This window comes from Oncorhynchus gorbuscha, linkage group LG15 (genome assembly GCF_021184085.1).
Source record: "Oncorhynchus gorbuscha isolate QuinsamMale2020 ecotype Even-year linkage group LG15, OgorEven_v1.0, whole genome shotgun sequence".
In the NCBI taxonomy this organism is placed as follows: domain Eukaryota; kingdom Metazoa; phylum Chordata; class Actinopteri; order Salmoniformes; family Salmonidae; genus Oncorhynchus; species Oncorhynchus gorbuscha.
This window is the reverse complement of record NC_060187.1, coordinates 52570790-52714968: the sequence shown is the minus strand read 5'-3', so window position 1 is coordinate 52714968 and position 144179 is coordinate 52570790. Positions and strand designations below refer to the sequence as shown.

The following is a 144179-nucleotide window of genomic DNA, read 5'->3' as shown; positions in this document are numbered from 1 at the left end:
TAATTTACTTCTCTCAGAACGCAATATCTTAGAATAGTCTTCAATCAATGCATTATCTCCTCTTGTCAGTTTAGGCTAACTGAACACAGGAAGGATGAAAGTGATGTGAGCGTCTGCAGTTTGAAGTCTGGCTTATACAGTAGGCCCTTTAGAGACTTACAGCACCATGGATAAAGTTTAGCCAGCCCAGTAGAGGCACAGACAGATGCAAGATTCTGCTGCCAGCTGATTTAAAATCCACGATGCAGGTTCTCATAGGAAATCACTTCACAAGGTCACAGTATAGCTGTTCATTGTTACTAATGAATAGAATGTAGAAGTGGGTTAACATAAACTATACCCATTGAGTGGCATGCTGTTTTCATATATAAATATTGTTGGATAATTTTGCTTACAGATCGTATTGGGGTATGACAAAAGTGCACCTTGGCAACAGCCAAATGGGGAGAAAACATTACTCACCTCATTATCAACCCTCCGCTACTTCATATCACTTCCTCTCATTGACCAATAACTAGCCTGCTACTTCCTGTAATTTCTCCCTCAACTTTGGATGAAAAGGAATGGGAGAAAGCATCCTGTTTTTCTGTGTAGAACCAATATGACCATTGTTAGGTTCTAATTAACCTATTAAAACTCACGGACGCTTAATAAAGCACAAACCAAGTTTATTCACCAATTGAATCGATACAGCTGCATAAGACAAAATACATATTCACACAAGCACTGATATTTAACCCTTCTCCTACTCTGAGTCTCCTCCTCCACATCTGAACAGCCAATGCATCTCTGTTGCTAGACAGAACCTTAGTGATACCTGTTCTTCATCTGACCTGACCTCTGCCCCAAAGTGTTCACACCTCCCCAACTCACGGCTGTCATGCTGACTCGTACCAGACTATGTCTTTTCTCCTTCCATAGGATCCCTGATGGCTAACAATAACATATCTGGACAGAAAGTAAATGTTATACAGTTCCCTCTCTCCCTCAGTGACATGAATAAGTATATTTCATAGTCTCATAATCCAACACCATTACATAGCAAACCGGAAGGTTTACCCAGCCGATGAGTAACACTGGTAATCAAATATCCAGGGTACATTTTAAACACTTCCTGCGTCACTTTCAGAATTACAGGAATTAAAATGATCTGAGTTTTGTGACCCTTGTTGCAGTAGAACAGGTTTGAGCATAGCAGGTTACTTTAAATTGAGCAGGGTTTTGGCAGAGGATAGATTTCAGTTGCAGAACTGTAGGTGGATCAACAATTCATAATGGAGAAATATACATGTTACATTCACACAAGTCATACAATGAATCCAGACTAATTGTAACATTGCTAAGAAATTGGCCATTTTACGACTTATTAGAATTCTCCCAATAGGGTGAAAAATATTTACAACAATGTACAGTATAAGAGTATATTATGGGACATGGTGTGATCTTGTTGCCCTCTGATCTATTGTCGTTGTGGTGACATGAGGAAATGGCACCCGGCCCTGCTCTTGATGGAAGGAAGACTATGTTGGGGCCTGTCTGGAGAGCCTGGCCGCAGGGGTACTCTGCAGTAGATGTATGACAACAAGTATGACAGGAATGGGGCTGATTGCATCACACTGCCAAAGGGGAGATAGATTACTTGAAAGTCATCTCATTAAAAACCCCAGTAAGACGATTCCCAGTGTTACTCATCGTCTCAGCAATAGGCCTATATCCTACAGGTCAGCGAGGGGTCATGGTAACTAAGAATGGGGGGTGCAGGACACTACCGCAATGACACATTTGGTCAAAGGAAATGTGCCATGAAATCCTTATGACAACAGAAACTGGCCTGCTTTTGAAGGGAAAATCTTTTTTATTTGTATTAATTGGAGGTTTTGAATTCCTTGGACATGTATCTACCTTGGGCCTCCGTTTGAACTAAGAGCAGTGTTTGCATTGGCTTGAGAGACTGGGAGAAGTTGAAAATACTATACACAAACAGAAAAATCATATTTCTCGATCATTTGCTCCATGTGGCATACATCAGCATGTGAGGGTTTGCTTCCTAGTAAAGTGAATAGAAAATCCTAATTGTATAGGTCTATTGGAGAGCTAAAATGTACCATATATTACAGCATTTTCTTCCTCACTACAGACGTGTTACATCATAAGCTAATTTCTACAGTATCCTTTCAACGTTTCACATTCTGGTGAGATTCAGTGGCTTGGTGTCAGTTCAAAATGTTGTTCTACACCCCTGCCAAATGAACAGTCACATACTGTACATTGAATAGGCCATTTCTAAACTATGTAATCTCACCTATTCCTGCATGCAGTGCAGGGAGTTCTCATAATAATGTTCACTCTTCACACAACTCTAAAGTTACTTTTTACATACAGTATGATGTGGAGTGATAATGATTTATATGATTCCGTAAATTCAAAGTGCTCAGTCATTGCTTATTAGGTTTTTCCCTTTCTGTCCCAGTTATTGATCTAAGTATACACCAGGGGGGAAAAAACAGGCAACTTGTTTGACTGAATATGCTTCCTGTCTCTTATCCCATGGGCTAGACGTGTTCTGTATCTGGGGCGGCAGGGTAGCCTAGTGGTTAGAGCGTTGGACTAGTAACCGCAAGGTTGCAAGTTCAAATCCTCGAGCTGACAAGTTACAAAATCTGCTGTTCTGCCCCTGAACAGGCAGTTAACCCACTGTTCCTAGGCTGTCATTGAAAATTAGAATTTTTTCTTAACTGACTTGCCTATAAAGGTAAAATTAAAGTTTAAAAAACACAATAACACAGGAGAATCGGCCACATGACTTGGGTGCAATGCAGGGTTATAAACCAAAGAAGACTGACAACTCCATTCCGCCTGCACTCCTTGACCCATCAGAATATTTATAATGGAACTATTACACTGTGTTGTAGGTAAACGTAGAGTTCATCATCTAGTCAACGCAGTCAAATAAGGAGAGTCTGGCAAATATTTTGTATAATTCAACTATTCATTTGTTTATTATTACACACTGCTTCACACAGTCACTGAATACAAAAGTGGTCGAAATCAATTTAATACAACAATGTACCGTATGTTTCAATGTTATGTATTTTTTACTCCCACCCACCCACCTGACCCACCCAACCATACACACATACACACTGAGTGTACAAAACATTAAGGACACCTGCTCTTTCCATTGCATAAACTGACCAGGTGAATCAAGGTGAAAGCTATGATCTCTTATTGATGTCACTTGTTAAATTCACTTCAATCAGTGCAGATGAAGGGGAGGAGACAGGTTAAATAAGGATTTTTAGGCCTTGACACATCTGAGACATGGATTGTGTATGTGTGCCAATCCGAGTGCCTTTGGACAGGGTATGGTAATAGGTGCTAGGCTCACCGGTTTGTGTCAAGAACTGTAACGCTGCTGGGATTTTCACACTCAACAGTTTCCTGTGTGTATCAAGAATGGTCCACCACCCAAAGGACATCCAATCAACTTTACAACTCAATATTAGGAAGGTATTCTTAATGTGTTGTACACTCAGTGTATAATCCTAAACATTGCACCTTTAAATGACCTCAGTCATTTTCCTTGATGAATAACCTGCATGGCAATCATAATATGTTGTTATTATACAAATCAAATAAAGGAGAGATTAAATATGTTTGGCAAAATAATGAGAAAAACACAGTGGCTATCTCGTACATAATTTTGATGATCGTATCAGTCATATTCTCCCTGTTACATTCTTTCCATCTTGACAGCAATGGTCTGCCACTGTTTTGAACACAGACAACCAGCATAAACACATCAAGTGTTCATTCCTCTACGGCTACCTGGCCAGAGTTTGCCAGTAGCATGGACCATCCTTGTCCCTCCTGGCCCTAACAAACATTTTGCTGCACAAATACCCTCTATGTATCATGCCTGATCCATCCCTCAAGGTTTGGAACTAGTGTCTATTCTCTGTCTTCAGGCCTCTGTCCCATTTTGCTTTCCAACCTCTCCTTATGGGTGCAAAACAACAAACAGACAGGCAGTCCCACCGGTCTGTGGCCTTCCTGCATGTGACACATCTCTCTATCAGCAGCCCTTTGTTCTGCTCCTCTCAATGTTAGAGTGTCATTTGTTCTGGTACTCGCTCTTCACTCCTCACTGTCTGCCACACAATGTCGTTTAGCGCTCATTAAGCCCAGGGGCCCTGGCTGCTTCCTTCCTGGGTGGAAAGGCCCATCCCCTGGCTCTCTCAGAGGCTCTGACCATAGATCTTTGGAGGAAAGAGACACTGGTCAGCAACATAATAACAACGGTCATCTTGTGGTATAATATGAAATAATTATGTGTACAGCTAATGCTTCATTTGAAAACCAGAATAGCAAACAGCTGTTTCAAGCTCATTAAGGAAAGTCAAAAGGTTGGGGAGCTCTTAATTGAGCTCTGGGTGAAGAGTTATCTGAGCTGCACACAAGATGAGAGAGAGATGTGGGCAGACTGGCCTACAGAGCTAAGCCCATGCAATATCTTAGAGGAAATCCTAGTTCAGTCTGCTTTCCACCAGACACAGGTAGATTAATTCACCTTTCAGCAGGAGAATAACCGAAAACACAAGGCCATTTCTACACTGGAGTTGGTTAATAAGAAGACAGGGAATGTGGCCAAGTTACCGTTTAGACTTAAATCTGCTTGAAAATCTATGGCAAGACCTGAAAATGCCAATTTGACAGAGTTTGAAGAATTTTGACAATAATACTGGACAAATGTTGCACAATCCAGGTGTGGAAAGCTCTTAGGGACTCAGAGGTGTAATCGCTGCCAAAGGTGCTTCTACAAAGTATTGACTCAGGGGTGTGAATACTTATGTAAATGATATATTTCTTTATTTCATTTTCAATAAATTTGCACAATTCTCTAAAAACATGTTTTTCCTTTGTCATTATGGGGTAATGTGTGTAGATGTGTGATTTTATTTATTTTGAATCCATTTTGAATTCAGGCTGTAACACAACAAAAAGTTGAAAAAGTCAAGGGGTATGAATGCTTTCTGAAGGCACTGCAGATACCCTTCAAACAAACTCAGATCAGTGAATTCTCACAATACCTTTGATCAAAGAATCAGGTGTGTAAAGAACTGTTGCCTCTTTTTTTTGCCAATTTGGCAATCTAAAGACAACTTTATTGTACACTAAAAGTTTTACTGACATCAAGGTCATAGACCAAACAATAATGTCTTTACAATATAATGTCTAACGGCTCTATCCAAGCGTGTAGCGTTACAGATTGCACGCTAGAATGAGGAACAATGAGTTGCATTGAGTCTCTGGGTGTCTCCAGGTGCCAGTATTTGTTTCTTTATCATCCTTAGGAACCATTAATCCCAAATTCAGCCTTCAATTCTTGAGACTCCTAGACACTTCACTCCCCTCTCCCTTTTGAGCCAATCAAAACATGCAGTGGGGATTACACAGCCTGGGATTACACTGCCCCTTCTGGCACTCCGTAACATTGTGGTGCAGATTCATTCCACCACGAGAGGGAACGCCTGTGTGACACACACAACAACACTCCCTCAAGCTAATAATAGAATCCCAGAGAAGTGAGCTATGCTCTCAGACCACACCTTGAAGAGCTTCAACAGAGAGTCCCTCTTGTTCTGTGTACTCAAATGGCTAACTAATACAACTAGAACATTCCACAGTCTCTGAGTATCTGTCTGTCCGCCTGTCTGTCTGTCTGCGGTGGTGGTGTATGTGATAGTGTCTTGGCCATTGTTTTGACCCCAACTCACCTGTCCTGACAGAAGCTGGTGCAGATGTGGTCGTCAGAGTCGGCACACACACAGCGACCGGCAGACCTACGGCGACGTGACAGAGCGCTGCCCAAGCCGTAAACAGTGGTCTTACTACAGAAAGGGAAAGAGAGAAAGGGAATATCAGTTTGCTCAGTCACTCTCAAGATATAACCACAAGGGGGCCTCCCGGGTGACGCAGTGGATAAGGGCGCTGTACTGCAGCGCCAGCTGTGCCATCAGTCCCTGGGCTCGCGCCCAGGCTCTGTTGCTCGGTGTTTCCTCCGACACATTGGTGCGGCTGGCTTCCGGGTTGGATGCGCGCTGTGTTAAGAAGCAGTGCGGCTTGGTTGGGTTGTGTATCGGAGGACGCATGACTTTCAACCTTCGTCTCTCCCGAGCCCGTACGGGAGTTGTAGCGATGAGACAAGATAGTAGCTACTACAACAATTGGATACCACGAAATTGGGGAGAAAAAGGGGTAAAATTTAAAAAATAATAATAATAATAATAAAATAAAAAAAAGATATAACCACAATGTTTATAGACTTTGTTCCTTGGCATTAATACAATGCAGTGTTGCAAGACAGGGATGATTGCCAGAATAATGTCATATTGATACCAATTGGGGTGTTGCAAGACAGGGATGATTGCCAGAATAATGTCATATTGATACCAATTGGGGAGTGTTGCACGTTGTGTTAAGAAGCAGTGCGGCTTGGTTGGGTTGTGTATCGGAGGATGCATGACTTTCAACCTTCGTTTAAAAAACGGTGCAAATATTAATGTTGATATCATCACACTGTGACGTAATTGACCCACATAAGTGAATTGCTCAAGTATATGTCTGCAAAGCTGAGTAGGTATTTGTTTTACGTCTTTAATGGTGTGTTAGTGTAAGTAAGTGTATGAGCATGTTGTTTCACTCTGTGAATGCATATATTTCTGTGAGGTGTGTTTGCCCACCTTGGTGTGTTGACCCAGATGATGTCGAGATGGCAAAAGTAGTGGCATTCAGAGTCCAGCTGGTTGTTGCAGGCACAGCGTTTGGTCCGCACTCTGTGAGGTGGAGCCAGATCACTGGACTTAGGCCTCTCTGACAGTGGAAGTCCAAATCCTACATGACAGACAGAAGGATATAGCTGAGAAAGCAATCCAAGACCGTACAATCCACCAGCCAGGGTTGGGTAGGTTACATTCTAAACATAATCCTTTACAGTTACTAGTTACCTGCCCAAAATTGTTAACAGTAACATAACTTTTGGATTACCCAAACTCAGTAACTCATTCTGATTACATTCCATTACTTTTAGATTACTTTCCCCTTAAGAGGCATTAGAAGAAGACAAAAATGTATGTTACCAATTGAACGACATCTATTGCAGGATAAATCAATGTTAAAGTTTACATAGCTGGCCATATATGGATGTAACATTTTACTTTATGGGTTCGTTATGTAGGCTTCTGCTTTCAGCTACAAATAATAATATGATTCAATTATGTCTTTACATTAAAAACCAAAGTCATTCAGAATTCCAGTTATTCCAATAAATGTTATACCCCTTGATCTTCAAGAATAGGACTTGGAAACATGGTAAGTATTGATTAGCCAAATTGTTTTACCTGAGCATAACCCCAAAGCTAAGGATGTATTAGCCAGGCCTACTCTGTTGTTTATGATTTTGTTGTCATGGAGTACTGATTGGGCTCATTGATTCGAGTTGAAAAGTAAATGCTGCCCTCATTACATGGCATGTTTTGAGCGCTACTGAAAAGTGCTATTTACATGTGAAAAATTCATGCAATATGCTGCATTTTCTATTTTCTATTGTTGACCTTTTTGTTGGTGACACTTCGATGGTGACACTTGATAATATGCAGCTGTTTAAAGGGCAAATCCACAGATGAAACAATATCAAAACGGTCACGTTCTATTTTGGTAAAAAGCTGAGGGATGGGCCTGGAGAAATGTAATCACTCTCAGATTAACAGACAGAGCTGTGGATGCAAGGACTGACCATCCATGATATCAAGAGTATTGTTTTAACCATGTTATGAGGCTATACAGTGTTTGATTACATTTACAATGTTTACAAGCATTGGAGAAAAACAAGCTTATATTTTGGTTTCTCATTGGAGTGTGACATTTGAACTAAGCTCATGGGGCATTTATAAGTTATATTCCTCAATAATAGATGGATAGATATATATCATTTATCTGTCCAAAAATGGATGGAGCAACTACAGATTGCCCCTTTAAGTCTATCAAAAGTGTGCGAGTTTGAGCATGTGTCCCTTAGGCCTATGGATTTGATTTATCTTTTAATCAGCGCCTGAATTAGATTGAGCAATAAAAGCCCCACTTTTATTCCATAGGCTGGGGTCCGCGCTATGCAGCTGTTGCAAGAGCGCATTTTTCACTGGCAGCTTAAACTTCTTGAATTCAACCATTATTGGGTTCAAATACACATTTTAGATTTGTGAACAGCCATCCACAACAATCACAATCCATAACACGCAAAAAACTAAATGAGAGAGCAGAACTGTGAGTCACAATTACATCAATGCAGATATCAATAATACGTGATACCTGTATCACTGTAGACTAACCCACTGCTGTCATCCTTACCTCCAAGCGTACAAGTTGGATAATCTTTGGATGCCGACAGCAGTCGCACCATTGGAAAGCATAGCTTAGATTGTAGCCTACAAAAGCCTGATCCTGCTCTTTTCCCGCGATCCATCAAACACATTCGGCGTGTCATCATAGTGGTCTTTGACTTGTGTTCACACTCGCTCAGATGGAACAAATTTAAACGTGTGCCGTTTTTCAATTTGAATGTCATTGAGAAAACTGTCATGTTTTGTCATTGGTTATCATGTCTTGTCTCTGTGCTTCCCTTCTATTCATTTCCCTCTGCTGGTCTTATTAGGTTCTTTCCCTCTTTCTCTCCCTCTCTCGCTCTCTCTCTCTATCGTTCCGTTCCTGCTCCCAGCTGTTCCTCATTCTCCTAACTACCTCATTTACTCTTTTCACACCTGTCCCCTATTTTTGCCCTCTGATTAGAGCCCCTATTTCTCCCTCTGTTTTCCGCTTCTGTCCTTGTCGGATCCTTGTATGATGTTCGCTGTTCTGTGTCCTTGTCTCGCCCTGTCGTGTTTTACCTTCTTCAGATGCTGCGTGTGAGCAGGTGTCTAGGTCTGTTACGGCCGGTGCCTTCCCGAAGCAACCTGCAGTCTGTGGTCGAGTCTCCAGTCAGTCCTCTCTACTGACGAGTGGATTTCAGTTTTCCTGTTTTGTTTTCACCTTGATATTTCCAGGATTATCACTTTTGTCTAGAACTGGAATAAAGACTCTGTTTTCGTTAAGTCGCTTTTGGGTCCTCATTCACCAGCATAACAAAAACAGAGAAGTGTCAAAGATTTTTTTTCCGCAAACATCCATTCTGAATTTAAAAGTAGTTCTCAAAGTAATCATCTAGTTTTTCAAAAGTATCTGTAATCTGATTACAATATTTTTGCTGGTAATGTAACGGATTACAGTTTTTTGTAATCCCTTACTCCCCAACCCTGTCACCAGCATAAATGGACACTAGACAAATGTATTATTATCGGTACTCCGCTATTTGCCATGATCGATCACACCAGTCTAATCAATCCTTTCTGTGGAAAGCTAGTAATCATCTGTAATCTCTGTTATCTGTCTGTTCAAACATTCTGAAGGGAGTGCCAATGCCAATAGTGAAGGGCAAACAGACATCTGGAGGAGATTTCACCTCTTTATTGACCATTATAAGTAAGTAAGTGGGTCCCTCGATAGGAAGGGAATGTGTACTAGTGTTTCAGTGGAGTCAGTACATCTCATTTGTCCCGATACAGAGATGACCAGAATATGGAGAAACACAGCCTCTGGTATTTTCTGACTGTACAATGATAAGTCTACAACCAGCAAACAAACATTGTAATGCTCTCACAAGTTCAAGTTTAAGGTGCTTTTCACAACCAAGATCACTCAAACACAAGATAATCCATTTGCTGTGTGAGATGAAGAGGTTCTCCAAAGAATCAACATTTGAGAATGTGTACCCCTGAGCTAGTCAGCGAGGTTGAAGTGAGATGTAACACTGGTCCTAATGTGTTTAACGATAAATCTTCATTGATGATGGAACAGTTGGAACGGGGCTTGGTGAAACGTGTCTCTTTGTTGCTTTGTATATCTTGTCACTGAATATAATGAGTGTGCTAATGAGTAAGTCTTTACATTGCTCTGGACAATAAAAACATGTAGTCAATGCTGCACCATGTCATCATTGTATAGGGATATTAATTAGTTTAAATAGAAAGTCAGCCAGTGTTTTTTTGATGCAGAACCTCAATACAATTACATAATTTTTTATATAGTGTGTCATTCCAAAGTAATATTTTTATGATATTTTTATATTTAGTTATGCATTCAAAAAATTATCAGTGGAAGACACTTGACCATTATTTTTCAATACTTCAATGACATAAGTAAGTCTATTTTTGCTTGTGGAAGACATAACAATTCCTAAGATAATTTATTATAGTAATAGCGCTGTAGTACTCACCTTCCTGCATGGACACACACACAGTGATGAGAAGGAGCAGGCTGGTGTGTGCTGACATGGTTGCTGTTGGTCTGTTTCTAGAGCTCACGGTGAAGTAGAATATCCTTAAATGCACTTTGCCAAATTATCCCAGCCGTCTTCTGCTTTGCTGCTTGCTTGTTTGTTTGCAGGTGCCTGAGAGGTGGCCCTCAATTTATAGTCCTCTTTCCCCATAATGTCACACTGGAAGTCCTGCCCCTTGCTGCTACAATGTTACACAACTCCTTCAGAGGGTTTGAGATTCCTATTATCATAGGAATCTATATTCACTCCACCCCACCACAACTCACCAACCCTCCAGCCTGCAGGTCAATGGGCAGACAACATCTGTACTTATCACCTGTAGCATGTTGCATTCACTTTCCACATGCAATTTGGTTGTGTGACATGTACTTTTGCTGTCATATTTTGAGTGATGTTTGACATATGGCGAGAGCCTGAGGGGGGAGGGTAGGAGGGAAGGAGAGGGAAGGGAGTGGAAGACCATGTGGAAAAGGAGAGAGATGGCTCCTGATTGCCTGCTTTGCATGGAGTCTGCAAGGGAAGGCCAGGGTGCTGTGGAAACAATGATCAGGGGGAACATTATCCAATACAGGGGGGTTTGCAGATTGTGGTGGTGGAGCAGATGTGCATTGGGTGACAATTGACTAAATTCAGGATTGATTGACAAAACAAATGAATTCCCCATGGTGTGTTGACCGAACAATATTATTTCATTTGTTTTCTCTTTTAAAGACGAATGGAATTCCACCAACCTTACGATACTTATTTTCTCAAGCTCTATTTATAGTATAGACAGTGCCGAACATTGGAGTTGTAACATGTACTGTTTGAATACTGCTGGGAGTGTTACCATTAGGCCATACGGGCGCCACAGAGTATGTCATTCATACACAGTTGTGGGTCTACAGTGCCTTCAATCTACTGCCTACTTTTTCCACATTTTGTTACATTATAGTCTTATTCTAAAATTATTAAATTGTTTTTTTCCCCCTCATCAAGCTTTCACACAATACCCATAATGACAAAGCAAAAACAGTTAAGAAATGTTTGCTAATTTATATATAGAAAAAAAAGATTGCATTTACATAAGTATTCAGAGCCTTTACTCAGTACTTTGTTGAAGCACATTTGGCAGTGATTACAGCATTGAGTCTTTTTGGGTATGATGCTACAAGCTTGGCACACCTGTATTTGGGGAGTTTCTCCCATTCTTCTCTGCAGATCCTCTTAAACTCTGTCAGGTTGAATGGGGAGTGTTGCTGCACAGCAATTTATGTCTCTCCAGAGATGTTCGATTTGGTTCAAGTCCTGTCTCTGGCTGGGCCACTCAAGGACATTCAGAGACTTGTCCCGAAGCCACTCCTGCGTTGTTTTGGCTGTGTGCTTAGGTTCATTGTCCTGTTGGAAGGTAAACCTTTCCTGAGCACTCTGGTGCAGGTTTTCATCAAGGATCTCTCTGTACTTTGCTCCATTCAATTTCCTTGAACCTGACTATTCTACTAGTTCCTGCCGCTGAAAAACATCCCCACAGCATGATGCTGCCACCACCATGCTTCACCGTAGGGATGGTGCCAGGTTTACTCCAGACGTGACGCTTGGCATTCAGGCAAAGGCATTCAATCTTGGTTTCATCAGACCAGAGAATCTTGTTTATCATGGTCTGAGAGTATTTAGGTGCCTCCAAGCAGGCTGCCATGTGCCTTTTACTGAGGAGTGGCTTCCATCTGGCCACTCTACCATAAATGCCTGATTGGTGGAGTGCTGCAGAGATGGTTGTCCTTCTGGAAGGTTCTCCGATCTCAACAGAGGAACTCTAGAGCTCTGTCAAAGTGACCATCGGGTTCTTGGTCACCTCCCTGACCAAGGCCCTTCTCTCCCGATTGCTCAGTTTGGCTGGGGGGCCAGCTCTAGAAAGAGTTGTTGTTCCAAACTTCTTCCATTTAAGAATGGAGGCCACTGTGTTCTTGAGGATCTTCAATGCTGAAGAAATGTTTTGGTTCCCTTCCACAGATATGGCCTCTACACAGTCCTGTCTCGGAGCTCTGCGAACAATTCCTTCAACCTCATGGCATGGTTTTTGCTCTGACATGCACTTTCAACTGTGGGACCTTATATAGGCAGGTATGTACCTTTCCAAATCATGTCCAATCAATTTAATTTACCACAGGTGGAGTCGATTAAAGTTGTAGAAACATCAAGTATAATCAATGGAAACAGGATGCACCTGCGCTCAATTTAGAGTCTCACAGCAAAGGGTCTGAATACTTATGTAAATAAGGTATTCGTTTTTTAATTGCTAAAAACTTGTTTTCACTTTGTCATTATGGGGTATTGTGTGTAGATTGCTGAGGAAAATGTTGTATTTAATCCACTGTAGAATAATGCTGTAACATAACAAAATATGGAATAAGTCAAGGGGTCTGAATACTTTCCAAAGGCACTGTACAATAAATGAGTCAGGCAATATGTGTTTTGAGAACATGATGTGTTATTGAAGTCTGAGAGTATTACGTTCATCTGATTAGTCATTGAACAAGATAAATGGGGTACAATGGAAATTGAAGAACAGAATGGAAATAAGGCCCTGGGCTTTGTGGTTTTTTGATGTATTGAATTTTGTCTCCAGCTAGAGCAGCCTACTACTTTTAATTATCCAATCAATTATATCAATTAATCTAAAGGATGTGGTAGTGATGAACACTTCATCTAAAAATGGTTATTGGGTTGAAGAGAGTCAGACAATAGATGTGAGGCTAAGGCCAAGGTACAATACTCACAGTAAATCACGAGCCAGCCCTTATGACACACTACCTCAAAGTCAGCAATGTACAATACAAAACATCTTATGCAATACAGAAGCAGTATTTTGAAAATGAAGGCTACAGACCAACAGCAATATCTCTACTACCATTGCCAGCTATTACGTTATGATTGTTTGGACAACTCCACTGTCAAAGAAGTTGCTAAACTGTTTCTGGAATTACATTTGACCAAATACTCTTGTTCCGTGATGGGTGGCACAATGCACTGGGAGCACCAGTACCCTCAGGCAAGGAAGAGAGCTGTTGGTTTATCTGTGCATGGGCTAGTGCCAGCCACACAGTGCCCAGTGAGTGACTGGCCCAGGAGCCAAGGGGGGAACCTTACCACTGCTATGCAGATAGCCAAATGGGAGCACTCACTTATGCAAATGAACTGCGGCATTAATCTCCCCACACACTCAGATTAGTCAGGTTAATCAAGAGGGATTTTATCACAAATGCCACAAAGTGGCTTAGGTGTTGGTTAAAGCCACCGGGGCATGGCCGATGAGTGGATGGTCAATTATCTGATAGGGAAATATGGCAAATGTGTATGGAAATGCTGCGTGGATACAGCTGTCAGTCATCAACATCAGCGTGGGCTGTGATGAGCTCTGTCAGACTTAGATACTGGGGTCCACGTGTCTCGACAACACACACACACACAAACACATCTAGAGTATGATGAAAGTGAAAAAGAGTTGAGTGTGTAAATCTGAATCAGTTTTACATGTGCATTTTATGACCATAGGAGTCTCGGCGCCCTTCTGAACATTTCTGATTATATAGGATTATAATATACTTATAGTATGGTTCTTGTGGATGTGAAAAAATGTATTATCTTTTTCAAATAGTCAAATCAAATCAAATTTTATTTGTCACATACACATGGTTAGCAGATGTTAATGCGAGTGTAGCGAAATGCTTGTGCTTCTAGTTCCGACAATACAGTAATAACCAACAAGTAATCTATCTAACAATTCCAAAACTACTACCTTATAGACACAAGTGTAAGGGGACAAAGAATATGTACATAAAGATATATGAATGAGTGATGGTACAGAGAGGCATAGGCAAGATACAGTAGATGGTATTGAGTACAGTATATACATATGAAATGAGTATGTAAACAAAGTGGCATAGTTAAAGTGGCTAGTGATACATGTATTACATAAAGATGCAGTAGATGATATAGAGTACAGTATATACGTATACATATGAGATGAATAATGTAGGGGATGTAAACATTATATTAGGTAGCATTGTTTAAAGTGGCTAGTGATATATTTTACATAATTTCCCATCAATTCCCATTATTAAAGTGGCTGGAGTTGAGTCAGTGTGTTGGCAGCAGCCACTCAATGTTAGTGGTGGCTGTTTAACAGTCTGATGGCCTTGAGACAGAAGCTGTTTTTCAGTCTCTCGGTCCCAGCTTTGATGCACCTGTACTGACCTCGCCTTCTGGATGATAGCGGGGTGAACAGGCAGTGGCTTGGGTGGTTGTTGTCCTTGATGATCTTTATGGCCTTCCTGTAACATCGGGTGGTGTAGGTGTCCTGGAGGGCAGGTAGTTTGCCCCCAGTGATGCGTTGTGCAGACCTCACTACCCTCTGGAGAGCCTTACGGTTGTGGGCGGAGCAGTTGCCGTACCAGGCGGTGATACAGCCCGCCAGGATGCTCTCGATTGTGCATCTGTAGAAGTTTGAGTGCTTTTGGTGACAAGCCAAATTTCTTCAGCCTCCTGAGGTTGAAGAGGCGTTGCTGCGCCTTCTTCACAATGTTGTCTGTGTGGGTGGACCAATTCAGTTTGTCTGTGATGTGTACGCCGAGGAACTTAAAACTTACTACCCTCTCCACTACTGTTCCATCGATGTGGATAGGGGGGTGTTCCCTCTGCTGTTTCCTGAAGTCCACAATCATCTCCTTAGTTTTGTTGACGTTGAGTGTGAGGTTATTTTCCTGACACCACACTCCGAGGGCCCTCACCTCCTCCCTGTCGGCCGTCTCGTCGTTGTTGGTAATCAAGCCTACCACTGTTGTGTCGTCCGCAAACTTGATGATTGAGTTGGAGGCGTGCGTGGCTACGCAGTCGTGGGTGAACAGGGAGTACAGGAGAGGGCTCAGAACGCACCCTTGTGGGGCCCCAGTGTTGAGGATCAGTGGGGTGGAGATGTTGTTGCCTAGCCTCACCACCTGGGGGTGGCCCGTCAGGAAGTCCAGTACCCAGTTGCACAGGGCGGGGTTGAGATCCAGGGTATGACGAGCTTGGGGGGCACTATGGTGTTAAATGCCGGGCTGTAGTCGATGAACAGCATTCTCACATAGGTATTCCTCTTGTCCAGATGGGTTAGGGCAGTATGCAGTGTGGTTGAGATTGCATCGTCTGTGGACCTATTTGGCCGGTAAGCAAATTGGAGTGGGTCTAGGGTGTCAGGTAGGGTGGAGGTGATATGTTCCTTGACTAGTCTCTCAAAGCACTTCATGATGACGGAAGTGAGTGCTACGGGGCGGTAGTCGTTTAGCTCAGTTACCTTAGCTTTCTTGGGAACAGGAACAATGGTGGCCCTCTTGAAGCATGTGGGAACAACAGACTGGGATAGGGATTGATTCAATATATCCGTAAACACACCAGCCAGCTGGTCTACGCATGCTCTGAGGGCGCGGCTGGGGATGCCGTCTGTGTCTGCAGCCTTGCGAGGGTTAACACGTTTAAATGTTTTCCTCACGTCAGCTGCAGTGAAGGAGAGTCCGCATGTTTTGGTTGTGGGCCTGTCAGTGGCACTGTATTGTCCTCAAAGCGGGCAAAAAAGTTATTTAGTCTGCCTGGGAGCAAGACATCCTGGTCCGTGACGGGGCTGGTTTTCTTTTTGTAATCCGTGATTGACTGTAGACCCTGCCACATACCTCTTGTGTCTGAGCCGTTGAATTGAGATTCTACTTCGTCTCTATACTGACGCTAAGCTTGTTTGATTGCCTTGGAGGGAATATCTACACTGTTTGTATTCGGTCATGTTTCCGGTCACCTTGCCCTGATTAAAAGCAGTGGTTCGCGCTTTCAGTTTCACGCAAATGCTGCCATCAATCCACGGTTTCTGGTTTGGGAATGTTTTAATCGTTGCTATGGGAACGGCATCTTCAGCGCACGTTTAATGAACTCGTTCTAGTTCTAATGAACTAGTCTATTCTTTACCAGTACTGCATCTAGTATGCAGTCTGTTGACAAATATAACACACACAAACACACAGACACACACACAGACACACATGAGCACATGGTCAGCCCCAGTATACCACAGAGATTTGAACCCACAACCCTCTGCCTCTATTAATATTTGTGCAAATATTCCTTGATTTGTTCCCTGAGTCAAATGGATTGCAACTCTGTGAGTACTACATGTACTATGTTTTGGATAAATTGGTGTGTGCCTGCTGGGAAATTACTTCTGTGAGACTTTACACCTTAAAATGGAATCTAACAGAGTACAAGTTCTTTAAACTGGTACTTTTCCTACACAAATATTTTGTATTAGACAAATTGTCCATGACGACATTGTAGACCAACATGGTGACCTGCAGTAGACCCACCCACCCCCCCCACTCCTCCCCTCCCCTCCAGAGCTCTGTCGGGGAGGGTACAGTCGTCAGTGCGACGTACGTCTCCCTTCTCGATAGGGCATCCGCGTTTCCATGCTTCACCCCTGGGAGCACAGCGCTTCCTTCAGACGGCTGAATGCCGCTTCTGTCTCGTTTGTCCATTTCACAGTTTTTGGGAGGCGGGCCCTGGTTAGATCGGTGAGGGGGGGAAGCTATAGCCGCAAAGTTGGGGATAAATCGGCTACAGTATACTCCCAGTCCCAGGAAGGACTTGACCTGTGTCTTGGTGGGTGGAACGGGTCAGTCACGAACCGCATGAACCTTCCTCTCCTGGGGCTTGACGTTCCCCCGTCAGATCAAATACCTCAGGTACTCCACCTCGTCGAAACCTAGTTTGCACTTCTTGGGGTTCGCGTTCAACCCGGCTTGTCTGAGCGATTCCAGCCCTACCTGGATGCACTTCAAGTGCTCTTCCCAACCTTGGCTGTGGATGATGATGTCATCCAAATAGGCCGCTGCGTACTGCTGGTGGGGTCGAAGTACTTCGTTCATCAGCCGTTGGAATGTGGGCGAAGCTCCGTGGATACCGAACGGGAGCACCCGGTACTGATACAACCAGTCTGGTGTCGAAAACGCTGTCTTCTCCCGGGAGGAGGCTGCCAACGGTACCTGCCAATATCCTTTGGTCAGGTCAAGGGTGCTGATGTACTGGGCCTTTCCTCGGTCGATGAGCTCGTCCACCCTCGGCATGGGATATGCGTCGAACAAGCTGATACCGTTCACCCTCCGGAAATCATTACAGAAGCGGAGGCTACTGTCCAGTTTGGGCACCAATATGATGGGGCTGCACCATGCACTGTGGGATTCCTCAACAACCCCCATCCTCAGCATAGCCTCCACTTCCTGCTTCACGGCCTTCCTTCGGGCCTCCGGAATCCGATATGGCCTCTTTCTTACTGTTCAATGAAGGTCGCGCAGCCCAGCTTCTCGGAGAACATCGCCGTGTTCCGATCGACAAGCTCCCTGAGCTCTTGCTTCTGGGCCGGGTCGAGGTCCTCATTGCTCGGGACCACCATTGGTCCCGTTGGCGTCCTGGATCCCGACCATAACACAGCCAAGGCTGTCCTCTCGTGCCACTTCTTCAACAGGTTCACGTGTTAAATCTGTTGAGGTTTCCATCTTCCTGGTTGGCGTACGCGATAATTGACAGGCCCCATCTTCTCGACGACCTCGTATGGTCCATGCCATGTTGCCAGGAACTTACTTTCGGCCGTGGGGATTAAGACCAGCACCCTGTCTCGCATCTGGAATTCTCGGGGCTGGGCTTCCCGATTGTAGACCTGGGCTAGGGCGCCTTGGGCCTTCTCCATATGTTCCCTCATGAAGGCCTATATGGCTGTCATCCGCTCCCTTATCGTCTCCACGTGCTCTACCACGCTGCGTAAAGGGGTCGGTTGGGCTTACCACACCTCCTTTGCGAGGTCCAGTAGGCCGCTTTACCTCCTCCCATAGAGGAGTTCGAACGGGGAAAACCCAGTGGAGGAATGGGTTACTTCTCAGATTGAGAACATTAGGTGGGGTAGTAGCTGGTCCCAGTTCTTCCTGTCCTGCTTGATGACCTTCCGCAGCATCTGTTTGAGCGTTTTATTAAAGCACTCGATGAGCCCATCCGTCTGCGGGTGAAAAAACGGAGGTACGGATCTGCTTGATCTGCAGGAGGGCACACAACTCTTTCATGAGGCGGGACATAAACTCCGTACCTTGGTCTGTCAAGATCTCGTTCGGGATGCCCACCAAGCTAAATAGGTGGAACAGCTCCCGGGCGATACCCTTGGATACCGCGTAAGTAGTGGATTGGCCTCGGGATACCGGGTTGCATAATCTACTATCACCAGGATGTACAGGTGTCCTCATGCTGTTTTTACCAAGGGTCCCACTACCAGGGGTCCATGGCGATGCATTCAAAGGGCACCCTGATGATTGGTAGGGGGACCAACGGGTTTCGGAAGTGGGCTTTCGGGGCCGTGATTTGACACTCCCAGCAGCTGCGACAGTAGTCTTCCACAGCCATTCTCATCCCGGGCCAGTGGAACCGGGCGGTGATCCGTTCCTGGGTCTTCTCCATTCCCAGGTGCTCCCCCAACAGGTGGGTGTGGGCCAGCTGAAGAACGGTTCCCACGTACCGTCGAGGCAGCAACAATTACCTCTCGAAGTTCCCCCTGTTGGCATGACACCTGACACAAAAGGTTATTCTTGATTTGGAAATGGGGGTATCGCCAGTCACTCACCCCAGGAAGTAGCTGTCCAGCCAACACTGTCACTTGGGCTGTGGCGGCTTTCAAGTTCGGAACCACCCACTGGGCCGTCCCGAATTGTCCCCTCAGTTGGCCCTCAGCGGGGGTCTTGACTGGCTCCTCAAAATCGAGGAGGGGGAGGATGGGCTCCTCCTTCAGGGGTTCCCCAGGGGGTGCGGGTTCCGGCGCTCCCTCCGACTCTAGAGCCATAGACCCATGCTGGTTAACCTGTTAATCCTACCCCCTACTTTTTCGAACGTTCTGTTAAAAATCACGCAACATTTCAGCGCCCTGCTACTCATGCCAGGAATATAGTATATGCATATGATTAGTATGTGTGGATAGAAAACACTCAGACTTTTCTAAAACTGGTTAAATCACGGCTGTGACTATAACAGAACGTGTGTTTCATCGAAAAACGCAGGAAAATCTGATCACTGAAAATGTGAAAATATATCCATGCGCGACTTGAACCCATTGATAAAGGTGAACCACATTTAATGGGGCTGAGGTTGCAATACCTACAGCTTCCACACGTTGTCTAGAGTCTTGTCATTTGCCTAGGCTTTGTTTCTTGGTCAAACATTTCTTCCGGTCTCCGACCGGATATTTTGGTTGAGAATTACCCGGACATTATTTCCAGACGGACAGCTAAAGAATATACTTCGCCTCGTGATCAATTTGATCGCTTATTAACGTTTAATAATACCTAAAGTTGTATTACAAAAGTATTTCGAAGTGTTTTGTGAAAGTTTATCATCTATTTTTTTAATTTAAAAAGCGACGACTATGCAAATTATTTTGTTTACATCCCCTGCGGGTCTTTTGGGGTGTTACATGCTATCAGATAATAGCTTCTCATGCTTTCACCGAAAAGCATTTTAAAAGTCGGACTTGTTGCCTGGATTCACAACGAGTGTAGCTTTAATTCAATACCCTGCATGTGTATTTTAATGAACGTTTGAGTTTTAACCAGTACTATTAGCATTTAGCGTAGCGCATTTGCATTTCCAGATGTCTAGATGGGACGCCTGCGTGTCAGGTAGGAGCAAGAGGTTAAACAGCTTGGAAAATTCCAGAAAATGATTTTATGGCTTTAGAAGCTTCTGATAGGCTATTTGACATCATTTAAGTCAATTGGAGGTGTACCTGTGGATGTATTTCAAGGCCTACCTTCAAACACTTTGCCTCTTTGCTTGACATCATGGGAATATCAAAATAAATCAGCCAAGACCTCAAAAAGAAAATTGTAGACCTCCACAAGTCTGGTTCATCCTTGGGAGCAATTTTCAAACGCCTGAAGGTACCAAACAATAGTACGTAAGTATAAACTACTCCAAAACCGCCACAAAAAAGCCAGACTACAGTTTGCAACTGCACATGGGGACAAAGATCATACTTTTTGGGGAAATGTCCTCTGGTCTGACGAAACAAAAATAGAACTGTTTGGCCGGGGATGCTTGCAAGTCAAAGAACACCATCTCAACCATGAAGCACGGGGGCGGCAGCATCATGTTGTGGGGGTGCTTTGCTGCAGGAGGGACTGGTGCACTTCACAAATTAGATGGCTTCATGAGGAACAAAAATTATGTGGATATCTTGAAGCAACATCTCAAGACATCAGTCGGGAAGTTAAAGCTTGGTCACAAATTGGTCTTCCAATGGACAATGACCCCAGGCATACTTCCAGAGTTGTAAAAAAATGGCTTAAGGACACACTAGGAGAGGTACCGGCAACTCTGGCACGGCACCCACCACCATCTGGCAGCTCCCTTGTGGCGCTGGTGGTCCATACTGTTGGATACCATACTTTGGATACCGCTTTATGTCACCGTGAAGCCAGGAAATGGACATCTCCCTACCCCTTTGTTGTCCTGGTTCAGCAGGCTCGTGGTTACGAGCATAACCATACTTCCGGAGTCCAATAGCGCTTCCGTGTTGTGTCCCGTCAACCTTCACCAGGACCATGGGTGCAGTTGATTCGGAGTGCGTCCAACAGGAGGTGACATAGCGTGACCCACCTTGCTGCCAGGGCTAGCTGATGGCATCGACTCCTCCCGAGCCTGGCAATGTGCCCCCGGGCGCCACACTCAAAACACCTCCTTTGGTCTCCATCTACCTGGGGTCGTAGGGATGGGTCGGCCCTACCCCAGACGGGGTACACCGTGGTGGGGCTGTCCTTCCGTCCCCTCGGACGGGTCGCCGACTCATCCCGGCTCCCACTCAGCAGGGTCTGCGTGTTATGATGCGTCTCCACTGCTTCCAGGAGGCCCTCCAAGGTCCGGGGTGCGCATAGACTCACTGCTCTCTTCATGTCGTAGGGTAGCGCCTGTAAGAAGCGATCCAGGACCACTTTGTTGAGGATGAATACGTCGGTTAGGAGCCATGCCCTGGTGACGCACAGTAGGTCGCTCATCTGTGCTCGGGGTTATGTGTCGGCTACGAACCTCCAGTCATGGAACCGTTGAGACTGGTCAGAGTATGATTAGCTCAGTTTCAAGGGTGTTTATTAAATAATAAAATCAAAAGAAAAGGATATGTCTCCCCCATGAGACCCTTTCCGGGATACCGTCTTCTGGGCTCCAGGTCTTGCTGTATCCTGTCGGGCACACAAACGTCTTAGCTCGGGCACCGTCTTCAACTACACAGAAGTAACCTTTCTTCCCCCAGTCCTCTCCTGTGTGCTGCCCTTCTGGCAGTTTTATGGGGCTTGTACAGCTGGTGAGCAATCAGCCCTTGATTGCTCACCAACTCCCCAATCAGCCCCAATTAGTCCTGGGCGGAGAGCCGGTCTAGACCTGGCACGTCCAGCAGATGGAGCCATCGCCTCGTGATATATACTCCGTCTGTCAACAGACCTTGACGAGTCCCCCCCTGGTGGCTCACCTGCTATACGCCACAACATGGATTACACCACAACAGACAACATTTCCTGGGTAAACTAAACACACATAAATCAATTATGACAATAACATTAATGAGACAAACAATATTTGGTACTATTCAAAATGTAGAGTTTACAATCATGAGAGAATCATGGGGTGAATCATGGGATCGAAATGCTAGACTGTTGGGAATGAGAGATTAACAGATTTATCTATCAGGATCTCATAGTATCAACTGTCAGAGCTAATCTGCCATATCTACCAGAGGAAAGAAGTTAAAAAAACACTTCCTCCTCCATTTCCCCCACCAACAGATAAGTGGAATGTTTGACACGGTGATGAAATTCCCATACTGCTGCACTATAGCCCAGATTCTTACACACATTCCTGGATCAGACAGACAGTGGTGTCATGCCCATAGGGGGCACCAAGTCACACGCCCCCTCAGAATTGTAAAAAAAAAAACAATTCAACTTAAAGTTTTATTAAGTTTTCTTGTTTTTCAATCAACCAACAAAACACCTTCCACATTCACAGATGTGACAGACTTTTAAAAAAATTAACAATAATTAAAAAAAGATATATTTTATTTTTAAATATACTGTATATATATTACATAAAATCAATAGCCCAGCCTACACATACCTCCCCCAAAGGACGTAGGGCTAATCGATTGGCTATAACGACATTTAGCGGGGCGGGTGTGTCTTTTGATGGCGGCTATATGTTGTTTTACTCCATTAGTAATTAGTAACAGTAACCGCTTTTAGTAATTGGTCCATTTCTCAGTGACCAGGATTTTGTCTCAGTGTTCAGTTTAAATAAATTATCATGAACACGTACCACGCTGCGCTTTGGTCCACTCCTTCTTCATGCAACGACGAGCGTTACAGGTGGAGCCACTCGGGAAGTTTGTCTTGCAGGTAGCGGAACAATGGCATGTTCCCCTCTTATTTTTCACCCAGATTTAATAGAACACAATTATTCCTTCGCCCCCTGTTTTCCAGGTCCTCTCTTTTCTCTTCAAGATGCTCTATTTCTTTTTAGCATAGCTATTGTTTCCATGGCGTCTGTCAGTGAGTTTTCCATGGATAGAATTCCAGGTTTGTCACCTTGCCCCCTATTGCACTGAGCAGAGAGTTAATGTCATCTAATTTGATGTGAGTTCTGTACGTTGGGATCTCAGCTCAGAAAGGATGTCTTCAACAGAGTTAGAGGTTGACATTTTTTTGGGGACAGGTCCTCTTGCTCCTGGCACTAGCTTTTTCTGAAGCTAGCTATTTCTTAGAGGCTTTTTCCGCGGCTAATGCTTCAGTCCGGGTAAAAATGTCACCTGTAATGGTCGCCTTTTGTAGCCGCCATGACTTTTTGACTAAAGCTAAATGAGTTGAACTTGAATTGGAGGTAAGATTAAGAATTGGAAACTACTTGTGCGAAGCTCTTAGTTCATGCGGCCATCTCGTTCAAGGGTCACATGATCCTAGATTTGTCCAGTTTTAAACATTTTCAAATGTTACATCTTTTACTAAACTTGTATTTTCTTAGTCAAAGTAAAGTGAAACAGGATGGTCATAATGCTTCTTGACTGTGTCATGAAGTGTATTTTCTAAAAGGTATTTAAAATATGATGAAAAAAAACAAGACAGTGACGAATTCATTACAACAACAAATGATTTAAGAAACACACTTTCAAACAAAAGTAAACTTCTTGGCAGGGAAAAAAATAATATAAATAAATGTGGGGTTTGACACTCTTATGTGGGCCTCATAACCAGCCATAAAATAGCACGTGTCACAACAGGAGTAAATATATGGACCATGACAGTTTTATGACAAGTTATGTCAGCTGTTATTACATATTATGACATGGATATGCAGTGTTAACGTGTTATGACACTGGGTGTCAAGTAAAGTGTTACCAGAGATGACTAGACAGGACATGAGATACTCTAGTGCAGGGTTTTTCAAACCTGGTCCTAGGGCCACGCCTCTGTTAAATTCTTTATGTTTTATTTATTTCACCTTTATTTAACCAGGTAGGCCAGTTGAGAACAAGTTCTCATTTGCAACTGCGACCTGGCCAAGATAAAGCAAAGCAGTTCGACACAACAACACAGAGTTACACATAGAATACACAAACATACAATCAATAATACAGTAGAAAAATCTATATACAGCATGTGCAAATGAGGTAGGATAAGAGAGGTAAGGCAATAAATAGGCCATGGTGGCGAAATAATCACAATATAGCAATTAAACACTAGAATGGTAAAATGTGCAGTAGATTAATGTGCAAGTAGAGATACAGGGGTGCAAAGGAGCAAGATAAATAAATACAGTATGGGGATGTGGTAGATTGGATGGGCTATTTACAGATGAGCTATGTACAGGTGCAGTGATCTGTGAGCTGCTCCGACAGCTGGTGCTTAAAGCTAGTGAAGGAGGTAAGAGTCTCCAACTTTAGTGATTTTTGCAGTTCGTTCCAGTCATTGGCAGCAGAGAACTGGAAGGAGAGGCGGCCAAAGGAAGAATTGTCTTTGGGGGTGACCAGTGAGATATACCTGCTGGAGCACGTGCTACGGGTGGGTGCTGCTATGGTAACCAGTGAGCTGGGATAAGGCGGGGCTTTACCTAGCAGAGACTTGTAGATGACCTGGAGCCAGTGGGTTTGGCGACGAGTATGAAGTGAGGGCCAGCCAACGAGAGCATACAGGTCGCAGTGGTGGGTAGTATATGGGGCTTTGGTGACAAAATGGATGGCATTGTGATAGACTGTATCATATTTGTTGAGTAGAGTGTTGGAGGCTATTTTATGACATCGCCGAAGTCGAGGATCGGTAGGATGGTCAGTTTTACGAGGGTATGTTTGGCAGCATGAGTGAAGGATGCTTTGTTGCGAAATAGGAAGCCGATTCTAGATTTCATTTTGGATTGGAGATGTTTAATGTGATTCTGGAAGGAGAGTTTACAGTCTAACCAGACACCTAGGTATTTGTAGTTGTCCACATATTCTAAGTTCGAACCGTCCAGAGTAGTGATGCTGCTGGACGGGCGGGCAAGTGTGAGCAGTGATCGGTTAATGAGCATGCGTTTAGTTTTACTTGCATTTAAGAGCAGTTGGAGGCCACGGAAGGAGAGTTGTATGGCATTGAAGCTCATCTGGAGGTTCATTAAGTTGTGCATGAAGAGGATGTGGTATTGGTCCTATAAGCACTGATAGGCTTACCATGTGATTTGAACCAATAACACAGTCTCAATATCAGTACTGCCATACAAGCTCACTAAACAGAAGCATTGTCGGTGGTAAAGGGATTACATAACTTCACCAGTCCGTGGTGTCTCGTTTGGCTCTGGTTAGAGACACAGTCACGCTCCCAATAAACCCTGCTCCTATTTTCTAACCATCATCTGTGCATGCGGCCAGTTTATGTTTAGAGGTAGGGCATGTTAATATTTTATCTGAATTATTATTATTCGGCTCCCCTACTTCTTAATACATTTGAACACTTCATTTACCTACAACCTCTGGGTGACTGCTTGTTCTCGGATAGAGCAGTACCACAAGTTGTCCCTGCTGATTCACACAGAGATACAGTATGTGTGCACTTCACATTCCTAGCTGCCTTGTTTGCAATTTGTACAGCGGCAAGTGTCTGTCTGAGCTTGGCTGTTTGACTTCGAGAAGAGAAACCTCATGGCTTGTCTTCTAAGTGCAGAGGCACAGTAGAGCAGAGGTGTCATGTATTGTCATATATTGTCATGTCTTGTCCCTGTGCTTTCTCTTCTATTCGTTTCCCCCTGCTGGTCTTATTAGGTTTCTTTCCCTCTCTCTCTCTATCGTTCCATTCCTGCTCCCAGCTGTTCCTCATTCTCCTAACGACCTCGTTTACTCTCTCACACCTGTCCCCTATTTTGCCCTCTGATTAGGTCTCTATTTCTCTCTCGGTTTCTGCCTCTGTCCTTGTCGGATTCTTGTTTGCTGTTTGCTGTGTTCTTGTTCCGTCCTGTCGTGTTTTGCATTATCATCAGATGCTGCGTGTGAGCAGGTGTCTCTGTCCGCTACGGCCCGCGCCTACCCGAAGGGACCTGCAGTCTGTTGCCGCTTATCCTGCAATTCCCCTCAACAACTAGAGGATTTCTGTTTTCCCCGTTTGGACATTTCCTGTAAGGATTGAGGATTATGTTATCTCTGTTTGGACTTTAATAAACTCAGTTTCTGTTAAGTCGCTTTTGGGTCCTCACTCACCTGCATAACAAGAGGTCACTTGTGCTCCTCATCTGCCTTGTCAGAAGGAGATTATGCTTGTCATCCCAGAGCCATAAAGAGCCTTCAAGATTTTAAGGAACAGAATAATACATCTCAGTATCTCTATTAGTTTATGGGTAAAGAGCTGGGTGCCATCTCCAGTTATGTTTTTATTATGTCAACACATTCATACTGCATCATACTTTATCACTCTGTCTAAAAATTAACACATCCATCACTGTAGCAATTATCTGATATGACAATCATTTATAAATACATTTCTAAATGCAGTGACTGGACTGATTTGCCAACAGTGGTGGAAAAAGTACCCAATAGTCCTACTTGAGTAAAGATACTTCATAGAAATTGACTCAAGTAAAATTAAGTCACCCAGTAAAATACTACTTGAGTAAAAGTCTAAAAGTATTTGGTTTTAAATATTCTTAAGTATCAAAAGTAAAAGTACAAGTAAACAATAATTTTTCTTTCCTTATATTAAGCAAAGCAGATGGCCACATTCTCTAGTTTTTATTTATTTACATACAGCCAGAGGCTCAAGCCAATACTCAGACATAATTTACAAACAAAGCATGTGTTTTGTGATTCTACCAGAACAGAGGCAGTAGGGATGACTAGAGATAAGTGTGTGAATTAGACAATTTTCCTGTTCTGCTAAGTATTCAAAATGTAACGAGTACAAGGCAAAATATATGGAGTAAAAAAGTACATACATTTTCTTTAGGAATGTAGTAGTGAAGTAAAAGATGTAAAAAATATAAAATAGCAAAGTAAAGTACAGATACCCCAAAAAACTTCTTAAGTAGTACTTGAAAGTGTTTTTACTTAAGTACTTTACACCACTGCTTGCCCACCCAACCCCTGTTATCCCCAACTGTATCCATCAACTCTTGGTCGTTCACAAATCTACATAGAGACTTCAGTAGGATTATCTACACTTCAAACAGACTGCGGACAGACAGAGCACATCAAAGGGGAAAAAAGGGAATACTTTAGTGACTTGCACACAAAACATCTGGAGACACCCTATTTTGTAGGTTTCATGTCCCAAATATAATTTTTTTTTTTTTTTTTCACCTTTATTTAACCAGGTAGGCTAGTTGAGAACAGGTTCTCATTTGCAACTGCGACCTGGCCAAGATAAAGCATAGCAGTGTGAACAGACAACACAGAGTTACACATGGAGTAAACAATTAACAAGTCAATAACACAGAGAAAAAAAGGGGAGTATGTATAAAATGTGTGCAAAAGGCATGAGGAGGTAGGCGAATAATTACAATATTGCAGATTAACACTGGAGTGATAAATGATCATGTACAGGTAGAGATATTGGTGTGCAAAAGAGCAGAAAAGTAAATAAATAAAAACTGTGGGGATGAGGTAGGTGAAAATGGGTGTGCTATTTACCAATAGATTATGTACAGCTGCAGCGATCGGTTAGCTGCTCAGCTAGCTGATGTTTGAAGTTGGTGAGGGAGATAAAAGTCTCCAACTTCAGCGATTTTTGCAATTCGTTCCAGTCACAGTCAGCAGAGTACTGGAACGAAAGGCGGCCGAATGAGGTGTTGGCTTTAGGGATGATCAATGAGATACACCTGCTGGAGCGCGTGCTACGGATGGGTGTTGCCATCGTGACCAGTGAGCTGAGAGTAAGGCGGAGCTTTGCCTAGCATGGCCTTGTAGATGACCTGAAGCCAGTGGGTCTGGCGATGAATATGTAGCGAGGGCCAGCTGACTAGAGCATACAAGTCGCAGTGGTGGGTAGTATAAGGTGCTTTAGTGACAAAACGGATGGCACTGTGATAAACTGCATCCAGTTTGCTGAGTAGAGTGCTGGAGGCAATTTTGTAGATGACGTCGCCAAAGTCGAGGATCGGTAGGATAGTCAGTTTTACTAGGGTAAGCTTGGCAGCGTGAGTGAAGGAGGCTTTGTTGCGGAATAGAAAGCCGATTCTTGATTTGATTTTCGATTGGAGATGTTTGATATGGGTCTGGAAGGAGAGTTTGCAGTCTAGCCAGACACCTAGGTACTTATAGGTGTCCACATATTCAAGGTCGGAGCCATCCAGTGTGGTGATGCTAGTCGGGCATGCGGGTGCAGGCAGCGATTGGTTGAAAAGCATGCATTTGGTTTTACTAGCGTTTAAGAGCAGTTGGAGGCCACGGAAGGAGTGTTGTATGGCATCGAAGCTCGTTTGGAGGTTAGATAGCACAGTGTCCAATGACGGACCGGAAGTGTATACAATGGTGTCGTCTGCGTAGAGGTGGATCAGGGAATCGCCCGCAGCAAGAGCAACATCATTGATATATACAGAGAAAAGAGTCGGCCCGAGAATTGAACCCTGTGGCACCCCCATAGAGACTGCCAGAGGACCGGACAACATGCCCTCCGATTTGACACACTGAACTCTGTCTGCAAAGTAATTGGTGAACCAGGCAAGGCAGTCATCCGAAAAACCGAGGCTACTGAGTCTGCCGATAAGAATATGGTGATTGACAGAGTCGAAAGCCTTGGCAAGGTCGATGAAGACGGCTGCACAGTACTGTCTTTTATCGATGGCGGTTATGATGTCGTTTAGTACCTTGAGTGTGGCTGAGGTGCACCCGTGACCGGCCCGGAAACTGGATTGCATAGCGGAGAAGGTACGGTGGGATTCGAGATGGTCAGTCACCTGTTTGTTGACTTGGCTTTCGAAGACCTTAGGCAGGGCAGGATGGATATAGGTCTGTAACAGTTTGGGTCCAGGGTGTCACCCCCTTTGAAGAGGGGGATGACTGCGGCAGCTTTCCAGTCCTTGGGGATCTCAGACGATATGAAAGAGAGGTTGAACAGGCTGGTAATAGGGGTTGCGACAATGGCGGCGGATAGTTTCAGAAATAGAGGGTCCAGATTGTTAAGTCCAGCTGATTTATACGGGTCCAGGTTTTGCAGCTCTTTCAGAACATCTGCTATCTGGATTTGGGTAAAGGAGAACCTGGAGAGGCTTGGGCGAGGAGCTGCGGGGGGGCCCGGGGCTGTTGGCCGAGGTAGGAGTAGCCAGGCGGAAGGCATGGCCAGCCGTTGAGAAATGCTTGTTGAAGTTTTCGATAATCATGGATTTGTCGGTGGTGACCGTGTTCCCTAGCCTCAGTGCAGTGGGCAGCTGGGAGGAGGTGCTCTTGTTCTCCATGGACTTCACAGTGTCCCAGAACTTTTTGGAGTTGGAGCTACAGAATGCAAACTTCTGCCTGAAGAAGCTGGCCTTAGCTTTCCTGACTGACTGCGTGTATTGGTTCCTGACTTCCCTGAACAGTTGCATATCGCAGGGACTGTTCGATGCTATTGCAGTCCGCCACAGGATGTTTTTGTGCTGGTCGAGGGCAGTCAGGTCTGGAGTGAACCAAGGGCTGTATCTGTTCTTAGTTCTGCATTTTTTGAACGGAGCATGCTTATCTAAAATGGTGAGGAAGTTACTCTTAAAGAATGACCAGGCATCCTCAACTGATGGGATGAGGTCAATGTCCTTCCAGGATACCCGGGCCAGGTCGATTAGAAAGGCCTGCTCACAGAAGTGTTTTAGGGAGCGTTTGACATTGATGAGGGGTGGTCGTTTGACTGCGGCACCGTAGCGGATACAAGCAATGAGGCAGTGGTCGCTGAGATCCTGGTTGAAGACAGCGGAGGTGTATTTGGAGGGCCAGTTGGTCAGGATGACGTCTATGAGGGTGCCCTTGCTTACAGAGTTAGGGTTGTACCTGGTGGGTTCTTTGATGATTTGTCTGAGATTGAGGGCATCTAGCTTAGATTGTAGGATTGCCGGGGTGTTAAGCATATCCCAGTTTAGGTCACCTAGCAGAACAAACTCTGAAGCTAGATGGGGGGGCAATCAATTCACAAATGGTGTCCAGGGCACAGCTGGGAGCTGAGGGGGGTCGGTAGCAGGCGGCAACAGTGAGAGACTTATTTCTGGAGAGAGTGATTTTCAGAATTAGTAGTTCGAACTGTTTGGGTATGGACCTGGAAAGTATGACATTACTTTGCAGGCTATCTCTGCAGTAGACTGCAACTCCTCCCCCTTTAGCAGTTCTATCTTGACGGAAGATGTTATAGTTGGGTATGGAAATCTCTGAATTTTTGGTGGCCTTCCTGAGCCAGGATTCAGACACGGCAAGGACATCAGGGTTAGCAGAGTGTGCTAAAGCAGTGAGTAAAACAAACTTAGGGAGGAGGCTTCTGATGTTAACATGCATGAAACCAAGGCTTTTTCGATCACAGAAGTCAACAAATGAGGGTGCCTGGGGACATGCAGGGCCAGGGTTTACCTCCACATCACCCGCGGAACAGAGAAGGAGTAGTATGAGGGTGCGGCTAAGGGCTATCAAAACTGGTCGCCTAGAGCGTTGGGGACAGAGAATTAGAGGAGCAGGTTTCTGGGCATGGTAGAATATATTCAGGGCATAATGCGCAGACAGGGGTATGGTGGGGTGCGGGTATGGCGGAGGTAAGCCCAGGCACTGGGTGATGATGAGAGAGGTTTTATCTCTGGACATGCTGGTTGTAATGGGTGAGGTCACCGCATATGTTGGAGGAGGGACAAAAGAGGTATCAGGGGTATGAGGAGTGGGGCTAGGGGCTCCATAGTGAACTAAAACAATGATAACTAACCTGAGCAACAGTATACAAGGCATATTGACATTTGAGAGAGACATACAGCGAGGCATACAGTAATCACAGGTGTTGAATTGGGAAAGCTAGCTAAAACAGTGGGTGAGACAACAGCTAATCGGCTAGCATAACAACAGCAGGTAAAATGGCATTGACTAGGCAACGGGGCCGACAGATAAAACAAACAAGCAGAATGGAGTACCGTGATTAATGGACAGTCCAGCGTGCATCAGCTATGTAGCCAAGTGATCAGAGTCCAGGGGCAGCGGTGGATGGGGCAGGGGGGCTGGGCTGGCGAGTGTTATCCAGGTTAAGAAAACTAACAATGACTAAGTAGCTTGTAGCTAGCTAGCTGGTAGCTAAATAGCTTGTAGCTAGCTAGCTGGTAGCTAAATAGCTTGTAGCTAGCTGGTTAGCTTCTGGAGGTTCTTGGGTGTGTTCTGGGCTAAACAAGCTAAACAAGCTAGCAGTTAGCATGCCGAGTTAGCAAGCAAAGAGATAGCGAGGGCTAGTGAGTTAGCCTTTGGAGGACGTTGTGATGGGGTCTGTTTATTCTTCTTCATGCGGTGACATTGATAGACCGGTCGTAGTCAAGGTATTGTAGCCCAGGAGTATGCTAGGAGCTCTGGCCGGGCTAGCTTCAAGCTACGTGGGTGGAAACGCTAGCCAGGAGTAATCAACCAGGGTTGCTGTTTAGCTCGATAGCTAGTTGTGAAGATCCAGCTGAAGAATGTTCCGTTTGTGGTGGGAATCCGAGGGCAAAAAATAAATAGGTCCGTTATGCTCTGGTTAGCGTCGCGTTGTTCGAACTGACGAGAGCTTTCCGAGCTAAAGGTTAACTGAAGACCGCTAGCATAGCTGGCTAGCTTCAGTTGAAGGGTTCCGGTTTCGGTTTCGAAGTAAATATAACTACTTTAGGAAAAGTAGCTACATTGGCGGGTTGCAGAAGAGTATTTGGAAGCTTAGGTTTAGCAAAATGTTTTTAAAGTTATGCGAAGAAAAAATATCTAAAATATCTAAAAGGAAAAATAGACGATATTTACAGAGAGACGATATGACAGGACGAGTTACTGCTACGCCATTTTGGACGGATTGGCGGGAAGAAGTGATTATGAATTACTCACTACCTCCTCCACGGCAGTGTGCAGAGGAGGTCAAAGTTTAGAGACCGATAGGGAAGCAGGGGATGTTGGGCTGGGGAGGTTATTAAAGATGAGTAATTGTGCATGGGGGTGTGGTAGCTAATTAAAGACAAAATACCAACAGCAAGGACTGAAGACTATTCAGACTCACCCCCTTCTGTCCAGAAGGTAGAGCAGAGGGCTAAGTGTATAAACCGCTTATCTTGCTTTTCCCTGACTTGCAGACACTCCATTGTTATTGATTTGCAGTCGGCAGCTGCCGGCTTTTTTTGATGTGTTGTGGTGTGTTGCTGCTGAAGAGACTGAGAATGGTTGTGCGCCTTATGGGATGAACTCATAACCTCTGTCTGCAGAGGCATCATGCCCCCTCAGATTTTTCATTTTTAACTCATTACTTCAATTACTCAACTTAAGGCCACGCTTTATCATAATTATTTGTATAAAATATCTGTCAGCTGTATTTTGCGGAGGGGGCACACTGACTGGACCAGGCAGCGGACCCATCCTGTCATGTTTTGTCATTAATTATCATGTCTTGTCCCTGTGCTTCCCCTTCTATTCGTTTCCCTCTGCTGGTCTTATTAGGTTCTTTCCCTCTTTCTATCCCTCTCTCTCCCCCTCCCTCTCTCACTCTCTCGCTCTCTCTTCTCTCTATCGTTCCGTTCCTGCTCCCAGCTGTTCCTATTCCCCTAATCAATCATTTAGTCTTCCCACACCTGTTCCCGATCCTTTTCCCTGATTAGAGTCCCTATTTCTCTCCTTGTTTTCCGTTCCTGCCCTGTCGGATCCTTGTCTATATTCACCGTGCTGTGTCTATGTTTTGCCCTGTCGTGTCGTGTTTCCCTCAGATGCTGCGTGGTGAGCAGGTGTCTGAGTCTGCTAGGTTCAAGTGCCTTCCCGAGGCAACCTGCAGTTCTTGATCAAGTCTCCAGTCTGTTCTCGTCTTTACGAGTAGTATTATGCCTTTTGTTTTGTTAAGTATCTTACTGGATTAAAAACTCTGTTTTCGCCAAGTCGCTTTTGGGTCCTCATTCACCTGCATAACACATCCCCTCTTCTCCATAGTAAGTGGTTCCTTCCAAGGTGCACAAAGGAACAAACACACATCGTTTGATTTGATTTTAGCTGCCGGTGATGGGCTGGACGAAAATGTTCTGTTGTTTCTCTGTCATACTGGCCACCTAGCCATTTTATGAAGTTGACTTTAGGTTCCCTATTTCCCAACCTTATCACCAGCTACAACCTCTGCCGCAACGTGATCAAGACAAAGGAGATGATTGTGGACAAAGGAAAGGGATGACCGAGCACACCCCCATTCTCATAGACGGGGCAGTAGTGTAGCAGGGTGAGAGCTTCAAGTTCCTTTGTGTCCACATCACCAACAAACTATCATGGTCCAAACACACCAAGATAGTCGTGAAGAGGGCACGACGATGCCTATCCCCCCTCAGGAGACTGAAAAGATTTGGCATGGGTCCTCAGATCCTCTAAAAGTTCTAGAGCTGAACTATCTAGAGCATCCTGACAGGTTGCATCACCGCCTGGTATGGCATCTGCTCGGCCTCCGACCGCAAGGTACTACAGAGGGTAGTGCGTAAGGCCCAGTACATCACTGGGGCCAAGCTTCCTGCGATCCAGGACCGCTATACCAGGCAAAATCAGATGAAGGCCCCAAAAAGTTGCGAAAGACTCCAGCCACACTAGTTGTTGTTCTCTCTGCCACCGCATGGCAAGTGGTACCTGAGGGCCAAGTCTGGGTCCAAAATGCTTCTGAACAGCTTCTACCCTCAAGCCATAAGACTCTTGAACAGTTAATCAAATGGCTACCCTGACTATTTGTATTGTCCCCACCCCCCATTTTTACACTGCTGCTACTCTCTGTTTATTATCCAGGCATAGTCACTTTCCCTCTACCTACATGTACAGTACATATTACCTCGACTAACCGGTGCTCCTGCACATTGACTCTGTACCGGAACCCCCTGTATATGGCCACACTACTGTTATTTTACTGTAGCTCAGTTGGTAGAGCATGGCGCTTGTAACGCCAGGGTAGTGGGTTCGATCCCCGGGACCACCCATACGTAGAATGTATGCACACATGACTGTAAGTCGCTTTGAATAAAAGCGTCTGCTAAATGGCATATATTATTATTATATTATAATTCTGTGTTATATTTCTATTTCTTTTTTTCTTAAAACTGCATTGTAGGTTAATGGCTTGTAAGTAAGCATTTCACTATAAGGTCTATCTATACCTGTTGTATTCGGCGCATGTGACATATACAATTGGATCTGATTAGACTTCATGCCATTTCAGGCTATTTGAGTTTTTATTGAACCTTTAACTAGACAAGTCAGTTAAGAACAAATTCTTATTTACAATGATGGCATACCAAAAGGCCTCCTGGGGGGACGGGGGCTGGGATTAAAAATCAAATAAAAATACAGGACAAAACACATCACGACAAGAGAGACACTACATAAAGAGAGGCCTAAGACAACATAGCATGGCAGGAACACATGAATACACAGCATAGTAGCAACACAATATGGCAGCAGCACAAAACATGGTACAAACATTACTGGCCACAGACAACAGCACAATCAATTAAGTTAAAGTAGATTGGCTTATGATCTTAGCTAGCATGCCTACTGGTAAGGTTGCTAGAAAACCAAACAATTACAAAATGTACTGAATAAGATTAAAATTCGTTTCAATCTTTTACCCAGATTTTAGCAGAGCTGCTAAAAAGAACCACCAGTCAGGAGGATACAGACAGCTCAAGAGGTATGTTTGGATATGCCCAAAATTACTTTATGATATAATATCATGAGATTTTGTATTAATTCGGATGTATTTTTTAGTTAACTCTTATTTAGTCAGGGAAAACCCATTTTCAAATGTGCCCTGAGCACAACACAGCTGTACAATACACCAGTACTAAATTATCTCTAACAAAGATACGGTCACGTTTCAGGTATGACCCAGGTGCAGACAGTGTCAAGGAAACAAACGTTTATTTCTAATACAGGGGCAGGCAAACGACAGGTCAAAGGCAGGAAGGGGTCAATAATCCAGAGAGGGTGCAAAGGGTCCAGAACGGTAGGCAGTCTCAGGGTCAGGGCAGGCAGGGGTCAATAATCCAGTGAGGGTGCAAAGGGTCCAGAACGGTAGGCAGTCTCAGGGTCAGGGCAGGCAGGGGTCAATAATCCAGTGAGGGTGCAAAGGGTTCAGAACGGTAGGCAGTCTCAGGGTCAGGGCAGGCAGGGGTCAATAATCCAGAGAGGGTGCAAAGGGTCCAGAACGGTAGGCAGTCTCAGGGCAGGCAGGGGTCAATAATCCAGAGAGGATGTAAAAGGTCCAGAATGGTAGGCAGTCTCAGGGTCAGGGCAGGCAGGGGTCAATAATCCAGAGAGGGTGCAAAGGGTCCAGAACGGTAGGCAGTCTCAGGGTCAGGGCAGGCAGGGGTCAATAATCCAGAGAGGGTGCAAAGGGTCCAGAACGGTAGGCAGTCTCAGGGTCAGGGCAGGCAGGGGTCAATAATCCAGTGAGGGTGCAAAGGGTCCAGAACGGTAGGCAGTCTCAGGGTCACGGCAGGCAGGGGTCAATAATCCAGTGAGGGTGCAAAGGGTCCAGAACGGTAGGCAGTCTCAGGGTCAGGGCAGGCAGGGGTCAATAATCCAGTGAGGGTGCAAAGGGTCCAGAACGGCAGGCAGTCTCAGGGTCAGGGCAAGCAGGGGTCAATAATCCAGAGAGGGTGCAAAGGGTCCAGAACGGCAGGCAGTCTCAGGGTCAGGGCAGGCAGGGGCCAATAATCCAGTGAGGGTGCAAAAGGTCCAGAACGGTAGGCAGTCTCAGGGTCAGGGCAGGCAGGGGTCAATAATCCAGTGAGGGTGCAAAGGGTCCAGAACGGCAGGCAGTCTCAGGGTCAGGGCAGGCAGTGGTCAATAATCCAGAGAGGGTGCAAAGGGTCCAGAACGGCAGGCAGTCTCAGGGCAGGCAGAACGGTCAAAACCGAGAAGGACTAGAAAAACAGGAGCAAGAAACAGGCAGGAGCAGGGGAACAGACCCATGCTGAAGTACAAACTGCAAGCAAGGCAGCTAGAAATGAGAAGTGCAAACATCCCTTATCTCTATGTGAATCAGTAGTGACATCTAGTGGTACTGCTCTATCAAAGAACAAGCAGTCACTCCAGACGTAAGAAAATAATGTGGTGTTAAAATGTAGTAAGAAGTAGGGGAGTATAATATTAATATTGAAGGTGCTATATGAAGAAATCGCGTCACCATTTCCTGGTTGCTAAAATTCGAATAGTTCTAATTTCAGTGTGTGACAAAACAAGCAACAAGTGTAGATAATCATTGTACTATCTAAACCACTGTGAAATACACTGCTCAAAAAAATAAAGGGAACACTTAAACAACACAATGTATCCCCAAGTCAATCACACTTCTGTGAAATCAAACTGTCCACTTAGGAAGCAACACTGATTCACAATACATTTCACATGCTATTGTGCAAATGGAATAGACAACAGGTGGAAATTATAGGCATTTAGCAAAACACCCCCAATAAAGGAGTGGTTCTACAGGTGGTGACCACAGACCACTTCTCAGTTCCTATGCTTCCTGGCTGATGTTTTGGTCACTTTTGAATGCTGGCTGTGCTTTCACTCTAGTGGTAGCATGAGACGGAGTCTACAACCCACACAACTGGCTCAGGTAGTGCAGCTCATCCAGGATGGCACATCAATGCGAGATGTGGCAAGAAGGTTTGCTGTGTCTGTCAGCGTAGTGTCCAGAGCATGGAGGCGCTACCAGGAGACAGGCCAGTACATCAGGAGACGTGGAGGAGGCCGTATGAGGGCAACAACCCAGCAGCAGGACCGCTACCTCCGCCTTTGTGCATGGAGGAGCACTACAAAATAACCTCCAGCAGGCCACAAATGTGCATGTGTCTGCTCAAACGGTCAGAAACAAACTCCATGAGGGTGGTATGAGGGCCCGATGTCCACAGTTGGGGGTTGTGCTTACAGTCCAACACCGTACAGGACGTTTGGCATTTGCCAGAGAACACCAAAATTGGCAAATTCGCCACTGGCTCCTGTGCTCTTCACAGATGAAAGCAGGTTCACACTGAGCACGTGACAGACGTGACAGTCTGGAGACGCTGTGGAGAACATTCTGCTGCCTGCAACATCCTCCAGCATGACCGGTTTGGCGATTGGTCAGTCATGGTGTGGGGTGGCATTTCTTTGGGGGGGCCGCACAGCCCTCCATGTGCTCGCCAGAACCCTTGTGAGACCATATGCTGGTGCGGTTGGCCCTGGGTTCCTGCTAATGCAAGACAATGCTAGAACTCATGTGGCTGGAGTGTGTCAGCAGTTCCTGCAAGAGGAAGGCATTGATGCTATGGACTGGCCCGCCAGTTCCCCAGACCTGAATCCAATTGAGCACATCTGGGACATCATGTCTCGCTCCATCCACCAATTTGCAACACAGACTGTCCAGGAGTTGGCGGATGCTTTAGTCCACCTCATCAGGAGCATGCCCAGGCATTGTAGGGAGGTCATACAGGCACGTGGAGGCCACACACACTACTGAGCCTCATTTGGACTTTTAAAACCTGTTGGTACTAGGGGGCAGTATTTTCATTTTTGGAAAAATAACGTTCCCAAATTAAACGGGATATTGTGTCAGGACAAGATGCTAGAATATGCATATAATTGACAGCTTAGGATAGAAAACAATCTAAAGTTTCCAAAAATGTAAAAATATTGTCTGTGAGTATAACACAACTGATGTTACAGGCGAAAGCCTGAGAAAACTCCAATCCGGAAGTGACTCATCTTTTGAAAGCCTTGCGTTCCGATGCGTCCCTATTGAGCTGTGAATGCCCTATCAACCAGATTACGCTTTCTACGTATTCCCCAAGGTGTCTACAGCATTGTGACGTAGTTTTAAGCATTTATGTTGAAGAATACCCATAGGCGGCTTCATTGTGCAAGTTGTCACCTGATGCTCCCAGAGAAATTCTCGGGTAAAATACAGGGGTAGCCATTATTCCAATCGCTTCTACTGAGAAACCAATTGTCCTGGTTGATATATTATCGAATAGATATTTGAAAAACACATTGAGGATTGATTATAAACAACGTTTGCCATGTTTATGTCAATATTATAGAGCTAATTTTGAATATTTTTTGGCGTTGTCGTGACCGCAATTTCCGGTTGATTTCTCAGCCAAATGTGAAGTGTCACGTTCTGACCTTTATTTCCTGTGTTTTGTATTTAGTTAGTATGGTCAGGGCGTGATTTGGGTGGGCAGTCTATGTTTGTTTTTCTATGATTTGGGTATTTCTATGTTTCGGCCTAGTATGGTTCTCAATCAGAGGCAGGTGTCATTGGTTGTCTCTGATTGAGAATCATACTTAGGTAGCCTGGGTTTCACTGTGTGTTTGTGGGTGATTGTTCCTGTCTCTGTCTTTGTACCAGATAGGACTGTTTTGAGTTATCACATTTCTTGTTTTTTGTAATGAGTTGTTCATGTGTACCTTAACGTATTAAAAAGAACCATGGACACTTACCACGCCGCGTATTGGTCCGCCTCTCCTCTTCGGAAGAAGAGGAGGAAATTCATTACAGAATCACCCACCCAACTCGGACCAAGCGGCGTGGTAAACAGCAGCGACGACAGCAGCAGCAGCAGCAACAACAGCGGCCAGCATCAGAGCAGAATCTGGACTACACAACTTGGGAGGAGATAGACAGGTGGGCGGTCGACCCAGGGAGAGTGCCGGAGCCCGCCTGGGATTCGATGGAGCAATGCAAGGAAGGTTACAGGAGAATGAGGTTGGCGAAGCCAGCACGGCAGTGCGACAGGTACGAGAGGCAGCCCCAAACATTTTTTTTTGGTGGGGGGGGGACACGAGGTGTGGTACTGAGCCAGGTAGCAGACCTGAGCTCACTCCTCGTGCTTATGATAAGCAGCGCATTACTGGTCAGGCACCGTGTTATGCGGTTAAGCGCACGGTGTCGCCAGTGCGTGCCCATAGCCCGGTGCGCTATAGGGCAGCCCCCCGAAAGTGCCATGCGAGTGTGGGCATTGAGCCAGGGCGTATGGTGCCTGCTCAGCGGGTCTGGTCGCCGGTACGCAGTCTTGGTCCAGGTTATCCTGCGCCGGCTCTGCGTGCTGTGTCTCCGGGGCGCTGGGAGGGTGCAGTGCGTCCTCTGCCTGCGCTCCGCTCGTGCCGGGCAAATGTGGGAGTGGAGCCTAAGGGAGAGGTGCGTGTAGTAAGCACTAGATCTCCCATGCTTACCCACAGCCCGGTTCAACCTGTGCCTGCACTCTGGAGGGTCCGGGCTAGAGTAGTTGTCCAGCCTGGGGAAGTGGTGCCAAGGTTGCGCACCAGATCTCCAGTGCTCCCCCACAGCCCGGTCTTTCAGGCTCCTCCTAACACCAAGCCTCCTGAAGGTCTCCCCAGCCTGGTGTTTCCTGTGGCAGCCCCACGCACCAGGCTGTCTCTCTGTCTCCTCCCTGCAGGTGGTCCCACCTGTCCGGCGCCGCTGCCGGAGTGTCCCGCCTGTCCGGCGCCACTGCCGGAGTGTCCCGCCTGTCCGGCGCCGCTGCCGGAGTGTCCCGCCTGTCCGGCGCCGCTGCCGGAGTGTCCCGCCTGTCCGGCGCCGCTGCCGGAGTGTCCCGCCTGTCCGGCGCCGCTGCCGGAGTGTCCCGCCTGTCCGGCGCCGCTGCCGGAGTGTCCCGCCTGTCTGGCGCCGCTGCCGGAGTCTGAGGCGCCAGTCCCCCTCTGCCCAGAGGCGCCAGTCCCCCTCTGCCCAGAGGCGCCAGTCCCCCTCTGCCCAGAGGCGCCAGTCCCCCTCTGCCCAGAGGCGCCAGTCCCCCTCTGCCCAGAGGCGCCAGTCCCCCTCTGCCCAGAGCTGCCCCTCTGTCCAGTGGGGTCATTGATAAGGGTGGCCATGGTGAGAAAGCCACGGAGGCTGTTTTGAGTTTTCACATTTCTTGTTTTTTTGTAGTCAGTTGTTCATGTGTACCTTAACCTATTAAAAAGAACCATGGGCACTTACCACGCCGCGTATTGGTCCTCTGATCCGTTTCGCCTCTCCTCTTCGGAAGAAGAGGAGGAAATTCATTACATGAAGAACAAACGGAGCTATTTCGCCTACAAAAATAACATTTTGGGAAAAAAGGAACTTTGGCTATCTACCTGGGAGTTTCGTGAGTGAAAACATCCGAAGTTCATCAAAGGTAAACAATCTAATTGGATTGCTTTTCTGATTTGTGACAAGGTTGCCTGCTGCTAGCAAGGCATAATGCTATGCTAGGCTATCGACTTGTCTAGCTTAAAGCATATTATGAGAATCTGAGATGACAAGCTGTGTTCCAATATATTTCACTTGTGATTTTCTAGAATAGGAATATTTTCTAGGAAGATTTATGTCCGTTGTGTTATGCTAATTAGTGTCAGATGATGATAACGGTCCCGTTCACGGGATGGGGTGTCACTAGAGGTTAAGGACATTACATCAAAGTTGGATCAGCCTGTAGTGTAGTTTTCCACTTATTTTGAGTGTGACTCCAAATCCAGACCTCCATGGGTTGATAAATTTGATTTCCATTGATAATTTTGTGTGATTTTGTTGTCAGCACATTCAACTATGTAAAGAAAAAAGTATTTAATAAGAATATTTAATTCATTCAGATCTAGGATGTGTTATTTTAGTGTTCCCTTTATTTTTTTGAGCAGTGTATATTTTTAATATGCAAAAATATTGTATTTTTCAGCTGTTGTAAACTAGTGCACAAAACCGAAAATAAAAACAAAACTTAAGAATGGGAAGCACCTGAAACAGCTTTTCTGCATATCGATCATACCGCTTGAGATGTCTGTACCCTCCTGACCAGTGTTTTTTTTATAAAGTAAATGGTGTTTCTCTGCTAAAATCTGGGTAAAAGATTTAAAGGAATGCAAGTCTTATTCAAAACATGTAGTTATTGCCTGCTTTTCTAAAGTCTAGCAACCTTGCCAGCAGGCTTGGCAGCTATGATAGTTAGACAAGCTACTCTAACTTGATTGATAACCTGAAATTACTTGCTAGTCATGAGGTTGATTGATTGGGAATTTATCTAGCTGGATACCTAAAAGCCAACTTTATAAAATTGCTAGGTGACTCGTTTTATAGAGAAACAGAACATTGTTCACATTTCTTCATCAAGAAGGAATGAATAGGCTTAATAGCTTAATCAAATTAATTTGCAAACATACCTCCTGCCCATCACCAGGAGCTAAAATCAAATTAGACACCGAGTGTCACGCCCTGACCTTAGAGAGCCATTTTATTTCTCTATTTGGTTAGGTCAGGTTGTGATGTGGGGTGGGCATTCTATGTTTTGTTTTTCTATGATTTTGTATTTCTATGTTTTGGCCAGGTATGGTTCTCAATCTGGGACAGCTGCCTATTGATGTCTCTGATTGGGAACCATACTTTGCAGCCCTTTTTCCCCATCTGTGATTGTGGGTAGTTAACTTTGTTTGTTGGCACTATAGCCTTTAGCTTGTTTTGGATTGTTTATTGTTTTTGTCGGCATCATATAAATAAAGGAATATGTACACTCACCACGCTGAACCTTGGTCCTCTTCATTCGACGGCCGTGACAGAACTACCCACCACCAAAGGACCAAGCAGCGTGGTAAGGGGTCTCATGGACTGGGGAGGAAATCCTGGATGGTAAAGGACCCTGGAGGCAGGCTGGGGAACATCACCATCCCAAGGAGGAGTATGAGACAACCTGGGAGGAGGTAGAGAGGTGGTCGGTCGACCCAGGGAGAGTGCCAGAGCCTGTCTGGGATTCAATTGAGCAGTGCGAAGAGGGATACTGGAGAATGGAGCCGGCGTAATCGCGCAACCTACTGGAGAATATTCTTCTTGTTTTTAGCTGATAGGAGTGGAACCCGGTGTGGTCATCTGCTGCAATAGCCCATACATACGTGACAAGGGCCGACGAGTTGCGCATTCCAAAATGGCGTTCTGCACACTGCAGTTGGACTGCGCCGTTAATTCCTTATTTGTTTCCATCTGTTAGCTTGCAAGATTCTTGCCATTCTCCTCTGACCTCTCATCAACGAGCTGTTAGCGCCCACAGACTATTGTTTGTCGCGCCATTCTTGATGAACCCTAGACACTGTCGTGCGTGAAAAGCTAATTTTGCCCATTCTAATGTTCAACCGAACAGTAACTGAATACCTCAATGCCTGTCAGCCTGCTTTATATAGCAAGCCACAGTCACGTGACTCACCATTTGTGAACAGGGTGGTGTACCTAATAAACTGGCCTCTGTTTATTAGGTACATTGACTCAGTATTGGTACCCCGTGTATATACAGTGGCTTGCGAAAGTATTCACACTCCTTTGCATTTTTTCCAATTTTGTTGCATTGCAACCTGAAATATTTTTTTGGGGGGGTTAAGTATCATTTGATTTACACAACATACCTACCACTTTGAATAAATATTTTCTCTTGTGTAACAAGAAATAAGACCCCCCCAAAAATTGAGGGTGCATAACTATTCACCGCCCCAAAGTCAATACTTTGTAGAGCCACCTTTTGCAGCAATTATAGCTGCAAGTCTCTTTGGGTATGTCTCTATACACTTTGCACAGGTAGCCACTGGGATTTTTGCCTATTCTTCAAGGCAAAACTGCTCCAGCTCCTTCAAGTTGGATGGGTTCCGCTGCTGTACAGCAATCTATGTCATACCACAGATTCTCAATTGAATTGAGGTCTGGGCTTTGATTATGCCATTCCAATACATTTTTTCCCCTCTTTAAACCACTCGAGTGTTTCTTTAGCAGTATGCTTAGAGTCATTGTCCTGCTGGAAGGTGAACCTACATCCCAGCCTCAAATCTCTGGAAGACAAACAGGTTTCCCTCAAGAATATCCTTGTATTTAGCACCATCCAACATTCCTTCAATTCTGACCAGTATCTCAGTCCCTGCCGATGAAAAACATCCCCACAGAAAAACATCCCCATGGTAATTCTCGAGGTGATGTGAGGTGTTAAAAGATTTAGATGCACTATTGTAAAGTGGCTGTTCCACTGGATGTCATAAGGTGAATGCACCAATTTGTAAGTCGCTCTGGATAAGAGCGTATGCTAAATGACTTAAATGTAATGTAATGTAAATGTGTTGGGTTTGCGACAGACAGTGTTTTCCTTGATGGCCAAAACACTATATTTTAGTCTCATCTGACCAGAGTACCTTCTACCATATGTTTGGGGGAGTCTCCCACATGCTTTAATGCCCTCCTTGCCTGGTCCCTGAGATTTGGTGGACGGCCCTCTCTTGACAGGTTTGTTGTGGTGCCATATTCTTTCCATTTTTAAACCATGGATTTAGTGGCACTCTGTGGGATGTTTAAAGTTTCTGATATTTTTTTATAACCCAATCCTCACCTTTTTGGAGAGCTCCTTGATCTTCGTGGTGCCACTTGCTTAGTGGTGTTGCAGACTCTGGGGCCTTATACCACCCACCACTGCAACCTGTATGCCCTCGCTACATATTCGTCGCCAGACCCACTGGCTCCAGGTCATCTACAAGTCCATGCTAAGTAAAGCTCTGCCTTATCTCAGTTCACTGGTCACGATGGCAACACCCATCCGTAGCACGCACTCCAGCAGGTGTATCTCACTGATCATCCCTAAAGCAAACACCTCATTTGGCTGCCTTTCGTTCCAGTTCTCTGCTGCCTGTGACTGGAACGAATTGCAAAAATCACTGAAGTTGGAGACTTTTATCTCCCTCACCAACTTCAAACATCTGCTATCTGAGCAGCTAACCGATCGCTGCAGCTGTACATAGTCTATCGGTAAATAGCCCACCCATTTTTACCTACCTCATCCCCATACTGTTTTTATTGATTTACTTTTCTGCTCTTTTGCACACCAATATCTCTACCTGTACATGACCATCTGATCATTTCTCACTCTAGTGTTAATCTGCAAAATTGTAATTATTCGCCTACCTCCTCATGCCTTTTGCACACAATGTATATAGACTCCCCTTTTTTCTAATGTGTTATTGACTTGTTAATTGTTTACTCCATGTGTAACTCTGTGTTCACACTGCTATGCTTTATCTTGGCCAGGTCGCAGTTGCAAATGAGAACTTGTTCTCAACCAGCCTACCTGGTTAAATAAAGGTGACAAAAACAACAACAAAAAAACTAATTCAGAACAGGTGTATATATACTGAGGTCATGTTCATGTGACACTTGCACACAGATGGACTTTATTTAACTAATTGTGTGACTTCTGAAGGTAATTGTTTGCACCAGATCTGATTTAGGGGCTTCCTAGCAAAGGGGGTGAATACATATGCATGCACCACTTTTCAATTTTGTATTTATTTTTTGAAACAAGTCATTTTTTTTCAATTCACTTCACCAATTGACTATTTTGTGTATGTCCATTACATGAAACCCAAATAAAAATCTATTTATATTACAGGTTGTAACGCAACAAAATAGGAAAAACGGCAAGGGTGAATGAATACTTCTGCAAGGCACTGTAACCAAGTAATCGTTACTCATTGTGTATTTATTCCTCGTGTTAGAATTTTATTATATTATTTTAAAAATTTTCTCTGCATTGTTGGGATTGTTGTTCTCTGCATTGTTAACGACGCATTTCACTGTTAGTTTACAAAGCAAGTAACAAATGTATTTGTTTTTGTTGATTTGAACTCCAATTGTGTTACGCCTTGGTCATTGTATTTTGTTTTCGTTATATATTTGGTCAGGCCAGGGTGTGACATGGGTTTATGTTATGGTATTTTCGTATTGGGGTTTGTAGTATTTGGGATCGCGGCTGATTAGGGGTGTTGTATAGGTTTGGCTGCCTGAGGCGGTTCTCAATCAGAGTCAGGTGATTCTCGTTGTCTCTGATTGGGAACCGTATTTAGGTAGCCTGGTTTCGCTTTGTATTTCGTGGGTGATTGTTCCTGTCTCTGTGCAGTTTCACCAGATAGGCTGTAATTAGGTTTCACGTTTTGTATTTTGTATAGTTATTTCATGTGTTACTTTTTCTATTAAAGTCATGAGTAACCACTACGCTGCATTTCGGTCCGACTCTCATTCTACAAACGAAGAACGACGTTACAAATTGTTATTTTGTGGAATTCAAACAGAAGCATTCTATATGTATTAATCAATTGTTATTTTAGTTTATCTATTAATGTTTTTTTTTTTTTCAAAAACAAGAACCAGTAAAACAGCCTCAAAGAAGTATGGTGCAATTTTTATTGGTTCAGAGACAAAACATTTGCTGTGTGAAATCTTTAGGGCACTTGTTCCTCCTTGTACCATATCCAATCTTAAAGAGACCTTCCTGTCTATCTCCATTTCAAGTTGTGAGAACATTATGAAAAAGACAGACGTGTTTTTTTCCCTCCAAAATTAAAGTAAAAGAACTTAAACAAGGATCACTTTAGTTAAACAAAATAATAAATATGGAGCACTTCTCTGTTCATAGGCATTACATTGACAAATCTTGTTTTATAAAAAAAATATGACTTCAGTGCATTTTCTTTGCAAAGCGCTCACTGTTCCTTCTATATACCACCTCATATACCATATTTTAAAATACCCTGACATCAATGCAATGGCCTTAAAGGGATAGTTTGGGGTTTTGGCAATTCATTTTCATGTCTCTGCATCCAGTATGAATGAAGGTAGAGGTGCTGTAGTTTCGCAAGCCAATGCTAACTAGCTTAGTGCAAAGACTGGAAGTCTTCAGGTACAGCTGGTTAGCATTGGCTCGCGAAACTACCTCTAATCCTTAACTATCCCTTTAATAAGGATACAAACAGTCATCACGCCACACAGGAACACCCTTCCTGGAAACACAGAGTGCATATCACAGCCTTTTATCTTTGTTTTCATCTCAAGACACAAACCCAGACAGAAAAGGCACAAGTAACTACAGTTTGAGTATTACTGGACAAAGAGACAAAACAACATGTGCATTTATTGTTGATTAAAGATTTTGGTCATTTACAAATGTATTCATATTTATTTTACATATATTCAAATATATATTAAGATAGCAGTATCAATAGAGATACAGAAGGTAAGATCGAGAGATTTAAAGAAATCGTCAAAAAGTAAAAAGTGCATTTTATACCAAACCTGAATATTGCAGAACTAACATTTAAGTTAACAATTGTATTGAAAACTGTATAAAAACAAAGCAATACAAAACCCAAAAACAAGAGTAGCAACAAAAAGCGTAAAGGACACATGACGTATCAAAGGGTGGAGACTAAGTGCTCTGGCCTTGATTGGTTGAGTCTCCGCCTTTAGCTCCTCCCTCTATCAATTCTGAACCAGCCGCTCTGGACCCCAACCCTGGTGGCCCCTGCCTCTCAAACAGCTGTCCAATCCTGTGTGTGGGGGGGGGGGGGGACTGGCTGACTAGGGGGATGGTCCTGCCTGGCCATGTGAGGGCCATCGTTCTCTGGTCTCTGCCTCAGACCTGTGTGAGTGGGAGGAGCTGTGTGAGCTGTCGTATTGCTTTGTGTTTATCATCCTTGGGTCCATCCTACCTTGCTGCGAGGTGGAGGGTTTGGAACGTATGGGTGGGGTTAAACTGGGAATGCACAGCCCTGATTGGCTGGCTCCTACTACTTCCTGGCTGTCTGACCAGTGGTCCTCAGGAGTTCTGAGCCCTTGAGTACTGGGGGTCCTGCACCAGGGGGCTTCCCTCCTGGTCTGGCCCAGTAGAAGCCCTTCCACCGGGGGAGAGGAGGCCGAGGTGGGAGTAGTGGGGTGGGAGCGGGGACGAGCCTGCACCATCTGAATGCCCCCAATGGGGATCATCAGGTAGGGCACCCTGGCCTGCTGTGAGTGCAGTGGCAGGTGGCTGAAGATGCGGTCCATGGACTGGGCTTTAGGGCTGTCACTGGGGGACAGACGGAAAGCTGGGGGGAATGACAGGCAGGGCTCTGGACCAATCTGCCCTTCACTTGGTGTTCCTATCCTCTCCTGTTGGGGGAGCAAGGACCACATCATTACTTCACACAGTAGAACAAAACACTGAACTTGTTTTCACATTGCCTTTGGCTAAACTGGGCTTCCAATGCAGGTTTTAAAATGCAGGGGAGGGAAGCAACAAGACGCAACCACAGGCATTAAACACCATCAGCCATCAAAAGTACAAAGTATAGCATAGTTATGTATTTAGGCCTCTGCTATTTTCATATAGTGAGTGTTAGCTTAGTACCAAAAGGGAAATTAGTCTGCAATAAGAATTACGTTTACTACTGACCATTACTGACAATGTAGTTATGTGGAGGGATGGCTAATTACATCTCATTTTGTAACTGACAAGAATAACTGTGGATTAAAATAACATGAAAAACTACAGGATCAGAAAGTGAATTAAATACATAACTTACCATTGAACCCACCTGTCTGCGATCGCTGGCCATCATACTGGGGATGTCCCATGGCAAACGACTGGGTGAGCATCGAGGTCTATGCTGAAGCCCCAGGGGCGAGGGAGAGGCCCGGGCCCACAACACCCGATACTGGCTAGGGGACATTGGCCGGAGAGGGGAGAGAGGCCGCATAGGGTTCAGGGGGGATAGAGCTCTGATGGGGGATGGTCCTCTCTTGGAGGAAGGCGAGAGGTGTCGGTTGTGGGAGGCCAGCTCCCGTCTGGGGGAAAGGCTTCGGATGGGAGAGCAGCTTTCACTGCTAGGGGAGAATGCCCTGGGGGAGGTGTCCCAGCCCCGGCGGGAGAACAGTGCTCTCCGGCTTTTTGGAGAGGAAGCATGCCCGCTGGGCCACAGTCTGCGGGTGGGAGAGAGCTCCTGGCTGGGACAGGGGCTGGGATCTGGCTGGGGTTCTGGGGCTGAGGGGTCAGGCGTGCCCTGCTGGGACTGTCTTCCGCTGCTGGAGTGCCCCCTTGCAGACAGACTGCAGTTGGAGGAGCAGGATGAGGGCGGCTCATCATGAGATGAGGACTCTTCTTCTTCCTCATCATCGTCCTCCTCTGAATCATCCACGTCAGAGAACTGGTGCTCATCCTGGTCCTCGGAGCCAGACAAATGCTCTTCAATACCTCCTGATGAGAAGAGGGGGAAACTTACACAAAGCCCAATTCTCCAAACTTCAGTCCTCCAGGCTACACCTAAATTAACACAGTTGTGTTCAGTAGTCACAAAATGGAAGAAAGCAGTCAGAAACAGAGTGAAACGGGAGGGTACTATCAGAACTTGTCCAATACGAAACACTTGGTCTAAACTAGTTCCAGATTGAATGGCAAGACTGAAAACCAGCAGACAATTCAGCTCTCCAGATGCGGAATTCATCTAAGTCACTCTGGACTTACAGTGAGCTCCAAAAGTATTTGGATACTGACATTTGTTGTTGTTTTGGCTCTGTACTCCAGCACTTTGGATTTGACTATGAGCTTCAATAAAAATAGAATATGTTTCTAAACTCTTCTACATTAATGTGGACGCTACCATGATTACAGATAGTACTGAATGAATCGTGAAAAATTATAAGTGAGAAAGTTAGACGCACAAATACGCTAACCTCCCCTTCTATTGTAATGGTGAGAGGTTAGCATGTCTTGGGGGCATAATTCTTGTGTCTAACTTTCGCACTCATCATTATTCACGATTCATTCAGGAATATCCATAATCATGGTAGAATCCACATTTACGTAGAAGTGTTTAGAAAATTATATTCTTATTTACAATAAAAGTGACTCCAAAATGACAATACATTATTTACCATTCATTACTATTGTGCAAAAACATTTCTTAACACAATCAAAAACTTAAAATGCATTCAACAAGTTTGTAGAGTGATGTAATCATTGCATGCTAGGAATATGGGACCAAATTCTAAAACTTGGACTACTTTAAAACACATAACTAAATGTGTCCCAATACTTTTGGTCCCTGAAAATGAGGGGACTACGTACAAAATGTGCTGTAAATTTCTAAACGGTTCCCCAGATTTGGATGAAATTACCCTCAAATTAAAGCTGACAGTCTGCACTTTAACCTCCTAGTCATTATATCATTTCAAACCCAAATTGGTGGAGTGCAGAACCAAAACATAAAAACAATTGGGCACTACCCACAATACTTGGAGCTCACTGTATATAAACACACATTCATACACACAAACACATGAAATGGGCACAAGGACCAGGACAGGCTGGCTTCCTATCCAACATAACATTCTATCAAACTGATGTTATAAATAGCAAGCAGACGGACAAGGTTTGATTTAATGGAATCGTGCTGCTGTTTCCATTCATGAAGTCTAACAGCTGGCTTTTGAATGGAAGGGTTATTTGAATGGGCTGTCCTCGGCTCAGTGTTGACTGCAGTCTGCTACCGGGAGGGATTGAGAGAGGGATGGGTGGCATTGAGCCTGCACAGAGAGGGGGTGGATGTGAATGTCTGGAATGCTGTTCTTTAAAGGCCAGGACTGCAGCCTTGAAAACAACACTGTACATCTCTCCCATCCTGCACCAGAAACAGACTCTATGGAATGTATTTGGCCATGTATTTTTTATGTATTAATTTAATATTTTTCATTTCTCTTTAGCACGACAGAGGAACGAGAATAGCAACATATTGCCTTACATATCCAACATACATGTCATGCCCAGTTCCAGGAAAGATGTTTGATGGGTGAAGTTTCCTCCCTATGTTATTGTACCTGCTTCCTCGGTCTCTGGCTCGTCCAATGAAGACCCAGATGTTTCCATTGACTGGCACTTCTTCCCATGAGCCTTGGACTTCATGTGCTTGGTAAGGTTCCCTATGAAGACAAGGAAAACAAGAACAGAAAGCCACATTTGACTGAACCCGGAGCAGGGTAGATGAGGAATAATTGATGGTGCGGGGAGAGACCAGAGTACAACCAAATAGTCGAACATAGCTAGGTTTGCAAAATTCTGGGAACTTTTGGAATATTCCTGGAATCAGGAGAGAATCCAGAAACCTCCAACCAAAATTTCTGTAATACCAGGGAATTCATTGAAAGTTCCCTGAATTTTGCAACCCTAAGCCATTTCCCAGTCATTTTTAGATGGAATGTCACAGCCCGCCCGTGAGGAAAACCACCTCTTGTTATCTAGGTTACCCCCATTGGCTCACAGCAAAAACGTGACCTTTTTAAAACTGAATTTTCTTGTCTGCTTGTTTTAGTCAACTACAAAATTACACTTAAGTACAACATGTCTAAAGATTACTTTTCAACATTCTCATTACTAAAAGTAATATTGTAGGGCTTCCCTCATGCCCCTTTTCATGACGCATGAGGCCTTCTGTCTTCTGGTAGGCCATCATTGTAAATAATAATTTGTTCTTCAATAAGGTTCATATGTTTTTATACATTTGCAAAAAAAAACAACTATTAACTAAATTATTGGGTATTGTGTGTAGATTGATGAGGGATTAAAAAAACAATTTTAGAATATGGCTGTAATGTAATAAAATGTGGAAAAAGGCAAAAGGGTCTGAATACTTTATTTCCATTTAAGTCATTTAGCAGACGCTCTTATCCAGAGCGACTTACAAATTGGTGCGTTCACCTTATGACATCCAGTGGAGCAGCCACTTTACAATAGTGCATCTAAATCTTTTAAGGGGGGGTGAGAAGGATTACTTTATCCTATCCTAGGTATTCCTTAAAGAGGTGGGGTTTCAGATGTGTCTCCGGAAGGTGGTGATTGACTCCGCTGTCCTGGCGTCGTGAAGGAGTTTGTTCCACCATTGGGGGGCCAGAGCAGCGAACAGTTTTGACTGGGCTGAGCGGGAACTGTACTTCCTCAGTGGTTTGGGAGGCGAGCAGGCCAGAGGTGGATGAACGCAGTGCCCTTGTTTGGGTGTAGGGCCTGATCAGAGCCTGGAGGTACTGAGGTGCCGTTCCCCTCACAGCTCCGTAGGCAAGCACCATGGTCTTGTAGCGGATGCGAGCTTCAACTGGAAGCCAGTGGAGAGAACGGAGGAGCGGGGTGACGTGAGAGAACTTGGGAAGGTTGAACACCAGACGGGCTGCGGCGTTCTGGATGAGTTGTAGGGGTTTAATGGCACAGGCAGGGAGCCCAGCCAACAGCGAGTTGCAGTAATCCAGACGGGAGATGACAAGTGCCTGGATTAGGACCTGCGCCGCTTCCTGTGTGAGGCAGGGTCGTACTCTGCGGATGTTGTAGAGCATGAACCTACAGGAACGGGCCACCGCCTTGATGTTAGTTGAGAACTACAGGGTGTTGTCCAGGATCACGCCAAGGTTCTTAGCGCTCTGGGAGGAGGACACAATGGAGTTGTCAACCGTGATGGCGAGATCATGGAACGGGCAGTCCTTCCCCGGGAGGAAGAGCAGCTCCGTCTTGCCGAGGTTCAGCTTGAGGAGGTGATCCGTCATCCACACTGATATGTCTGCCAGACATGCAGAGATGCGATTCGCCACCTGGTCATCAGAAGGGGGAAAGGAGAAGATTAATTGTGTGTCGTCTGCATAGCAATGATAGGAGAGACCATGTGAGGTTATGACAGAGCCAAGTGACTTGGTGTATAGCGAGAATAGGAGAGGGCCTAGAACAGAGCCCTGGGGGACACCAGTGGTAAGAGCGCGTGGTGAGGAGACAGATTCTCGCCACGCCACCTGGTAGGAGCGACCTGTCAGGTAGGATGCAATCCAAGCGTGGGCCGCGCCGGAGATGCCCAACTCGGGGAGAGGAGGATGGAGAGGAGGATCTGATGGTTCACAGTATCGAAGGCAGCCGTCTAGAAGGATGAGAGCAGAGGAGAGAGAGTTAGCTTTAGCAGTGCGGAGCGCCTCCGTGATACAGAGAAGAGCAGTCTCAGTTGAATGACTAGTCTTGAAACCTGACTGATTTGGATCAAGAAGGTCATTCAGAGAGAGATAGCGGGAGAGCTGGCCAAGGACGGCACGTTCAAGAGTTTGAGAGAAAAGAAAGAAGGGATACTGGTCTGTAGTTGTTGACATCGGAGGGATCGAGTGTAGGTTTTTTCAGAAGGGGCGCAACTCTCGCTCTCTTGAAGACGGAAGGGACGTAGCCAGCAGTCAGGGATGAGTTGATGAGCGAGGTGAGGTAAGGGAGAAGGTCTCCGGAAATGGTCTGGAGAAGAGAGGGGATAGGGTCAAGCGGGCAGGTTGTTGGGCGGCCGGCCGTCACAAGACGCGAGATTTCATCTGGAGAGAGAGGGGGAGAAAGAGGTCAGAGCACAGGGTAGGGCAGTGTGAGCAGAACCAGCGGTGTCGTTTGACTTAGCAAACGAGGATCGGATGTCGTCGACCCTCTTTTCAAAATGGTTGACGAAGTCATCTGCAGAGAGGGAGGAGGGGGGGGGGGGGGAGGATTCAGGAGGGAGGAGAAGGTGGCAAAGAGCTTCCTAGGGTTAGAGGCAGATGCTTGGAATTTAGAGTGGTAGAAAGTGGCTTCAGCAGCAGAGACAGAGGAGGAAAATGTAGAGAGGAGGGAGTGAAAGGATGCCAGGTCCGCAGGGAGGCGAGTTTTCCTCCATTTCCGCTCGGCTGCCCGGAGCCCTGTTCTGTGAGCTCGCAATGAGTCGTCGAGCCACGGAGTGGGAGGGGAGTACCGAGCCGGCCTGGAGGATAGGGGACATAGAGAGTCAAAGGATGCAGAAAGGGAGGAGAGGAGGGTTGAGGAGGCAGAATCAGGAGATAGGTTGGAGAAGGTTTGAGCAGAGGGAAGAGATGATAGGATGGAAGAGGAGAGAGTAGCGGGGGAGAGAGAGCGAAGGTTGGGACGGCGCGATACCATCCGAGTAGGGGCAGTGTGGGAAGTGTTGGATGAGAGCGAGAGGGAAAAGGATACAAGGTCCAATCAATTCCGAATGCACTGTAGCTATGCGTGTGAAACTTTTCATCACAGGTAAGACATTTAACATGTTTAGTGTAGACCGTTTATAACTCCACTCACTACTGGTATAGTCTGTTTGTTTATGTTGTTGGTTTTGGCTAATGTTCCAGTCGGTAGGTAGCTAGCACTCACGTGGCTGCTAGCACTGTCATTTTTTTTTTAACTAGGCAAGTCAGTTAAAGACCATTAGCTATGCGACTTGAAACTGAGCTCAGGTGCATTCTGTTTACGTTCATCATCCTTGAGATGTTTCTACAACTTGAACTAATTAAATTGATTGGACATGGTTTTGAAAGGCACACAACTGTCTGTATAAGGTCCTACAGTTGACAGTGAATGTCAGAGAAAAACCAAGCCATGAAGGTCGAACGAATTGTCCGTAGAGCTCCGAGACAGGATTGTTTCGAGGCACAGATCTGGGGAAGGGTACAAAAACATTTATGCAGCATTGAAGATCTCCAAGAACACAGTGGCCTTCATTCTTAAATGGAAGAAGTTTGGAACCACCAAGACTCTTTCTAGAGCTGGACACCCAGCCAAACTGAGCAATCGGGAGAGAAGGGCTTTGGTCAGGAAGGTGACCAAAAACCCGATGGTCACTGACAGAGCTCCTGAGTTCCTCTGTTGAGATGGGAGAATCTTCCAGAAGGACAAGCATGCAGCACTCCACCAATCAGACCTTAATGATAGAGTGGCCAGACAGAAGCCACTCCTCAGTAAAAGGCACATTACAGCCCGCTTGGAGTTAGTCAAAAGGCACCTAAAGACTCTCAGACCATGAGAAACAAGATTCTCTGGGCTGATGAAACCAATAATGAACTATTTAGCCTGAATGCCAAGTGTCACATCTGGAGGAAACCGGACACCATCCCTACAGTAAAGTATATGGTGGTGGCAGCATCATGCTGTGGGGATGTTGTTCAGCAGACAACGCAGGAGCCCGGACTTTCAACCCAATCGAACATCTCTGGAGAGACCTGAAAATTGCTGACAGAGCTTGAGAGGATCTGCAGAGAAGAATGGGAGAAACTCCCCAAATACAAGTGTGCCAAGTTTGTAGTGTCATACCAAAGAAGACTTAAGGTTATTATCGCTGCCAAAGGTGCGAGTACCAAGTACTGAGTAAAGGGTCTGAAAACTTATGTAAATGTGATGTCAGTTTTTATTTTTATTTTATTAATTCGCAACAATTTCTAAAAACCTGTTTTTGCTTTGTCATAATGGGGTATTGTGTGTAGATTGAGGGGATTTTTTTTTTGGTTGATCCATTTTAGAAATAAATTTTAGGATAAGACTAATGTAACAAAATGTGTAAAAAGTCAAATGGTTTGAATACTTTCTGAATGCACTTTACGTGTAGCCTACTTGGGAACCGGATCCCATATTTTCCATGTCGAATAGCCTGAAGCCACATGGCTCTTCTCGCAGGCTCTATTTCCTTATGTTGTTTTTACCTGGTTATTTGTTCATTGAACAAGACAGCAGTTTTTTACATTTATTTTTTATTTCAGCTTTATTTAACCAGGAAGGCAAGTTGAGAACAAGTTCTCATTTACAATTGCGACCTGGCCAAGATAAAGAAAAATAAGTCTATATACAATGTGAGCAAATGAGGTGAGATAAGGGAGGTAAAGGCAAAAAAGGCCATAATATAATATAATAATAATAATATAATAATAATATATAATATAATAATAATAAATGCCATTTAGCAGACGCTTTTATCCAAAGCGACTTACAGTCATGTGTGCATACATTCTACGTATGGGTGGTCCCGGGAATCGAACCCACTACCCTGGCGTTACAAGCGCCATGCTCTACCAACTGAGCTACAGAAGGACCATGGTGGCAAAGTAAATACAATATAGCAAGTAAAACACTGGAATGGTAGATTTGCAGTGGAAGAATGTGCAAAGTAGAAATAGAAATAATGGGGGGTGCAAAGGAACTAAATAAATAAATAAATACAGTAGGGGAAGAGGTAGTTGCTTGGGCTAAATTATAGATGGGCTATGTACAGGTGCAGTAATCTGTGAGCTGCTCTGACAGCTGGTGCTTTAAGCTAGTGAGGGAGATAAGTGTTTCCAATTTCAGAGATTTTTGTAGTTTGTTCGTGGTGGGTAGTATATGGGGCTTTGGTGACAAAACGGATGGCACTGTGATAGACTGCATCCAATTTATTGAGTAGGGTATTGGAGGCTATTTTGTAAATGACATCGCCGAACTCGAGGATCGGTAGGATGGTCAGTTTTACGAGGGTATGTGGCAGCATGAGTGAAGGATGCTTTGTTGCGAAATAGGAAGCCAATTCTAGATTTAACTTTGGATTGGAGATGTTTGATGTGAGTCTGGAAGGAGAGTTTACAGTCTAACCAGACACCTAGGTATTTGTAGTCGTCCACATATTCTAAGTCAGAACCGTCCAGAGTAGTGATGCTGGACAGGCGGGCAGGTGCAGGCAGCGATCTTTTGAAAAGCATGCATTTAGTTTTACTTGTATTTAAGAGCAGTTGGAGGCCACGGAAGGAGAGTTGTATGGCATTGAAGCTCGTCTGGAGGGTTGTTAACACAGTGTCCAACGAAGGGCCAGAAGTATACAGAATGGTGTCGTCTGCATAGAGGTGGAACAGAGACTCACCAGCAGCAAGAGCGACATCATTGATGTATACAGAGAAGAGAGTCAGCCCAAGAATTGAACCCTGTGGCACCCCCATAGAGACTGCCAGAGGCCCGGACAACAGGCCCTCCGATTTGACACACTGAACTCTATCAGAGAAGTAGTTGGTGAACCAGGCGAGGCAATCATTTGAGAAACCAAGGCTATCGAGTCTGCTGATGAGGTTGTGGTGATTGACAGAGTCGAAAGCCTTGGCCAGGTCAATGAATACGGCTGCACAGTATTGTTTCTTATCGATGGCGGTTAAGATATCGTTATGGACCTCGAGCGTGGCTGAGGTGCACCCATGACCAGCTCTGAAACCAGATTGCATAGCGGAGAAGGTGCGGTGGGATTCGAAATGGTCGGTAATTTGTTTGTAGAAAGGTCACACCTTCTCTTTCTCACCTTTGGTTTTGAAGGCGAAGTTGCAGTGTTTGCAGATGTAGGGCCGGAGATCCGTGTGTGTCCGAATGTGCTTCCTTAGCATGCTGGGCTTCTTACTGCGGATCCCGCACTCTCCGCACACATACTTTCCTCTTCCGCGACCCCGCACATACACATACTCCTCATTAGACCTGTACCTGACGGGAAAGAGGGGGAGAGGAAGTGGGGGGAGAGAGATTGAGAAATTAAAACAAAATACATAGTAAGTTAAAAGTAGGTAAAGATAGCTCCCTGGGCCTAGTCTACACAAGGCACTCTTCACATCAGAACGGGTTAGCCCCACTAAGTCCCCCTGTAGTTTGCTCTCTCCAGCCTGTCTACGCCCATAGCAGGCAGGCAGGTAGACAGAGAACCCAACCTTTATCCTCAGTTTTGTTGGCTCGGCCAACAACAACAGCAGCAGCTATACAGAGGGAAGCCTGGCTTTAGCCAACTGCCCCAAAACTACAATACTTAAAAAATCCAACTCTACATTTAGCCCTACTCTATAAAAGACTAGTTTATATGTTGTTTTTAATGCTTACGGAAATACTATGCACTACCCAACTCGATGTACACATCTTTAAATAGAGAATTTGTCATACAGTATACTAGATCAACATGAATAAAGATCAGTATTCACATTGAGCTTTCCAATGAGGCAACAACAGTACTTTGAACACATTATTACTCAACTGAGAAACAGTCTCCAGAGTGCCATTCTATTGCATTCACTCAGTACAGCCTGTGTCTGCACACTGACACATTTCGTGGCATGGCTAAAAATATTGCCTCACATTTCCAGCAGAGTGAGACTCAAGCTGCACACATCTGCCTTTCAATCGGGGGCACTCACGGTGTTCCTGCAAGGAAGCTGACAAAACATTCCCAGTTGTACAATGGCATAACTGATAGAGTAAACAGATGTGACGAAGCACAACTCTTCCTATAGCTTTAGATGTTGCTGCTTTGAAATTCACAGTCCCCAACGGATGGTGATAATGCCATGGATGGAATGCAACAGTGTTTTCAGTCACTGCTGTGAGTGCAGGCACACGGCATACACCCAGCAGGAGAAACAGGACAAAATAAGTGAAACATTACCTTAACGGACAATTTCAATCAGTTTCTGGTTGTCATGAATGTGACTGTGAATTATGGTAAAGCCTGCATCCTGTTGAACTTCATACAATACAATATGATAAACACACTGATCATGACCTCATAGGATAACAGTGGAATGAGCCAAAGCTGACTAGGTCACCAAGCCAATGAGAAAATGTGACAATGTATTTACTCCATAAAAATGTATGTGTGGCTATGAGCAACTAGACAGTTGCAGCTGCACTAAATGCAGATTAAGGAGATTAAATCCAATATTCCGCTGTCACAGAGGACGCCCACGGCTCCTTTAGTTTATGAGAAAAGCGACAGCGAGGGAAAAGCCTGTCATGTTACAGCATCTGTTTCTCCAACTGAATAATGTTAATGTGCTCCAGAGAGCCAGTTTTCATGCTAAAATCACCTTTTAAATTGATAGCGTTACTCAATTTTTTTTGTTGAGATTTGGGCATGGAAAAAAAGGTCTCCCAAAAAGCTAATGTTGCCAAATCTTTGCAATGGCTAGTTTCAGAAAGCCAAAGTGTGGATTGCAGTTACTCCTTTTCCATAGACTACTTTCAATTTAAACAAATATTTACATATGTAAAATCACTAAACTATCCATTTAAGGTCAAAGCTTTATGGCTTGTAAATTGTAAACCCCTGTTAGCAACCACTGATGATAGTTATAGATGTGGGGGGGACATAACCTGTCGGTGGTCCATCTATAGCTAATTTCCTGCATTTCTACACAATCCAATATGCCATCTCTATTTAGAACAACAAAAAGTAAACAAAAATGCCCCCAGTCTTCAAGCTTGGTAAGAGATCATTATTAAATATGTTTAAGTCATTGATAAGACTGAACTAGATCAAAGGAAATGCAATAATCAATGTTGCACCTTTAAACAATAACATAACAAATTAACAAAAAGACAAAGACTTGATTGTCTTTATTAAGACATCATCTATATAACATTTCTGCCAGACTGCCCAGCCAGCCCGAGCCGCCTGCAACCCCGAACCACCACCAGTCTAGTACATAACGCAACTTTTTCTCAACACAATATACATTAACACATAGAAACAGCAAATCCTCCATATAATTAATCTCATAGGCCTAATAGTACTGTAGAGCTCCTTTTACATGCACACAAAATAGCTGGGTCACCCCATCTTGTTCCTAGGGGTCCAACACCCTGCAGCGCCCCAACCCAACACACCCCACTCAGCTTTAGGATCGTAGAGAAACATAAATGATCGGTTTTGGGTGTGTTAGGCCAAGGCCAGAGTGACAACCCACAAGATGGAAGACCCCTAGGGCCAGGTTTGAGCAGTCCAGCAGCTAGGGATTGACAAAAAAAGGCATCTCCCCTGACTTGGGCATGTTTTCAATAGACTCCTTTTGTACTACTACATTACATATAAGGCATCCAGACCTTATGAAAGTGCCCAGTATACCCTTAATAAATAAATTCTGGTGATACATAACTTGATATTTCTACCATCCATTATGACATTGAGGGAGGATAACCAACCTTCCAATTAATGGCAATGCCTATAAATACTTGGTTAAACAGTTTCTTCGGATAAGTCTCCAGTATCAACATTTCCAAGCAATCAAAAACAGGGAGAAGGGAATCTGTAGACATGCTGAGGTAAAATAACATACTATTTGCCAGAATTCAGCCAGCCCTCACAAGACCATAACTTGTGCATATATGTCCCCTTTTGAGTTTTACACCTCCAGCAGAGGAATTACACTTCTGAGGGCATGTAATTAAGTTTCACTGTCTTAAAACTGCAGTAATTTATGTCTGAGATTATATGAACATGACTGGGCATTCAAACATATCTGAATCCATGAATCATCATCAATAGCTTCCACTAGGTCTTCCTAATACTTTTGTTTTACATGTTTTGTGTCATTGGGAAAGCCTCTATCAACCCTTGGTATAGTTTGGAAATAAACTTGGTTTTTCAGACTGCCTTCAAGATTGAAACTATTTTAAATATCTGGTTTGTCCAGTGGTTGCTGCACAGAGAGAATAAAGTATTGCATCTCCAAAAATGTATCTCAGCTCTGTCACAGACTGGATCTTCCCTGGCTGCCTGACCCTGCTGAGACCCCTGTCACAATCTGATTCCCGTAAGATGAGGCATGACAAAGAAATACCTTCTTGGTGTACGTTTATAAATTATATTATCCAAGAATAGAATCATGGTTTCATCGTTGGATCCAGGTCTGGCGTGATTGAGGCAAAAAATAATAGCTAACATTAACCAACTTTTGACCAGCTCTCTCTCGAATGGTACACCAACTTGCGAAAGCTAGCCCTGTTCACGTACTTCTGTTGAAACGAGACAAAACAAAGACTACAAAACATTTCCACACAAACCACAACAGCTGTTAGAAATATAGTAATAATAGCCACCTCATATTGCTATCTGATAGATGGCTAGGCACTAGGGCTGAACTGGCTGTGGTAGCTAGCTACTAGAGATTTAATTAATTCACCTCAGTTGATGGGTGATGAAACATTAGCTAACGTTATATATCAGTTACACTAGCGCTACTAGCTTAGCACTGGGAATATTCACAAATGTAGTATTTTTTCGTGTTAAATTGAACAAAAGTTACCTGCCAGCTACATTAATCAACAAAATATTAGCCTGTTTCAGCTCTGCTTGCTTTTACAATCCGGAAGAAACGAGAACACCACATACAGTGCCTTCGGAAAGTATTGAGATCCCTTGACCTTTTCCACATTTTGCTACATTACAACATTATTCTAAAATTGATTAAATTACCAAAACTCCTCCGCAATCTACACACAATACCCCATAATGACAAAGCAAAACATGTTGATTTTTTTGGTGCAAACTTATAAGATATAAAAAAGAGAAATACCTTAGAAGTATTCAGACCCTTTGCTTTGAGACTCAAAATTGAGCTCAGGAGCATCCTGTTTCCATTGATCATCCTTGAGAAGTTTCTACAACTTGATTGGAGTCTACCTGTGGTAAATTCAATCGATTGGACATGATTTGGAAAGGCACACACCTGTCTATATAAAGGTCCCAGAGTTGACAGTGCATGTCAGAACAAAAACCATGCCATGAGGTCGAAGGAATTGTCCGTAGACCTCTGAGACAGGATTGCGTCGAGGCACAGATCTTGGGAAGGGTACCAAAAATTGTCTGCAGCATTGAAGGTACAAGAACACAGTGGCCTCTATCTTTCTTAAATAGAAAAAGTTTAGAACCAAAAATAATCTTCCTAGAGCCGACTGCCCGGCTAAACTGAGCAATCAGGGGAGAAGGACCTTGGTCAGGGGGGTGACCAAGAACCCAATGGTCAGTCTGACATAGGTCTAGAGTTCCTCTGTGGAGATGGGAGAACCTTCCAGAAGGCCAACCATCTCTGCAGCACCCCACCAAATCAGGCCTTCATGGTAGAGTGGCCAGACAGAAGCTACTCCTCAGTAAAAGGAACACGACAGCCTGCTTGGAGTTTGCCAAAAGGCACCTAAAACTCTCAGATAATGAGAAACAAGATTCTCTGGTCTGATGAAACCAATATTGAACATTTTGGCCTGAATACCAAGCGAAACCTGGCACATCTCTATGGTGAAGATTGGTAGTGACAGCATCATGCTGTGGGGGTGTTTTCAGAGGCAGGGACTGGGAGACTAGTCACGATTGAACAAAGATGAATGGAGCAAAGTACAGATATATCCTTGATGAAAACCTGCTCCAGAGCGCTCAGGACCTCAGACTGGGTTGAAAGTTCACCTTCCAACAGAAAAACAACCCTAAGCACACAGCCAAGCCAATGCAGGAGTGGCTTTGGGACAAGTCTCAATGTCCCTGCATGGCCCAGCTAGAGCCCGAACTTGAACCCGATCTAACATCTCTGGATAGACCTGAAAATATCTGTGAAGCAGTGCTCCCCATCCAACCAGAGAGCTTGAGAGGATCTGCAGAGAAGAATGGGAGAAACTCCCCAAATACAGGTGTGCCAATCTTTTAGCGTCATACCCAAGAAGACGCCTTGGCTGTAATTGCTGCCAAAGGTGCTTCAACAAAGTACTGAGTAAAGGGTCTGAATACTTATGGAAATGTGATATTTAGTTTTTGAATTTTTTTATAAATTAGCTAACATTTATAAAAACCTGTTTTGGCTTAGTCATTATGGGGTATTGTCTGTAGATTGAGGGGCAATTTCTTTAAGAATAAGGATGTAACCTAATAAAAATGTGGAAAAAGTGTCTGAATACTTTCCGAAGGCACTGTACACACCGACAGCAGCTGCCAATGTTCAGCTAGTGGTGGGGAGACGACTCCTTGTCCATCGACTCCCATTTCTGGGTTTCAAGCTTGGGTTTCAAGCTTAGATTCTGCTAGGAAGAGACTCCGAAGATTCAGTATTTCTGCAAGGAAGGACACCATTTTTTGTAGTCTACTTCGAGAACAAACTCTTGCATCTTTCACAGAAGAAAAAGAGAGCAAGAGCGAGAAGTGGCACAGTCAGGCATAGTTAGGCATGTCGGCCACCAGGCAGACAGTCAGAAGCGTGCAGGTAATCAAAATATGTAGGCTATAGGAATGAAACCCTGGCTGGCTGTTGATGTCACGAACAGGGTTTGGAGAGCCCTGTCCTAGGAAATAGATCACAAAGCAGGATCCCCGCTAAACCTTTTGGAAATAGCAAGTTCACTTTCTCATCCATAAACACGATCAAGTGCAAATATGGTTCAGCAGCTGAAATCAGCAGGATGGGGGGATTGCTATTAGGAAGGACGTCTACCATGGATGGATTGCTAAAATAATGATTATGATCACAATTCATTCATTTAAATATTATGGGGAGACCTATACATTTGGAAGCCAAGCACGAGGTATCAGTGTAGCCTATTATCGTCTGGACATGACGTTGAAATATCTGCAGGCTTCAGCCATAAGAGTCGATTCAATTCGAAAAATTAAGAATTACATGGGGCAGTTTTGAAAAACGAATCCTGTGTGAATTCCTCTGGAATAAGGCACATGCTAGGACAATAATTACAAAACCAACATATCTAGTAATAGCTGTCCGAAATAGGGCTAGAACATGGCAAAGAATAGCCTTATCAGCATAGAGTGCACCGCATCATCCCATGGGATCGGTCAAGGCGGCACACAGCAGAAATATCACTGAAATATTAGAGTTCCTACACATCACCTTTTATATTCAAACAGAATAACCTTTTCATTGGCAAATGGGCAGCAACATGCTCATGTCAGTCCTCTAGAATGCAAATGTAGTCTTCTTAGTAGGACTCAAACAATGAGGTGTATGTGTGTGCGCATCCGTTTCAGCGTGTTTTGGGAGTTGAGCAAGAGTCGACTCCTACGACTCCAATCACAGGAGTCGAAGTCGACTCCAAAAAACCTGGAGTCATGCACCACTATGTTAAACTCTCCTGTGCTGGTCCAGCCAGCCTTCCAGAAGCCGCTTTGTGGTGTCCACACGGTCCTAAATCCAACCAAACAGCCTACCCGTCCATTATGCGTGGGAATACTAGGGAACAGATGACCAAAATTAAAATCACCTGGAGCAGACATCCTTGTGATTTACATTCTTTCACCCCCCCCCCCAAATTAAAAAAGGTTTCATTGGGGAGCCAAGTAAAACAACTGCCAGTTGGGGAACCCTGATTTATAATATCCGCATGTATTAAAGACAATAACTTATTTTCATTATATTTAACAGATTCCTTCCCTTTATATTCCATTAGTGGAAAACTGTGATCATGCCCCCCAAAAAACATGCTAGCCTCTCACCATTACCAATAACAAGGGAGGTTAGTATTCTTTTTGGGGGGGGGCATGATATTTACTGTATGCCTCTAACTTTATCACTCGTCATTATTCATGATTATCCATAATCATGGTAGCATCCACATTAATGTAGATGTGCTCATAGCCAACTATATAGAATTATAATTTTTCAGATTTGATAATTATGACAAAGCAAGCTCTCTAAATTAGAAAATGATATATGGTGATTTATGGAAAGCTCTACTCCTGTATATTATTTTAGCTGGAATTATCATTCTTCACAAATGTTATAATAAATCAATGTATAAGTAACAATTTTACAAGAAATCATTATTAACATCCTAAAATACTGTCAATAATTAGACCACAGACAGCATTGTGTAAGCTTAATCACCCCCCCCCCCCCACATGCACTTCTTATGTTGTCCATCTGTCATTCGTTGTAAAAACCTCTCTATCACACATCTTTGTATCAACACCTATCCATTTGCATTTCTGTCTCCTCTTTCGCACACGTCCTTGTCTGTCATAAGGAAACAAAAAATGTCCAAGGCTTCCTTCTATTTTTCCCTCTCTCCACCATTTCCCCTCTGTCTTTCCCTTTCAATTCCATCTCTGTCACACTCTGTCTTTTACTGTGCTCTTGGCAGATCACTATCTGTTGGCTAGACTGTAGCAGCTGCCACAGGAAAGACAGCTTTGTGAGCTGCGCTCAGAGGCAACAGTGAGAGCAGATACTGCAGTGGGAAGACTGACACCCACAACTCGCAGCAATTAGCCTTGTTCAATGCCCACACCCAAATATTGCCTTTACTCAAGATACTTACAGTGACTTCTTTCCTACACATGTATGTACAGTACAGCAGCTAAACTTCAGTTGCTCTCGTGTCATTGAGAGGAAGGTATACAGATGCAAATGAGAATCTCAAAACAAAATCTGGAGGGATGCCTTCTGCTTGTCTGCTGCACTGCACAAATACCAACCCCATTCAACACATTCAGATCTACATTTTCTACCAGCTGTGAATGGGAAAGGCTCTGCTGTCGGTATAAATTAAGTCCCTGGGGGCTAGCTCACCTGTTTCTCTGTTGTTCTGGGAGACTGAAGTGTAAAACATTCTCCACTGTCACTGCCTTTTTTCCCTTCATAATGTGGCATTTATATTTTGAGACTCCGCATTTGGTGGCAGCTCTGTGCTGCCTGGTAAGGCTACCGTATCTGAATACAGTGACTCACATCTACTGTTTTGTTACATCTCTACTGACTTTGCCTTTGTCGGTCAGTAAAGTTGAATATCTGCATGATGATTTTTGCAGAAAAATCTATCTGCTCATAGAACAAATCCACTAGTATTAGCTGATCAGAAAAGTATGCAGTACTCCTGTGGCCTCTTTCTCTTACCCGCCCTCGAAGATTTGGACGCGGAGTGGTTCGCTCTGTTTGGAGGTGGAGGGCCCTTGCTCTTCCCTCTTCCCCTTCTTCTCAGGCTGCTGTGGTGGCTCCTTCACTTCGACGGGGGTGCTGGGTGGGATAGCATGTACCTACACTCAAAGACAGACACAGGCAAATTCACCAACGCACCCTGACATCGTGGTTGGCAATGATGATATACAGTACATTGGGACAACAATTAATGGGGGTGCTGGGTGGGATAGCATGTACCTACACTCAAAGACAGACAGGCAAATTCACCAACGCACCCTGACATCGTGGTTGGCAATGATGATATACAGTACATTGGAACAACAATTAATGTTTTGGTTGTAGTATGTAATCTAACAGCATAGTGTCTGGTAATTTCCAGCTGTGGAATTGTGGGGTATGCATTATACTATATAATTCATAACTAAAACTAAATCAGTGGTTTTGGTAGTTTTGGTCTAATTGTGTTTTCCAAGATATTGAATATTGCTGTTATATTTACCTCTGAAATGTAGGTCTTTCTGCTGCTGGAAGAGACCACCTTGCCTGTAGCAGGGGTTAGAGCTGTGGCCATGGTGTATGTCTCGGAGCTGTGCTTCTGCTTGGAGCTCAGCAGGGACAGGGCCAGCTTGGTGGACAGGCCTGGCAGGTTGGGGTTGTGCATGCTGACGCTCCAGGAGGTGTAAACGGAGGTTTGTGACTCCCTTTGAGCAGACGGGTTGGGCTTCACATAGTTCAAGTAGCACCAGCTGACTGAGGTGGTTGTGTGAAGGCTGGTATACGAGGGGGCTTTGGCTCGCTCTGGAGTCTGGGGTACAAAGGAAGCACTCACTCCCTGGCTCGCATTCTCCTCCCTCACCTTTTCTTTCTTAGGTTCACCCTTCCCTTGCATCTCCCTCTCTTCCCTGTGCCCCTCTGGGTCTCGTACCTTCTCTTCCTCCTCGACTTTCACAGTAACTACTCCTATCTGTGCCCTCTCCGGCTCTTTCTCTTCATCCTCACCTGCTTCAGGTTCTCCCCCAGTACCCCTATTTTCCTCTTCCTCTCGCACCTTCTCTTCCTCCTCTTCCTCCTTCACTCGTTTCTGCTGGCGCTGGGCCTCTGTGCTAAGCTCCAGACTGGCTGCAGGGGAGAGCATGCGTTTGCTCCCTCCAGCCCCCAGTGGCCCGTAGCCCTCCCTGGACACAGAGCCCAGCTCCAGGGGCAGAGACAGGGGCAGGTAGCTCTTGAAGTCCGGGGTGGGGATCTTCAGATAGGACCTCTGCAGCTTGTCCTGCTCCAGCTGGCCCATGATAACCATGGCCATGCAGCAGATTGGCTCCTGGGAGCGGGCTGATGCCAAGATCTGGGATAGGGTGGTGTACAGGGCACTGGCATAGGTGGTCATGTGGGTCTGGAGGCGCACTGGAACCACCAGTGACACGACTGGCGTCAGCTGCGCCAGGCACGTTGCGATGACAGGTGGGGGATAGAGGCAGGGTAGGGGGACTAAGGACTGAAGAGATGGGGAAGGGAGAACCACAGTGGAGGGTATGGGGGGCTGTGTGGGGAATTGGATGGTGAGCCCAGGGGAAACAGGGAGGTACACAGTCTCGCCAGCCCCGGTGGGGTTCTGCAGGGAGAGCAGAGCTGAGAAAGGATGGAGGGGCAGGCCTAAGCATTCTGCCACATGAAGCTGCCCTGGGTGGACTTGTATGGTTGGAGGAGAAGGGTGTTTGTGTAAGAAGGTTCTGTGAATGATGTGGGTGGAGAGGACATCTGAGATGGCAGTGGTGACAGGGTGGAGCTGGGCTATCTGGCCAATAGGGAACCGATCATGCCCAGTTGGTTGCATGGGGAATGGGGGTATCCGGGGCTGGTGGAACAGCTGCACAGTCTTCCCTATGGCCTCCGGGCTGAGCCTCGAGGTGCTGGCTTCAGCTGGGTGGAGGGCAAGGTGGCTGGTGTAGGACGGGCTCGGCTTGGGGCTCCCTGGTCTGCCCGAGTGGCTGGCCACGGCCCCTTCCTCGTGGTCTGACTCGCCCAGGGTGGCATGCTTCACCAGTAGGCACTTCCTCCTCTCCCTCCAGTCTGATGCAGACTGCTGCGGCGATAGGGACCCATAGTCAAAGGATTTGCTCCTCGTCTCCACAACCTTGTCCGTATGCTGTGGGCTGGCAGGGGCCTGCTCTGAGGCTGAGCGCCGCATCTCTCTTTGGGGTTGATATTGTTGGTGGGGGCCCGAGGGCACTGCTAGCATGTGGGAGCCCTGGGTGCAGCTGGAGCCCCAGGGGAAAGGCTCAGCAGGTTTTCCCCCCTTGCCTTCAAAGGAGGCAGATCGGCTGGGTGAGTGGGAAATGTTGCTCTCCTGGCTGGGGCTCCGGGGCCCCAGCGATACCGACTCAAAGCTGGACTCCCCGGAAGACTGTTCAACAGCCTCGGCTAGACGGAGACGCTTCTTCTTTGGTGGCAGCTTCTCGGCGGGGAGCTGAGCCATACTCTGGCTACGCTGAGGCCACTGGAACTCCTCCACCACTCTCTCTGGCTCCTTGGACGAGGATGCCGTCACCGTGGGTGACACCGACACCATATCAGCGTCAGGCTCCACCGTCACTAGGATCTCTGGCACTTGGATGTTGTGCTGACGGACCAGGCGGGACATGGAGGGTGATGATTTTGGCTGTGGCTGTTTTTGCAGTGTTGACTGGCTCTCCCTGATCCCCATAGACTCCTGGCTCTCCATGGACATACTTTCCTGCTTCTCGAAGGAGCTGGTGTGCTGGATGACAGAGATGCCCTTCCTGTCTTGCTGCTGCTGCTCAGCCTGTGAGAGAGCACCTGAAAAGGCTTCACTCTGCTCCACCAGGCTTGGCACTGCAGTGGTGAATGCGTGGCTGCAGGTCACAACAGCTGTAGGCCCGGGGCTAGGAGGATCCTCCTCCAGACTCTCCTCTTTCCTCCTCTTCCTCACTGCCATGGCCAGTGCCCGGAATTTATAGTGCGTCATCTGGGGACGGTCATCCCGGCATGCCCCATCCATCTCTCCTCTCTCCAGCTCCTTTATTGGCTGGCCTGTGCAAAGACCCCTGTGGGCCTCGTAACTCTCCCTTTGTTTACAGCGGACTCCGCAGGCCTTGCACTCATAGAGCCTTGGACATTTGCGTTGCTGCTGTTGCTGCTTCCTGGTTAGGCCACTTTCTGTTACTGTGTAGGAGGGGCCAGCCTCCTCCAGGCTGAGTTCAGCCCCGACGGGCATCTCGATGGCGGGCTGGCGCCTCAGCAAACGGTGCTGCCTGCCCACCCTCATCTCAGCCACCACGGCCTGCTGCTCATCAACGGAGTGGCTCAGACGACAGAAGCCCCAGGGAGAGGTGGTGGAGTGGTTTCCCTGGCCTGCTGAGGTGGGCATTGAGTGGCTTCTCAGCAGAGGCACTGAGGAGGAAGAGTTCTGGACCCCAGATGGGTCCACGTCTTGGACATGGGGAAAGAATGATTGGCCTGCCATACTGGGGCCTGGGCTTTCTCCCTTAGGCTCAAACATATAGGGGTCTTTGGGGCAGGAGAACTTGGGTAACTCCAGACTACTCTTCCTGGAGAGTGAGGAGCGCCTGGGCTTGACACTGTCGATCTCGCTGGTGTCCACTACCGTCTCGTTAATGGTGATGAGTTTGGTGATGTGCTCAATGACCTGCGTCTTGGGCACGCTAAAGGGCATGCTGCTCTTCTCCTCCATCCCTGGTGAAGAAGAGTGGGCGTGCTGCTGATGGGGACCGCGCTGCCCTCCAAGCCGTCCATACTTGCCCAAGATGATCTCGGCATACGTTTTGGCGGTGGGAGGGCTCACCTGGGAGTCAGCTCGGCTCATCTCAGTGCTCCTCGAAAGGGAGAAGTAGCCTGACTCTTGGCTGCCTTTACTGCTGGGGCCCAGTGAGGAGGAGGTGGAGGGAGGGTCTTCTGGGGAGGCCATGGGGCCACGCTTCCTCTCACTCAGCCTCATGGCCAGTCTCTGCTTCACAGCCTGGGAGTTGTCAGACCTCTGGCCCTCCTCTTGCTCTAACAGTGCCAAACTGCTGCTACTCTTCTGCTTGCTCAACCTCTCCTTCCTGTACTGACCCGACTCCTCCTCAGAGTCTGTGCTCTCCCCCTCTGTAGGCTCCTCGGGAACCTCTCCCGGGGCGCTCATCACAGGTCCGCTCAGGCTCAGCTCGTCCTGGCTGGACGCCAGGCCTGCCTTGATTCGGTGGGCGTGGGACTTGCGGTGCTTGTACAGGTTACTCTTGGTCTTGAAGGAGAAGCCACAGGGGACGCAGGGGTAAGGCCTCTCCCCTGTGTGAGAGCGGATGTGTTTCTGGAGAACGCTGGGTTTGGCACATGGACGGCCGCAGTAAGTGCACACATACTTCCCCGGTTTCTGGGGCTTCCTCTCACCTCTTTTAGACGGGCTGTCCTCTGGGGCTTCCTGACTGGGCTGGGACTGGACCCCCTGAGTTTTGTGGCCTTGGGTAGAGGAGGATTGTAGGGATGAGGTGGAGGGGGAGGAGATGCTGCCTCCTGAAGGACCTGGGGTGTCTGTTGAGAGCTGCCATGCTGCTGCTTGGGTCTTGTGCTGATGCTGAAGCCTGAGAAGCAGGTCGCTACGCTTGGGCTTGCAGTGGTGGAGGCGTCCCTGGCCAACGTGGACAGGGTAGGGGTTGGATGGCGGCTGCTGTGGCTGAGGTGGACGGGACCCTGTGGGGGACTCAGCGGCCTCAGCAGACAGAGGCTGCTGTTTCCTTCCGGATCGCTCACCATCAGCAGGATGGCTGTGCTCCGCTTCCATAGAGTGGGGAGGAGGCCTTACAGACACACAGGGAATGCCTCTGGGAGCAGTGTGCCACACAGCCTCATGAGGCTAGCCACAGTGCCGCAGAGATGCCTGGGACAAGGGAACATCTAATGGAGTACCTTTTTTATGAGCAGGCCAAAAGTCATTCAAGAGGATCAAATAAGACATAATTAAAAGGTGCCCCAGAGCAGCATAGAGGATGTAGGTAAACATAGATCCTCTCTCATCACGGAGTAAGCCTGTTCCCATCCGGCCTGAGCCATTGTGACAGGTCTTCACCGTGTACTGCGAGCTAGATGAGGGTTTGGCGTGGCATACTGGACCGTTCTGACACTGTGGTTCTGCTGAGTAGAAACCTCTGGGTCTTCTCTTGTTCGTCTTAGGCCATCACCGGTCAATCTAAGCAACTCACTGGATCTGCAGAAACAGAAATAAGCAGAAGTGAGTCACAGAGCTTAGGCAGACCTGACAAAATACACCTAGGCATTTGTTTCATCATTATTGGTTATGACTCGTGACACTATCAATGGCTAGGTGGCCAGTCCCTACAGACACCAAAAACAGACTGTTTGTCATGGGGTTAAGACCTAGTCAAAGCCCTGTGACCAAACACTGACTCTCACATTGATATTACTGCCACATATCATACCCTGACAAATAAGGCCACATTTCCTTGGCCTGATGAGTGGGGGAAGCGTTCTGGTGAATGCACCAATTTGTAAGTCGCTCTGGATAAGAGCGTCTGCTAAATGACTTAAATGTAATGTAAATGTTCTAATGATCACATTAGCGATGTAATTGCGGTAATACTGTTTTTGCTCTGATCTGTTCGTGCCCTACCTGTATGCTGAAGGGTCTCTGCCACATACAGAACATGTCTATTTCAGTGTACCTCTACCCTGTAATATTGGTTCGGTATGCAGAAATGTGCTCGAATGGTCTCAATGCACTAATGTGCAATATCCAACATAAAACCTCCTAGTTCCAAAAAGAGATCAGACACAGTGAGAGAGAAAAGTCTACCACACCACTGTGTATCTACCTCTGACTCCAAACCATCTGGCTAGAGCACAGTCTGCATGAGACACCACTGCTCTGAGATGGCCAAGCAAGGTCAACATCCAGGGCAGCAGCGCCAACAGAGGGGGTAAAAGTGTGACAATGTCATGGCACCAAGTCTAAACAAACGTTTGAAATTCAGCCCTATCTTCTTGTAATGAGTAAAAATGAGTTGACAGCAATGGGTGAAGTAGCTGAAGAGAGAAAAAAAAGACTGCAGGAAGATGAGGAAGTGCTCCCTTCTTTTATCAAGACATATCTGCTGTTATATTTCCCACATTAGGAGAAACCCAAGTCTCAACTCCACACACAGAAATCTTGTACCGCAGCCAATCAAAACACATTCTGGGAGCAAATGTCACTGAGCTGCCGTAGCCAACTGCTGACAGTCCGAGCTGAGGCCCATCCACTGACATCCATCATCATCATCAGAGCAGAGCCATCAACACACACTTCTCAGGATAGCTTACGCTCTTACTCTCGCTGCTCATGTGCATAGTGATCTTTGCATTTTAAACTGTGTTCTCCTCCCTACTGCAACAGGATATAAAGATATCCCTCCATAATCTCTGGTGTTCATAATAGGCCACACTATTAGGTAATCAGGTGCATAAGTATAACAATCGGTAAAAGTATGATAACATCTTAATATATAATACTTCAACAAGTTTTATTTTAAATCAATCGGGAGTAAATCATAATTTAGTCTGAATAGTATTTCAGAAGACAGCAAGACAGTGTCTCCTCCCACCTTCCCTGGGTAAGGCAAAAGCAGTGGAAGAGGCTGACAAGTTGACAGGGTGAGTGAGTGTGCGAGAGAGAGAGAGATAACTCTGAGAGGCTGTGTGGAGTCATTCAGTGTTCCAGCGGCTGGCTAAACAGGCCTAGCAGAAGACTAGTCTGACAGACTCCAGCTTGGGCAGCGGTGACAGGTTTTTTTAATGAGCCCGGGTTTCTCTCTTTCTCAATATGTTCCTGAAAAACACAGCACAGTCTGGGTTCATTACAATGTAAAATAAAACAGAAACACTCTTTCCTTTTTGGAAGTGAATTGACAGATTATCAGCTCCATTTCCACGTTCCCCCACATATGATGATCATCCATTTAGTCTGTTTCGCCAAACAGAAGTTAACTTTGTTTACAGCAGAGTACCATCAACAGTAGTGTGACGGCATTAAAATGAACTCAAATGCCTCACAGTAAGAGAGGTAGACAAGAAAATGTTCTGAGCTGTCCAGCTACATTGTGGTGTTAAGCCTTGGGAATTAGCTAGAATAGTTAGAAAGGGGATTGTTTTATACTGTAGCTAGGTCATGTACCAATGTGGTCTCTTCACACACAATTCCCAAGAAAGAAAAGTGAGTGTGAGAATACTACAGGAGTGTGAGACTGAGAAATAAAAAAGGCATGAGTGGGAGAGACAGGAAAAGACAGGTAAAGAGTGGGAAGATGAATGGGGAGAAAAAAGACCCCACTATGAAGGCAGAGTGCGTAGGAGGGCGATACATATTGTATTTTGAAATATCGAGAGAGAGAAAGAAAAAAGAAGAAAGGAAAGTGTCTTCCCCCTTCCTACTTGTGTTGTTTGAACTGAGCACACATTGGCCATCACAGTGTAAGGCTTAATAATCTCTGGCATAGTATTGATGCAACCTTTAAACAGAATGATTAGACGGTTTTAGGGTGGGGGAGAGCACCGTCTGAATTATGCATGGCAGTGTAGTCTAGACTCCAGCTCAGAGCAGGGAAACACACATTAGGGCTTTGCCAAGACGACAAGGGGAAAGCCTGCTAGAGTGAGCAAGCACATCATCATCTCTCATGCAAGCACACACATTTAAACAAGTATGCATACAGTACGTACGTGCACACACACATACATATACACACACATACATATACACACTCAAGCATGTGTACACACTCAAGCATGTGTACACACTCAAGCATGTGTACACACTCAAGCATGTGTACACACACACTAATGAATAGTAGTGGAGTCAACTCCTTGACCACAAGAGTCAGAGTTGACTCCAAAAATCCTGGAGTTATACAACAACAAAAAATTGCCTAGGCAGCTAGCTGACGTAGGCTACTGATTAGCTTTGAAAATTTGTCAGTAGATTGTCAGACAGCTCCATATGCATTGCTAATCAATCACCTAGTTCAATAGTGTGCGAGGACGCACACAGATGGTGCAGCTGTAGAACCTTTTGAGGATCTGGGGCTCCATGCCAAATCTTTTCAGTTTCCTGAGGGGGAAAAGGTGTTGAGGTGCCCTCTTCACAACTGTCTTGTTACGTTTGGACGCCAAGGAACTTGAAACTCTCCACCCGCTCCACTACAGCCCAGTTGATTTTAATGGGGGCCTGTTCGGCCCGCCTTTTCCTGTGGTCCACGATCAGCTCCTTTGGCTTGCTCACATTGAGGGAGAGGTTGTTGTCCTGGCACCACACTGCCAGTTCTCTGACCTCTTCCTTATAGGTCGTCTCATTGTTGTCGATGATCAGGCCTACCACTGTTGTGTCTTCAGCAAACTTAATAATGGTGTTGGAGTCGTGTTTGGCCACGCAGTCGTGGGTGAACAGGGAATACAGGAAGAAACAAGGTACAAACCGGTGCTACACGCGCAGCACACCGAGCGGCTCCGCTTGTGTCTACCCTTCACGGAGAGGGTGGGTAACCCGCTGAACCCCACTCATGATAGGGATTGGGGAATACAATTATTTCCCATGAACAAGGAATTCCCAGTAAGAGCGGATCATAAGCTCGTGTTGATTAAGTCCCTGGCCTTTGTACACACACCGCCCGTCGCTACTACTGATTGGATGTTTTAATGAGGTCCTCTGATCGGCCCTGAGGAGGTCGGTCACGGCCCTGATGGAGCGCCGAGAAGACGCTCAAACTTGACTATCTAGAGGAAGTAAAAGTCGTAACAAGGTTTTCGTTGGTGAACCTGCAGAAGGATCATTAACGGGTTGCCAGCCGTGGGCAGGTGCGTCAGCCGCATCCGAAGGCGATTGCCGTTGAAGCGGGTCTTTTCGCCTTGGTCTCCAACATTAAGCTGCTTGGGTTTCACCCAGGACCCTCGAACGGTTCAGGGAACCTAGCCAACCACTCTGCACCCCGGTGCAGGCGAGGGTTTAATGTCTCCCAGTCCATCGCGGTGGCGGCGCACCCGGATGCTTTTCATTCAACCTCAAACCTTTTTGCTCCGTGAACTGTGGCCTCTCACTCTGGTGAAGGACGGGCGGGGGAAAGGAGGGCAAACTCCCCAATCCCGCCTAGCCACTAGTCTCTGCGCAAAACAAAAAAACTAACGAGTACGACTTGTGGATCACTCGGCTCGTGGATGGATCACGGTGGATCCCTCGGCTTGTGTGTTGATGAAGTACGCAGCTAGCTGCCAGAAATAAAGTGAATTGCAGGACACATTGATCATCAACATTGAACGCACCTTGCGGCCCAAGGTTCCTCCTGGGGCTACGCCTGTCTGAGGGTTGCTTTGCCATCCCCAGAACCCCCCGTGTTTCCGCGGCTGGGGCAGTCGCAGGCCGCCACCGGTTCTCAGGGTAGCGCTCGGGGTTAGGTTTGGGCCGCTGAGCTCTGACCGCCGACCTGAACCGGATTGAAAAGGTGAGCCCGGGCGCCCAGCCACATTCCATTCACTTTGACTACGACCTCAGATCAGACGAGACAACCCCCTGAATTTAAACATACTACTAACTGGAGGAAAAGGGCTGGGGGCAAATGTGTCTACCGGTTTCGTCCATGCTCTTTACAGTGCCCCTTCTCCGTACTCGCCGCTTACCAGGCCGCATCATATCCCCCTGCGGGGGGGGGGGGGGGGCACAGGGTCCCCTGGCCCCGGCTGTCAACTGGGTCGGACTGTCCTCAGTGTGCACCCAACCGCATTGAGTCACCAGGACGGGGATCGGCTCCCGTAAACTGGCGCCAGGGGTCAGTGGCGATATCGGCAACCCACCGACCAATCTTGAAAAATGGACCAAGGAGTCTAACCCGCAAGTCAGAGCGCCTTCTCTGAACACACCCCGTGGCGCAATGAAAGTGAGGGTCGGTGCGCGCCGGCTGATGTGGGATCCCGGCCCTGTGGGGAACCAGTCTCACCCGCTACGTCAGGGAGGTGGAGCGTGAGCGTGTGCGATAGGACCTGAAAGATAGTGAACTATGCCTGGGCAGGGCAAAGCCAGAGGAAACTCTGGTGGAGGTCCATAGCAGTCCTGACGTGCAAATCGGTCGTCCGACCTGGGTATAGGGGCGAAAGACTAATCAATCCATGTAGTAGCTGGTTCCCTCCGAAGTTTCCCTCAGGATAGCTGACACTCGAAGTCTCACAGTTTTATCTGATTAGATGTCGTTTTGATGTCTTGGGGCCGAAAGCGATTGATTAGATGTCTTGGGAACGAAACGATCTCAACCTATTCTCAAACTTTAAATGGGTAAGAAGCCCGGCTCGCTGGCTTGGAGCCGACCGTGGAAGGTGAGCCGCTTAGTGGGCCACTTTTGTAAGCAGAACTGGCGCTGCGGGATGTACCTAATGCCGGGTTAAGGCGCCAGATGCCGATGATCATCAGACCCCAGAAAAGGTGTTGGTCGATATAGACAGCAGGACTGTGACCATGGAAGTCGGAATCCGCTAAGGACTGTGTAACAGCTCACCTGCCAAAACAACTAGCCCTGAAAATTGATGGCGCTGGAGCGTCGGACCCATACCCGGCCGTCACCGGCCACGGGAGCCGGGTTACACCGCGACAAATAGGAGGCCTGCCGCTGTGAGCACGGAATCCTAGGGCACGGGCCCGGGTGAAGCATCCGCCGGTGCAGATCTTGGTGGTAGTAGCAAATATTCAAATGAGAACTTTGAAGGCCGAAGTGGAGAAGGGTTTCATGTGAACAGCAGTTGAACATGGATCAGTTGGTCCTAAGAGATGGGCGACCCCCCCCCCCCGGGTCTCCAAGGTGAACAGCCTCTGGCATGTTAGAACAATGTAGGTAGGGGAAGTCAGCAAGTCAGATCTCGAGCCGCAGCTGGGGGAGCAGTTGCTCAGTCACCCTCGCCAACGTTGGAAGTTTGACCCATCTCGGGGGCTCTCTTGCATGGTCTCGCAAGGGGCTGCGTGCGGGGGTTCATCGGGGTGGTGTCTGCCAGTGGGCCAAAGGCAGACCGGTGAAGGATTGGGTCCGGTGGTTGGCGGCAGCGACTCTGGATGCGCGCCAGGCTCTTCTCGCTGATCTCCCCAGCTACGACGCTCGCCGGCCTCATTTGCGCGGGGTCTTTGGCAGGTCACCTCGGCCGGCACCTAGCAGCTGACTTAGAACTGGTTCGGACCAGGGGAATCCGACTGTGGAATTAAAACAAAGCATCGAGAATGCCCGAAGTGGGCAGAAGGGCAAAAGCTCGCTTGATCTCGATTTTCAGTATGAATACAAACCCGGAAAGCGGGGCCTGACCATCCTTCTGATTTTTGGGGTTTTAAGCAGGAGGTGTCAGTAAAGTTACCACAGGCTTGTGGCAGCCAAGCGTTCATTGCGACGTCGCTTTTTGATCCTTAGATGTCGGCTCTTCCTATCATTGTGAAGCAAAATTCACCAAGCCTTGGATTGTTAGTTAGTTTAGTTTTACCCTACTGATGATTTGTTGTTGCAATAGTAATCCTGCTCAGTACAAGAGGAACCGCAGGTTCAGACATTTGGTGTATGTGCTTGGCTGAGGAGCCAATGGTGTGAAGCTACCATCTGTGGTAGTAATGATACCGTAGCGCTGTTGATCTTCAGTTGGCCCGGGATAGCCTGCTTCTTTTGGCAGGTGAGTAGAGCCATTTGTGACGGGGTTGGGGTGTGGCCAGATGAGTTGCTGCTCCTCTCCTGATGCGCACCACATGTTTGTGGGGAACATGGTTCAAAATCACTGGTAGATTACCTGATTCTGGGTCAGGGTTTCGTATGTTGCAGAGCAGCTCACTCGCTGTGATCTATTGAAAGTCAGCCCTCGATCCAAGCTTTTGTTGGGGACGGAAAGAGAGAGAGAGGACAAGCAGACGAGCGAAGGAGGAGACCTGGGTTGAATGTTCCACCAGCACCTGGTAACCCATATGTGTGGACTTTGTCGCTGAGCAGAAAGCGGGTGGGTCACCAGGTGCACAGATGCTGTTTCAGGTTACCAGGTGCACGTGGTTCGTGACAGTGGTGCTATATACTTTAGTGTCTGAGGAGGGGTGCTTAAGTGTGGGTACCCCGGTTCGCCTGTTGGGCGAGGTTACGGAGGGGGGGTGAGAGAGAGAGAGAGGTGTTGACCCGGGTAGGGAGTGCAGGCCTAGTGGTCTGGAGGTCAGTAGTTCCATGGAGTAAGCTATACTCTCAGGCCCAGAGAGAGGGCTGAGGGCTTGTTGACCCGGGCAGGGAGTGTAGGCCCAGAGGCCGGTAGTTCCACTGTCCTTCAGGGGGGCAGAGCAGCCAGCCTCTGTGGAGGTTGGCTGCTCTGTCCCCCTTTTTGGGGGGGCCTACTGGACAAGGGCTGGCCCATTTCCCCCCATCAACACCTGGTAACCTGTTCAATCACCAGGTCCACAGCTGAATATAATAATTTTTCAGCAGCAGCTGAATATAATAATTTTTCAGCAGCGCTCTGTCATTGACTTACGCTGGGTTCCCAGGTGCTGGTAGTTAAAAACAGCTTAAAATACTCAGTGACGCCCCCTTGTGGACAATCCCAGGTTGGGGGTACTCCCATGGACCTCCAGCACCCCCCTGAAGCCATTAAGAGCAATCACAAAATTTTCACCTTGTAAGCCGCTCAAGCACCAGTTGCACGGCTGGACAAAAAAAGTGGACAAATTTTTCAAATAAAATATCAAATAAATTATATTTAAAAAATACTTTGAGGGGCTAGAGGTCCCACATTTTGACTGGTACCGTCTTTGGTGATGGGCTACAGTTCCGTGGTCAAACCGGAACTGGACCCACAGGAAGGCTCTCTCCCCGGCCCCTATACATTTTTTTCACCAACTTCAAACGCGATTTTCTATTATAAAATGTTATTGAAAAACGGTTTGGTTGGACTTGAACCTTGAGTTATTAACGGTTAAAGATGAAAACAGGGGTTGGGGGATTTGACCCCTAACGGTGGAGAAACACTGAAGCCCTGTGGGTGGCAGGGCTTATGTCGATAATGCGGCCTGTCCGGTAGTAGCCTCACTCAGCTCCAGGTTGACTAGACAGGAACCAGCGCGATTTCAGAAACCTGGGAACCATGTCCTAGAGATCCGGGGTCGGTGGCAAACTTCAAGACCCATGCGATTATGTAGAAATGGGCCATTTCAAGGGTTCTGGACCACGGTTTTAACGCTCCGAAAGTGATCCCCCCTTCGGCGACCGTTTGGTTGTCGTTTGCTCTTGAGCCCAGTTCCCAGCTTGGTTGCGGGAGGATATTGCGCTCTGTCCTTGGCAGCTGCTCCATCCCAATGTTCACCTTGCATGCATGGTTCATGCATGGGTCCGCTCTGTTGTCCAGCCAGTTTCATTCCTTCTGAACAATTGGCATCCGTTATCCAGGTCCCCCGTCGGCAGGATGGTTCCTCCCGCCCCACGTGGATTTGCCTCTATTGGTGGAGCCCCTTTCGGAGATGGTTTACTCTGTTTCTCCGATACGCTCCAGCCAGAGCCCCATCCAAGCGAGACCCAGCCGACCTGTCTGACCCAGTGGCCCTACATTGGTCAAACTGTGTTGTTGGCTCGGTTGTGCGGTTCCTACTAAAATCTCCAGCTTGACAAAGACCTCTCGAGCGGCGCCCCGGCTCCTGTGGAGTCGGCCACGGGCAGTGCAGGGCACCCTGCTGGGCACGCGGTTGATTGCACCAGGACCTTCTCACCTCACAGGGTAGACACGTGCCCCGGCCATTCTCCAGGGAAAGCCGGAGGTTGCGCAAATTACCCGTTCCCGACTCGGGGAGGTAGTGACTAAAAACAACAATACAGGACTCTTTCGAGGCCCTGTAATTGGAATGAGTACACTAAATCCTTTAACAAGGATCCATTGAAGGGCAACTCTGGTGCCATCAGCCATGGTAATTTCCCTTGGGCATTTCACAAGAATATTTTAATTAATCAATAACAAGTCTGAGGTTTTTTGTCCAGGTGAGAAAGGGCAGTGGAGTGCAATTGAGATGGCATCTTCTGTGGATCTGCTGGGGCGGTCAAAGCACTTCATGGCTACTGACATGAGTGCCACGGGGCGGTAATAATTGAGGCAGTTTACCTTCGCTTCCTTGAGTACATGTTTCTAGCAGAAACTGATTTAGGTTTCCCTGTATTAAAGTCCCGTACCACTAGGAGCGCCGCTTCAGGATGAGCATTTTCTTCCTTGCTTATGGCCTTATAGAGTTGGTTGAGAGCGGTCTTAGTGCCAGCTTCATTTTGTGGTGGTTAATAGCCGGCTATGAATAATACAGATGAGAACTCTCTTGGTAGAGAGAGGCGAGCAATACCTCGAGACTTCTTTAATATTAGACATTGCGCACCAGCTGTTATTGACAAAGACACACACCCCCACCCCTCGTCTTACCAAAGGTAGAGTCTCCTTTCTGCCGGTGCATGGAAAATTCCGCAAGCTCTATATTGTCTGTATCTTTGTTCAGCCACATCTTGGTGAAACATAAGATGTTACAGTTTTTAACCTCTAGCGTCGAGCAATCCCGTATCCGGGGGCGTAATCATAGCCTCAAGCTCATTACCATAACGCAACGTTAACTATTCATGAAAATCGCAAATGAAATTAAATAAATATATTGGCTCACAAGCTTAGCCTTTTGTTAACCTCTTAAGTCGACCCGACACGCATGTGTCCCATCTAGCCATCTGGAAATGCAAATGCGTTACGCTAAATGCTAATAGCACTCGTTAAAACTCAAACGTTCATTAAAACACACTTGCAGGGTACTGAATTAAAGCTACACTCGTTGTGAATCCAGCCAACAAGTCATATTTTTAAAATGCTTTTCGGCGAAAGCATGAGAAGCTATTATCTGATAGCATGCAACACCCCGAAATACCTGAAGGGGACGTAAACAAAATAATTAGCATAGCCGGCGCTACACAAAACGCAGAAATAAAATATAAAACATTCATTACCTTTGACGATCTTCTTTGTTGGCACTCCTAGATGTCCCATAAACATCACTATTGGGTCTTTTCTTCGATTAAATTGGTCCATATATACCCTAAATATCGATCTATGAAGAGTGTGTGATCCAGGAAAAAACCGTTTTAAAACGCAACGTAATTTTTTTAATTAATAAAGTTGACGATAAACTTTCACAAAACACTTCGAAATACTTTTGTCATCCAACTTTAGGTATTAGTAAACGTTAATAATCTATCAAATTGATCACGGGGCGATGTGTATTCAATAGCCCCACGTCTTGAAATCATGTAGGGAAATTTCTCATCCAAAACATCCTGTCGGAGACCGGAAGGAATGGGCTCTCTCTCACTCGTTTGACCAAGAAACAAAGCTCTGGCAATTGACAAGACTGGCGACATCGTGTGGAAGCTGTAGGACTTGCAATCTCAGCACCATGTAATTTGCGTTCCAATAGACAATACATGCAAGTGGCGCATTGATATATTTTCCAGATTTTGGTGATCAGTTTCTCTTGCGCTTTTCGATGAAACAAACGTTATGGTATAGTCGTAGCCGTGATTTAACCAGTTTTAGAAACGTCAGTGTTTTCTATCCACACATACTAATCATATGCATATACTATATTCCTGGCATGAGTAGCAGGACGCTGAAATGTTGCACGATTTTTAACAATGTTCTCAGATTTTCAAAATATGCTTTTCAACCATAGCTACACAAGCATTTGTGTAAGAGTATTGATAGCTAGCATAGCATTAAGCCAAGCATTCAGCAGGCAACATTTTCACAAAAACAAGAAAAGCATTCAAATAAAATCATTTACCTTTGAAGAACTTCGGATGTTTTCAATGAGGAGACTCAGATAGCAAATGTTCAGTTTTTCCAAAAAGATTACTTGTGTAGGAGAAATCGCTCCATTTTGTTCATCACGTTTGGCTAAGAAAAAAATCTGAAAATGCAGTCTCTACAACGCTGAACTTTTCACCAAATTAACTCCATAATATCGACAGAAACATGGCAACCGTTGTTTAGAATCAATCCTCAAGGTGTTTTTCACATATCTATTCGATGATAAATCATTCGTGGCAGCTGTGTTTCTCCTCGAAGCAAACGAAAAATACACGCAGCTGGAGATTACGCAATAATTGCAATGGAGGACACCAAGCGGCCATCTGGTAGACACCTGAAACCCCACCTCTTTAAGGAATACCTAGGATAGGTTAAGTAATCCCTCTCACCCCACCCCCCCTAAGTTTTAGATGCACTATTGTTAAGTGACTGCCCCACTGGATGTCATAAGGTGAATGCACCAATTTGTAAGTCGCTCTGGATAAGAGCGTCTGCTAAATGACTTAAATGTAAATGTAAATGTAGTCTCTTAAGGTCAATCTTCCAATGATTTGCCTACAAATACGTCATAATGCTGTCGACACCTTGGGGAAACGACAGAAAGTCTATGCTCATTCGTGACCCATACACAGCCATATAAGGAGACATTGGAACACAGCACATTCAAAATCTGGGACACTTTCTTTTAACGAAATTTCATCTTGGTTTCGCCTGTAGCATTAATTCTGTGGCACTCACAGACAATATCTTTGCAGTTTTGGAAACGTCAGAGTGTTTTCTTTCCAAAGCTGTCAATTATATGCATAGTCAAGCATCTTTTCGTGACAAAATATCTTGTTTAAAACGGGAATGTTTTTTTTATCCATAAATTAAAAGAGCGCCCCCTATATCCAATAAGTTAATGTCCCGTTGGTAGGATCATCTTAATCATAGGTCATCAATTTTATTTTCCAATGATTACATGTTAGCCAGCAGAATGGAAGGCAGTGGGAGTTCACTTGCTTGCCTCCGGATTCTCAGAAGAATGCCCGATCTGCGGCCCCTTTTCCGGCGTCTTTTCTTCACACAAAAGGTGTGGATCTGGGCCTGTTCCAGTGAAAGTAGGATATCCTTCTCGTTGGATTCGTTAAAGGAAAAAGTTTCTTCCAGTCCACGGTGAGTAATCGCTTTTGTGATGTCCAGAATTAGTTTGTCATAAGAGAAGGTAGCAGCAACATTATGTTACATTTTAAAAAGTTAAACAAAACACAAAAATATATATATTACAAAATAATGTTCTTCGGCGCCATCACAGTCCGACTGAGTCTGGTGACTTATACTTTGACTCAAGAGTCCAGTGATGAGGCATTCTGCATAAGCTTAACAACCATACTGCCAATGGCTACCAGTCAGAAGGAAGGCACACCCTTGGAGAGACAATGGATCACCTGGAAACTCATCTCAACTGGCTCAAATATATGGTTGTTTAGAGCTTGGAACTCCAGAGTTGGTTCTTGCTGCTACACGAGACATGAATCAAACACTTAATCCTATACAGACTGTCATATTAATTAAATGTATTAATAACGTTCATTTCACTTGGCTACATTGTCATTATTGTATTCCTTTCACAATTATTTGAGATTGGATAAGGAACTACACTGCTTAGAAATAATAGGCAAATTCATAATTGTTGTATTACACAGGGAGCAATCACCTTGGGTTGGGGAAATATGGCAGAGACTGTCATGTTATTTTCTTGAAAACGCACGCACCAACTATCTCACACGTTACACTGCCCAGAACACCGTTCTGAGCCTGTCGGTCTCAAATCCATTCTGACAGTCAGATCAGGTAAGCAAACCAGACCTGCCATTCCCCAGTGGCTCTGGTTCCTCTCAATGTTTCCTCCTGTTGTTTCAAGGCTTTTCCTTCCCACTCACCCCCTTACCTTAATGCTTTACAATAACCAGGTAGAAAGGAACCATATGAAGGAAGTGAGACAGAAAATGCACAGCAGTTGAAGGCTGACAGTCCAAACACTTCAATGCTGGAATCTCAGGATAGTAATTAGAATTCTACTGTGGATGAATGCAGACGGGGAAAAGTTGCTGACTCACTCATTCACAAAGATCTATTTATAGTCTATAGGGTGTGAATGTACTGTTAGTGAAGCCGACGATGCAGCGGTGTTCCATTTTCTTACAGTGACACATTCCTGTGAGAGGAGTTGTCACAAGCAAAACTCCAGAGCTAATATCAGTATCAGAAAATGAAACAGCGAATCCTTTACTCTGCAGAATCAGGTGCTTCATTATGGGAACCTGTAATGGGACACACCTCTCTACTGTCTATCTTTAACCTTTGCCTGTACAGTACATTCCTTTGCTGTCATCAGTTGGAAACAGTAGCAAGTAGACTTGGGGTGTGGTCGGAGTGTATATTTATGTCTCTGTGTGCATGCGTGTGAGGCGTGCATATCATGCTGTGAAAGGGATTGCCTAGCTCCTGCCTAGCTCAGACCAGTAAGTGAGGAGGGGGGTTGTGGGTGGAGGAGGGGGAGTGTGAGTGCGGTACATTGTCAGCAGACACACAAACAGTGATGGCGGTACCCAGGAAGAAGCAGTCTCTCTCCTTCATGCCGCTCTTCTTGTTCCATGGAACACTTGCAGTGAGTCTGCAGACATGTTTAAAAATGCAGGACAGGTTAAATATCCCTTCACTCTGGATATGTGTCTTGCATTCAAATGTCCTCACAAAGACTTGAGGGGTTACCCCTGGATTTCATCAACACAAAATATATAAGCTTTGTAGGGCATCAGCCTTATCAATATAGCACCTTGGCTGAAACGGAATTAACATGTTGATTGTAAGTGGTTGTAATGTGTGGACGACATGAGGAACAGCACTGAGTAGCTAAGCAAAATGTTCACCCAGGCTCCAGTCTAATGTTCTAACTTCTTTAGGGAGCAAGATTATTCTGACATTGGTGGGATGTTTGTAAAAGACAGAGGAAACCTGACCATGCCAATAACAGCTAGAAACATTGCAATAATGTTGTTAAAGAGTTCTTTGAGCAACCAGGTCTGCTGGAAATCCTGCTATGTTAACCTTAACATCTGAAGATTGAGACACAGCAACAAATCGAGATCTACTGTAACTTTGATAAGTTGAGGTCACATAACATGAGGCATCATTACAAGCACCATTCAGTCACTCAATACGTAAAAAGCTGTAACAGTACAATATCAGAACTGTCTCCATATTAATATGCACAGACACCAAGAACAAAGAGCAGTCTGGGTTATGAGTTTGTGCTCATTGTGGAAGGTCTTTCCACAGCTGGTAATGATGGATAAAAATATGAGCTAAACATTAAATTAGCTTGTGCCCGGAGAACCGATAAACCCTCTTTCCCGCCTCTCCTTTCCTCAATTTAGCCTAGTGCTGCTGGTTCACTGGTTCCCATGGAAACATGTCTACTCAGAGGTACGGCAGATGGAGAGAGAGAGCTGGAGGGCTGCATGCCCCTCTCTGGGCACGGACGCAAGCTGGCAGGAGAAAGTGGTGGAACAGCCTGACCTCTGTACTCATGCAGAACAGCCCCTAACCCCTGGGCTTGAGGGTCGCTGAAGGTAGAAAGCAGCCTACAGATCTAGGCCCAGCTCACCTTCACCAAATTGTCACCATAACCATCAGACCGTGACAATGATACATTGCTGTAAGATCAGTGTCTCGGGGAAACTTGTTTACATTCATTACTTAGGTCTGTGGAAGTGACATTAGCTCAAACCATAGTCATACATATGTCCTGTGGAGGGATTCACCCAGTTCTTGGTATCCTTTCTCAGAGAGAGTTTAAGCACTTTTACCAGATCAAACGAATGCCCAAACCTGGACTTGAGGGTGTTATTGTAACCAAGGGGCAAAAACACAATATAACTCTTTTTACTAGAACTTACAATTAACGAAACCTAGAAGACAGAAAGCTCTCAAAACCAGATGGCATTTAAGACCAACGTTCCCCAGACCCACCTAGGGTTACTCCCACTGTGTCTAGTAGGAGATGTATACACTCAGAGGGAATTCTCTTAAACTGCATACCATCTCTTTGAGGTCTGCTCTGCTGTGCCTCTGAGGCCGTGAACAGGCAGAGCAGGATTTCAGACAGCTTCGATAAGACAGGCAGTTCACTGCGATCACCATGCTCACTTTGATTAAACACTAGCCGATTGGGCCTGAAGGTCAATTCCCTCCAAATCAAACAAGCAGCACAAAGGCATAGCGAAATGTACATCTAAACTAGTGATGTGACAAATGGGGAAAAAAAACAGTAATGTTCAATTATGGCTTAGATCCCGCTAACGGGATCGATATGACAACAGCCAGTGAAAGTGCAGGGCGCTAAATTCAAAACAACAGAAATCTCATAATTAAAATTCCTCAAACATACAAGTAAAGATACACCTATTGTTAATCCCACCACAGTGTCAGATTTGAAAAAGGCTTTATGACGAAAGCACACCAAACGATTATGTTTGGTCTGCACCTAAAGACAGAAAAATACAGCCATTTTTCCAGCCAAAGAGAGGAGTCACAAAAAGCAGAAATAGAGATAAAATGAATCACTAAACTTTGATGAGCTACATCAGATGGCACTCATAGGACTTCATGTTACACAATACATGCATGTTTTGTTCAATAAAGTTAATATTTATATAAAAAAAATCTGTTTACATTGGCAAGTTATGTTCAGTAATGTTTTGCCACCAAAACATCCGGTGATTTTGCAGAGAGCCACATCAATTTACAGAAATAGTCATCATAAATGTTGATGAAAATACAAGTGTTAGACATGGAACTTTAGATAAACTTCTCCTGAATGCAACCGCTGTGTCAGATTTCAAAAAAGCTTTACCGAAAAAGCACACCATGCAATAATCTGAGTACAGCGCTCAGACAACAAAGCAAGCCATACAGATATCCGCCATGTTGTGGAGTCAGAAGTCAGAAATAGCATTATAAATATTCACTTACCTTTGATGATCTTCATCAGAATGCACTCCCAGGAATCCCAGTTCCACAATAAATGTTTGTTTTGTTCGATAAAGTCCATCATTTATGTCCAAATACCTCCATTTTGTTCACGCGTTTAGTACACAATCCAAACTCACGAGGCGCGGGCAAGTCCAGGCGAAAGTTCAGACAGAAAGTCATATTACAGTTCGTAGAAACATGTCAAACGAAGTATAGAATCAATCTTTAGGATGTTTTTAAATCATAAATCTTCAATAATGTTCCAACCGGAGAATTCTTTAGTCAGTAGAAATGCAATGGAACGCAAGCTAACTCTCACGTGATCAGCTCATGCCACTCTGGCAGAGCCCTGACTCAATCAGCCCTCCTTTACAGTAGAAGCATCAAACAAGGTTCTAAAGACTTTTGGCATCTAGTGGAAGCCTTAGGAAGTGCAATATGGCCCCATAGACACTGTATATTCGATAGGCAATGACTTGAAAAACTACAAACCTCAGATTTCCCACTTCCTGGTTGGATTTTTGTCTTGGGTTTTTGCCTGCCATATGAGTTCTGTTATAATCACAGACATCATTCAAACAGTTTTAGAAACTGCAGAGTGTTTTCTATCCAAATCGACTAATAATATGCATATATTAGAAACTGGGCCTGAGTAGCAGGCAGTTTACTCAGTGCACCTTATTCATCCAAGCTACTCAATACTGCCCCCAGCCCTAAGAAGATAAACTATAATAACCACGCAAATTCACAATGCAGCTGCGCTGCTACCAGCAACAGTTTGTCTCTCAGATGGTTATGCATTGCACCTGTACTACCATTATTGTACCTCAATTCCACCTCGTAAAGTTTGCATTTCGTTCTCATTTAACTTAAAATAATTGCCATACAGGACTTTGCTGCTGATGACGTAGTGGCGGAGAGCAGACTCCAAAATTGTTTATTCCTCGACTCCGTGCATGTCGACTCCCATTTCTGATTCCCATTTCTGATCAAGACTGATTCATTTCCATACTTTGAAGAACACAAACACTCGCATCTTTAATAGCGAGAGGGGAGGGGCACAGTATAGGCAGGTCCGCCACCAGGCAGAAAGAACTGTGCACTAGGCCTGACTCTAATCGGCAATCAAAAGCTGTATATCACAATGGAATGCTGTACCTTGAAATTTCGTGGCTTGCAATGTCTTGCAACTCCAGTAAAGCTGGCCAGTCATCAATGAATAGGCTAGGATATTCAACACGCAACAGACCGAAGACTGAACACACACACTCATCATAACCCAAGAGAAAGAGCAGGCGAGCCAGAGCAAGGGAGAGAGAGAGAGTTGTGATAATTTCTCTTAATTAATGTTAAAAATCCCAAATTCGTTTAAATGTTTAAACGTTCACAACAGTAATCTGAACCACAAGAAGAACCCGGAGGGATTTGACAGAAATTAACAAGGGGCTAGGATGAAGGTCATTGATCATGTATTCAGGTAACATTATAAACTATAAAAAGAGGAGCTCTAACCAAAGTGCTGTTCTCATATTTTCACAAAGTCTAGGGATTCATTCAACCCAATCCAGTAAGACCAGGCTGATTAGCCCGTAGAAGCTGTCAATATTTATTTTACTGCCTTTTCGACGTATCAAGAAAGGCAAAGAGCACGCCCACACCAGGAAGTGGAGGGAATATGCCTGTATAACTGAATCATGCATATGTAGACCACACACACTCACATACACTGATTAGTCATTCTCTCTCTAGCCACCATTAACCCTCCAAAAACAAATGGAGAGTATTGACGACTTTGCTTTTCAGCGATGCTCTTTAAAACACTCCCATTTAGCTGCACTCAACCATGAAAGAACTAGAATCCAGGTAGCTGCTACACTCACATCCAGTACATAACACACTCAAGCAAACTGGAGTAAAGAAGACAATCAGGAACGGCAACCCATTCGGAGAAAGCACAAACAGATAGAAACACTACCTACGGTACAGCAGCAGATCACACAACAGACAGTTATGAGGACTATCAATCCCAATCGAACAGACTAATCCCATTACAGTGGCCATTTAGCCTCAGGGTGTATGAGAGAGAGAGAGAGAGTTGTGAGAGAGGAGAGCGGAGAGTGGGCGAAAGAGTGAGATCATGAATGAGGACAGAGAGATTGATGAAGGACGGAAAGAGAGAGAAAATGAGGGAGGATGGATAACAGTTTACCTGGGAGAGAGCAGCCTGGTTTCACCCCTCAGAGGAGCTTCAGAGTCACAGAGACATGCGGGGAGAGAGCGAGCAGAGCATGAGTGCCTGGGAGGGTGTGTTTCTTAGAGAGGGAGGGGGTGAGGCGAAAATAGAGTGATGGAGAGAAGGCGTTAACAAGTGTTAGCCCTGTAATGGAAAGTAGAGGGATGGGAAGAAAAAAAAAGTGAGAGATAGGAGGGACCTCCAAAGTTGCCACCTTAGAATAACCATCATCATTACAAACATTAACACCCGATACCAATATTTAAAAATGTAAACAGCCTTTTAAGCATTCCAGTAGTTAAATAGTTCAAACACACACACCCCAAAAAGTTATTTTGTTGGCTTTTACGTATGTCCCCGTTACCAGTAAAACATAATCAAAACCTATCTATTTCACTTACTTTCTGTGCTATTTCGTTGTTCATTTGTTTAGTCATTTCATTCAACCAGGATTTCATCATACATGTCAAGCAGTGAAGTTTCAGCTCTGTCTGTCTGTGGCCTTCCTCAGTATGCACTGTCACTGTGTCCGTTTCCAACTTGTCTAGCTAGGTCTAACGTTTGTCTGTATCGAAGTAGCGGTCCATGTACTTAGCATTGAGCATGGTGGCGACACAGTAAAGAGGCTCAGAGAGAATGCCCACCGAAACGCTTGTTCACAGCCTCTAGTAGAGTACTTTTATTTTAACCCTACGGTCTATGTCGGCAGTTTTGTTGAGTAGGCGTTTCAATGCCATGACAGATGGTATCACGTCTGCTGCAGAAGTTGAGCTCATTTCTCGAGTCAGTTGTTCGAATGGAGCTAGGTGTTCATGTTTCCAAGTTTCAAACATGTTCTCAAATGCCATTGACATGGCAGCAGTGGTATGAGAACCAGCAATTTCTTGAGCATGCAATACGGCTTTCCTCCGGATTAAATCCTTGTTGACCCACTTTGCGGTCAAACTCCGCATGCTCATGGGGCTGACATCGCTGGTCCAAATGTTAGTCGTGAAGCTAATAGCAGTGATGCCCATAGCAAGTAGCTCACGGATGTGCGTTTCAACAATACTGTGTAACTCCGGTAGGGCAACATCTAAAAAATAGCACCTACTTGGTAGTGTGTACCGGGGCTCGAGGTGCTCGACCAGTCGGCGAAAGCAAACATCATCCACAGAGAACGGTTGATTGCTAACTTCTTATGGCTGTGGGGTAGTACTGAGTAGCTTGGATGAATAAGGTGCCCAGAGTAAACTGCCTGCTACTCAGGCCCAGAAGCTAAGATATGCTAAGATATATTATCAGTATATTTGGATAGAAAACAATGAAGTTTCTAAAACTGTTTGAATGATGTCTGTGAGTATAACATAACTCATATGGCAGGCAAAAACCTGAGAAAAACTGCATTAAAATAAATCATTTACCTTTGACGATCTTCGTCTGTTTGCAATTCCACTGCTCATTGTTACACAATGCATGATCTTTTGTTTGATAAAATCTGTTTTTATAGCCTAACACGAAACATTTTGTGAACCACTTGTGTCGTGAATTCCGTCTCATTCCATTTTCGACGACACATTCCAGGTAAATAACCAAAACAGAACGTCATGTTTGGTTTCACTGCAATCAACTGGTTTGTTTGTAACACAATCAAACATGATGGGCCGTATTGGGACGTATTGACTGAAAGAAACCGATTTGAAGACAACAAGTCATGACATCATTGTGCACAAATGATTTGCCCGCTGTTTCGTTGATTGACTGTCTTTTAACCCAATGACCACTGATCGTCTTGAAATCTAGCTGGGTAGATAGCCAATGAGCTGAGCTAAATGGCAATATGCCATGTTTATATGTTGCAAGACCAACCCATGTAGTAAGCTCCAGCGTAAAGAGAGTCATTCGCTATTGAAGTTTCATACCGGAAGAAGCTACGCATATTATGCACTGCAGTGTTTGGTGAACGCGCAGATTCAGCTGTTTATATATCAATCATCACAACTAAGTCAGGGAAAGCTAAATCTAAGTCTAGATATACAGATGTACACACAATTTTAGAATAAATTGATTGGGAAGGTGAGACAGAGATTGTTGTAGGATGCTTCATTTAGCGATTGTGGAGGAATATTTTTAACGGGAGAGGACTTCATTTTGGACTTGTAAGTTCTTATCATGCTAATGCTCTTGTTTGAAATTAATAATATAAAATATTATTAGTGATTTTTTTTTTAATTTAGAAGCAATATATAAACATGTAATGTCATGAAATGTGAGATGCGTGTCTGCCGCCCCACCCCAACCCACATGAAATAGCCTATTTGAGGCTGTTGAGGAGAGGGCAGGACCACATCAATGGCCAAACTGAAATGGAGACAGTAGATACAGCTGGTCTGTTGTAATATAATAAAGACAGTAGATCTAGCTGGTCTGTCATAATATAATAGAGACAGTAGATCTAGCAGGTAATAATAATAATATAATTCAACCTAATATATTCAACCTTCAACTCTCTCTATATATCTGTTTATTATACCTGTTGATACAGGGCTCATATGTGAAACTATTCTAACTGAACATTGTCTTTCACAGTGACATTGACTCCGAATGAGAGTCTTATCCGGTGTCCTCTGAATTTAAGTATGCTCTCTCTAATTCTCTCTTTCTCTCTCTCGGAGGACCTGAGCCCTAGGACCATGTGTCAGGACTACCTGGCATGATGACTCCTTGCTGTCCCCAGTCCACCTGGCCTTGCCGCTGTTCCAGTTTCAACTGTTCTGCCTTCGGCTATGGAACCCTAAACTGTTCATTTTTACTCTTAAGGTACTGTCCTGTTGCACCCTTTACAACCACTGATCTCCACCCGGCACAGCCAGAAGAGGACTGGCCACCCCTAATAGCCTGGTTCCTCTCTAGGTTTCTTCCTAGGTTTTTGCCTTTCTTAGGGAGTTTTTCCTAGCCACCGTGCTTCTACACCTGCATTGCTTGCGGTTTGGGGTTTTAGGCTGGGGCTATATAAATAGATTTGATTTGATAGAGGACTGAGGGTCTTCCAAATATTGAAAGTGTGTAAATAGTTACCCATGTTATTTTGTTTTAAAATATATATATATTTTATTTCATATATTTTTTAAATCAATATATATTATTTTTTCCATTTTTTTCCATTTATTTTACTCAATTTTTGGTGGGTGTGTGTTAGAATACCATTTAAGTATTTTGTATATAGTTATTTGTTTCAAAATGTAGACCACCAATTTGGCCACTTGGGTACATTTGGGCTACTTGTGTGGGACACCTGGGTGACTTCATGATAAATGTCATGTAGCACACTCATTTTGGAAGTTATCATTCTGAAACTTTGCACAAGTATGTTGCCCTCTTATGTTTTTCACTTAAATTGTCCCCATCATCCATTAATTTTTGTTTTATCTTGTTCATTTTAATTATGACACAAAAATAAAAATAAAAAATGTATGTTTTTTTTCATTGTTTTATCTAAACCAGATCTATTGTGTGTTATTCTCCTACATTCAATTCACATTTACACAAACTTCAGAGTGTTTTCTTTCAAATGGTACCAAGAATATACATATCCTTGGTTCTGTGCCTGAGCTACATGCTGTTAGATTTGGGTATGTCTTCAGGTGGAAATTGCACAAAATAGGGGGGAGCTGCAAGAGGTTAATAAAGTGGCCCAGTGGGCTGTAGATTCCATTACAAACAGGTCTTTCCCCCGGAGAGCAGGCAGGACACCGAAGGGAGACAGATGCTGCGGAAAAATCTAGCAACCCGTCATCATCGCCAACCATTATTGACTAAGTAAGCAGAAGTAGTGATGGCGTGATGAATTCCCAGACGATTTCACTCAAGAAACACTGGAATGCAATGACTGTGTCTAACGGTGGCCTTTTTCTGCTAACAAAACGTCAGTCGTGGTGCTCGTTTTTTTACATTTAAAAAAATCTACCACAGTCCCTGTGCACTAGTAAATGAATTCCAGAGCTACCTCTAACATTCAAGTACCCCGCACAGTTTGAAAAATATTATTGCTGTGTGGAACTGAGAATGAGAGGAGGCCCTGCTGTTCCATTGAGGCCTCATTGGTTGGGCACAGGAAGTGTGAGTCATACTCGAAAATAAACAGTCGCACACAGCGAGCTCAACCGGCACACATACAGACAAAGGGAGGGAGTGCAGTCTGCTAATTATTACCCAGTAGGACAATTACCATTCTTCTTACTGGGCAGCAGGCATGAGATACAGTGGAAGACACAGTGGGGGTCAATACGGGGGTTTCTACAGTCTCTAAAACTTGGTCAAAAACAACTTTTCCCTCTCTCTCTCTATATCATTTGCTATCCTTTGTCCCCCAGCTAGTTTTCCTTTATCCACCTTCTCTTCACCCATCTCGTTCCCTCTCTCTTACTCTCCTCTTTTTATCCACTTTTTCCTCAACCCCTTTGCTGTCCCACTCTCTATTTTTAGTTGTTGATGCTAACCCTAACCCCCAGATCTGTGTAGCTGCCAGGAGTTGTGGTGCTGTGCTGGCCTGGGGCCGGTCCTGTCCTGGCCGAAGGGGCTCTATAGTATTGTACTGTATTGTGTTTGGGTTGAATGTGATCTTTGTGGCCGTCGTATGGCAGCCCTAGCACACACCTCCCATACTGTACTCCCCAGAGAGGGAGTTTCACCCATCCGTCATCCTTTTGTCCTCTGTTCTTCAAACTGGGGGAGGAGTGGGGCTTAGTGGATGGGCGGTAGGTAGCGACAATACAGCCTCTGTGGACATGATTGACAGGGAAGCTGCTACACATTGACATGATAAGAAGGGCTGGGGACCAGGCTGCAAGCTCAGTTACTCTCTGGAAAATAGGATACAACAAGTAGGAAATTCAATAATGCCATACATAACAAAGGAATCAGATAGATTCAAGTTGTAAGTTCCTGGACAAGAGCTTGGATTACTTCAATCCTTGTCAGTTCAATTGGACATCATGGGAATACTCCATAAGAGCACAATTCAATTATTGAATAAATGGATTGAAATTTAGATACTGACCGCAAACCAGACCTGGATAGTAATTGTTTGAGAACGGCGCTGGAGGGAATTAGCGTCCATTTTTATGGTCTCCTGACCAATGCTCCCTCTAAACTACGTGTGTGCTGGGGCGTGCGGCTCCCCTCAGACTGCAGAAATATCCGCCAGCACAAAGAAGCACTAGATTGAACATCACTCAACTTTCTAGAGTTTTCCCCTTTAGTTAACACTATCAACGTTGCGCTCTACTGTGGGAATTGTGATCGAATTACGCAATATTAGCCACTTTCAATGTAACATACCGTAACAAAACGAACGATGCAAAACAGAGATTTTCTTGAGGGAGAGCACATTGGAGTAGGATTCTATTGCATTGACAGGCATGACTCAGGACTGTACTCTACACAGACTGGTGTGTCATAACCAATCAGGGTTGCAGTAGGCCTATATGCAAATAGCCATTCCCATATATAGATCTGTGCCATTTACTTTGAACTTGTGTATTGATATTCTATTCTAGATATTCTGTAACACCCGCCCTGCTTACGTACATTAGAATTCTTGGAATGTTTTGTCCTGTGAAACGCATTAAACAACGCCCACGTTAACTTCTACTCCCGTCTCATGTCCTGTCCTTATATTAGTTGCATGAGTAATACAGTGTGCTATACAACAGAACTGGACTGTGTTTGGAATACAGTATGAGAGGGCATGAGTAGATGCGCGTGTTTTGAGATCAAAGCGAGAGCTGCATGTAACCACACGTGCACATTTGTTTATATCCGTTGCTAGTTAGTGAGTTATTAGCCCAGTTATAGGTCATTTCTAGTCAACAATGGGGGAGTAGTTGCTTCCATTGCATTTTGATTTTTGTTCACTATATTTACCAAGGGAGTTTTCACCAATATTTTTTGTATTTGTCTATTTAACAAACACAAACTGATGCTGGCACTAAGACCACACTCAATGAGCTGTATAGGGCCATAAGCAAACAAGAGAATGCTCACCCAGAGGCGGCGCTCCGGTGACTTTAATGCAAGAACACTGAAATCCGTTGTACTTCATTTCTACCAGCATGTCACCTGTGCAACTAGAGGTGAAAAAACCTTTACTCCAAACAGAGATGCATATAAAGCGTTCCCTCGCCCCTATTTCGCTAGCACAGACAGACTGGAATATGTCCGGGATTCATCTGATGGCATTCAGGATTTTACCACATCAGTCTTCGGCTTCATGAATAAGTGCATCGAGGGGGTCATCCTCACAGTGGCCATACGTACATATCCCAACCAAAAGAGAGCTACCGCTCTCAAGAAGCGGGACACTAATCAGGAAGATTATAAGAAATCCTGCTATGCCCTCCGATGGACCAAGTGTCAATACAGAACCAAGATCGAATCGTACTACACCGGCTCTGTCACTAGTCGGAGGTGGCAGGGCTTGCAATCTATCCCAGATTACAAAAGGGAAACCCAGCTGTGAGCTGTCCAGTGACGTGAGCCTACCAGATGAGCTAAATACCTTCTATGCTCGCTTCGAGGCTAGCAACGTTGAACCATGCATGAGAGCACCAGCTGTTCCGGACGACTATGTGATCACACTCTCTGCAGGCGATATTAGTAAGACCTTTGTACAGGTTAAAATTAAAAAGGAAACAGCAGAGGGAACACCCCTCTATCCACATCGACGAGACAGTAGTGGAGAGGGTAGTAAGTATTAAGTTCTTCGGCATACACATCACGGACAAACTGAATTGGTCCACACAGACAGCGTGGTAAAGAAGGCGCAGCAGCGCCTCTTCAAACTCAGGAGGCGGAAGAAATTCAGCTTGTCACCAAAAGCACTCACAAACTTTTACAGATACCCAATCGAGAGCATCCTGTCGGGCTGTATCACCGCCTGGTACAGCAACTGCTCTGCCCACAACCTTAAGGTTCTCCAGAGGGTAGTGAGGTCTGCACAACGCATCACCGTGGGCAAACTACCTGCCCTCCAGGACACCTACACCACCCGATGTCACAGGAAGGCCATAAAGATCATCAAGGACAACAACCACCCGGAGCCACTGCCGGTTCACCCCGCTATCATCCAGAAGGCGAGGTCAGTACAGGTGCATCAATGCAGGGACCGAGAGACTGAAAAACAGCTTCCATCTCAAGGCCATCACAGTTAAACAGCCACTGCTGTCGACAACATACTGACTCAACTCCAGCCACTATAATATTGGAAAAATTGATGTAAAAAATGTATCACTAGCCTCTTTAAACAATGCCACTTAATATAATGTTTACATACCCTACATTAGTCATCTCATATGTATATACTGTACTCGATACCATCTACTGCATCTTGCCTATGTCGTTCTGTACCATCACTTATTCATATATCTTCATGTACATATTCTTCATCCCTTTACACTTGTGTGTATAAGGTAGTTGTGAAATTGTTAGGTTAGATTACTCGTTGGTTATTACTGCATTGTCAGAACTAAAAGCACAAGCATCTGCTAACAATGTGTATGTGACAAATCAAATTTGATTTGAAAAGGCCTCAGGGCCAGACGGATTACCAGGATGTGTACACATGCACATGCGCTGACCAATGTCTTCACTGACATTTTCAACCTCTCCCTGACCCAGTCTGACTTACCTACAGTGGGGCAAAAAAAGTATTTAGTCAGCCACCAATTGTGCAAGTTCTCCCACTTAAAAAGATGAGAGAGGCCTGTAATTTTCATCATAGGTATACTTTAACTATGACAGACAAAATGAGAAGAAAAATCCAGAAAATCACATTGTAGGATTTTTAATGAATTTATTTGCAAATTATGGTGGAAAATAAGTATCTGGTCACCGACAAACAAGCAAGATTTCTGGCTCTCACAGACCTTCTTTAAGAGGCCCTTCTATCCTCCACTCGTTACCTGTATTAATGGCACCCGTTTGAACTTGTTATCAGTATAAAAGACACCTGTCCACAACCTCAGTCACACTCCAAACTCCACTATGGCCAAGACCAAAGAACTGTCAAAGGACACCAGAAACAAAATTGTAGACCTGCACCAGGCTGGGAAGACTGAATCTGCAATAGGTAAGCAGCTTGGTTTAAAGAAATCAACTGTGGGAGCAATTATCAGGAAATGGAAGACATACAAGGCCACTGATAATCTCTCTCAATCTGGGGCAAGATCTCACCCCGTGGGGTCAAAATGATCACAAGAACGGTGAGCAAAAATCCCAGAACCACACGGGGGGACCTAGTGAATAATAATAATAATAATAATAATAATAATAATATGAATGACCTGCAGAGAGCTGGGACCAAAGTAACAAAGCCTACCATCAATAATACACTACGCCACCAGGGACTCAAATCCTGCAGTGCCAAACGTGTCCCCCTGCTTAAGCCAGTAAATGTCCAGGCCCGTCTGAAGTTTGCTAGAGAGCATTTGGATGATCCAGAAGAAGATTGGGAGAATGGCATATGGTCAGATCAAACCAAAATATAACTTTTTGGTAAAAACTCAATTCGTCGTGTTTGGAGGACAAAGAATGCCGAGTTGCATCCAAAGAACACCATACCTACTGTGAAGCATGGGGTGGAAACATCATGCTTTGGGGCTGTGTTTCTGCAAAGGTACCAGGACGACTGATCCTTGTAAAGGAAAGAATGAATGGGGCCATGTATCGTGAGATTTTGAGTGAAAACCTTCCATCAGCAAGAGCATTGAAGATGATACGTGGCTGGGTCTTTCAGCATGGCAATGATCCCAAACACACCGCCCGGGCAACGAAGGATTGGCTTCGTAAGAAGCGTTTCAAGGTCCTGGAGTGGCCTAGCCAGTCTCCAGATCTCAACCCCAAAGATAATCTTTGGAGGGAGTTGAAAGTCTGTTGCCCAGCAACAGCCCCTAAAACATCACTGCTCTAGAGGAGATCTGCATGGAGGAATGGGCCAAAATACCAGCAGTGTGTGAAAATCTTGTGAAGACTTACAGAAAATGTTTGACCTCTGTCATTGCCAACAAAGGGTATATAACAAAGTATTGAGATAAACTATTGTTATTGACCAAATACTTATTTTCCACCATAATTTGCAAATAAATTCATTAAAAATCCTACAATGTGATTTTCTGGGGGTTTTCTCTTCTCATTTTGTCTGTCATAATTGAAGTGTACCTATGATGAAAGGTACAGGCCTCTCATCTTTTTAAGTGGGAGAACTTGCAGAATTGGTGGCTGAATAAATACTTTTTTTGCCCCACTGTACATGTTTCAAGCAGACTACCATAGTTCTTGGGTACAGGGACTTCGGTGGAAATTACTATCACCCCGTAGCACTCACATTTGTAACCATGAAATGTTTTGAAAGGCTTGTCATGTCTCACATCCACACCATCATTCCAGACACACTGGACCCACTCCAATTGGCATACCACCCCAACAGATCCATGGATGACAATCTCTATTGCACTCCACACTGCCCTTTCTCATCTGGGCAAAAGGAACACCTACATGAGAATGCTGTTCTTTGACTGCAGCTCAGAGTTCAACAACATTGTGGCCTCCCAACTCATCACTAAACACCTCCCTCTGCAACTGGATCCTGGACTTCCTGACAGGCCACCCCCAGGTTGTGAGGGTAGGCAACAGCACATCCTCCACACTGACCCTTAACACAGGGTACCCTCAGGGATGCGTGCTTAGTCCCCTCCTGTACTCCCTGTTCAAGCACAAGTGCATGGCCACACACAACTCCTTTACCATCATTAAGTTTGCCGACAACAACAGTGGTAGGCATGATCACTGATCATGATGAGACAGCGTACAGGTAGGAGGTCAAAGACCTGGCAGTGTGGTGCCATGCCAACTCCCTCAACATCTGCAAGAGAAAGGAGCTGGTTGAACAGGAAGCGGAGGGCCGAGCATGCCCCCATCCACAGCCATGGGGCTATAGTGGAGCAGGTTAAGAACTCCACATCACTATGGAATTATCATGGTCCATACACCAACACAATTGTGAAGAGGTCACAACAATGCTTACCCCCCCCCCCCCCCCCCCCCCCAGGAGGTTGATAGAATTTGGCATGGTCCCTCAGATCCCCAAAACATTGTGTGTCAAAGACTCCAGCCACCCAAGTCATAGACTGTTCCCTCTACTAACGATGCACCAAGTCTGGAACCAACAGGACCATGAACAGCTTCTACACCCAAACCACAAGACTGCAAAATAGTTAAATAGTTAACCAATAGCTACCTGGACTAACTCTTTTGACTCATCACTTATGCTGTTGTTACTGTTTATACCCCATTAACTGGACACACAGCCCGCAAAAAGAGCCAAAACATAGCAGCGGGGGGGAGCCTATTTTAGACGTGGGCGGTTACATTAAGCCAACCCTCTTTGTGCACAGACTGTGGTGTTATGATAGAAACATGATCCATTTAGATTGTGCCCATCTAGTTTAAACTTACATAGAGGGCCACTGTGTGGGTCTGTCCCATGTTCTGCATTTGTGTAGGCTGGGGGTGAAAAACATACCACAAGAAGGCCTACCTCAACTGCTGCAGAAAGACTATACTCAGGGAACTGCCCCTTTGAGGGATGCCATAGCTTTTTCGTAACACAGGCCTACAGGGCCAAATGTGTCCTTAACTAAGTAGATAGAAAGCATAAAAGGTCAACACACACCTATGAATGCTCAAACACACAGCTCCACTCCAGTCAGAAGGAAAGAGGTTCAAGCCGACTAGCCTCTCTGGCAACTAATGGAGTCCTGCATGCGAGTCTTTTGTTAATACAGATCGATACTTATTCTCAGCCAGATCTGACATCTGATCCAGTAAAACACTGAGACTGACCACACTGCCTCTCTCTCCCCCTCTCCTACACCTCTCTCGCTACCCTTATCACCCTCTGGGGACCCCACTCTCATCTTCCTTTTCCATCTCACAGGGGCAGATCTATGCTGCAGAAGATACCTACACTGGACAAACAAGGACAGAATGGCAAACAGAAATAGGGAGAAACAGACTAATAATATATTTTTTAACTCATTAGTGCTCGAGGTTGGTTCAGTAAAAAATAAACTTTATTAAACTTATTTCGGTTTCAAATATTTTATTTTACATTACAAGCACTACAAATTGTGGGTTGAATGTTGTAACAGAATAAAACAATTAATAAAAGTTCTATGATGGAAGTGACTGCACATTACTGTTTATCACTTCCTCCCAGCTGCCCCCTGCACTGAGGCTAGGAAACACTGTCACCACCGACAAATCCACGATAATCAAGAATTTCAACAAGCATTTCTCTACAGCTAGCCATGCTTTCCTCCTGGCTGCTCCGCACCCCCCGCAGCTACTTGCCCAAGCCTTCCCAGCTACTCCACCACCCAAATCTAGATAGCAGATGTTCTGAAAGAGCTGCAAAACCTGGACCCGTACAAATCAGCTGGGCTAGCCAATCTGGACCCTCTCTTTGTAAGATTATGTGCCGCCACCCCTATTACCAGTCTGTTCAACCTCTCTTTCGTATTGTCCGAGATCCCTAAAGATTGGAAAGCTGCCGCGGTCATCCCCCTCTTCAAAGGGGTTGACACTCCAGACCCAAACTGTTTTAGACCTTTTTCCATCCTGCCCTGCCTTTCTAAAGTCTTCGAAAGCCAAGTTAATAAACAGATCACTGACCATTTTGAATCCCACAAATTCTTCTCTGTGCAATCCGGTTTCCGAGCTGGTCACGGGTGCACCTCAGCCAAGCTCAAGGTACTAAACGATATCATAACTGCCATCGATAAAAGACAGTACTGTGCAGCCATCTTCATCGGCTCTGTCAATCACTGCATTCTTTTCGGCAGACTCAATAGCCTTGGTTTCTCAAATGACTGCCTCACCAACTACTTCTCAGACAGAGTTCAGTGTGTCCAATCGGAGGGCCTGTTGTCCGGATCTCTGGCAGTCTCTTTTCTCTGTATATATCAACGATGTCGCTCTTGCTGTGGGTGACTCCCTGATCCACCTCTACGCAGACAACACCATTCTGTATACATCTGGCCCTTCTTTGGACCTCCAAATGAGCTTCAAAGCCATACAACACTCCATCTGCTCTTAAATGCTAGTAAAACCAAATGCATGCTTTTCAACTGTTTGCTACCCGCACCTGCCTTCCCGACCAGTATCACTTCTCTGACGTAGAATATGTGGACAACTACAAATACCTAGGTGTCTGGATAGACTGTAAACTCTCCTTCCAGACTCATATTAAACATCTCCAATCCAAATTTAAATCTAGAATTGGCTTCCTATTTCGCAACAAAGCCTCCTTCACTCACATCGCCAAACATACCCTCGTAAAACTGACTATCCAACAGAGTCGTGGCCAAAAGTTGAGAATGACACAAATATAAATGTTCATAAAGTCTGCTGCCTCAGTTTGTATGATGGCAATTTGCATATACTCCAGAATGTTATGAAGAGTGATCAGATGAATTGCAATTAATTGCAAAGTCCTTCTTTGCCATGCAAATGAACTGAATCCCCCAAAACGTTTCCACTGCATTTCAGCCCTGCCACAAAAGGACCAGCTGACATGTCAGTGATTCTCTCGTTAACACAGATGTGAGTGTTGATAAGGAGAAGGCTGGAGATCACTCTGTCATGCTGATTGAGTTCAAATAACAGACTGGAAGCTTCAGAAGCAGGGTGGTGCTTGGAATCATTGTTCTTCCTCTGTCAAACATGGTTACCTATAAGGAAACACGTGCTGTCATCATTGCTTTGCACAAAAAGGGCTTCACAGGCAAGGATATTCCTGCCAGTAAGATTGCACCTAAAATCAACCATTTATCGGATCATCAAGAACTTCAAGGAAAGCGGTTCAATTGTTGTGAAGAAGGCTTCAGGTTGCCCACAAGAAAGTCCAGCAAGCGTCAGGATTGTCTCCTAAAGTTGATTCAGCTGCATGTTCAGGGCACCACCAGTACAGAGCTTGCTCAGGAATGGCAGCAGGCAGGTGTGAGTGCATCTGCACGCACAGTGAGGCGACGACTGTTGGAGGATGGCCTGGTGTCAAGGGCAGTAAAGAAGCCACTTCTCTCCAGGAAAAACATCAGGGACAGACTGATATTCTGCAAAAGGTACAGCGATTGGACTGCTGAGGACAGGGGTAAAGTCATTTTCTCTGATGAATCCCCTTTCCGATTGTTTGGGGGCATCCGGAAAAAAAGCTTGTCCGGAGAAGACAAGGTGAGCGCTACCATCAGTCCTGTGTCATGTCAACAGTAAAGCATCCTGAGACCATTCATGTGTGGGGTTGCTTCTCAAACAAGGGAGTGGGCTCACTCAGTTTTGCCTAAGAACACAGCCATGAATAAAGAATAGTACCAACATAACCTCTGAGAGCAACTTCTCCCAACCATCCAGGAACAGTTTGGTGACAAACAACACATTTCCCAGCATGATGGAGCACCTTACCATAAGGCAAAAGTGATAACTAAGTGGCTCAGGGAACAACTTTGATATTTTGGGTCCATGGCCAGGAAACTTCCCAGACCTTAATCCCATTGAGAACTTGTGGTCATCCTCAAGAGATGGGTGGACAAACAAAAATCCACAAATTCTGATAAACTCCAAGCATTGATTATGCAAGAATGGGCTGCCATCATGTGGCCCAGAAGGTTATTGACAGCATGCCAGCGCGGATTGCATCACTGAAAATATTAACTCTCTGCATCACTCCAGTGTTAATTTGCTCAATTGTAATTACTATGGCCTATTTATTGCCTTACCATTCGCACACACTGTATATAGACTTTTTTTCTATTGTGTTATTGGCGTTTGTTTATTCCATGTGTAACTCTGTTGTTGTTTGTGCTGCACTGCTTGGCTTTATCTTGGCCAGGTTGCAGTTGTAAATGAGAACTTGTTCTCAATTGGCCTACCTGGTTAAATGAAGGTGAAATAATAAGAAAATATTTAAAAAATATGTTTTAAAACCATAATTAAGTCACATTACTTTAATAAAATATTTCAGTTGTGTATATTACATTTGTTTAATTTGATTACTTTATTTACTTCCAAGTCACTATCTCAGACATTATTGGCCTCTCGAGTGGAGCAGCGGTCTCAGGACCTGAATCTCGGTGCGAGAGGCGTCACTACAGAGACCTTGGTTCGAATCCAGGCTGTATCACAACAGCCGTGATTGGGAGTCCCATAGGGAGGATGTCGGCCACCATTGTAAATAAGAATTTGTCTTTAACTGACTTGCCTAGTAAAATAAAGGTTACATTTAAAATAAATGTAAAACATCTCATCTCTATAGAGCTGCTGCCTATGCTGTCTGACAAAATCATCAGGCAGATCTTTAGGACTGCTGAATACCAACTATCAAGCACATCGATCCTGATTTTTCTGGTAGATACCTGGTTAAGCAACTGCTCTCTATCCATCTCGATATAAAAAATTTCAGTCTCTTCTCTCCCTCTCTGTGTCTGCACCACACCACGCGTAAAATAAACCCCACACAGCCCGGACAAGTAAGAGCACAATGGATTATGCGCATTGTAGTAAATTACAATGTTTTCTGTGCTAAACTATGTAGAATATAGGCCTGTTGGAAACTCCTTGCACAGTTCGGGTTTGAATGGGATTGCTCTCTAGAAAAACTGTGCATTTAACTCACAACAAAATGTACAAAATGAAATTAAAATATTTTAACCGACGTTGTTCAATATGTTGTTTAAAAACCAAAACATTGCTCAGGACTAAAACACCCTGGCTTATGATCAATATGATTAAAGTAGGTTGTTTGACTCTTTATAGATCTACACTTGGTGGTGAATGAATACATAGTCCTCCTACTGTAAGAGGAATTCTCTCTGGTGCCCTATTGGTAAGAAAAACAAGGTCTAATAGCAGACACTGCATCCCCTGTAGCTTTAGATTATCTTAGCTGTCCTAACTGCCTGAGGAACAGGAGCTGAGAAATGAGTCCCTTTAGCATCCCTTTGATATTTTAAGTGGAAATTGTGCACCAATATTTAATTTGAAAAGCCCTTAAATTTAAGTGCCCTTTAATGTAGACCACATGGAGAATTCAATAATTCAGCATTCACATGTCCCGCCAACAACAGTGTCAGTTCAAGGAAGAGACTAGCCCTCTTAATCCCAAACGTCTCCAAATTTCTAATAATTTTGTTGCTTTGACAAAAAGTAACTTCTGACGATTATGTATTTATTTCATGTGATTAGTGATACATTTACATCTGTCCCTCATTTTAAGGTCAGCCCTATGACGTGAACTGAGCACTCGTTTTAATATGGTGAAACTATTCCTTTAAAAATATTAAAAAAAATATATATATTGAACATCTTATCATAGACTAAAAGCAGGTGAGCAGGTTCTACTCTTTCTGGCAATTGTCTGGTGTTTGTGGTAGAAAACTGAGAGGGTCGACCAGAACAACTGAAATAGTAACTGAAATAAGCAATTTCAGAAATGTGTCAAGTCTGGTTGCTCCTCAATACACTCCACAGACCAGCAAATATTCTTTACGTCATCAACATAACATTCACGACAAAACTTCTTGTGTGACCTTAACAAGCTTCCATTCCCCCTGTTACAAGGGAATTTATGTCTGATTTAAGAAGAAATCGTCAACCCCTTTACTGTCAACTCTTACTTTATTTGCACCTTGATAATGACTTTTTTTTACCTCTTGATTTGGGAAAACATGCTGTTTTACGAAGTGCTCTTCATGTTAAAATTAAGTTTAAGTTAAATTTTAAGTTACACTTGTCAAAAGTGGCGGCAGGGTAGCCAAGTGGTTAGAGCGTTGGACTAGTAACTGAAAGGTTGCAAGTTTGAATCCCTGAGCTGACAAGGTACAAATCTGTCGTTCTGCCCCTGAACAGGCAGTTAACCCACTGTTCCTAGGCAGTCATTGAAAATAAGAATTTGTTCTTAATTAACTGACTTGCCTAGTAAAATAAAGGTAAAATAAAAAAAGGCACTGAATTGATGGAACGACCCATCTGTGAACATGTTTTTTTGTGTCTGCCTAGATAATAAATAAATATATATTTTTTTAAATGTCAGAAGAAGGCCCACACAGAAAGCAAACCAAACACTCACTGTCGGTCTAAGTCTTTTCAACTGCGAAAGTAGCTGTCTGAACCCAACCTTAAACAACTCAGAGCCATAGAACTGACAAGAGAGATGCACAAAGGAAAGAAAAAATGTGATGCACAATGGCATGAGGGGAAGATCGAAGACAAAAATAGAAAAAGGATGTGTCATTTTTAGACGCGAGGCCCCTCCCTCCACCCACGTTTCGCTGCTGCTGTGTGGGCTTCAGGACAGCGTGCAAATATTTTTACACTTTCACACTCCTCTACTTACACTCTCTGTCTAGAGAAAACTCTCACACTCAGCCTATAGTCCCATAGCGCCCATAGAGTCATTCTACGGTAACTATAATATAAGGTGAATGACAATTTGAAAAGAGAGAGGGAGTTGTATGAAAAATGGAATGACTCACCATACAACTCAACAACTGAGCAAAGACATCCCATCAATTTCAACTAAAATCCAAAACATCAGGAACTGAGTAGCTGAAGCAACACCATGAAAGGCAGGGAAAGACCAATTCAAATTCCCTCCACAGAGCTTCCCCCGTATAGCAGAATCCCAGTGCTGCCATCACGATTGGTGCGGTGAGTGTAACCGGGCGGCATTTCAGCGGATATTTGTAACCTCTGTGACTATGATAAACTATGCTAATGAAGTATAACCCATTGGGCGCTCCCCTGCACAAACACAGGCTCAAGGGAGAGTCAACAGGTGGGAGCTCCGTTTAAGTGTGTTCAAAAAAAGGGCAACAGGTTGCTGGATGTCAGGGGGTCTTCCAGTGGTAAACAGACCTCCCACGGCAGGCAACCTGCTGAGGGAGTTTACCCACACCACCGCCCAGCCAATCTTAGTAATAACTCTCTGCCCACAGTGACAAACACCTCCATTCAGACCCAGAGTTGGTTTACAGTTGACAAAAGCCTCCTACGTGTTCCCACTCTGCCTAGGCCAGTACACTGCATGCCATTATGCAAAAATAGTGTGGTTGGTCCTTCTGTAGCTCAGTTGGTAGAGCATGGCGCTTGTAACACCAGGGTAGTGGGTTCGTTTCCCGGGACCACCCATACGTAGAATGTATGCACACATGACTGTAAGTCGCTTTGGATAAAAGCGTCTGCTAAATGGCATATATATATATATAGTGTTGTACTGTAGGGAGAGAAACTCTATGACCTTAACACCACCATCTAGTGGTCAGAACCTGGTAATACCAGGATGTATGATGGGTTAATGTCCCAACTCTGAACATGGACAAAAAACAATCCCCAAATTCGATGAGAATACATTACATTGGATAAAGAAACAACACTCCAGGCTGCAGCTCCAACCTACTTGTCAGACATAGAGAACTGATACTGCATACTTATTGGGTTGGGATTGGAGTATCCGTGGGTGGCATTTGACTATTTCATTAGATTCCACATCTTACTCATAACCACGTTTGCAGCCACAAAAGTCAAATCGTATAAAACAACAACTGTGATGGAAACTGGAAGTTTCGGTGCAATTTTAAAAATTCAGACAGAATTATTTTGTTCGACGTGGTGGGATGCTTTTGTGTCTGTAAACTTAATTATGCGAGTAATGTCAGTGGAAGTTCCTTTGTGCGCATATATTGAAACCATAACCATCATGTCACGCGACAATATGGCGTGTGGTCCTCCCACTACAACTCGAGACACCATGCAGTTATGTTTCATAGGGTGGTGAAAGTGCATGGTGATGAGTTTGATGCTCTGTTCCAATAAATATTGATGGTCTTTTCTGGTGATATGACAATCAATGCTTAACTGCCGTTTGACAGATAAAAATATTATTGCTCTTATCCACAATAGTCTCATAATGTAGACTTACTTGCCTACACGGTGTATCTGCAAACTGTTTTTCTAGGGTGCACGAGCCTTTTTATTCTGGTTTGAGACAGTTTGCACTGTTCTGTGAAAGGAGTACTACACAGCGTTGTACGAGATCTTCAATTTCTTGGCCACTTCTTGCATGGAATAGCCTTCATTTCTCAGAACAAGAATAGACTGACGAGTTTCAGAAGAAAGTTCTTTGTTTCTGGACATTTTGAGCCTGTAATCGAACCCACAAATGCCAATGCTCAACTAGTCTAAAGAAGTTGTGCTAATTAAAGAAGCAATACAACAGTTTTCAGCTGTATTAACATAATTGCAAAAGTGTTTTCTAATGATCAATTAGCCTTTTAAAATGATAAACTTGGATTAGCTAACGTGTCATTGGAACACAGGAGTGATGGTTGCTGATAATGGGCCTCTGTTCGCCTAGGTAGATATTTTATGATTTTTTAAATATTTTTAAATAAAATTAGCCATTTCCAGCTACAATAGTCATTTACAACATTAACAATGCTGACACTGTATTTCTGATCAATTTTATTTTATTTTAATGGACAAAAAAACAAGGACATTTCTAAACTTTTGACTGGTAGTGCATTTCAAACGTGTGCTTGTCTGAGGTGTTGGACTCGGCGACAGTTGCTATCCATTGGCGCGCTGCGATTGGTTGCCAAAAATTCTGGGACGGCACTTAGGGAAAAGTCAATAGAATTGGCTACAATCAATGGGAAATCATAGTCGTCACAAACCACAGTTTGGTTCTCAACTTTGGACAGCACACTATGTTAAAGTATAGTAAAGAAAATAAAAGTAGAGTATAGTGCAATACAGTACTAGAGTTGAATACACAATAAAGGTACTATACTCTACTTTGATGTCCAAACTTGTGAAACATACACTACCGGTTAAAAGTCTTAGAACACCTACTCATTCAAGGGTTGTTCTTTATTTTTTACTATTTTCTACATTGTAGAATAAAACTGAAGACATCAAAACTATGAAATAACAAATTTGGAATCATGCAGTATCCAATTTTTGTTTTAACAAATCAAAATGTATTATATATTTGAGATTCTTCAAATAGCCACCCTTTGCCTTGATGACAGCTTTGCACACTCTTTGCATTCTCTCAACTTGCTTAATGAGGTAGTCACCTGGGAATGCATTTCAATTAACAGGTGTGCTTTGTTAAAAGTTAATTTGTGGAATTTCTTTCCTTCTTAATGCGTTTTAGAGTAACTGATTGGCTCAGACATGAACTTTGAAAGTTTCTTCAATTGCAGTCACAAACACTATCAAGCGCTATGAAGAAACTGGCTCTCATGAGTACCACCACATGAAAAGAAGACCCAGAGTTACCTCTGCTGCAGAGGATAAGTTCATTCGAGTTACCAGCCTCAGAAATATCAGCCCAAATAAATGCTTCACAGAGTTCAAGTAACAGACACATCTCAACATCAACTGTTCAGAAGAGACTGTGTGAATCAGGCCTTCATGGTCGAATTTCTGCAAAGAAACCACTACTAAAGGACACCAATAATAAGAAGAGACTTGCATGGGCCAAGAAACACGAGCAATGGACGTTAGACCGGTGAAAATTTCTCCATTGGTCTGGAGTCCAAATTGGACATTTCTGGTTCCAACCGCTGTGTCTTTGTGAGACGCGATGTGGGTGAACGGATGATCTCCGCATGTGTATTCCCCACCATAAATATATGCATATTCTAGCATATGGGCCTGAGAAATAGGCCGTTCACTTTGGGAACGTTATTTTTCAAAACATAAAAATAGTGCCCCCTAGCTGAAAGAGGTTAAACATTAACAGAAATAGCTTGTTTAAATATGTATTCAGACCCTTTGCTCAGAGACTCGAAATTGAGCTCAGGTGCATCCTGTTTCCATTGATCACCCTTAAGATGTTTCCACAACTTGGAGTCCACCTGTGATAAAATGATTGGACATGATTTGCAAAGAAAAACCAGTCTATATAAGGTCCCACAGTTGACCGTGCATGTCAGAGCAAAAACCAAGCCATGAGGTCAAAGGAATGGTCTGTGGAGCTTGAAGACAAGATTGTGTCGACGCACAGATCTGGGTAAGGGTACTAAAACATTTCTGTAGCATTGAAGGTCCCTAAGAACACAGTGATCTCCATCATTCTTAAAATGGAAGAAGCTTGAAACCACCTAGACTATTCCTAGAGCTGGCCAATTGGCCAAAATGAGCAATCGGGAGAGAAGGGCCTTGGTCAGGGAGGTGACCAAGAACCAGATCATCACTCTGACAGAGCTCTAGAGTTCCTCTGTGGAGATGGAAGAACCTTCCAGAACAACCATGCAGTACTCCACCAATCAGGCTTTTATGGTAGAGTGGCCAGATGGAAGCCACTCCTCAGTAAAAGGCACATTACAGCCCACTTGGAGTTGCCAAAAGGCACCTAAAGGAAACAGGATTCTCTGGTCTGATGAAACCAAGATTGGAACTCTTTGGCCTGAATGCCAAGATTCACATCTGGCAGAAACCTAGCACCATTCCTACGGTGAAGAGTGGTGGTGGCAGCATCATGCTGTGAGGATGCTTTTCAGCAGCAAGATTGAGGGAAAGATGAACAGAGCAAAGTACTGAGAGATCCTTGATGAAAACCTCAGACTAGGGGGAAAGTTCACCTTCCAGCAGGACAACGACCCTAAGCACACAGCCAAGACAGTCTCTGAATGTCCTTGACTGGCCCAGCCAGAGCCCGGACAAGAACCCAATCGAACATCTCTGGAGAAGCCTGAAAATAGCTGTGCAGCTACACTCCCCATCCATCCTGACAGAGCTTGATAGAATCTGCAGAGACAAATGGGAGAAAGTCCGCAAATACAGGCATGCCAAGCTTGTAGCATCATACCCAAGATAAAGTACTGAGTAAGGGTCTGAATACTTATGTAAATGTGATGTGTTTTTTTTGTATTTGATCTTCAGGATTGGTGGGTCCCCTGCAGGACGATTGAGCTAACATAGGCCAATGCTATTAGCATGAGGTTGCAAGTAACAAGAACATTTCCCAGGACATATACATATATAATATTGGCAAAGTTTAAATTATTGTTAATCTAACTACACTGTCCAATTCACAGTAGCTATTACAGCGAAATAATGCCATGCTACTGTTTGAGGAGAGTGCACAGTTTTGAACATGAAAAGTTATGAATAAACAAATGAGGCACATTTGGGCAGTCTTGATTTTAAAGAAATAACAGAAATGCAATCTTTCATTGGATCAGTCTAAAACTTTGCACATCTAGCCATCTAGCAGCCAACATCTAAATTGCACCTGGGTTGGAATAATACATTATGGCCTTTCTCTTGCATTTCAAAGATGAAATGTATTATCATTTACCAGATCTTTGTATTATCATTTACCAGATCTAATGTGTTATATTCTTTCAAGTGGTACCAAGAAAATGCATATCCTTGCTTCAGGATACATTTGGGTATGTCATTTTAGGCGAAAATAGGAAAAAAAAGGGGTCCAATCCTTAGAGATTATACATTTTCTAAAATGTCTAAATACCCGTTTTTGCTTTGTCATTATGGGGTAATGTGTGTAGATTATTTCATAAATGTTATAACACGGCTATAACGTAACAAAATGTGGAAATAGTCAAAGGGTCTGAATACTTTCCGAATGCACTGTACACGCACACGCACTCCAGCCTCTGACATTTCTCCTTCTAAAATTTCAAAACTCTATTTTACTTTTTTTAAATTTTCTGTGCATTGTTATATATATATATATATATATTACTGCACTGTTGGAGCTAGGAAGACAAGCATTTCGCTACACCCGCCATAACATCTACTAAATATAGTAAGTGTATGAGACCAATGACATTCTTTGATTTTAGTTACAAGAGGAACAAGATTTTTGTCTTAAAATACCATGTTTATGTTTCAATGCAGTACACATTGTAAGTAAAATAATATATTTCAACACATTATTGAAGTGACATTCTCTACTTAGCCGTTAGGAGAGGAGGCAGAAATCAATTACAAATCTAATCGAACAACAAAACGAAGCGACCAACCAATTGCAGAGGGCGATCAGAGAGCATCTTGGACACATTCCGTCAGAAAATGTCTTGGTGGTGCTAGTTAGTATTACACTTAAGCTGTAACCACACTTGTACAGGGAAAATAATAAAAGACGCAGGCAACAGAGATGACATAAAGGGGCAGGTTTTTGAAACCACTGGACCGGTCACTGACCTGATTGAAATTAGTAGATTTATTTGCTAATGAAACGGTGATGGGTTGTGAATGAGATTATTAGGAATGTGCACAGGGAAACTTCTAAACTTCCAAAAGAGCAAGCTACTTCTCTCTGAATGAAGGACAGTATAAAAAAATGAAAGAAATGTATGCAGATTTTAAAGTTATCCACACTAATGAGTAATTAATATATGGGGTATAGAAAATATGAAGGAAATAAGGAATAGATGCAAAGCAAATGCTTCAGGATTCCATGCAAATCATATTTTTATATCATGGGCATGTCATGTAGGCCTACGGTATAGTCTAACTGTTTGGCCTAAAATGCCCTTGACGGAGTACCTTTTAACGTGTGTAAAAAAAGAACCAAGAACGCATCGCGTCAAACGCGGACAATAAAAACTAAAAATATTGACCATGTCCTATGACAAATGCACAGAAAATGTCATACCACCATATTAAGGAGATCAAATACGATCAACATTACTGTAATGTGTGTTTTCTGACAGGCGACCCACTACAGTGCACTGACTCAAGCTTTCCCAACAAAGCAACCCATCACTAGGCTAAGCGTAATTTCATTCTGGGCAGTGGGCTCTCTCCAGAATTCATAAACAACAGATGACTGGCATATAGGTAAACCAAAACTGGATGAATGCATGCTTTGCTTTCACATTTCAAGATGATATTTCTAGAAAATCGCATCTTGGCAGATGTTGGCCTATGAAGTTCTAACCTAAGATATTATTTCACTGTATGACATGATCAACTGCAATCAAGAATATGTTGAGCAAGTTATCACATTAATTCATATAAATGGTCAGACTTTACGTTGGTGAATGAAGGCAGGTAGACCTAACGATTTATGCCATCCTTCTTTTTCCCCATTGCACAAGCATGTAACCAAGAAAAAAGAAAAATTTAACTTTTGCCTGACTGGAGTTTATGCACACAAATATTTTGCGCACGGTAATTTTACGCACACAATTGACACTAGACATGCACGATATTAGGCTATATTACAACAACAAAAATATTTTTAACAGACAGCTGCACGTATGTCAAATATATAGCATATTCTTATTTTAGCCTATGTCAAAAAACACATAAAAAATTCTTAATAATTGCATAGCATTTTCAAAATTTGATCAAAGATAGTACAGTATGAAGATGTCTACTGAAGAAGCAGTTTCTGCCTATCGCACTTTGCGATGTCATGGCGATGTTAGCTTGCGAAACTGATGCGCAGAAACACGTAAATGGGTCAAACGGTCGTCTCGCGCCAAACTGCGCATGTGCAGGCCGTAAGATAAAGACCATCCTTCGATATGAAGTTGTTTCTGAATGAAATGAAAACGTGTCTGTTTGTCATCTTCCAGAGGCTGGAGTGTTCAACTACTTAAGACATAGGCTCGAATCAAGGCTGTGCCTTTAGATTTCTGAAAATTAACTGAGTAACAATTACTCTCCACTGACTTCTCAAACCTGGACTGCTTGGTCTGTTTCGCAAGCGTTCCCGAAAGTCTTACGATGTTGTGCCTCTGGGTTTAGAAACTCTGTGATTTGGCAGTCAGGAAGTGCAATTCAATTCACGGCATGTACAACAGTTCCAATACCGTTACAGTAGCAATATTATACTGTCTACTTTATACTGAGATTGGGCAACTTCAATGTTGAGCACCTCAACTATTGTAAAAAATAAACAGAGTGAGTGCCAAAGTCCGCCACTTCACATCATTAGCTTACAACTGCCAAATTGCTTAATAGTTCCTAGAGCTTGGACATAATGCCATCATATTATTCACTAACCCGGTCATTCGAACGACTAAAAATACATAGCGTGAAGTTACACCGTTTAGCACTACTTACCAGCTTGCTACGGTGTGGGTGCTGCAGCCATTTAACCCGTAGCGAAAAGGCTAGAAGTCCGCATTTCCTCGGCTGTGTCACGGTGTGTGTAGCGCAGATCTTGCAGCGATGCTTGAAGGCAAGCTGAAATAAATTGGGGGGGCTTTCCCTACGCCTTGTCAAAAGAACTACGAAGCCATATTCAGAAGATTAGAACAACAAAAACATCATCTCGCGCTACACAAACATCCGCGCCGGCGCACCAGACATCAAGAGGATCCCGCCCCCTTTCGTCATCTCTCATTGGCCTGGCTTAAACAGGACATTTGACATAGATGGAACTTGTGGCGCAAAAGTCCCAACTTTAAATATACTATCTGGAAAACGAATCCATTTACACCGTTTAAAATGCACTACACAGAAATCGCTCCACCATTTCTTGGGTGCTAAAATTCTAATAGTTCACCTAATTCAGTTTGTTACAAAAAAGCATGTATATTGTAGAATATCATTGTACCATCTAAACCGCTGTGAAATATATGTTCCATAATTAAAAATATTGCATTTATCTGTTTGGAGCTGGTGTACAAAACCAAAAGTAAAAGATGCAAAAGGGAAACTTAATCAAGGAATCATAGAAATAGCGCACATAGAACATATATATCACTTCTTAGACTTGCTTTCAATGAGAATGACATATCCATAATTCACATTTCTATGTGAATTGGATCACCCAAAAAAGTTACATATTGCAGCTTTATGCTAGACACCTCATTCAAACTTTAAAATGTGCAGAGCGGTCAGGACCAGTGTGTGCATACAACTTTTTGATACTGTATCTTTTATACTTTTAAAACTATTACGTTTTTTGTCCATCTTCATTCACTTTCACGGGATTTCTTTAACACTCTTAAGTTCCCATTGTGACATCAACTCCCTGACTCCCAACATTCCATTCACAGTGAACAATTTTGAACAAAGATACGCTACTCTGACCCCTTTCCCATCAATTTGAACAAAAAGTTAAAGCATATGAAATCTTCCTCTACTTCCAAACAATTTACATTTTTAAAACTTTCGACAAACTTAGAGGGTACGACATATTGGTCTACTTCTCTGCTATTCAAATCAGGAATCAGAACAAAGTTAGCTGATACCAATAAAAAAGACAGCTAAGTTACCACATTAACAACTTTTTGTCTCAACTTTTAGAAACTGAAATTTTTACCACTTTAGACAAAAACTTAAAGGGTATAACATATTGGTATACTTCTCAGCTATTTAAGGGAGTTTTCACATATAGTTATCTTCAAAAGAACCGATCTCAGTCCTCTTTAAAAAAAAGCTAAATAATTCAGTTCACTTTGTATTCACACTGCCCTTTCCATTGAGTGAGGACTCAACTCTTTTGCCAGTTTACGTCAACAATTTTTTGGACCAAGTCTTTAAATTCACATTGCTATGTTTAGAAAGGAACCAATATCTTTTTCCTACATGCAATCTGGGTTTTACAAAGTGCAGGACAAACCATTCAATCAGAATGCGTTATTGGAAAGCTATATATAACAACTTACATTTTGGAAGCTAATATACTGCATTTAGTTAAACTATGACATTTACAGTACTTTTGGAAAGTGTTCAGACCCCTTGACTTTTTTCACATTTTGTTATTATTATTCTAAAATTGATTAAATATTTTAAAAATCCTCATCAATCTACACACAATATCCCATAATGACAAAACAGGTTTTTAGAAAGGTCTGATGAAATCAAGATTGAACTCTTTGTCCATCACATCTGGAGGAAGCCTGACACCATCCCTACTGTGAAGCATCAAGCTAAGGGGATGTTTTTCAACGGCAGGGACTGGGAGACTAGTCAGGATTGAGGGAGAGATGAACGGAGCAAAGTACAGAGAGATTCTTGATGAAAATCAGAGTGGTCAGGACCTCAAACTGAGGCGAAGATTCACCTACCAACAGGACAACAACACTAAGCGCACAGCCAAGACAATGCAGAAGTGGCTTCGGGAACAGCCAGAGTCCGGACGTAAACCCTATCGAACATCTCTGGATAGACCTGAAAATAGCTGTGCAGTGACGCTCTCCATCCAACCTGACAGAGCTTGAGAGGATCTGCAGAGAAGAATGGGAGAAACTCCCCAAATACAGGTGTGCCAAGCTTGTAGCGTCATACCCAAGAAGACTCGACGAGGCTGTAATCGCTGCAAAAGTGCTTCAACAAAGTACTGAGTAAAGGGTCTGAATACTTACAAGGTACAAATCTGTCGCAGCACTCTTTCTCTCCATGCGGGGGCATACGAGTCTTTGAGATCAGGGCTATCAAAATAATGTTCTCTCTTGCTCACTCAAATGCTAGGCCTAGGTCCTATTACTGCAACATTCAAATGTACAAAAATGTATCTGAAATGCAGCCGTACACATAAACAATCATTGTTTTATATAGCTTAACCCATTACAGTAAAAGCCCTGTCTATGTTCGACTAAGCTACATGGAATTGTTTTAAGGTCATACCAAGGATAATTTTTAATTGACAGCTTTGCACACTCTTGGCATTCTCTCAACCAACTTTTCCAACAGTCTTGAAGGAGTTCCCACATATGCTGAGCATTTGTTGGCTGCTTATCCTTTACTCTGTAAAGTGTTTTTGAAATCTGACACAGTGGTTGCATTAAGGATAAGTATATCTTTAATTCTGTGAATAACACTTGTATCTTTTATCAATGTTTATTATGAGTATTTCTATAAATTGATGTGGCTCTCTGCAAAATCCCCAGATGTTTTGGAAGCAAAACATTACTAAACATAGCGCGCCAATGTAAACTGAGATATTTGGATATAAATATGCACTTTATCGAACAAAACATACATGTATTGTGTAACATGATGTCCTATGAGTGTCATCTGATGAAGATCATCAAAGGTTAGTGATTTATTTTATCTATATTTCTGCTTTTTATGACTCCTCACTTTGGCTGGAAAAATGGCTTTGTGTATTTTTGTGACTAGGCTCTGTCCTAACATAATCATATGTTGTGCTTTCGCTTTAAACCCTTTTTGAAATCGGACACGATGGGTCGATTAACCTCTTGCTCCTACCTGACACGCAGGCGTCCCATCTAGACATCTGGAAATGCAAATGGGCTACGCTAAATGCTAATAGTACTTGTTAAAACTCAAACATTCATTAAAATACACATGCAGGGTATTGAATGAAAGCTACACTCATTGTGTATCCAGGCAACAAGTCAGATTTTTAAAATGCTTTTTGGCGAAAGCATGAGAAGCTATTATCTGATAGCATGTAACACCCCAAAAGACCCGCAGGGAACGTAAACAAAATAATTAGCATAGTCGGCACTACACAAACCGCACAAATAAAATATAAAACATTCATTACCCTTTGACCATCTTCTTTGTTGGCACTCCTAGATGTCCCATAATCACTATTGGGTCTTTTTTTCCAATTAAATCGGTCCATATATAGCCTAGACATCGATCTATGAAGACTGTGATAAACGGAAAAAAATAGCGTCTTATAACGTAACGTCATTTTTTTAAATTAAAAAGTTGAAGATAAACTTTCACAAAACACTTCGAAATACTTTTGTAATGCAACTTTAGGTATTAGTAAACGTTAATAAGCGATCAAATTGATCACGAGGCGATGTATACTCTATAGGGGTACGTATGGAAATAATGTCCGGGTAAATCTCAACCAAAATATCCGGTCCGAGATCTGAAGAAATGGGCTGTCTCTTCTTCGTTTGACCAAGAAACAAAGCCTAGGCAAATGACAAGACTGTTGACATCATGTGCAAGCTGTAGGAATTGCAATCCCGGCTCCAGGTAATTTGCTTTCCCATAGACAATACATGCAAGTGGCGCATTGATATATTTTCCAATTTTCAGTGATCAGATTTTCCTGCGCTTTTCGATGAAACGCACGTTCTGTTATAGTCACAGCCGTGATTTAACCAGTTTTATAAACGTCTGAGTGTTTTCTATCCACACATACTAATCATATGCAATATACTATATTCCTGGCATGAGTAGCAGGGCGCTGAAATGTTGCACGATTTTTAACAGAATGTTCGAAAAAGTAGAGGGTCGACTTAAGAGGTTGTGACGTAGAAGTCCGTCACTGGCCGCGGGCAGCATTTGGTTCTTTAACGCACACACATATTCATCACTCCTCCCTGCGCCATTATAAGATAAGTTAACAATGTGGGTCGACACACAAATTAACTTCTGTCTTGGTGCATGCATTTCACACTTGGTAATGTTCATATTTGAGAGATACAATAATTATTATACTTATCAATGTTGTGGATGAGCGCATTGTTTGTTTGTTCTGTTCCTCTCTCTCCATCTCTGTAGCTTCCGGGTATGCTGGAAAAGGACCCGAGCTAAGGGAATTGGGTTGGCTTTATAGTGCCTGTCCCAAATGGCTCATTAATGCATATGGGCATATTGAAAGATATTGTCAGTAGTGATGTAATGTTGTAAATGTTATGTTGTGATATTGTTTAAAACCGTGTTGCAATGTATATCCTTTAGTATGTTTAGTTAATGGAAAATGTAGGTTTGTATTGTTAATTGATTAATTAAGCAGGGTTAATTGTTCTGAGGGGAGGGGCTAGCCCTACAAAAAGAGCCTCTCTTTCAGTCATGGAGTCATTTTTGGATTGAGCTGTGGATGGGGCAGCATTGTTTTTAAGCTGTCCCATAAGGTAGACGTTGATGGCAGTACTGTTGTTTTTTGTTCCGGAATCACTTGTAAATAAACACCTTTGCACAGAAGAACTTTTGCGGCTCCGCCATCTTTTTATTTTGATAGAGGTTAGGTTATCCAGTTTAGCCTTCTAGCCTACTCTACGTGACATGGTGGCAGTGGTGGGATGGCGTACCGCAAATCAGTGAATTCCAACAAGAGAGGTAAAGGAATGCGTACAGGATTGCATTCTCAGCAACAGCATCAACTGTCAGAAAAGGTACCTGAAGTTGAACCGGGGTGGAATACCATGGAATCGTCTGGTGAAGAAGTGGTCAAGTATGAGAAACTAGGAGCCCGACCGCGGGGCCAAAGACAACCAGAACTGGGTGAGCTGCTGACTGAAGGAGCAGTTGGGGGACCAGAACCACACCCAACCATGGTAACCCTTTTTCAGCAACTTTTCACCTGCCTTGAGAGGAGGGACGAAGACCTCAAGCAGGAGTTACGTGGCCTACGCCAATCTATCCTCACAGCTCACCACCAGGCGGAACTCGTCAGTAAGAGCCCAAGATTGGGTCTTCCAACACCAGGACGACAAAGGCTCGATGCAGCAGGGACTTCAACTCCACAGCAGGCACCCCAAGCAGTAATGAGGCCAGCACCAGGAGACCAGTCCAGCAGTGTTAACGTCCATCTTCCAGCATTCCTGAGGAAGGAGCCAAAGATGCCCTCATACCAGCAGGGGGAGGACATTGAAAACTACCTGCTGAGGTTTGAGCGCATGGCTAAGACGTGGCAGTGGCCTGAGGTAGAGTGGGCCTGCAGGCTTGTCCCATTGCTCACGGGCAAGGCCTTAGAGGCTTACACAGCAATGGATGAGGGGCTGTCCAATGTCTACAAGGGCTTGAAGGAAGCGCTGCTGGTGAAGTTTGACATCTCACCGGAAACCTACCGTCAACGCTTCAGAGCTGCATCAACGCCATCGGGCGAGTCGCCGACAGAGACGTACCACCGCCTCATGGGTCTCTACCGACGATGGGTTCGACCGGGGGAGAATACACAGGACGAAATCGGGGAGGTCATCATCCTCGAGCAACTTCTACAAGTTCTACCACACGACATTCGAACCTGGGTCCGAAAGCATGAGCCCAAGGACGGGCTTATGGCGGCCAAGCTTGCACTGCAGTATCTTAATGTACGTAAAGGGGGCCCACCACAACCTGCAGCACACGCTCCAAGGAGTCTCAGAGACACAAGGGACATCAGAAACGCCAGAGATGGTGGAGGTAACTCTGGGGGTTATGTGTCTGGGAGGGAGGTAAGGGATCATGCAGTTCGCTCTGATGGGAGGGATCTGACCTGTTTTTACTGCCGGCAGCAGGGGCACAAAGCTTCAATGTGTCCGCTACGTAAATCCAAGCTCTCAGGTTACTGTTATGTACCCAGAGAGGGGGATGGTGTTCAGAATAGACAGACTCAGGAAGGGTCATGCTTGGTACCTGTAAAAGTGAATGGTAAAAGTCTTACTGCAATGATTGACACCGGCAGTTCCCTGTCATTGATCAGAAAAGGTAATGTACCTGTTAATGACATTGATTATGGTCATCAAGACACTGATCCAATGTGTCCATGGTGACCAGTCACAGCAGCCCACAGCTGAGCTCACAGTTGAGATTCAGGGTCAGAAATACCTCCTCAAAGTTGGGGTAATGGAGAAGCTACCTTTTGAGATGATTTTGGGGAGGGATGTGCCTGTACTCTCTGATCTGTTGGGAAGTGTGGGGGGTCAGCTATATGAGCAGTCAGTTTGCCAGTCTGATGTTCAGATGGCATGTTCAGTTGTCTCTCGTGCCCAGGCCAAAGCTGGTTTACAACCTCTGCCTGACTTGTGTGATAGTCTGTGCGAGGGGGGAACCAAAGGGCCCAGAAAGTCACGCCGCCAGCGGCGTCTTGAGAAGTATGTGGGAACCCCTGTACCTGTTGCTGATGTGTCTGGGTTAGAGGTGCAATGGGATGTTCCACAAAATTTTGCTACACTGCAGAAGTCTGACGCAACCTTGAAATGTTTGTTTGACAAGGCCTTAGCTGGGGACAGTCAATCTTCATGTGGGGGGATTTACACAGTAGACAACCACATACTCTACCTTGGGTCAGAGGCAGATAGCAGGAAGTTGGTGGTGCCATCTACCTGTAGACCACTTGTTCTCAACCTTGCACATACAGTTCCATGGGCAGGCCATCTAGGGCAACATAAGACCTATCTTAGGCTAGGCTCCCGTTTCTTTTGGCCCTCCATGTATACTGATGTACAAAAATACTGCAAATCATGCCCCACGTGCCAGAAAACCAGTGCTGTCCGTAGGTCTGAACGGGCTCCTCTATGTTCACTGCCAGTTATCTCTACCCCATTCAAAAGAATTGCAATGGACATTGTTGGACCCTTGTAGAAGAGTAGTGCAGGTTACAAGTATATATTGGTGATCTGTGACTATGCCACCCGGTTCCCAGAAGCCTTCCCACTCCGTTCCATAACCACTCCAAAAATAATCAGTGCTCTTGTGTAGGAATCCCAGATGAAATCCTGACGGACCAAGGGACAAACTTCACCTCGCGACTGATGGTTCAACTCCACCGACAGCTGGGCATTAAAGGCTTGAGGACTACTCCCTACCATCCCCAAACGGATGGGCTCGTAGAGAGATTCAATCAAACGCTCAAGAACATGCTGAGGAAGGAAGTTTGTGGCTGACACTGGTAAAGACTGGGATAAGTGGTTACCCTTTCTGCTTTTTGCTTACAGGGAGGTGCCTCAGGCATCGACAGGTTTCTCGCCATTCGAACTGCTCTATGGATGGCCAGTGCAAGGACCACTGGACCTGCTGAAGAAGTGCTGGGAAGGTTCCCCAGTAGCTACCTCAGGACAGGGGATTGTCCAGTATGTCCTCCAGATGCGAGACAGGTTGGAACGGTACCGAGAGGAAGCTAGAGCAAACCTTCAGCAAGCCCAGAAGGCCCAGAAGAGAGGCTATGACCAGCACGCTCGCCACAGAGAGTTTGAGCCAGGACAGAAAGTCCTGCTCCTCCTTCCCTCGTCTACCAGCAAGCTCCTTGCGCAATGGCAAGGACCGTACCTAATCGGGAGGAAGATGGGCCCAGTGACCTACGAGGTGCTGCACCCGGACAAGGGTAAGAAGAAGCAAACCTACCATGTGAACCTTCTCAAGGCCTGGGAGGAGAGAGAGGAACTCTCCAAAGGAAAGTCCTTTCTGGTCCGCAGAGTAGAAGAGGATGAGTCGGATGGGGTCACAGAGGCATGGAAAGAACGAGCAGAAGTCATACTGGCCTATCCCATGCCCCGCATTGACGACTTACTGAAGAGAATAGGTAGAGCTCATTACATCACCACATTGGATCTCTGCAAAGGGTACTGGCAGGTGCCCCTGGATGAACAATCCAAGGCCTACACTGCATTCCGGACGCCAATGGGCCTGTTCCAGTTCAAGGTCATGCCGTTTGGCCTTCATGGGGCACCTGCGACTTTCCAGAGGCTGCTGGACAAGGTCCTCCAGGACTGTGACGATTACTGTGCTGCTTGGACGACGTGGTGATCTACAGCCACTCCTGGGAGGAGCACATACAGCATCTTAGCAGAGTCCTGGGGAAGATCCATGAAGCAGGCCTCACGCTTAACCTCCTGAAGTGTGAGTGGGCTAAACAGGAGACAAAGTACCTGGGTTACCAGCTGGGTAAGGGTGAAGTTCGGCCTCAGGTGGAGAAAGTGGAGTCCATCAGGAATAGCCCTCAACCCAGAACCAAGACACAGGTGAAGTCCTTCCTAGGTCTGGCAGGGTGGTACCGGAGATTCATTCCACAGTTTTCGACCATCGCTGTCCCTCTGACCAACCTCACTTCGAAGGGGGCCAGCAACCCTGTGAAGTGGACTGAGGAGTGTGAGGAAGCCTTCATGACACTGAAAAAACGACTGTGCTCATTCCCTGTTCTCATTTACATTTACATTTAAGTCATTTAGCAGACGCTCTTATCCAGAGCGACTTACAAATTGGTGCATTCACCTTATGACATCCAGTGGAACAGCCACTTTACAATAGTGCATCTAAATGTTTTAAGGGGGGGAGGGGGGGTGAGAAGGATTACTTTATCCTGTCCTATGTATTCCTTAAAGAGGTGGGGTTTCAGGTGTCTCCGGAAGGTGGTGATTGACTCCGCTGTCCTGGCGTCGTGAGGGAGTTTGTTCCACCATTGGGGAGCCAGAGCAGCGAACAGTTTTGACTGGGCTGAGCGGGAACTGTACTTCCTCAGTGGTAGGGAGGCGAGCAGGCCAGAGGTGGATGAACGCAGTGCCCTTATTTGGGTGTAGGGCCTGATCAGAGCCTGGAGGTACTGAGGTGCCGTTCCCCTCACAGCTCCGTAGGCAAGCACCATGGTTCTCCAGACCCCTGATTTTCAGAAGAGATTTCTCGTGCAGGTGGACGCTTCGGCTGTAGGAATTGGAGCTGTACTGGCCCAAGGGGAGCCAAGAGAAGAGCTTCCTGTGCTGTACCTGAGTCTGAAGCTGTTGCCCAGGGAAACCAGGTATTCTACAATCGAAAAGGAGTGCCTGGCTATAAAGTGGGCCCTAGATAGCCTCCGTTACTACCTTCTTGGGAGGGAATTTGACCTGCACACGGACCACAGAGCACTGACCTGGATCCAGACCATGAAGGACCGGAATTCTCGTGTGACCAGGTGGTATCTGGAGCTCCAGCCCCTCCGGTTCTGTGTCCGTCACAAGGCAGGAAAAGAGAACGTTACTGCGGACTACCTATCAAGGCTCCCGAACATGGTCGCTTCAGGAGAGGAGGAAGGTAATGTGACGTAGAAGTCAGTCACTGGCCGCGGGCAGCATTTGGTTCTTTAACGCACACACATATTCATCACTCCTCCCTGCGCCATTATAAGATAAGTTAACAATGTGGGTCGACACACAAATTAACTTCTGTCTTGGTGCATGCATTTCACACTTGTTAATGTTCATATTTGAGAGATACAATAATTATTATACTTATCAATGTTGTGGATGAGCGCATTGTTTGTTTGTTCTGTTCCTCTCTCTCCATCTCTGTAGCTTCCGGGTATGCTGGAAAAGGACCCGAGCTAAGGGAATTGGGTTGGCTTTATAGTGCCTGTCCCAAATGGCTCATTAATGCATATGGGCATATTGAAAGATATTGTCAGTAGTGATGTAATGTTGTAAATGTTATGTTGTGATATTGTTTAAAACCGTGTTGCAATGTATATCCTTTAGTATGTTTAGTTAATGGAAAATGTAGGTTTGTATTGTTAATTGATTAATTAACCAGGGTTAATTGTTCTGAGGGGAGGGGCTAGCCCTACAAAAAGAGCCTCTCGTTCAGTCATGGAGTCATTTTTGGATTGAGCTGTGGATGGGGCAGCATTGTTTTTAAGCTGTCCCATAAGGTAGACGTTGATGGCAGTACTGTTGTTTTTTGTTCCGGAATCACTTGTAAATAAACACCTTTGCACAGAAGAACTTTTGCGGCTCCGCCATCTTTTTATTTTGATAGAGGTTAGGTTATCCAGTTTAGCCTTCTGGCCTACTCTACGTGACAGAGGTTAACAAGAAGTTTATCTTTCATTTGGTGTGTTGCACTTGTTAATGTATGAAAGTTACATATTTCCCAAAAATATTTTTGAATTTGGCGTGCTGCCTTTTCAGCGGAATGTTGTCGAGGGGTGCCGCTAGTGGAACCCCTAGCCGTAAGAAGTTAATAGTATTTTATTAGCTGACTGATATAGCCGTCTGCAGTACAGGCAAAACTTTAGCTATGAATTTTTAAGTCAAATGTTGAATAACTGATCAGCCGTTGCCAACCTAGCTAAGTGACATGTAGGACACGATAGCTAGCTCGCAGGCTATATTATCCTGCTTATCAGCTGTTTAGTATGGAAGTCCAGAGAGAACATATGAATAAATAATTACTCCCTCGTCATGTCTATCGCAATTTATGTGTCACGCCTTGGTCATTGTATTTTGTGTTTTTGTTATATGTTTGGGTAGGCCAGGGTGTGACATGGGTTTATATGTTGTGTTTCGTATTGGGGTTTGTATTATTTGGGATCGCGGCTGATTAGGGGTGTGGTATAGGCTTGGCTGCCTGAGGCGATTCTCAATTAGAGTCAGGTGCTTTCGTTGTCTCTGATTGGGAACTGTATTTAGGTAGCCTGAGTTCGCTTTGTATTTCGTGGGTGTTTGTTCCTGTCTTTGTTGTAGTCACCAGATAGGCTGTAATAGGTTTCACGTTCCGTTTGTTGTTTTCTTCTTTAAGTTATTTCATGTACCGCGATTCTTTCATTAAGTCATGAGTAACCTACACGCTGCATTTCGGTCCGACTCTCTTCTTTCAACAGATGAACGCTGTTACATTATGTATCTCTCATGATCACGACATACATTTTTTTGTCAATCACAACAATTTTCTCATGATCATGACATAACAAAAGTGGTTTTGTCAAGATTACAAGATAAAGTCTGTAAATAGGAGTGGATGTATTGATGATAGATTGACAGTGTGGTGGATCAGTGCATACGTCTTTATTGATTGCTACACTAAGGGACGATACATTCCATGCTAGCATTATGCTTTCATTTGTGTTTGGAGCTTAATGTCAATTAAGTTAGAATGTTAGCAAGCTAAATGTAGACCTCCTTCAAATGTATCAAGACATATTTTTATTTGTATGCCTAGCTATCATGTACATTGTTTAAAGTACACTTTTACCAGTCTCAGTCACAAATGACAGCTCCAATAAGCGCACTATGGTAAAGGACATGTGAACGAGAGGTTTGTGCATGACTTTTTCAAGTTTTAAATTAATCATTTGTCAGTAGGAGTCACACCTCTTAAATCTTTGTCGTATTTCTCATTAGGTTGGACTTGAGAAGCAAAAGTCACGACTTTAAATCATCGTCATACTTATTATTATTATTATTATTATTATTCAGTGCTCTACTGTGTCCTAATCCAAGATGGCATAGCAGTGCAGATGTGGTTTGTTGTTCTCTCGTTTACTTTTTGTATTTTTCGTCTCTTTTGTGTATATTTAAAATTCTTTAACCAGAACTTTAACCAATCTCTTTAACCAGAACCTCCACCAGAAGCTAGCCATCAGGAGCTAACCAGCTAAATAGCTACTGTCACGAGTCCGACCGAGGGTGGCTTCCCTTCCCGGTCGGGTGGCGCTCGGCGGGCGTCGTCACCGGCCTATAAGCTGGCACTGATTGTCTTTCCTCCCCCTCCTTGTATGTTTATTGGTAGCACCTGTTGGTGATGATTAGTTGGGCTTCTTTAGACAGCCGGCCCGCCTGTTTGTTGTGCGGGATTAATTATTGTAACCTTCGGCTCTGTAGTAGAGGAATGTGTGCGTTCCTGGTCGTGCATTTTTCAGTTGTACATTTTTCATTCCCCGTGTTTGGGGCCGTCAATATTGTGAGAACCCTGTGGTGCGTTGGTGCAATTAAGAGCACAGCATTGCACTCTGTGTCCTGCGTTTGACTCCACACCCACGACACCCGGAGCATTACAGCTACTAGCTATTTAGTCATTTTTAGCCACTGCTAGCGGCCTTTACTTTCTGCACAGACACTAGACGTTTTTTTTTTGCCTGGATAATACTTGCCAGCCTGTCAGTATCGGACTGTTTTCTCCACTACATCGCCGGATTCCTGCCGTAAACCCTGGACCATTACTCCTGATCATCACAACTAGCTGCCACCGAGTGACCCAGCCCCGAAGCTAGCCCTGAGTTAGGCCCACCTCCCGGCCTACTCTTTGATCACTCTTTGATCCTGGACTCTACCCCAACACGACTAGAATCCACTACTCTAACAGATCCTTGCCATAAGCTCTGGATCATCGCTGCTACCGAGTGGCTATAGTGGCTATCGCCCCTGCCCTGAAGCTAGCACCAGTTAGCCACGAGCCAAGCACATCTCCCGGCTAGCAAACTAAATTACTACAACTACAATACTTCTTTCGCCATCTGGACCGGACCCTTTGTCGACACGGCACCCGCCATACCACCACGACTGGTCTGCCAACGTAACTCTACCCGCTGTACCCTCAACTGGCATTTGCCGGACGTCGGAGCAGACGCTTCTACTTACTCCGGCCTGCTAACTTTAAATGCTGTGTCTCCCGCATGCTAGCGTAGTAATGACTACCCCGCGGCTTCCCTGTTCCATCTGTTTCTGTTCATTGGACCGTATGATCACTTGGCTACATAGCTGATGCCTGCTGGACTGTTCATTAATCACGGTACTTTGTTTATTTTTTGTTTATCTGTCGGCCCCAGCCTCGAACTCAGGCCCTGTGTGTAGTTAACCGACACTCTCTACCCATTCATCGCCATTTTACCTGTTGTCGTTATCTTAGCTGATTAGCTGTTGTTGTCTTACCCGTTTTTGTCTTAGCTAGCTCTACCAATCAACACCTGTGATTGCTTTATGCCTCGCTTTATGTCTCTTTCAAATGTCTTGTACACTGTTGTTTAAGATAGTTATTATTGTTTTAGTTTACTGCGGAGCCCCTAGTCCCACTCAACATGCCTCAGATACCTCCTTTGTCCCACTTCCCACACATGCGGTGACCTCACACAGCATAACTAACCCATCCAGAGATGCAACCTCTTTTATCATCAGTCAGTGCCTGGGTTTACCTCCACTGTACCCTCACCCCCCCCCACCTGTACATTATGCCCTGAATCTATTCTACCACAACCAGAAATCTGCTCCGTTTATTCTCTGTCCCCAATGCACTAGACGACCAGTTTTGATAGCCTTTAGCCGTACTTCCTACTCCTCCTCTGTTCCTTGGATGATTTGGAGGTTAACCCAGGCCCTGCGTGTTCCCAGGCACTCTCATTTGTTGACTTCTGTAACCGAAAAAGCCTTGGTTTCATGCATGTTAACATCAGAAGCCTCCTCCCTAAGTTTGTTTTACTCACTGCTTTAGCACACTCCACGAACCCTGACGTCCTTGCTGTGTCTGAATCCTGGCTTAGGAAGGCCACCAAAAGTTATCTTTCTAAAGTTATCCCCCTCCATTATTGCAATCCCCATTACCAGTCTTTTCAACCTCTCTTTCGTATCGTCCGAGATCCATAAAGATTGGAAAGCTGCCGTGGTCATCCCACTCTTCAAAGGGGGTGACATTCTAGATCCAAACTATTATAGACCTATATCCATCCTGACCTGCCTTTCTAAAGTCTTTGAAAGCCAAGTTAATTAACAGATCACTGACCATTTCGAATCCCACCGTAGCTTCTTCTCTGTGCAATCCGGTTTCCGAGCTAGCCACGGGTGCACCTCAGCCATGCTCAAGGTACTAAAAAATATCATAACCGCCATCAATAAAAGACAGTACTGTGCAGCCGTCTTCATCGACCTGGCCATGGCTTTCGACTCTGTCAATCACCGTATTCATATCGGCAGACTCAACAGCCTTGGTTTCTTAAATGACTGCCTAGCCTGGTTCACCAACTACTTCTCAGACAGAGTTCAGTATGTCAAATCGTGTTGTCCGGACCTCTGGCAGTCTATGGTGTACCACAGGGTTGAACTCTCGGGCCGACTCTTTTTCCCTGTATATATCAACGATGTCGCTCTTGCTGCGAGTAATTCCCTGATCCACCTCTAGGCAGACGACACCATTCTGTATATATCTGGCCCTTCTTTGGACACTGTGCTCTTGAAGCTATGGGGCACTATTTTTATGTTTGGAAAAATAACGTTCCCAAAGTAAACGGCCTATTTCTCAGGACCAGATGCTAGAATATTCATATAATTTGATTTGATTTAATTGACAGCTTAGGATAGAAAACACACTCTAAAGTTTCCAAAACTGTGAAAATATTGTCTGTGAGTATAACAGTACTGATATTGCAGGCAAAAGCCTGAGAAAAATCCAACCAGGAAGTGACTCTTATTTTGAAACCCCTGTGTTCCTATGCATCCCTATTTCCCATTGAAAGGGATATCAACCAGATTACTTTTTCTATGGCTTCCCTAAGGTGTCAACAGCCTTTAGACATAGTTTCAGGCTTTTATTTTGAAGAATGAGCGTGAACGACCACATTTCGTAAGTGGACAGGTGGGGGCGCAAAAGAGAGAGGCGGCCATTGTTACTCCCGGTCCTAGTGAGAAGCCAACTGTCCCGGTTGATATATTATCGAATAGATATTTGAAAAACACCTTGAGGATTGATTATAAAAAATATTTTACATGTTTCTGTCGACATTATGGATACAATTTGGAATTTTTGTCTGCGTTGCCATGACCGCTCTTTCCGGTGGATTCCTGGGCATAACGCACCAAACTAACAGAGTTATTTGGATATAAAAAATATCTTTATGGAACAAAAGGAATATTTGTTGTTTAACTGTCTCGTGAGTAAAAACATCCGAAGATCATCAAAGGTAAACGATTAATTTGATTGCTTTTCTGATTTTCGTGATCAAGTTACCTGATGCTAGGTGTACTTATTGTTTTGTTTTGCTATCGATAAACTTACACAAATGCTTGTATTGCTTTCGCTGTAAAAGCATAATTTCAAAATCTGAGACGACAGTGTGATTAACAAAAGGCTAAGCTGTGTTTCGCTATATTTCACTTGTGATTTCATGAATATGAATATTTTCTAGTAATATTATTTGACTGTTGCGCTATGCTAGTCAGCGTTGCTGATGACAAATATACCAGATCTGGGAGGAGGGGGGGGGGGGTCTAAGAGGTAAAACAAACCTCCAAATGAGCTTCAATGCCATACAACACTCCTTCCGTGCCCTCCATCTGCTCTTAAACTAGTAAAACCAAATGCATGCTTTTCAACGGTTCGCTCCCCGCACCCGCCCGCCCCGAGTAGCATCACTACTCTGGATGGTTCTGACTTAGAATATGTGGACGACTACAAATACCTAGGTGTCTGGCTAGACTGTAAACTCTCCTTCCAGACACATATTAAACATCTCCAATCCAATATGAAATCTAGACTCGGCTTCCTATTTCGCAACAAAGCCTCCTTCACTCACGCCGCCAAACATACCCTAGCAAAACTGACTATCCTACCGATCCTCAACTTCAGCGATGTCATTTACAAAATAGCTTCCAATACTCTACTCAGCAAACTGGATGTGTCATGCAGGTGAAAGAGGACCCAAAAGCGACTTAACAGAAACAGAATTTATTTAAGTCCAAACAGGGAATAACAGAAATCCTCTAGTCTGTAGAGGGGAATAACTGGAGAAGCGGCCACAGACTGCAGGTCGCTTCGGGTAGGCGCAGGCCGTAGTAGACAGAGACACCTGCTCACACGCAGCATCTGATGAAGGCAAAAAACACGACAGGACAGGGCGATACACAATCACAGCAAAAACACGACAGGACAGGGCGAAACGCAATCACAGCATGGTGAATACTAAACAAGGAACCGACGGGACAGGAACGGAACACAAAGGAATAAATAGGGACTCTAATCAGGGGAAAGGATCGGGAACAGGTGTGGGAAGACTAAATGATGATTAGGGGAATAGGAACAGCTGGGAGCAGGAACGGAACGATAGAGAGAAGAGAGAGCGAGAGAGTGAGAGAGGGAGGGGGAGAGAGAGGGATAGAAGGAGGGAAAGAACCAAATAAGACCAGCAGAGGGAAACGAATAGAATGGGGAGCACAGGGACAAGACATGATAATAAATGACAAACATGACAGTACCCCCCACTCACCGAGCGCCTCCTGGCGCACTCGAGGAGGAATCCTGGCGGCAACGGAGGAAATCATCGATGAGTGAACGGTCCAGCACGTCCCGAGACGGAACCCAACTCCTCTCCTCAGGACCGTAACCCTCCCAATCCACTAAGTATTGGTGACCCCGTCCCCGAGAACGCATGTCCATGATCTTATGTACCTTGTAAATAGGTGCGCTCTCGACAAGGACGGGAGGGGGGAGGGAAGACGAACGGGGTGCGAAGAAAGGGCTTAACACAGGAGACATGGAAGACAGGATGGACGCGACGAAGATGTCGCGGAAGAAGCAGTCGCACAGCGACAGGATTGACGACCTGGGAGACACGGAACGGACCAATGAACCGCGGAGTCAACTTACGAGAAGCTGTCGTAAGAGGAAGGTTGCGAGTGGAAAGCCACACTCTCTGGCCGCAACAATACCTTGGACTCTTAATCCTGCGTTTATTGGCGGCTCTCACCGTCTGTGCCCTGTAACGGCAAAGTGCAGACCTCACCCTCCTCCAGGTGCGCTCACAACGTTGGACAAACGCTTGAGCGGAGGGAACGCTGGACTCGGCAAGCTGGGATGAGAACAGAGGAGGCTGGTAACCCAGACTACTCTGAAACGGAGATAACCCGGTAGCAGACGAAGGAAGCGAATTGTGAGCGTATTCTGCCCAGGGGAGCTGTTCTGCCCAAGACGCAGGGTTTCTGAAAGAAAGGCTGCGTAGTATGCGACCAATCGTCTGATTGGCCCTCTCTGCTTGACCGTTAGACTGGGGATGAAACCCGGAAGAGAGACTGACGGACGCACCAATCAAACGACAGAACTCCCTCCAAAACTGTGACGTGAATTGCGGGCCTCTGTCTGAAACGGCGTCTAACGGGAGGCCATGAATTCTGAATACATTCTCAATAATGATTTGTGCCGTCTCCTTAGCGGAAGGAAGTTTAGCGAGGGGAATGAAATGTGCCGCCTTAGAGAACCTATCGACAACCGTCAGAATCACAGTCTTCCCCGCAGACAAAGGCAGACCGGTAATGAAGTCTAAGGCAATGTGAGACCATGGTCGAGAAGGAATGGGAGCGGTCTGAGACGACCGGCAGGAGGAGAGTTACCCGACTTAGTCTGCGCGCAGTCCGAACAAGCAGCCACGAAACGGCGCGTGTCACGCTCCTGAGTCGGCCACCAAAAGCGCTGGCGAATAGACGCAAGAGTGCCTCGAACACCGGGATGACCAGCTAACTTGGCAGAGTGAGCCCACTGAAGAACAGCCAGACGAGTGGAAACAGGAACGAAAAGGAGGTTACTAGGACAAGCGCGCGGCGACGCAGTGTGCGTGAGTGCTTGCTTAACCTGTCTTTCAATTCCCCAGACTGTTAACCCGACAACACGCCCATAAGGAAGAATCCCCTCGGGATCAGTAGAAGCCACAGAAAACTAAACAGACGGGATAAGGCATCAGGCTTGGTGTTTTGCTACCCAGACGGTAAGAAATCACAAACTCGAAACGAGCGAAAAACAACGCCCAACGAGCTTGACGGGCATTAAGTCGTTTGGCAGAACGGATGTACTCAAGGTTCTTATGGTCTGTCCAAACGACAAAAGGAACGGTCGCCCCCTCCAACCACTGTCGCCATTCGCCTAGGGCTAAGCGGATGGCGAGCAGTTCACGGTTACCCACATCATAGTTGCGCTCAGATGGCGACAGGCGATGAGAAAAATAAGCGCAAGGATGAACCTTATCGTCAGACTGGAAGCGCTGGGATAGAATGGCTCCCACGCCTACCTCTGAAGCGTCAACCTCGACAATGAATTGTCTAGTGACGTCAGGAGTAACGAGGATAGGAGCGGACGTAAAACGTTCTTTTAGAAGATCAAAAGCTCCCTGGGCGGAACCGGACCACTTAAAACACGTCTTGACAGAAGTAAGAGCTGTGAGAGGGGCAGCAACTTGACCGAAATTACGAATGAAACGCCGATAGAAATTAGCGAAACCTAAAAAGCGCTGCAACTCGACACGTGACCTTGGAACGGGCCAATCACTGACAGCTTGGACCTTAGCGGAATCCATCTGAATGCCTTCAGCGGAAATAACGGAACCGAGAAAAGTAACGGAGGAGACATGAAAAGAGCACTTCTCAGCCTTTACGTAGAGACAATTCTCTAAAAGGCGCTGTAGAACACGTCGAACGTGCTGAACATGAATCTCGAGTGACGGAGAAAAAATCAGGATATCGTCAAGATAGACAAAAACAAAAATGTTCAGCATGTCTCTCAGAACATCATTAACTAATGCCTGAAAAACAGCTGGCGCATTGGCGAGACCGAACGGCAGAACCCGGTACTCAAAATGCCCTAACGGAGTGTTAAACGCCGTTTTCCACTCGTCCCCCTCTCTGATGCGCACGAGATGGTAAGCGTTACGAAGGTCCAACTTAGTAAAGCACCTGGCTCCCTGCAGAATCTCGAAGGCTGATGACATAAGGGGAAGCGGATAACGATTCTTAACCGTTATGTCATTCAGCCCTCGATAATCCACGCAGGGGCGCAGAGTACCGTCCTTCTTCTTAACAAAAAGAACCCCGCCCGGCCGGAGAAGAAGAAGGCACTATGGTACCGGCGTCAAGAGACACAGACAAATAATCCTCGAGAGCCTTACGTTCGGGAGCCGACAGAGAGTATAGTCTACCTCGAGGAGGAGTGGTCCCCGGAAGGAGATCAATACTACAATCATACGACCGGTGAGGAGGAAGGGAGTTGGCTCGGGACCGACTGAAAACCGTGCGCAGATCATGATATTCCTCCGGCACTCCTGTCAAATCGCCAGGTTCCTCCTGGGAAGTAGGGACAGAAGAAACGGGAGGGATGGCAGACATTAAACACTTCACATGACAAGAAACGTTCCAGGATAGGATAGAATTACTAGACCAATTAATAGAAGGATTATGACATACTAGCCAGGGATGACCCAAAACAACAGGTGTAAACGGTGAACGGAAAATCAAAAAAGAAATAGTCTCACTGTGGTTACCAGATACTGTGAGGGTTAAAGGTAGTGTCTCAAATCTGATACTGGGAAGATGACTACCATCTAAGGCGAACATGGGCGTAGGCTTCTCTAACTCTCTGAAAGGAATGTCATGTTTCCGAACCCATGCTTCGTCCATGAAACAACCCTCAGCCCCAGAGTCTATCAAGGCACTACATGTAGCACCCGAACCGGTCCAGCGTAGGTGGACCGACAAAGTAGTACAGGACTTTGATGGAGAGACTTGAGTAGTTGCGCTCACCTGTAGCCCTCCGCTTACAGATGAGCTCTGGCTTTTACTGGACATGAATTAACAAAATGTCCAGCAACTCCGCAATAGAGGCACAGGCGGTTGGTGATCCTCCGTTCCCTCTCCTTATTCGAGATGCGAATCCCTCCCAGCTGCATGGGCTCAGTCTCAAAGCCAGAGGAGGGAGATGGTTGCGATGCGGAGCAGGGAAACACCGTTGATGCGAGCTCTCTTCCACGAGCCCGGTGACGAAGATCTACCCGTCGTTCTATGCGGATGGCGAGAGCAATCAAAGAGTCCACATCTGAAGGAACCTCCCGGGAGAGAATCTCATCCTTAACCACTGCGTGGAGTCCCTCCAGAAAACGAGCGAGCAGCGCCGGCTCGTTCCACTCACTAGAGGCAGCAAGAGTGCGAAACTCAATAGAATAATCCGTTATGGACCGTTCACCTTGGCATAAGGAAGCCAGGGCCCTAGAAGCCTCCCCACCAAAAACTGAACGGTCAAAAACCCGAATCATCTCCTCTTTAAAGTTCTGGAATTTGTTAGAGCAATCAGCCCTTGCCTCCCAGATAGCTGTGCCCCATTCTCGAGCCCGGCCAGTAAGGAGTGAAATGACGTAAGCAACCCGAGCTCTCTCTCTAGAGTATGTGTTGGGTTGGAGAGAGAACACAATCTCACACTGCGTGAGAAAGGAGCGGCACTCAGTGGGCTGCCCGGAGTAGCAAGGTGGGTTATTAACCCTAGGTTCTGGAGGCTCGGCAGGCCAGGAAGTAACAGGTGGCACGAGACGTAGACTCTGGAACTGTCCAGAGAGGTCGGAAACCTGAGCGGCCAGGTTCTCCACGGCATGGCGAGCAGCAGACAATTCCTGCTCGTGTCTGCCGAGCATGGCTCCTTGGATCTCGACGGCAGTGTAACGAGCGTCTGAAGTCGCTGGGTCCATTCCTTGGTCGGTTCCTTCTGTCATGCAGGTGAAAGAGGACCCAAAAGCGACTTAACAGAAACAGAGTTTATTTAAGTCCAAACAGGGAATAACAGAAATCCTCTAGTCTGTAGAGGGGAATAACTGGAGAAGCGGCCACAGACTGCAGGTCGCTTCGGGTAGGCGCAGGCCGTAGTAGACAGAGACACCTGCTCACACGCAGCATCTGATGAAGGCAAAAAACACGACAGGACAGGGCGATACACAATCACAGCAAAAACACGACAGGACAGGGCGAAACGCAATCACAGCATGGTGAATACTAAACAAGGAACCGACGGGACAGGAACGGAACACAAAGGAATAAATAGGGACTCTAATCAGGGGAAAGGATCGGGAACAGGTGTGGGAAGACTAAATGATGATTAGGGGAATAGGAACAGCTGGGAGCAGGAACGGAACGATAGAGAGAAGAGAGAGCGAGAGAGTGAGAGAGGGAGGGGGAGAGAGAGGGATAGAAGGAGGGAAAGAACCAAATAAGACCAGCAGAGGGAAACGAATAGAATGGGGAGCACAGGGACAAGACATGATAATAAATGACAAACATGACAGGATGCAGTCTCTCACAGTGCCATCCGTTTTGTCACCAAAGCACCTTATACCACCCACCACTGCGACCTGTATGCTCTTGTCGGCTGGCGCTCGCTACATATAGACCCACTGGCTTCAGGTCTATGCAAGGTAAAGCTCCGCCTTATCTCAGCTCACTGGTCACGATATAACAACACCCACCCGAAGCATTGCTCCAGCAGCTATATCTCACTGGTCATCCCCAAAGCCAACGTATACTTGGCCGCCTTTCCTTCCAGTTCTCTGCTGCCAATGACTGGAACGAATTGCAAAAATAGCTGAACCTCACTATCTTTAAACATCAGCTATCTGAGCAGCTAACCGATCACTGCAGCTGTACATAGCCCATCTGTAAATAGCCCACCCATTCTACCTACCTCATCCCAATATTGTTTTTATTTACTTTTCTGCTCTTTTGCACATCATTATTTCTACTTGCACATAACCATCTATTCATCTATCACTCCAGTTTTAATTTGCTAAATTCAAATTGCTTCGCTACTATTGCCTATTTATTGCCTTACCTCCTGACGCCATTTGTACACACTGTATATAGACTTTTTTTCCTATTGTGTTATTGACTGTACGCTTGTTAATTCCATGTGTAACTCTGTGTTGTTGTTTGTGTCGCACTGCTTTGCTTTATCTTGGCCAGGTCGCAGTTGTAAATGAGAACTTGTTCTCAACTAGCTTACCTGGTTAAATAAAGGTGAAATATATATTTTTCTTCGAAATTACAGTTTAAGCTAGAAATGACATTTAAACTTCTACGGATAAAACTATAGAGCTTTTTTGGTAACCGCATCAACAACATTTTCTAATTTGTTTTCAAACAACTGCTGTTTTGACCACTTTCCTAGCACTTTAGACAAAAACTTAGAAGGTATGAAATCTTCCTCTACTTCTCTGATATTCAAATGTGGAAATGAGAACATAAATATCGACTACCAATCAAGAGGTGCAGCTGTTTTAGTTACCACATAAACTAATATAGCTAACTTCCCACTGTTGAATTAATTGCCATTATTTAAAATTATAACATTGGGGGTGTTATGCAGGTGAATGAGGACCCAAAAGCGACTTGGCGAAAACAGAGTCTTTAATCCAGTAAAGTAAAATACAATCGAAAAACACAATTTCCACTCGTAATGACGAGAACAGACTGGAGACTCGATCTTGAACAGCAGGTTGCCTCGGGAAGGCACTTGAACTTAGCAGACTCAGACACCTGCTCACCACGCAGCATCTGAGGGAAACACGACACGACAGGGCGATACACAAACACAGCACGGTGAACAATAGACAAGGATCCGACCGGGCAGAAACGGAAAACAAGGGGAGAAATAGGGACTCTAATCAGGGGAAAAGATAAGGAACAGGTGTGGGAAGACTAAATGATTGATTAGGGGAATAGGAACAGCTGGGAGCAGGAACGGAGCGATAGAGAGAAGAGAGAGAGGGAGGAAGAGAGAAAGAGGGGAACGAACCTAAAAAGACCAGCAGGGGGAAAACGAACAGAAGGGAAAGCATAATGACAAGACAATATATGACAAAACATGACAGTACCCCCCCACTCACCGAGCGCCTCCTGGCGCTCTCGAGGAGGAACACTGGCGGCAACGGAGGAAATCATAGATCACAAACGGTCCAGCACGTCCCGAGAAAGAACCCAACTCCTCTCCTCAGGACCGTAACGGAAAACGATAAAAAGGGAAACTAGGGTACTACTCTAAAAAAAAAATGAGACACGGGTAGAGAACTGAAAGCTATAGAGCAAACAGGACCAAACAGGCCAGGAGAGTAACAACTAGGGACAGACTGAGACACAGCAAGGGCAGGAACAAGAACAGGAGAGATGCGATGGCAGGGAACAGACTGAGACCCAGCAAGACCAGGAGCAGAAGCAGAAAAAAAATTACCAGACTTCTTCTGCGCGCAGTCTGAACACGCAGCTACGAAACGGCGCGTGTCACGCTCCTGAGTAGGCCACCAAAACCGCTGGCGAATAGAAGCAAGCGTACCCCGAACGCCGGGATGGCCAGCTAACTTGGCAGAGTGAGCCCACTGAAGAACAGCCAGACGAGTAGAAACAGGAACAAAAAGAAGGTTACTAGGACAAGCGCGCGGCGACGCAGTGTGCGTGAGTGCTTGCTTAACCTGTCTTTCAATTCCCCAGACTGTCAACCCGACAACACGCCCATAAGGAAGAATCCCCTCGGGATCGGTAGAAGCCACAGCAGAACTAAAGAGACGGGATAAAGCATGAGGCTTGGTGTTCTTAGTACCCGGGCAATAAGAAATAACGAACTCGAAACGAGCGAAAAACAACGCCCAACGAGCATGACGCGCATTCAGTCGTTTGGCAGAACGGATGTACTCAAGGTTCCTTTGGTCAGTCCAAACGACAAAAGGAACGGTCGCCCCCTCCAACCACTGTCGCCATTTGCCTAGGGCTAAACGGATGGCGAGCAGTTTGCAGTTAGCCACATCATAGTTACGTTCCGACGGTGACAGGCGATGAGAAAAATACGCACAAGGGTGGACCCCATCGTCAGTATCGGAGCGCTGGGACAGAATGGCTCCCACGCCCACCCCCGACGCGTCAACCTCAACAATAAACTGTTTAGTGACGTCAGGTGCAACAAGGATAGGAGCGGATGCAAAACGCTTCTTAAAGAGATCAGAACAACAATCATACGACCGGTGAGGAGGAAGGGAGTTGGTTCTGGACCGACTGAAGACCGTGCGCAGACCATGATATTCCTCCGACACTCCTGTCAAATCACCAGGTTCCTCCTGAGAAGAGGGGACAGAACAAACAGGAGAAATAGCAGACATTAAACACTTCACATGACAAGAAACGTTCCAGGAAAGGATAGAATTACTAGACCAATCAAAAGAAGGATTATGACACACTAGCCAGGGATGACCCAAAACAACAGGTGTAAAAGGTGAACAAAAAATCAAAAAAGAAATGGTCTCACTATGGTTACCAGATACAGTGAGGGTTAAAGGTAGTGTTTCACATAATATACTGGGGAGAGGACTACCATCCAAGGCAAACATGACCGTGGGCTCCCCTAACTGTCTGAGAGGAATGTCATGTTCCCGCGCCCAGGCTTCGTCCATAAAACAGCCCTCTGCCCCAGAGTCTATTAATGCACTGCAGGAAGCTGCCGATCCGATCCAGCGTAGATGGACCGGTAAAGTAGTACAGGTACTTGACGGAGAGGACCGTCTAGTAGCGCTTATCAGTCGCCCTCCGCTTACTGATGAGCTCTGGCCTTTAACTGGACATGAAATGACAAAATGACCAGCGGAACCGCAATAGAGACAGAGGCGGTTGGTGATTCTCCGTTCCCTCTCCTTAGTCGAGATGCGAATACCCCCCAGCTGCATGGGCTCAATACCTGAGTCAGTGGGGAAAGATGGTAGTGTCCGAGAGAGGGGAGACACAGTTAACGCGAGCTCTCTTCTATGAGCTCGGTGACGAAGATCTACCCGTCGTTCAATGCGAATAGCGAGTTCAATCAAAGAATCCACGCTGGATGGAACCTCTCGAGAGAGAATCTCATCCTTAACCTTAGCGTGGAGTCCCTCCAGAAAACGAGCGAGCAACGCCTGCTCGTTCCAGTTACTGGAGGCAGCAAGAGTGCGAAACTCTATAGAGTAATCCGTTATGGATCGATTACCTTGACATAGGGAAGACAGGGACCAAGAAGCTTCTTTCCCAAAAACTGAACGATCAAAAACTCTTATCATCTCCTCTTTAAAGTTCAGATAATTGTTAGTACACTCAGCGCTTGCCTCCCAGATAGCTGTGCCCCACTGCCGAGCCCGACCAGTAAGGAGTGATATGACGTAGGCAATCCGAGCTCTCTCTCTTGAGTATGTGTTGGGTTGGAGAGAGAACACTATATCACACTGGGTGAGAAAGGAGCGGCACTCAGTGGGCTGCCCAGAATAACATGGTGGGTTATTAACCCTAGGTTCCGGAGGCTCGGAAGACCCGGAAGTAGCTGGTGGCACGAGACGAAGACTCTGATACTGTCCTGAGAGGTCGGAGACCTGAGCGGCCAGGGTCTCAATGGCATGCCGAGCAGCAGACAATTCCTGCTCGTGTCTGCCGAGCATCGCTCCCTGGAACTCGAGAGTAGAGTAGAGAGAATCCATAGTCGCTGGGTCCATACTTGGTCGGATCCTTCTGTTATGCAGGTGAATGAGGACCCAAAAGCGACTTGGCGAAAACAGAGTCTTTAATCCAGTAAAGTAAAATACAATCGAAAAACACAATTTCCACTCGTAATGACGAGAACAGACTGGAGACTCGATCTTGAACAGCAGGTTGCCTCGGGAAGGCACTTGAACTTAGCAGACTCAGACACCTGCTCACCACGCAGCATCTGAGGGAAACACGACACGACAGGGCGATACACAAACACAGCACGGTGAACAATAGACAAGGATCCGACCGGGCAGAAACGGAAAACAAGGGGAGAAATAGGGACTCTAATCAGGGGAAAAGATAAGGAACAGGTGTAGGAAGACTAAATGATTGATTAGGGGAATAGGAACAGCTGGGAGCAGGAACGGAGCGATAGAGAGAAGAGAGAGAGGGAGGAAGAGAGAAAGAGGGGAACGAACCTAAAAAGACCAGCAGGGGGAAAACGAACAGAAGGGAAAGCATAATGACAAGACAATATATGACAAAACATGACAGGGGGAGCACATTCTAAACATGAGACAAATAGTAAATATTGTGACTTGTGACACAAATCAGCTACCTTGACCACTTTTCCCAACAACCTGTCGTAAACAAAAATTTAGTCTATGACACTTTGGTCTACTTCTCTGACAATCAAATCTGAAAACAGAACAGCAATAAATACTACCAACCCCCCCCCCACACACACACACACCTTATGAATATTCCTTCAACCATACATTAATTCCTTTCACACTAATCAGTCCAACATCACCTCCTTTCAACCCTCCATCCATTAGGTCTTCCTGTATCCTTACTTTATTTCTTTATCTATCCAGCCATAACATTATTTTAGAAGCTTTATCGTTTGATTAAGAAATTCATGTGTAGTTGAAGTAAGGGATACACACTTGGGATAAAATAATGTTTTTTGGTTTATTTTAAACTTCAACAACTACCGTTCAAAAGGGGTCACTTAGAACTGTCCTTGTTTATGAAAGGAAAAAAATGGTCCATTTAAAATAACATCAAATTGATCAGAAATACAGTGTAGACATTCTTAATGTTGTAAATGACTATTGCAGCTGGAAACAGCAGATTTCTTTAATGAACTATCAACATACAGAGGCCCATTATCAGCAACCATCACTCCTGTGTTCCAATGGCACGTTGTGCGGAGGCACCGGTGTCGAGATAATTTAGGTAATATGTACATGTAGGTAGAGTTATTAAAGTGACTATGCATAGATAATAACTCAGAGTAGCAGCTTCCCACAATAAGTTGGGTGAATTTTGTTCCATTCCTGTTCCATTCCTTGTTCCATTCCATTCCTGACAGAGGTGGTGTAACTAAATCAGATTTATAGACCTCCATGCTCGCTCACACTTTTTCAGTTCTGCCCACAAATGTTGGCTTGAGGTCAGGGCTTTGTGATGGCCACTCCAATACCTTGACTTGGTTGTCCTTAAGACATTTTTCTACAACTTTGGAAGTATGCTTGGTGTCATTGTCCATTTAGAAGACCCATTTGCTACCAAGCATTAACTTCCTGACTGATGTCTTGAGATGTTCAATATATCCACATAATTTTCCAGCCTCAAGATGCCATCTATTTTGTGAAGTGCACCAGTCCCTCCTGCAGCAAAGCACCCCCACAATATAATGCTGCAAACCCCGTGCTTCACAGTTGGGATGGTGTGGCTTGCAAGCCTCCCCCTTTTTCCTCCAAACAGTTTGTAATGGTCATTATAATGGTCATTATGGCCAAACAGTTCTATTTTTGTTTCATCAGACCAGAGGACATTTCTCCAAATAGGACGATCTTTGTCACCATGTGCAGTTGCAAACCGTAGTCTGGCTTTTTTATGGCGGTTTTGGAGCAGTGGCTTCTTACATGCTGAGCGGCCTTTCAGGTTATGTCCATATAGGACTCATTTTTACTATAGATAATTTTGAACCTGTTTCCTCCAGCATCTTCACAAGGTCCTTTGATGTTGTTCTGGGGTTTGACTTGCACTTTTTGCACCAAATAACGTTCATCTCTAGGAGACAGAACGCGTCTCCTTCCGAAGCGGTATGATGGCTGCGTGGTCCCATGGTGTCTACAGATGAGTGTGGTACCTTCAGGCGTTTGTAAATTACTCCCAAGGATGAACCAGAGTTGTGGAGGTGTCCAATTTTTTTCTGAGGTCTTGGCTGATTTCTTTTGATTTTCTCATGATGTCAAGCAAAGAGGCACTGAGTTTGAAGGTGGGTCTTGAAATACATCCACAGGTACACCTCCAATTTTCTCAAATGATGTCAATTAGCCTATCAGAAGCTTCTTAAGCCTTAACATCATATTCTGGGATTTTCCAAGCTGTTTAGAGGCACAGTCAACTTAGTGTATGTACACTTCTGATCCACTGGAATTGTGATACAGTGAATTGTAAGTGAAATAATCTGTCTGTAAACAATTGTTGGAAAAATGTACTTGTTATGCACAAAGTAGATGTCCTAACCGACTTGGCAAAACTATAGTTTGTTAACAACACATTTGTGGAGTGGTTGAAAAACAGGTTTTAATGACTCCAACCTAAAGTGTATGTAAACTTCCAACTTCAACTGTATCTGCTATTTGTATTTACTGCTAAATCCCCCCATGTTCCCTGATTAAGAGGTGATAACTACTCCACTCCACTACCATTGTCAACTTTCTCCTGACATAAAGTGAAGCCACAACGTCTCATGTGCACCCTCATCCACTGGCACATTGAATGTTTCCCTTCCAAGCACTGCGAGTACCGCTATCAATTTCTGTCATTTCTATATGCATAGTCAATCACATACACAATGACATTATTACACGTCAACGATTTTACTCCTTGCTTGGATTAACTCATTCTTAGCACTTTTATTCCCACTGTGTAGTGTCTTGTGTTATTGTTTTTTGTCTTCCCAGTATAATCCTGTCCTGCACTGGTCTAGCCTCTGAACTCAACTCATGCCTCATTCAATCACTGCTGTAATCCCTTTCCAACACTGTGTAAGTAGCCCTCTCATACCCCTTCCCCATAATATTGTACGATAAATGTCTTTAATAAAGGCTTTAGGTTAAAATAATTCGTCTTTGATGATTTTTTAAAACACACTTTGTGTTTACACTCCACGTGTTCTGCGCCTATACCATGAGTCTCCCATCCTCCTCAATTGTTCAAGTCACCAGCCTCCACTGGTCTTGGCAAAGTAGAAATGCTCACCAACAGGGATGTAAACAAATTTGTGCACAAAATTGAGAGAAATAAGCTTTTTGTGTGTATGGAAAGTTCTACTCTATTTCAGCGCATGAAACACGGGACCAACATTTTACATGTTGCGTTTAGATTTTTGTTCAGTGTAGTTAGACAAAAATTGAATGAAATCTTCCTCTACTTCTCAAATCTGAAGTCAGAACAAAAATGTATTGGGCCAGTAACCGAAACGTTGCTAGATCGTATCCCCAAGCTGACAAGGTAAAAATCTGTCGTTCTGCCCCTGAATAAGGCACTTAACCCACTGTTCCTAGGCCGTCATTGTAAATAAGAATAAGTTCTTACTGACTTGCCTAGTTAAATAAAATTCAAATCAATAGTAGTCTACTGATAAAACGATACAGCTGTTTTGAAGGTTGCAATAACATTTCCTCTAACTTTTTATAAACAACAGATACTTTTTGATTCATTTCCCAAAAAGTTAAAGGGTACGCAAATCTTCATCGACTTCTCTGCTTGTCAAATCTGAACTCAGAATCTGAAATATCTTATTCCAATCAAATGGTACAGCTAGTTTAGAAACCGCATAAATGGCTTTCATTAAAGATTTAGTAAGTTATGTCAGATGCTAGCAGATTCATTAACAAAAACAGCTGCAAATTCCAATAAAACATCACATTTTGAAAGTCACTCTCCTTGCTTTGTCTAACAATACTATCATGAATCTAGCAAAGAAGTCTTGAGTGTCAGAGTGTATTATTTACTTAGTTTCAGAGCACAACTGACCACAACTACTGACCACAACTACTGACCACAACCACAAAACTACTTACCACAACTACTAAACCACACAATTACTGACCACAACCACAAAACTACTTACCACAACTACTAAACCACACAACTACTGACCACAACTACTGCTCAGGTCTGCACTAGCTCTGGTCCAGCTCTAGTCCTGGTCATAGCTAGCTAGCTCAGGTTTATTACTCGCTCTGGTCTAGCTCTTTTATGCACTATACATTATTATTATTATTATTGTTACAGATAGTTTAGTAAGCGTATCCTCTGCTTTTTTGTTGTTGAAACAACTGCTAATTTGACCACTCCCACAACAAGTAAGACAAACTGCTGTCCACAACTGCTGATCACAACTACTGACCACACAACTACTGAACCACACAATGAATGACCACAGCAACAAAATTACTGACCACAACCACACAACTACTTACCAAAACTACTGATCAAAAGTGATGACTACTAACAAAAACTACTGACCACAACTACTGACCACACAACTACATACCACGACTACTGACCAAAACTATTGACAGCAATAACACAACTATGACCTCAAATCTATTGAACCACACAACTAATGACTCCAACACCACAACTACTGACCACAACTACTGCTCTGGTCTGCACTACCTCTGGTCCAGCTCTGGTCTTGAGTGTAGCTAGCTAGCTCTGGTTTGCACTAGCTCTGGTCTAGCTCTGGTCTGCACTATAAATTATAACTACTTAAGTGTGCATAGATTAGCATATAATACCCAACAACAATAATTGTAACTCTTGAACCATTCGATAATTTCCTGTCAGGCAGCAGCTCTTCCACACAGCTTGCCTCTCTTCCCTTCATACCAAGGGGACCTTAAAGTGTAACCCATGCTTTCCATAGTAGTTGGGCACTGGGCAGTGGCCACACATTAGTACTCCAAACTTGGGGACTTCAGGAAATGTGACCCATGCCACTCCTTAGTTGTTGTGGCTCCCACAGTGTGGGATGGCAGTGCTGGTCAGTAAAGGTAGGACGGCCCTGCATGGGGCCAACCAGACGTTTAAAGGTCAGTGGACATCAGAGCACTTAGGTGGTGAGTCATGGCACGCTTGCCCCTGTCACTTCAAAAGTCACATCAAAGGCGCCATGGTGACGCAGACAAGCCATGGGGGTGAGGAGACGCTTGCTTGTTTTTTTCTCTCGCAATAGCGTGCAGTCTTGATGTTTATATAAAATACATTTGTGCACTAAACCCCCCTGAGCCATGTTAAGTCTATGCATCTGCATCATCTAGCGTGTTCAGCCTTTGTTCCCTCAGTTGACTCCAGAACAGCACCTCAGCAGAAAGAGAGGGGAGGGGAGGACAGAGAGGAAGGGAGGGAAAAAATAGTGTGAGGGAGGACAGTAGGGAGGAAGAGAAACAGAGTAGGAGGGAGCGATAGACAGAACAAGAGATGGCGGGAGCAGCAGCAGCTGGAAGCAGGGACACACTGTGGTGTGAGCTCTCCATGCTGCTATAATATGACTCTGACAGGCTTACGTAACCAGGCTGGCCTGGCACTCAGCTCACAGCAGACGCCAGCTGTACTGCCTGTTATATAACTACATTAGCCGCTCCTCTGAGCTGGCCAGAGCCTGCACACAGCACTCATTGCCTGCCAGCACTAGAGAGAGATCTGTACTGCACTGCAGCCAACACACACACACATGAACATGCGCACGTTACACACACACAGGATCTACAGGGGATAGGAGAGCGGAGGAAGGAAATACAGAACCAATGGAAATATAGTAAAAGCATAAGTATGAAATTAAAATGCATTACTTGGTTATAGCTCTCCTTGATACCCAATCAGTATGCCTTCAGCAGAACCCATGGTGGATGAGTTACAGTTTTGGACCAGTCCTACTGAGCCTCCCTGTCAGAGCGAATCTAGATGAGGGGCCTGACACACACCCTATCTACCAGGCAGCCCCCTCCCACCCCCTAACCTAGCGCCAGGTTCCTCATCCTAGAAAGGCCTAATTGGGATCTAAATGTTTCCAGAAAACATATGCCAGCAGGGGCTAAACTGAATTAGCTCCCCCTCTGTGCAATGTAATTCAATGTGCCTGGATTCCACACTTAAAATGCAATTACTCATCAGACAGGCTTTCCCAGTCATTATGTAATTAGTGGTGGTCAGGGGTCTTATCCAAATCAATATGATGTGGCTGGAGATTGTGAACTATCCCTAAGGAGATCTTTGTTAATGGACCTGTTTTTCTGTAACATCAAAATGGAGTTCATGATATGAAAAATTCCAACTGACTATCTTGCACAATGAATGAATCCATCAGATAGGGGTTGACATTTAAAAAAGACTGCATAGGAGAAAACTCTGATGAAGATCAATGATAAGTTGTAGAAGAAAAGCTCTGTTAACTAAGTCTGGGATCTTGTGAGGTGAAACATTATGAATGTTGAAGATAGAAATGTAATGAATAGAGCAAACAATTCTCTATGCTACCTTACAGAAAATCCTATTTGTTCTTTTAAATATACAAAACATTAACAACACCTGCACTTTCCATGAAATAGACTGACCAGGTGAATCCAGGTGAAAGCTATGCTCCCTTATTGATGTCACTTGTTTAATCCACTTCAATCAGTGTAGATAAAGGGGAGGAGACAGGTTAAATAATGATTTTTAAGCCTTGAGACAATTGAGTCATGGATTGTTTATGTGTGCCATTCAGAGGGTGAATGGACAAGACAAAATATTGAAGTGCCTTTGAACGGGGTATGGTAGTAGGCACACCGGTTTGTGTCAAGAAATGCAACACTGCTGGGTGTTGGAGGCATTGGAGTCAACATGGGCCAACATGCCTGTGAAATGCTTTCGACACCTTGTAGAGTCTGTAAAGAATGTAAATAGTCCGGTGATCA

At 44.9% G+C, this 144179-nt stretch overlaps 2 protein-coding genes and 1 pseudogene across 6 annotated transcripts; 1 reads left to right on the top strand and 2 right to left on the bottom strand.

Annotated features, from left to right (window-relative positions):
- Positions 1–3216: 3216 nt before the first annotated feature.
- On the bottom strand, positions 3217–10504 carry LOC123996950 (endothelin-2-like). The gene is made up of 4 exons (XM_046300834.1): positions 10367–10504; positions 6744–6894; positions 5778–5891; positions 3217–4259 (listed from the first exon to the last, which is right to left on the bottom strand). Exons 1-4 carry the CDS (start codon positions 10422–10424, stop codon positions 4169–4171), a joined length of 414 nt encoding a protein of 137 aa, XP_046156790.1. The 5' UTR covers positions 10425–10504; the 3' UTR covers positions 3217–4168.
- Positions 10505–45331: 34827 nt separating this feature from the next.
- Positions 45332–111936, bottom strand: LOC123997480 (transcription factor HIVEP3-like). 5 transcript variants are annotated; one of them, XM_046301759.1, is made up of 8 exons: positions 111680–111936; positions 87518–87554; positions 64925–69643; positions 64402–64541; positions 56058–56233; positions 49801–49902; positions 47511–48247; positions 45332–47097 (listed from the first exon to the last, which is right to left on the bottom strand). In XM_046301759.1, the coding sequence occupies exons 3-8, from the start codon at positions 69218–69220 to the stop codon at positions 46528–46530; spliced, it is 6021 nt and encodes a 2006-aa protein (XP_046157715.1). In that variant the 5' UTR covers positions 69221–69643; positions 87518–87554; positions 111680–111936; the 3' UTR covers positions 45332–46527. The 5 variants fall into 5 exon arrangements, with proteins under 5 accessions (XP_046157715.1, XP_046157714.1, XP_046157717.1 ...); XM_046301758.1 differs by lacking the exon at positions 87518–87554; XM_046301761.1 differs by lacking the exon at positions 87518–87554 and having other exon boundaries at positions 47523–48247.
- LOC123998384 lies at positions 73638–73789 on the top strand (annotated as a pseudogene).
- Positions 111937–144179: the final 32243 nt, after the last annotated feature.

Excerpts from the sequence above, each read along its gene's own strand:
- LOC123997480 (XM_046301759.1), bottom strand. The coding sequence starts at position 69,220 with ATGGAAGCGGAGCACAGCCATCCTGCTGATGGTGAGCGATCCGGAAGG. Across the intron at positions 64,542-64,924 it reads GAAAGACCTACATTTCAGAG|GTACATGCTATCCCACCCAG; the intron begins GTAAATATAACA and ends CTTTGAGTGTAG. Across the intron at positions 48,248-49,800 it reads GCCAGAGACCGAGGAAGCAG|GTGTAGCCTGGAGGACTGAA; the intron begins GTACAATAACAT and ends GTGTTAATTTAG.
- LOC123996950 (XM_046300834.1), bottom strand. The coding sequence starts at position 10,424 with ATGTCAGCACACACCAGCCTGCTCCTTCTCATCACTGTGTGTGTGTCC. Across the intron at positions 6,895-10,366 it reads GTGTGTGTCCATGCAGGAAG|GATTTGGACTTCCACTGTCA; the intron begins GTGAGTACTACA and ends TCTGTCATGTAG. Across the intron at positions 4,260-5,777 it reads ACCAGCTTCTGTCAGGACAG|ATCTATGGTCAGAGCCTCTG; the intron begins GTGAGTTGGGGT and ends TTTCCTCCAAAG.